Here is a 132,171-nt window from a genome sequence, read left to right on the forward strand (position 1 = left end):
TGTTATCTGTCAGTATCAAGTTCTGTTTAGCATTAGTAGGACACAGAAACAGGGACAAAAAGCCAGAGACAGGAAAATGAATTTTAGAAGATGAAGTTTTTTTCCCCAGGTTTTATAAAATGGCCTGATGCATATTCAAGAATTGCCACTGACATCAGAGGAACTACGATATGGTGAGCTTGGCTATTTACCACCTTTTCCCCATCTCATAGTTGGGAGATGTGGAGATGTGGCAGGTGGTTGGGAGAAGTGATGGCAATTTAATGGATTTACTGGGGAAATTAAAGTATCGAAGGAGCAGGAATGACATAGGAAAAATTAGGACTTGAAAAACATATAAATATATTGAAACTGAGTTTGTTAGTTCATTGTTCATGGAACAGTTTGTTTTACACTCTTAATTGGGTAAGGTGGTGCAGACGGGTTACAACTCAGCAAGATCCTATCTGAAGTAACAGGGCTGGGCAGAAAACGTTTTTCCCTCCTGAATATCCCCTTCTCATCAGTCATTACTGTCCAGCCCTAAAGATTAGGGGCCAGATGGGTGCAAACGTTAAGATCCTATCTTCAGATATAATTAATTTTCCCATGGGGGTGCTGGCACAGGAGAGAAATACCACAGATTGGCCAACCCTTGCACAAGAATTACTGAGGAGTACAGTGAAAAAAAAGCACAAGTGTATGTCTGGCAGAGAGAAGGCTCCCAGTCTTGACAGCAGCAGCTGCTGCAAGGTCTGGATGCCAATCTGAGCCTTGCAGAAAGATACTTCCCTCTGCAGAGATGAGGCACTTCAGCTAATCTGGGTCTAAACACAGAGAGAAAAACAGAGATGGCATTTCAAACTTGTCTAAGTGCCCATCTAACACTGCAATCTGCCTGAACTTGAAGTCTCAATGGAAAAAAGAATGGAATTAAAAGGCAAAAATATTGGAATTTAAAGACTATTCAAGCACCTGGTCCTGAACAGATAGCTGTTAGATATTCCTGCAGCTAACAGAAGTGGGCCTAGAGGGCATTAAAAGAAATACGAAAGCATGAGTTAATTGCAATAAGCAAACGGTGAGTCTTTCATTTTCCTGACATTTGCTTTAGTCAGATTTATGCATCTAGAAATCAAGTGACGTGAGACTATCCTTCACTCACTCATTCCACCCTCACACTTCAGCACGTGGAGTTCACTAATCTTATCTGGGAACTTCTCCTGAAATGAAACAAGTGAAACAGAATAGCAGAAATGGCAAATAATTCCTTTCTCCATAGTGTGGTACTGTAAGAGATTGCACTGAAAACTGAAACTACCAGCAAGATTCCCAAGGAAACTTCTCATCTCCAGGCTGTGCAACTGCACTCCAAGAGAAAGTAGAAGAGGCTGTGAACAGCTCCTAAAGGAGGGGCATTTGTTTGAGATTCTCCTCCAATTCCCCCAACAAAATGCATTTGGGAAAACTCTACTTAATTCTGGATTACTCTTTCTCACTGTTGCTGAAAATCAGTCTTATCTCATTCAGTCTGATGACAATGTACAGACTAACAAGGCCTAGAAAATACCAGGCCCGTGTTTGCGCTGTGAGAGGATGTGTCATGGGCAGATTGCACAGCTGCCCCAAACTGAGCGAGGATTACAAAAGAATCACTTTCTGCTGAAATAAAGGCCTTTTTCAAACACAACAGCTAGTTAATAACTAACTGTAAGATGCACAGTAGTTTAGTACAGGAAATAAGCTCATACTTAATTGGAAGTGCAGGAGGACATTAGGTAAACAGATTAGAAAGGCTGGGTCTTCGCCAAAATATTGGTACTCTAGAAGTATGCTGACAGCTGGATTTTTCACTGTACCTTCACATAGTTCACAGCCACTTCTTCCATACCTCACCAAAAATACTGCTCTTTTGCTGGAGCAGTGTTTTCTGCACAAGGTCTCTGTGAGAGACGTGGATCCTGCTGCCCACAGAGCCACTTCCTGCATCAGGTAGCCACATTTGCGTAGCTCCTGCCAGCCTACCAGATTGCAACAGAGCTGGTCAGGACTGTACAAGTGGGCCTGAGAACAAATGTCCATCACCCAAACCAGTTATTTGCTGGACAGGCAAAAGCATCTGCAGTGGGGCTCCCGCAAGCTGGGAGGCCTGTCCCACTCCCACAATGCGAGGCAGACACCATCGCAGCAGCATGGAAGTTGTAGCTGTGTTGCAGCTCTTTTTTCTTGCCATTTCAAAGCAGAAGTGTTGCTGTATTGTGACCTCTTAAAATCACTCAGGGCTTTTAATCCTTTGTTAAATTCATAGAAGTTCTGTCCTGTTTAGTTCTTGTTAAGTGAAGGAAAATCTAAACTTACCTTTGTCGGCTGCAACTGTAAAACTCAATGGTGCTGTCCTGCTTTCTTTCCTAGCTATGGCCTTGTCACTTAGGCATCATGTCCCACAATGATTAATATTTTACCTGGCAAACTGATGCAAACTCTTTGACACTACTCTCCTCCCTGGCAACTAGTCCATCTAGGGTTTTCCAGAACGAAAACAAGGGAATGCTGTCAAAAGCCAATCTACACTCTCTGTGATAATGTGGTACATTTAAAAAATCACTGCAAGCTTACTTCTATCTTCTAGATCACCTTTTCGACAAGCAGAACTGTAGCTGTAAATTTGGGGAGGTCTGTTCTGTATTAGAAAGATACAAGGACTATAAAAGTGAGAAGCTCATTTCAACGGTTCTTATTCAGAATCCTTGGATTTTACTTTCTTCTTGGTGATCAATAAAGAAACTAAGCCAAGTATTTGAAGGAAAAGTTCATTTTTGAACTGAGAGTAGGTTAAGGGGTGGGAGGCAAATGGAAGGGCTTTGATGGTGGAGACGAGGCAGCAGTGGGTGTTTGCTGAGACTGGTTTTATTCAACGTCTTCTTTCACAACCTGCAGAAGGGAGAGTACACAAAATCTCCAGGTGTATGGATATTCCTGACCGCTTTAGGGCAGTGAAATGCCATGCCAATGACAATGTCCTGCAGGATCTCACAAAACTGAACAAAAAGCACACTGTTGGCGTAAGAGTTTCAGTGTAGATAAACGTAAGGTAACACATGTAGAGGAAAATAATCCAAAGCTTTTCAATGCTGATGATGGAACTCGCCATCACGGCCCAGGAAAGAGATCCTGAAGTTGCTGTTAACAGTTGCCTGAGATTATCAACCCAGTGTGCATCTGCAGCCAAAAAAAGCCAATAAAACATTGGGAAGCAGCAGGAAGAGTGTTGAGCGAAAGACAAAAGGTGTCATTTTGTTGCTCTGTGTACCCTCAGCATGACGCATACTGGATGTGTCCAGCTTCCATGCCTGGTCTCTCACAGAGAACAGGAACATACCATTAACTATCAGTGCGAAAGATTAAACCATGATTTGTGGAGAGTCTAGCTGAAACATGCTTTAGCTGCCTCCAGTCCTAGAAAACAGCAATGACAGACGCATGTCCTTTGACATCCTTGAGAAAGAAGTTGCGCTTCTTTCTGAAACAAACTTTAGATCGAAGTATTTGGTACCATCTCCTGATCTCATGGCTTACACAGTTTGTCCTTCTAAACAGGGATTTTTTCAAAGTACAGTGTTGTATTACTATCGGCTGTTGCTCAGGGTTTACAAATGTATGATGGCATTTGGATTTTACCAGTCACATCATATGCTTTAGCATAAGCCCAGGACTTGATTTAAGGTGATTAACATGCCAAGAGGTTTATTTTAAATGCCTGTTTGTCTTTCCCTAGAGCTGACTTAGATTGCCTCCACCTGCAGTAAATTAAACACTTATTTATCGAGTAAACCCACTAGCATTAAAAAAGTCTCTTCTATTAAATGGTATTCTACTGCCAAAATTTATTTGCGTAACAGCCACAACCCTTAAAAAGTAATTTAACCTGCATTGCTGTTAAAGCCAAGAATGAGATTGAAAGAACAAGATCACACTGTTTGAAAAGAGCAACAATTTAATAATTACTGCAGTGGAAGTCTGTGCTGGCTGTTGTTTTGGTACCCAAATCTTGAGCAAGAGTCCTGGCAGTGAACAGACAGTGCATCTTGAACATGTCTTACCCATGTATGGTGATATTTGCCAGCTGTAGAAAAGTATTTGAGAAAAGTTATGCAGTCAGTGACCGTATCACTCATTTTGCTGCCTGTTGCCAGCTAACTCAACTGATTTTTGAATGCTTTACACATTAAAGCTGTAATTTCTGGGATGCTCAGGAAACTTTTTTGCACAGGCTGCTCCTGGAGAGGAGAAGGCACTTTTTTTTTGGTGTAAGTCTGCCACACATAAAAAACAGTGAAAGAAAACTGCAGTCTGCATGACAAAAAGGATGCAGAACAGAGTGGATTAAGGGCAGTGCCATATCAAATAGGAAAAGAGGGATGGTTGAGTATTCAGCTGGGAAAAACGTAACAAGAGACATGATCTATCTGTGCTTATGCGAGACCTTTTTGCAGCTTCTATATATTGAAGGAAACAGAAGTTGCTTGAGAAGCCAGATAAATCCTTTCTTACCAGTCCAAACTGCATATGGGAAAGGTGGACTGCACTCTGCTTTGCTAGTCCTGTACACCTACTGTGATTTTACTGACTTCTGGAGGCATACCAGTAAATACTCCTTCTATTTATTACAACTGCACATCTAATTAAACAGCTTACAAAGTGGGGTGTGGAGGAACAGGAGACTGCTAACAGGACCCACTGCACGGGTGTATGTTTTTTTTCTGTCCAGTACTGCAGGATTTCACAGTTGAGGAAGAAAAACCCCAATAACAGATGTCTGCTCAAACACGTAACCCCTTCACCTCTGAGAAGCATGGGTTTGGCTAATAGAACTGCCACTTTATACTTCCTATGCTTGGCTCTATTAAGGTGTATAATGAAATGCAACATAACATTGTGTCATTTGATTTATCCCTTTTTCCTACCATGTAGTACTGTTACATGATGGTAAGTCTTCTCTAGCTTATGCTCCCCTCCATCCACATTTTTTTCGCTCTTTTCCTCTTCTTCTTTCTCTTCACAAATTTGCCTGTTTATTTTTAAATTATTTAGTTTTTATTCAGCGGCTCTCTGCATTAGCCTCTGTATCAGGCAGCTTGGAAATCATCCTGCCAAGAAATGCACTACACACCCCAACAACTATAGAAAACAAGCAACAGAGAGCTTCAAGCAGCAGCCCCTGGTACCCATTCTAAATTAATCATGGCTCTAGGAAAATTATTCTGACAGTGCAAAGAAGCCACTCATCAATGCAAGAAAACGACAACAGAACAAGCCTGGATGCAGAGAGCAATTGGGGGAACAGGCATCCGACACTGCTGGACTGAACATGTGTCAGCGCAGATCTGCATGAAATGTTCTGCCTGGGCTGAAATAGCAATGGTGAACACCCATAAATTTGGCCTCCTGGCCATGGTGTTGGGCATCCTCTCTCTGCCCACAGGCAAGGGGGAGACTGTGTTCATCCACCTAATCCAGTCAGGGCTCAGCATGGGTTTTGTCAGCCTTGAAGCTTTAGGAGTTGAAACGAAAGCCAAATTTAGCATGAGACTTCCATGTCCAGGGTGGCTAAGGAGAAGTCAGCTGACAAGGTTCCTCTGCAACACCAATGTTTAGTTTCATGCCTACATTCTTATCCTTCCTATTATAAAATGTTCTTCCGTTTCTTGGGAGTGAGCAACTGTGATACAGCAGTGACTCATATTTCCATGTCTTTAGTTGCATTACACTGAAAGGAAAATCCAAGTCTAACTCCTGCACAATTGCACAAGGTAAGTTTTACAGACCCCAACAGCATCAGAACAAGCCCCAAACTGCAATAAAATGGTAGTTTTAGCAGGGCTTGTGGTGAGCTCTGCAGCTCGCTGTCAGGGAACTGGCAATACAACTCCTGGACTCAAAGTGCATGAGGCTCTGGGCATGAAAAGCTGCTTTGTCCCAAACATATCTATGCAGCACTTCCAGCTGCCTGGGCTCAGCCAGCCAGCATTGCTGCTGAAATCCCTTAAATCCATGGCTGTAGAGAAAGCCCCTAGACCAGCACTGCCCTGATGGAGGCCCCATTGCATGGCCTCTGTTTCCATCCGGTGGAGCAGCATAGCTGCAGTGCTAGCTGCTGGTCTCCACCACCTCCTCAGCCTGCAGACTAACAGTGCCCCAACGAAATCTGCAGGAAGTATCTGTAACTGACAGCCTCTCCCCTTCAAGGATCCTGACTGTAGAAGCACTCAAATACCTGACATTCACACTATTTTGATGAGTTACATTCAATTACTTAAGAATCAGTACTTTAATTTCTTGACCTTCCCAACACTTACATGCTGAAAATAACAGTGAGGAGCAGAAATAGTTTTACTCTGCAGCAAGGATTCTTCTCTGCTTTAATTTTTGAAGGATTTGTACCACATTTTTATTAGGAGTTTCAATGTGAGGTGAAAACTGCACACTTGCATCATTTCTTTATGGTTTTAACTTGGTAGAAATCTAACCAATGCAATTCATACTCTAGAGATTATTTGAGGAAAGCACTAAAGAAAGAGACTTAGGAAAACACTGAAACAGTCAAGCACTCTGCCCATTAGAACATGGTGACCTATTATGGTACTAAGAAAAAATGAAGCGTTCTCTGTGATGCTCATTGAGACTGCTTGGTAAGTTTGTTTCCTCAAATCCAAGTTTCTCTTCTCATCACATTCAAACAGCTTGCATAAATAAGGTACAGTACAGGAATCGTACGTGCCTCTAATTAAGATCTCAATTAAGGGTGTTCTAATTAAGAACACTCAAATCAACATTCAGAAATGCAACACTTCTCCAAAACAAAAGTCACCAGGATTTAAATCAACACAGACTCTGCTTCTGCAACTTTGCTTCCCAGGAAAAAAACTTTCCATGGCGCCCACTTCCCTGACACCCGAACTCCTGGCAATATTTTATTGGCAAACTCCACAAAATAGTTTTATGACTCAGGAGACTCATCTGAAACCTCAGGACTTCATTTCTCAGACCATTAACATTGAATTTCTATTCCTTCAGGAGTAGCCAGGCTTTGATGGAAAAGGAGTCTCAGAAGAAAAATCCACCCGACACAGGTTCATGACTACAGCAGCACTGCTGTACAGCACTACACAAAGAGCATACCCATGATAACACAGACTTTACAGCCTTGAGATTAAGATGAGCTCGAATGTGTAATTTGACAAAAATACAGAAATATCCAGTGTCATGTTCTAATAATACAGAAGTTACTTTGCTTTGGATAAAAGCAATGTATTTGATAATTTAAGGTTATAACAACTTTCCACACGCATTAGTACTCAGCAAAGTAAAAAATATCAAGTGTATTCACACTCAAGACAGACATGAAAGACAAACTGACATATTTGACTGCAACTTCTTTCAAATAGAGGTCTCTTGGACAGTAGTGCCCTTACTCTGACACTCCACCTGCAAACCCCTTCTCTACCTGTGCTTCCTTCTTTACTTTTTGTGCCTTCTGCCCAAATTCAGACCAGTTGGCCAAGACCTCAGCCTCTGAAAGTCTCACACAGAGACTATGCAAAACATCTTCAGTTTTAACCAGTTGTACCAACCACTCTTAATAAAATAAATAGAACCTCTCCTGCCCCAATCATTTGAAGAATCCCTAAGGGTCTAGGCTAAAATGTAAGCTTCTTAACAAGGCCTTTCATCTAGCCCTGAGGTAGTTTCTGTCCCAGGACATTCAGAGCTCAATCTTATGCAGGCTGCAGTTACACTAATGGACTGGGTTTAGTACAAAATTGCCCCCTGCTGCCCCACTCTTTGGGTTTTGTAGTTATACGCATGTTAATAAATCAAAGCTATTTAAGGAATCCAACATGACAGCCATTAATGCAACCATGCCAGACAAGAAGACAAGTGCCATGGGTAAGGAGGGTAAGAGCTCTCTCTGACATCCTTCCCTCCCTCCTTGTTTCTATTTCCAAAGCCATTCTTTGTCCATGCCAGGATTTCTTTTTTTAAATCAGCTGAACCACATTAGCAGCCCAGGGAGGCAGGAGTTAAGACACATAGAGCCTAAGGCCACATAGTAAGAAAGATGTGCCTCCTCCCTTCTCATCGGGAAGAGCTTTCCAGAACCAGCCAGTGCAATGGTGAAGCAGATGGTGATGATGGGTGGGGTTTTAGTTTTTATTTTAGCGTCTGGAATTAATCAGCATAGCCACCCCACAGAAGCATCCTGTCTGGGGAAGTTGGCTTCACTGCAAGACTGCAAGTGAAACTAAGGCTTTCTAGCAGCAAAAACAACCCTGCCACCCCCTGCTCATCACTCTTGAAGCACTTTGTGTCATTTCACTCATCTATTAAGAAAGCTCTCAGAGACCATTTTCCTAATCCTACTCTAAATACAGGTCTGCAATTTGGATAGTATTTTCTTGATACCAAATGGAAGTAGGGTCAAATTTCAATGCTGCTGCAAAGCAAAGGTAAAGTTGCCCTCTAGCCCCATCTTACTTTCAGCCTTTTCTGTTGCCTGTCCATAGCTAGCAATTTTGAATTTGTTCTTTTACAGAAGCCACAGAGCACAGTAGTGTAACAGGCCAAATGTGACACCTGCAGAGAATGTAGCATAATCAGAGATTAAGATGGGACTGTGATTTCTTCCCTGCCACTGCCTTCTACATGGACATCTATCCAGCTCTGTGACTTTCAAACCTCTCCAGGATTTTAGTATCTACGTTTCAATACACATGTATTTGAAAATAATACCTATTTCCTGATGAAGTACATTCTGTGCATCATTTTAGCTTCACACTCAGTGAGAGGGTACACACACTTTACAGGACAGAAAATTTAAACCATGACTACTTAGTAAATTATGCATTGTAGTGATTGAAAGACAACAAGCACCAGAGAAAATACACATGCTGAAGTCTGATGTATATACTACATTGGGAAGTCTTCAGTGATATGACAAAGAATTTGTGTTTTTTTTCCCCAGCTACAAGAGAGCAGAGGATTTGTCAGACATTGATTCTGTAGCTTCTACTGTCCACTCTACGCCTCCTTCCTCTTGATGATCAGAGGCCCAACGTTGTCGCCAGTTTCCTCGTTGTGCTTTGTGTGAGAGCCATCACACAGTGGGAACTGAAAAAAGAAAGAATAAACACATCTAAAGTACATCCAGAATCAGAACTAAGAATCTAGGCTGAAAGTTTATTAGGCATTTTCTCATTAAATCCACTGAAACCACAGACCACAACTTTTATGCCACCATCTCAGGTCTCCCTGAGTTTTGGCTGAACACTAGCTTTATCCTTGTTAGTGCAGAGCAGACAAGAGGCTTGTTCTAAAAAAGCAGCCACCAAACTCCATTTTGTTTGGTGTTCCTGCATCAGGTGAGCAGAAAGAAACTACAGCCCGAGCAGACCTTCAGCTGTAACCTACCTGGAGTACCTTACTCTCAACCTTGCCCCAAGCTTTCTCAGTGCTGGCCTTAAGAGCCACATCATTTGAAAGCAATTTGAAGATGTGTTTGTTCCATTAAAAAACCCCAAACAAACCACACCCTAAAACAGGCTGGTCACAGCAAGAATTACAGGGCCTCCTTTAGCAGCTCTAACTGCTCAAGTCGCAGAGCAGTGATAACTACTGCTCCTGGGCAGCTCTTATCACACGGAAGAGCCAAAAGACATTCTGTGAGGCAGTAAGAGTGAGGTTGGACCCCATCACTTCTCAAGGATGCATTTTCAGAGCTACACCTCCTCTGCATAGGAAGCTCTGGAGACGATCATAGAAATCACACATCAATATTTTGCATTCAGTTACAATTTTGTTTGCTTTCAAGTAGTGAGACTCTAAGATGGGCATTAGTCAGCTCTTGCCTTTGCAACAGCACTGTTCTCTTGCAGTACCGTCACAGTCATTATTCAACATTCTGATTTCAATGTTCCTACTTCAGTCACAGCCTTTCAAAAAGGTTAATACCCTATAACCCATGCTTAGTTAGAATAAAAGATTTCAAAGTACTGCACAAAACCAATACAACGAAACAATAAACAGAGCTTTAAAAATAACTCCACCTGGTCTGTAGGGTAGCGTTGGGAGGGAAGGAGAGAGGTGAGGTGTGGGAGTTTCTTCTGGTTTTTCACAGTAATGAAGTGTCAAAACCTATACTAAAGATGGCAGGAGATATTTCTGAATAAAGAAACCTCAAATTCAGAGAATGCTTATGTAAGCTGATTCATGCAGAAACTTTCTCATCCCACTAGTCACTTGTGACTCAATGAGTAAGTAGTGACAGATACTTGGACAAAATCTGAGCGAACAGGAATGTATGTTTGTGGGACACTGACCAGCTTTCAACAGCAGATGTTCCTGGGCCAGTTGTTTTTCCATGCAACACCACAGTCCACTGGTCTTCACAGAAGCAACAACACAGCTTCCATCAGACATTAACATCTCACAAGCCCGAAGGAGGCAACCCAAAGTCCAGCTACAGGAACATCATCACTTCTAGTTTTCAAACAACAAGAATGGTGGGATTCCTAGGTTCAGATAGCATCCAGACATCTTTAACAGCTACCAATGGTGACTGCACTGAATTCATCCTACTGGTCAGCTGGTCTCAGAACACTGGCTCTCAGGGCCTGGTACACCAGACTTAAGCTTCTCAGGAAAAAACACCAAACCAAACACCACTCTTCCAGAACACCCACTTGGTCACGTTGAAGACCAGATACTGCATAGATGGATATTGGCCGTGACACAATGTGTTCATCCCTGATTAAGAACAAAGCAGACTAGCAATAGTGGCCAAAGCTCAAACCGCAGGGGAACTGTACAGTGATCTGGACAGCTGAGCTGATTTCTCTTGACACTGAACACGTTTGGATTCTCTATCACTATTTCTGCTGATAGTCTGCAGCAGTACTCCTCAACCCACAACCTGGGGACTAATACTTCTCTGGAAGACACAGAGGCTGGAGGTCATTGTAAAAAGACAGCAAATTAACTCCCCCCTCCCCCAACTCATACCTAAAAATGAAGACAAGTAAGAAAACAAGTTTTCTAACTTTAATTACAGTTTAAAGACAAAATTCTTGCCTCTACACTGGTAAGTTTGAGCACTGGATTATTTCACTAAACTGGACAACTATTAAGTTCCTGCAGAGCACAACACTGAATAGAAAAGGGTCATTCAAAGAACCACCCATTTATTATTAACAGAAAATTACGTGCCAAGACAAACTTACTTCAATATACCACATGTGGTTTTTTAAAACACATACCTTCCACAGAGACTTTGGCCAGCACAAAAGCCTTTTAAGTGCACTATTTCAGGAAAAAAAAAACCCAAACAAAAACAACTGCACATAATCCTGCTCTTTTTTCAAGAGTTACTCCAAAATACTCTGGTATAGTCCAACTGTTTTGTTATTCCCTGTAGAGGAGGAACACCATGCAGGGTCAGCTCTAAGTGCATGCACATCATCAGTGCAACAGAAACATTCTGTAGTTCCCAATGCTACTGGTTCTACCAAACTCATGCCTCAGGTGAGCCTGAATCTCATGAGAAGTGCACATAGTTATACAAAAGGACATTTCTTCTAGCCTTTATATGCACCTATTTAACAAAAACACAGCAGATACTTAATGTATTTGAAGTAACTGTAATTCCTGCATTGAAAACACACACATTCCACATTCTGACACCATGTAATTACAAATTTTAACAGTTTGAGAACTATAAGAGCCAGATAATGCCAGCTGACAACTTCCAAAGATGACAAGCATGTGAGAATGATGTATTTTATTACTGCCTGGCAATAATAAATATGAGAAGCACACAAACCATAATAAAGGTTATGCTACCCATGCTGCAAGGTCAGCCCATCAAGGCAAGAGGAAGGCAACAAAACTGGAAACTACAGCCTTTGAAGTGGAACATGTTGACTAAAATACTCATCGTTCAACAGCAGTAAAAGAAAACAAATGCCTTCCAAAATTTCCACTGACCTCCTCAATGCCTTTACAAGACCTTTCAGATCAGAATTCTAAAAACGTACTCATTATAGCCTCATCTACTTCTATTCTAACTCAGTAGGGCAATATGTTCCTAAACTGACAACACCCCTTAAACATATGCCAAAATGTACTTCTTAAGGTTTTTATTTCACACTAAAGAAAGGGTAATATCAAACAATAGCAAACAATTGGCAGGAGCTGCAATGCAACCAGTAGAACCAGACATTATCTTCCATTTCTGTTTAGAAGATTGAATAGGAAACAGAAAGCACAAACACCAGGCTTCAAGTGGGGTTTTTTCAGTTCAGACTCCAGACAATAAATAAGACAAGGCCACCTCCACAAGACTATTTCAGAATCAAATCATAATGCTGTTTAATCCTTAGCAGTGTTACATTGTAAAACCAAATTAAGGTACAAATGTGTAAGCTCCTGAGCTACCTGGAAGGTAATGAAGTCAAATCTGACAACAGCAAGAACCAGAAGTTACAGCATCTGGAAATTGCTGAGTTTGGCCTAATAAGACCAATGTTTAAGACTTGAGAAGTTGAATATTCACCTCCCTGGAGGAGAGAGAGCTAGATTTCAAGGCAGTTACCTGGCTTTGAAGTTCTGTATTATTTTAGTCTCCACACACTGGCATCCTCTAAAAAAGCTTTTAATTGTGTACCAGTGGTAAATGGACAGGATTAATCACGCAATCTTCCTTTCTCTCATTACAGATCCCATTATACTACCATTATAGATAAAGTATAAACATCTCAGCTACATCAGGTATCACACACCTCTAAGATCACATTTAAATCTGAGATACTGTTACTGAGAGGGTAGATTACCACTAACTTAAGGCAATTGAGGCAACCCAACTTCAAATGCAAGCAAGCTGGATCACTATTTAGGCCCAGCTTTTAGTTGCTCAAAAATAGGAGCTTAAAGTATGCCACTGTGATTGCACTGGCATACACCATGTACTAGTAGCAAGATACTTTCTAAGCTTCCAACTTTCTCCAAAAAAAGGTGCTTAAGGTCCTCACAGACTATGTTTCCTGAGCTCCTACTGGCAACAGGCCAATAGTTTTGGATAAGCCTCAGTATTAGCACAGGTAGCACACAAAATGGTATCTGTCATTCATGACCATGCTCCAGACAGTTGCTTTCTTTTCAAGAGGTCTTCTTCAGAGCTACAAAAACATTTTGTTCATTATTAGCATTGATCTGCAGGCTTTACTCTGAGCATCAGCACAAATCTGCATAGCTCTACAGATCAGAATACTGCTACATCTCAATGCAGAATAGTTTAGGTGAAAAGAGATTAGTTTCCTCTAAATAAAGCAGTTTAAAAATAGTTTTGCTGAAAGATGCATGCACATGAACAACACTGGACCATTCACTCTTCTCTTACCTTCTTAGACCTCCAACAACGACAGTACACAGCCTTGTCTCCCAGATCTTCCATATCAAAGGCATGGACTATCTTGGGGTTATCCTTCTGGATATGGGGATTCACCATTGCTTTGCAGCATTTGTCTTTAGAGAGAAATTTTTTGTAAGCTAGATATCCAACAGCAGCTGCTCCAGCAGCTAAGGACACTGCAGCAATCCATTCAACTAGAATAAAAGAAGAAAAAACAAGAAACTATCAGGTTTTGAATACAACATTCTATCAAAACTACTAAGCAGTAAATGTCTTTATGCTTGCAGCAACACCTTTTTACTTTCCAACAGATCTTTTTGTTCTGTAGTAATAACTCTCTACTTTAGAAGAGTATTTTCCTTTGACACTCACCTAGTTAACATGTTCTTTCCTGTTGATCAGAGATCTGTTTCACCCAAGTCCTTTCTACACAAGGGTGAGAATTAACCTGGCAAGAGTTTTCATGTTTTTGTTTTAGGTTTGGTTTTGGTTTAGGTTTTTTTTCACTCTTCTATTTAGCATACTCTCATATCAACATCAGTAGTACATGATTTCAAAGTTCAGATATTAAACCAGGTAAGTACATCCTGTAGCAGCAAAAAAACTGTGTTGTTTGTTTCAGTTGCAAGAAAGTCACTAAAGAAGAACAGTCAGCACCAACAACCCAAAACCAGGTTTGTCCCCCCCAAGGCATGGGTGCTGAGTAGCTTTTAATAAAATGCATCTTATAACTAAAAAAACTAAAACCAGTTGTTTGGCAATGGGGAAATTACTAAATATACTACCACCAGTAACAAAAGCCATCTTCGATTAAATCCCTACTGTGCTATAGAGGAAAGAACAAGGATCCAAAATGATTATGTTTAAGAATCATAGCACATGTTTATTTTAACTAGATTAAGTCCTGAATCTCCACAAGACAACTTTCATTTAAAAATCCTCTTTCTACCACTTCTCATCTTCACTTTTCCTCCCTTTATTTACCAACACAACTTTTGCAGTCTTTCTTAGTATAACATCCATTCCTGCAAGAAGTTTTCCAACTTTTTTGTGGCTCTATTGTTTTCTCCCTGCTTCATGAAAATATGCTGGACTTTGGCCCAAAGGTTCGGGTTGCAGCACCAGCCCCAGTTGTTTTGTCTCAGAGTAACAAGTGGCTGTTCTTTGCTTTTTATCCACCACTTCTACATACACATGTACTGCGAGTTCTGTTTACAGACGAATAAACAGGAATTTAAATTTTAGCACATTTACCAAACTTAATAAAATTAGAACAGTCTCCAGTTGGGAATTTCTATCCTGTCCTATGTTTCAATTGGATTTGTAAGATGCTAAGCCAGATGGCATCTTTGGAGCAAAAGACATCACTACGTTCAAGTCTAGGAATAAACAAAAACCTTTGTTAGTTCTTGCTACTTTCCATGACCGACTTGCTGTATTTCCACTGTGAGCTTGGACTAAAAGTATCAAGGTTTTCTGTCCCTGGTCCAGAGACTTTCCTAAAATCTATACCAAGCTCTTTCCTCAGCTAAAACACTGTGTTAGCTCATAGGCACCACACCGACCCACAGGCATCTGGCTGTAGCAACATGTGGAGTTAGACAACTACCTGCACAGTGTCTGCAGCTCTGAAGGATCAGGGAAGGCAGGCACTTCTTTAGAGTCTTACTAAAGGAGTAAAAGATACAGAAATCCTTCAGAGTTCATTTTCTTAGTAAATGACACACAAAAGACCAACATACACTGAGACCTCCCCTGTAAACGAGTGACAAACCCTTCCTGTAACAGTAAAGTGATATTAAGATACAGAAAATCATCTTTAACATGGAAGAATTTAGGGCAGGCATGTTTTCCTACTCCCCAACTCCTTAAAACAATAAAAGCCCCAGAAACCATGTTGTGAATGCTGTTTTATATTCATCCAGTGAGTTTTCACCCTTTATTCCCCAGAGTAGCCAGAGTAATGCGCTAATTTTGATAAAGAAGCGAGGAAATGAAATTTAAGAGAGGATTCTATGAAAATCTGCTTTAATTTAGCACAACAGCCCAAACTAATCAAAAGAAAAGCTACAGTTTAAATCCAAGACAGCAGCTCTCTCAAGAAAAGCCACTGCAGGATCCCTGCCCTGTCTCACTGGAGCAGGGCTGTGGCAGGAGGAGGTGCTCAGCAAGCTCAGGGGACAAGCTGACAACTTGGAAGTGACCCCTGATGAAATGTCAAGCGCAGCTACAACAGCAAAAGCAAAACCGAGGACTGCTCATTGCGTGGCTTCCAGGAAAGCAGCAACTACAAGGATTGCCCACGCTTCTACCGAGGCACTGCCAATGGATCAAATCTTCACCTACATTTTAAATAAGTGATGAGGGGACAGGGGGACCATATCCATTCTCTTATGAAATCTAAGGGGAAAGAGTGACTTTAATGAAGACCATAGACGGCTCCTGTAACTGAAGCACCTTTTAAGGTGCTGCACCTTAAGGAAGCTCATCTTTACTTGTACCTATCCAAAAGTCCAAGTCAACTTAGCAAACGAAAAGAGGAAAAAAAAAATTGGTAATATTTCTGTGCCTCATTACAATCAAGAGAAGTCTGTACTAAAATTCAGCAGCACATTCAGAAGAGCTGTTCTGCACATCTGCAGCCAACCCAGATCCCTCTGACATCCCTTGGGCCATCCCCCATAACCATGCACATCAGATCCAGCTCAACAAACAGAGATCATGAATTAAATTGTCATCTCATCATGCAGTGATCCTCTAGTTCTTCTCCCACGGGCCAGAGTCACCTTTTACATACACGGGCAAGTTGTATACATAATAGCTTCAGGTATTTTTTCTTATAACAGAGCAATGTCTTTTCTACTGTATTACCTTTTTTCATCACTTCTCTGGAGCCACTTCTCTTTTCCCCTTTCAGGATGGAAAATTGTATCAACCAATAATGCATTAAATCCAAACATTTAAAGAAGTCTTATTCTTTAAATTCCAGAACTGCCTTAATAAATATCATGAAAATTTAGAAGAAATATTTGAACTTATTCAATAGACTCTCCCTTAAATCATCCTACAGGGTTTCAGAGGCAGTAAGTTTTGTCTTGTTTCACATACAGATCTGGAAAAGCTGGAACACCCATTTAATCTTTTTAACTAACTTAACCATAAAATGCACCTGGAAGAAGAACATTTTTCAGATAATTTTAAATACTCTGAACTGTTTCAAGAGACCTCTGGTGCCAATTCAACAGTTTGCTGCCAAACTCTTAAGGTCATGCATGAGGCATCTGTTAACAGAATGACACTGATGTGGAGTGTCAAGGGGTTTTTATTTATTCTTAAAATAAAAAGCAGTAGGAGCAACTTTTAAGCTGTTATTATTAAAGAACTCCCAATTCTGGCATAATACAAAACCACAGTGTTACAAGACAAGATGAAACAGGCCTGTGTAACATGGCAGAAAAATTGGTTTTGTGTTGTAAACACTAAACAATGGAAAAAAGTTTGGCTAAAATTGCCAGAAAAATTAACACACAAAGGAGAGAAGAGATGGCAAGAGAAATGGAAAGAAGGAAACAAATTCAAAGAGTGAAGTCCCAAGAGAGCAGGCAATGCACAGAAGTAAACAAAAAAAAAAAACCAGAAGATGAGAATGGCAGTAAGACACTGACAGGGATTTATTGTCTCCTGTATTCTTTGGACATATCCTAATGAAAGAGATTTAGATCAAAGTTTCTCCTCTCTTATTTCTCTAAACATCTGTAACATTGCTTCGGATGTTTCCAGATCTAGGCTACAGAAGTACTTTCTGGATCTGCTAGAGAGCTCTGAGAGATTTTATCCACAGGAAAACACACATTTACCATCTGCACTGAGAAGGGCACTAAGAAACTGAAGTGGTCTTGCCTCCACCTTGATCCTTGCTAAGAACCCAGATCAATTTACATTCTAGCAACTATATGGGGGAAAGCTACACCCTGACAAAGTTAGTCCAAGAGAGTCCTACGAGGCAATTTTCAAGTCACCTCTGCTGCTTAGAAAATATTTATGTTTTTCAAAAGTCACAGAGAAATAACTCAAGACATGAAAAACTTTATTTTATGTCTCTAGAAGTGCTTGTAACTTTCAAGCATTTTTATCCTTATTTCGTTGCCAATGAAGAGATTATTATTGTGCAAGAGTTGCTCATGACAGTCCAGTAGTGTCACTGCCCACAACAAAAGGCAATGCTGGAGAAACACATGATACTCACTGAAGAGTCATCCAGGGTAACTGGATGCACAAAAAGCCTAACAGTAAAAGCCAAGCAGTCAAGCCAACAAAATCACTTCTACCAGGCACAGCATCCACAAAAACTGGGGTTATGACTGGCAGGTTTAATTTAACTGAAGCCGTATGGTAAAGAGGCTACCTGATGGAAAAAGATTGTTGGGTTTCACCAATAAGCAGTAAAAGACAAGTCACCATGATCAGATCTGTGGTTGGTGTGGGGCCACACCTGCAAAGAATCATACCTCTCAAACAAAAAGCCTTACCTGTGCTACTCACTGCCTTCCAAAGGGCAAACATGCCCAGAAGCTATTAACTCCCCCACTGCTACCACGAATTAAATCTCACAAAAATATGGAAAGTTTCTGGTGTCTAGTTTTCAGTAGAGAATAAATGATTTTCAAAATTTATCAGCCACATGCCAGCTGGAGGAAGAACTGTAACCTGCCAGCCACAAGGCACTGATCAAGTTTAATCTTGTCAGAAATCACAGTAACCTAATGCTGTCTCCTCCTAAACAGAGCACCCTCCAGACTAGTCCCATCAGCTACTCCCATGCTTTTCTTAGATATTTTCAGTTTGTTTAGGAGCATATTCTTCTCCCGTCTCCACAAAATTTTTCTGCTCAATTTCTAATTCTTGCATGATTATAAATGACAGCAAGCTGCCCTTGGGAACACAACCTGGATGCGAGCTATTACCAAGTCATCCTCAAGGCTTTGATTATTTTAACAAGCATAGCCTTCCATCACTGTATCAGCCATCACTAGTCTTTGCCACCATCCTCTCTGCCAGCAGTCTCCACCCTCACCCACTCCCCGAAAAAAACCCAAGCCCAAACTATCTGCCTGCTGAATTAAGGATATAAACCATGAGCAGCTTTACAAGTGGAAACCAGTCATGCACGTGAAGCTTATTTTTTAGAGAAAATTAGGTAATTCAGCTCTCGATTCTATCCTCCACCCAGCCCAATTCTTTCATCCTGTCCGGTTGTGCAGTATTTAAAGCATTTAAAACACACAACGCTATCTCAGGCACAGTTTAAGTCAATCATTACACAGCGCAAATGTCACCGTTACCTCTACTGTACAGTATCGGGTAGACAAAACCTCTGAAATCTACAGGTTTCCATGAAATTTTCACTCAAAGAGGTGGAAAGGCAAAAATAAAACAGAGGTGTCTGAAATGGGCAGTTCCCACTACAGATAAAACCCGGAGAGCAACAGAGCCCGCTGCGAGGGCCGAAGCACCCACAAGGGCCGGGCCCGGCGCGGCGCTCGGCGGCTCCGGGCCGTCACACAGCAGCGGGGTTGGACGGGGAGAAGAGGGGAGCCTCAAGCCGAGCCACCACACCGCATCCCCCACCCAGAAACCGCAGTAGGGATTTTATTGATGAGCGGATCCCACCGACCGCCTCCAGACCAACCGCATCCCGCGGGACCGGGGGGGGGGGGGGCCGCCATTTTGTCCCGGGGATCCGGCGGGGCACGAGCCGCGGGGCGGAGCCGCTCCCCGAGAGGCACCCCCAGTCCTGCCCGCGCGCGGTCCCGTGCCCCCAACCCTGCCCCACTCAGCCCCCCGATCGGGTCACACCTCGAACCCCCGGCCAGCCATACCCCGCACCCCCGGCCGGCCATACCCCGCAAGGCGCTGTTCTGTCCCGGCCCCATCGCTCCTGCTCTCAAGCCGCACTGCGCACGCGCTACTGCCCAAGATGGCCGCGGGGCCGCGCCTCAAAGGCCTTCCTGCAAAACAAGGGGCTAGGGGAGAGGTGGAGGATACGGTATGTGTGGGATGGCAGTGTGGAGAGGACGAGGACGACGAGAACGACGAGAACGACGAGAACGACGAGGACGACGGAGGAACGAGGAGCGGACGCGCGCTGTCACGGGCCTGACGTCTGGCACAGGGCTCTCAGGGAGGCCTCTGCAGCTGTAAAATGGGTGTTGGGCACCACTGTGCGTTCTGTGCAGACACTGGCTTGGCGCGGCCCTGCCGTTCTCTTCTGCTAGTGGTGCTGTGGGTGCCCAACAGCTCTGCAAAACGCTTAGGACAGATTGCTGTATGAGCCCTCTCCTGTGTAGTTGTGGAAAGATGAAGCTGAAAAGTGATATCCTTTGAGTGACAGCCCCCTCGAACATCATAAGCTTGGGTATTGATGTGAGAATTACTATTCTTTACCTTTAAAAAAGTATTATCGAAGTTCTATACCTGATTAAGTACTTGCTACTCTGGCACCTAATTTATGGTTGGACTTTAAAAGAAATGAGAAGGGGGTGTCTTTACAAACAAGCCATGGGCCTGCTGTAGATAAAGCCAGATACTGAGAGGTGAAAGAAGCAATGGGAGAAACCATCAATGCCATAGGAATTCCACTAATTGATACAGACTGTTACTCACTCAAGACTGCGATAAATCCCTGGATTAAGAGAAAAAGAACAGAGACACAAGGAAAAAGAAAAAAAAAAGGGGGGGGGGGGGGTGGTACACATTAGAAGGGGGCCTTTACTAGGCAATTTGGGAAGTCTGTACCTCTAAAGTACTTCAGCCAATGGGGAAAGAGAGAGGGAAATGCGGTGGGGAAATTAGGATAAAACGGAGGCTGTATCCTCAAACAACTTGAGAGACCCCATGGGAAATGCCCATGACTTCTCCCTTTATTCAAACAAAGTTACAGGACTCCTCTGTCTCCTTTTTGGACATAAACCTCTGGTGTTTGTGGATTAATTTTCCTGAGAGACTTAATAGGAAAGATGTGTGCTAATGTCTTTACAAACAATTCCATGGATGAGGGTATTGAATCGGGGGGGATGGGGAAGCAGAGGTTAAATTATTTGCTAGGAAGTTGTTAGAAGCAATGCATACAGCTTGCTCAACACTTATCGTGCCTACCAAAGCAGGATGAGAAGATATAAGACTATTGATAAAGGGAAGGAATCTTGACCAAAGGTCCTGTTTTCAACCAAAAACTAACTCAAACCAGTCTTGAAGTTTGGACTTGGGCCAGGGACATAAAGAGCATGCGCAGGGAAGCAAGGTGAAAAGTTCAGGATGAGGAAGATCTTTTACTTCATCTGAGGAAGACTCTTATTTCATCCTAGAGACCCCTGCCCATGACCACCAGACGACACTGTGCAAGCGCAACGTGGATGTAAATGACTTTTGGGCTCATTGTAATATCAGGCGGGGCTAGGTAATGAATATGTATAGGCATATTGGGAAACTTAATGAATATGGAACTTGTAACCCGATACATACCAAGCTGAATGCAGCTGCTGGCGCGCATGACTTTGGAGGAACTATCCCCCATGTGTCCCAGCGCTGGAATAAACATACCTACTTTACTACTTATTCCAGTAATGGAGTCTTTTCTGCATGTCAGTATGAGTGTTAATGTCTTTGAAATGCGGCTTAATGTCTCTACCAACTTCAAGCCACAGGTTTCTTACAGAACCCAGACAGTTTGACTCCTGAAACAGACAAATGGGTCCATACAAGCCTGAGTTTCTGAACTTTGGGGGAACATTACACATTCAAGGGGGGAATATGTGGTAGGCAGTTCGGGAGTCTGTACCTTCCTAGTACCTCAGCCGATGGGGAAAGCAAGAAGGCAACACGCGGCCGGGAGTTTAGAGTAAAAGGAGGCTGTGTCCTCCAAAACCTCGAGAGAGAAAACCCCACGGGCATATGCCCCAGTGGACTCTCTCCCTTTATTCAAATAAAGTTGCAGGACTCCTCTGTCTTCTTTGTAGATACTGGCTTTTCAAAGCGTGGCTTTTCCACACAAGATGGGGTCTCATCTGGGATCCTTCCACCGTCTGGGAGCGGCACATGGCAAGGGGACCTGGAGGTGTGCCTCACCCAGTTTCAGTGATCAGCTCCCTTCAACACTGGCCAGCAGCAGAAAAATTGATTGGGTTCTCGAGACTGTCCAGGAGACAGATGAGTGACAGACCAAGGGGGTCCATGAAGAGTCCACAGGAAAGGACCACAGAAAATCTCACTGGTGAGTACAGTGGGATCTTCAGGGAGTAATACATGACAGAACGCCATAGGGGGCAGTAAAGGAAAGTCAAGAAAGGGTCTCGACTATAGGGATGGTGATCCTGAAATACCTCCAAAGGGTCCTTTGGGAGAATGTTGAGATGGTTTGCGCATTCTCCTAGAGGTAGTTAAGGACATGGATGCCCAGAGAGGGCAGTATGGGAAAGTTGAGAAGGGGTCTCAGCAAGGCACGGCTAGAGGGAGCAACAAGGGGAGTTGTGAAGCGGTCTCAGCAGTAGGGGATGGATGGTGTTGGTTTGGGAAAGGATTGGTTGAAGGAGAATGTGGAGGAATATGTTTAAGGCAAATAGTAGTGGGAGACTATGTGATTAGGAAAGAAAAGAGAAACAGTGAAGATCGGGATATTCACTGCCTTACTGGCTGCAGGTCCTTTGTATTCCCGGCTTCCAGCATAAGGAAAACAGGGAGGTATTGTTCTTACACCCCCCCACCCCTCCTCAAGTCATTATGGAGCCAGAGAGGAGAATTTGGATTTGTCCACTTACTACCCAGGATTTAAGGGGGTTTCTCTGTGGTGAGGTGTGCCAAGACCAGATGCGAGAGTGCAGGACCAGTGGTACTGGCTGGGGACCTGTGGGGAGGTGTGGGACCAAGCTGAGGCTGTGGGGCAGCTGTGGGCTCAGTGCCAGGCAGTGCCTGATGCCCCCACACCTGCAGGCAGTGGCTCCCCGGCCCCATGAGGCTGCGGGACGTCTTGTCCGTCTTCCTGTCCCTGTTGGGCTGCCTGCCAAGCTGCGCTGGCAGCCAGTGTTATACAGAGCTTGTGGTGCTGGGAGAGCAGTGCAGGGGCCTGGACAGGTGTGCTGCGGGGGTGCAATCTGGACACTGCAGCAGGATAGGGACCGGCTTTGGTATACGGTGTAACACACAATCTGTCACCAAAGCCTGGCCTAAGAGGGGATTTTGTTTGGGTCACCAGAGAGGCGAGTGATTTTGCAGAAAGTTCGGTGGCTCTGGGAGGGTATCTTGGTTTGAAAGACAGGTGTCTGCCAAGGAAGGCAGGAGTCTCCCTTGAAATGAAAAAGAAAATGCAACCCCCTTCCCTCCGAATTATTATAATTTCAAAATTAAGGGACTTTCAGGCAAAGGTATGAGGAATAGGAATAACAGTTCTTTACTATTTTATATATATATATGTATAACAAGGCAAACAAACAGCAATAACTATGGCAGTAACAGCAAACAGAACCACAAACCCAGTCCCAGCCTTCTCAGCTGTCCAGCCCTTTCCCCTTCGGTGCAGTTCCGCTCTCAGCCGGCAGGGGCGCTGGCGGCTCCCGGTGAGCAGGGCAGGTGCGATGGTTCCCCCGCGGCTGCAGGGGGCGCTCCGGAGCGATCTCGGGGAGCACGCGGCACTGGTGGCCTGGGATCCCGGGAAGGGATGGAACAAAGGCTTCACGAACCCCATGGCAGCCGATCCTGGTGTCCGGCCGGACCCTCGGGAACAGCAGGCTGGAACGGCAGGGACGAGCACAAATCCCGGGTGGCAGACGAGATGTATCAAACTCCAGAGCTGCAGTGGGAAACCCTGGGAGGTCTCTCAGCAGGTAGGATGTGTGGGGCCTACAGAGTAGCGAAGGCTCAAACGCAGTGGTGGGGGCAGGGAAAGGTGGGTGTGGGAATCCCGGGGTTTCTCTGGTAGAAAGAAGGCAGCTGAAAGCAGAAAGCCTGCAGTGCTGATGAGATGGCAGCAGCCTCTCTCTCCATCTGAATGCCGAGCACAAAACTGCCCATACACCCAGGTGAAAGAGAGTAGCCTGTTGGACCACACCCTCAGTAGCTAGGTCCTTTGTCCTCCCCAAGTATCCAGCAATTTGTCGCCCCGGCAACATATATGGGGAAAATTCCTCAAGAGGGAAAAAAACAGGTGAACTCCCAATACCTCAACAGAGGGTGAGAGCCCACAAACAGTGGGAACACAGGCTGGAGAGGTGGCAGAGTGGGACCCTGGAGGAGGTGGTTAGAAAGGCACATCAGGTATATATAAGAGGGTATGAGGAAAAGGTAAAGGTAGCATTAGAAATGGATTGTTAAGGGTATCAGACTCTCCTGTTACAACCAGGGGCTCACCCTACTGGAGCCCTTGATAACATACAGGGTGGGTCTGAACCGAGAAGTGTGTTTCCTGGTAGACATGGGTGTCTCGGTCTGCTTTGAATTTTATGCCAAAGTGGGGGACAATAGTCCAAATATTCTTTTGATTTTTCAGGGAGTAAATGGGAAAGATGAGCGCATGCATTTTATTCAACCACTATTGGTGAGTGTGGGGGATGGGTTTGAAATGCGTAAGTTTCTGTTTGTTCCTAGTTGTGAATGTGGTTTTCTAGTGAAAGGAATAAGATGAATGTGTCTTTAAAAACAGACCTTGTGAATCTGTTTGCAAATAGGACTAGGAACTTAGGGAAGTAACAGAAGAAGCTATTAGTTCTAGAAAATGTTACTAATCAACACAGACTGTTGCTCAGCCAAAGCCATGTTAAATTCCTGAACCTAGAGGAAAAGAACAAAGACTTATAGGTATTTTCTTTCTTTTATATAACAAAAAGGGGGTGCATATTAGAGGGGGGCATAGAGTAGGCGATTTGAGATGGCTGCACCTTCTGAATACCTCAGCCAGTGGGGAAAAGGAAGAGGGTGATGCGGCTGGGAACTTAGAATGCAAAAGGAGACTGCGTCCCCAAAAACTTCAGAGACCCCTTGGAAAATGTCCATAGGCTCTCCCTTTATTCAAATAAAGTTACAGGACTCCTCTGTCTCCTTTTTGAAATAAACCTCTGACATCATGGATTAATTTTCCTGACACTAGGAGGGATTTGATGACTGAGTTGGGAATGTGGGTTAGTGTTGTGAGGGGTAATGAGGAGGTTAGCACTGTTGTGACACTGCATAAATTACCTGATAAAGCTTATGCTAAAGTGAACCCAGAAGTGTGGGCAGTCCCAGGGAAATATGGATATGGAGCCTCTCCAAGTTACTGAGGCAACTAGGACAAGTGGTGTCTAAAAAGCAACACCCACTTTCAAGGGAGGGAAGGAAAGGGTTGTAGCCTGTTGCTGAGTCCCTGTTAAAGGCAGGTCTTTGGAGCCATGTATGTCTCCCTATAACACTCCTCTCCTGCCAGTTATGAAATCAGATGGAACCTGTAGAATAGGTGCAGGACCAAAGAATAATAAATTAGATTATTAAACCCAGGCACTCCATGGTCCCAGATCCTTATACCATCTTGAACCAGGTTCCCTCCTCACACCACTTCTATTCAGTACTTGATTTAAAAGACACTTTCTGGGGATGCCTACTTACAAAGCATGGTAAACAGTATTCTGCCTTTAAGGGAGAAGGGAAAATAGTAAATACATGGATGGTCCTTCCACAGGGATACAGTGAAGCACTGGTCGTATTTGGGCAAGATATTAAAAGAATTTACTTCATCCCCAGGAATTAGGTTATTGCCATATGTGAATGATTCCCTCCTATTGGGAGAAAGGGAGGAAGTGGTAGGGGAAGCCACTGTGAAATTGCTTAAATTTTTTGGCTGGAGGGAGACTTGGAGTATCTGAAGGGAGGGCACAGGTGATGGAGAGAAAGGTTGAATGTTTGGGGCGCATTTTGACTTAAGGCTTGGAGTGTTTTGGCCCAAGGGGGTCCAGGGAATCTTGGAGGTGCTGTTGCCCAGAACTGAAGGGGAGCTGTGACAATTTTTAGGATTAATAGGGTATTGAAGGGCCTGGATTAATGACTTTCTGTTCTATGACTTTTTAAACTAAGATAGCCCCAATGCTGTGGTATGGACACCAGAAAGACAGCAAAACTTTAGCCAGTCTCAGAAAAGAAATCTGAATTGTATGTGGATGTTGAACAGGGCTGTGCCAAAGGAATTCTAGAGCTAAAACGTTTGACCCGTTTGCAAGGGGGTGGCCTCATTGTTTGCTCTCGTGGTAACTGAGGCTCTGTTGCCTGCAGAATTGTGCAGCCACGGCTTTCATGGTAACTGATGGCAGGATTGTTAAAGTTTGGCATCAAGTTCTAAATGGATGACTAGCACTAGATTGTTAAAGTATTGAGCGGAAAAGCCACACTTTGAAAAGGCAGTGTCCACAAAGAAGACAGAGGAGTCCTGCAACTTTATTTGAATAAAGGGAGAGAGTCCACTGGGGCATATGCCCGTGGGGTTTTCTCTCTCGAGGTTTTGGAGGACACAGCCTCCTTTTACTCTAAACTCCCGGCCGCGTGTTGCCCTCTTGCTTTCCCCATCGGCTGAGGTACTAGGAAGGTACAGACTCCCGAACTGCCTACCACATATTCCCCCCTTGAATGTGTAATGTTCCCCCAAAGTTCAGAAACTCAGGCTTGTATGGACCCATTTGTCTGTTTCAGGAGTCAAACTGTCTGGGCTCTGTAAGAAACCTGTGGCTTGAAGTTGGTAGAGACATTAAGCTGCATTTCAAAGATACTAACACTCATACCCTCACCCATGGACACTGGCTTTTTATAGCGTGATTTTTCCACACAAGTTCCATCTTAGCTCTTTCAACTTTAATGATTCTATAACCTATTCAACAGCCTTTTCAACCCCACACGTCTTCTGCTTCTCTCACACACAGTCATAAATACGACACACATTTTCCTTGTATGCAGTTCCTCATCTCTCCGCGTGCCGGCGGAGGCCGCGATTTTCACCCCCTTGTTCATTAGACACAGACACTCGCTGTTTCCCACTCAGCCCCGCATACCCTGAAGGGCGGGGACCCGGCCGAGCCTTCCGCACCCGCGCACCGCCGCCCGACAGGGGGCGCGCGCGCCGCCCTGCCGGCGGACTGTGCTTCCCGGCGCGCTCCGCGCGCGGCCGCGGCTCCGCAGGCGCAGGAGGACACAAAGGGCACGGCGGTTGCGTGCCCGCCCCTCCCGCTTCCACGGCGCGCGCTCCCGCCGCCTGCCCCGCCCCGCCGCGGCCGTGCTCCCGCCCCAAGCTCCCGCCGCGCCTTCCCATGGCCCTGAAGCGGATACAGAAAGTGAGTGGGGCCGAGCCGTGGGAGGGGGCGGAAAGGGCCCCCCGCCCTAGGGTAGTCGCCGGAGCCGCCCCCCTGTTGCCCGAGGTGGTGGCGGCGGCCTGAGCGGGCTCAGCGAGAGGCATCGCGGCAGCCGCTGCCGCGCTCTTTCTCCACCAGGACCCGTCCTTCCCTCGCCGGCAGCCGGGGAAGGAGAGTGGGTGTGAGGCGGAGAAGAGGGGCTGTCGTCGGCCGCCTCATGGTTTCGGGACTCTCTGCCTCTTTGAAGGCCCCGCATCCCGAGTCGGTGCTTTAACGCGCCGGTTGTGGACCAGCCGCGATGCTCCAAGTGGCGTGCGGGAGCGGAGAAAGCCGAGGTCCTAATGGGGGGTCTTTAGCAGAGGCGCTGGGGCATCAGTCTCCCGAACGTTGCGTTGCCGTTTTGCACGGCTGGCTGTTGCCTGGGTTAAGAAGTGCTGTCAGCATAGTTTTTGGTCTGACCTTTGAACGTATCCCAGTTGTAGTGTTTTGGGCTGATATTTGTAAATTGCCTGGTTCAAGTTGTGAATTCCTAGTTTCCTTTTGTTTGGCAAGGCTGAGCTGATCACTGTACAGTACAGAGAGGTATCGAGGGTGACCAGCGCAGGAGGGGGGTTAAGGTTAGTGCCGTGGCCGTGAAACAGAATCCGTGGTGTTTGGTTGCTGTTGATGTGCCATGTTTAGTTGGCGTTAGTGCTACCGTGGTTATGTGACGGTGCTATAATTTCTTGTTCAGGATTCCCTTTTGCTCTCGGAAGCCACTGGTATTGCAGAAATTGGTTTTTATAGTGACCGATTAACCCCACAGTAGGCAGATTTGGGATACCCTACAGTAGGTACCAACTTATTTGGATGGATTTCTACCAGAAGTTGGTAGTCCTGTCTCATGCTGCAAAGCTTATGCCTTTACAGGTAGTGCAATTAAGGGACATTTTGTTCCTTCATATCACATATTTGTCGTGAATGTTGCATTTGACCATTATATCAAATATTAAAAAATAACTGCAGTGGTTTTCCTTAGCAATAACTTTGTTGTGCTTCTACATATTATAGGAATGGTTTGCCTTTTGTTGCCATTTTAATTTCCCACCTCTTATTGAACATCTCCTTACCTTCATGTTTCAAGAAAACGATTATTCTAAATACTATCTCTTTCCACTTCTTGTTCAGCTTCTTTCTGCTAAAGCAAACAGACAAATAGGAAAGTCTGGTAATCTAGTATTTTTGAGATGGAGTGGTGGTTTGTGGCTTTCCAAATGAGATCCTGCTAGAAGAGGATTATTCTTCATACTTTTATCACATTCCCTGTGTAACTTTTCTTTCTGCTTTAGAGATGTTCATACATATTGGAAAGCCACAATTTTCTTTAATGTGGCATTTAAGAACATTGATAGATGTGAAATTATGGTTAGACATTTTATGAAAGTATCTTTCATCATGATTGCTTTATTAAATTCTGTTTCTACTCTTTCAAAATGAAGCGATGCTTTCCAACCTGCTGACTGCAAGGTGCTATGAGATTTTCTGGTTATACAATAACTTCTACCCAGAACTGGGTGAGGACCTCCAAGAAGAGTTGAGATTAAATTCAGAACTAGTTACCGCTTGCTTCTAGTTTGCTGCAGAAATGACTACTGCTGGTTTTCTTTTTTTTCGTTAACTACCCTCATCACTCTTTGCTGCCTTTCCAGGGGAAGAAAAAAATTCTACTAGAGGGATTTGGCTAGCAGCCTATCTCTGGAGAAGTAGAAGAGAAAAGGGAATGGCAAGGAAATAGGTTTGTTTCAAATGGAAACTTATAATGAAGGGGAGAAGTTTGAAAAGACAAACTGCTTTGATGTGTCTGTAATACATAAATTTTTCCCAAAAAATCACAGAACTGGAAGTTTAATGGTAGATGAAATGTATTTGTATATTGGTGTGTTTATCTCATCTATTTATCTCATCTACTTTCCTGGTGTTTCAGACTGGCTGTAAAGGTTGATAGTTATGTTGAATCCCAGGGATAGGAAAGGGATAAGATCTGGAGTAGAGGAAATGTGGTTTCACAGAGTGCCTAGAGGAATTCTTTGGAGAACAAAACACTCAGCAAACACAGTGGTTTTGCTTGGGAGCTCGTCAGTCTAGACATTCTGTCTGAAGTTAAGCTTGGGCGGGTTTAGGTGGTTCAGAATTGTGCTTTAACAAAGGTAAGGGACTTTGGTGGCAAGCTTGAGTGTTTGCTCACAGTAATTTTGATAATTTGTGTGTTCAGTATGACACCACCTACAAAGGAAGCAAAGCTACAATACGTCAACATGTTAGTAAACATATTTTTTTGTCATACTGGTTGGGACTGATTTCTAAATAGTATTGCCATTGGGATCTGTGTCATTGCATCTTGCCTTTGGTTGATTGTCCTCAAGGGACTCCTCAAAGGAGGATAGCATGTGAACTTCCAAGACTGTACCCCAGTTACAGAAAGACGTATTGCGCTTGGGAGCTGTCATAGGTTAGCAAGCATAGTCCCGGAAGGGATGTCCTTGCTAAGGGGTGCTTACAGCTTCCTCTGGGACCTGATAGAACCTATCAGCTGGCCAGTTTGAATATGGACAATTCTCTAAGCCACTTAAAGTTGTGACCGCCTCTGTGATCCACATTTAAGAATAGGCAAACTCCCCCCCAAGCTCTCTCTCATTTCCAGCGCTGGGACAGGTGGCTGCGGGCCCCGTGTGGGGGCCAGCGGGCCCAGCCAGGCCCTGCTTGGGCCAGGCCGGGTCGGGCCACGGCCATCCTGGAGCCGATGGGCCTGTTCCAGCCATGGAAACCCCCCCCCCCCCCCCCCCCCCACTGCCTTGCCGTGGGCAGCCGGAGCGGCTCGGCTCTCCCCCCTCTCCACTGCGATAAGAAAAATTCAACATTCCTGCTGCAAAGCTGCAAGACCAAGGTGAGATTAACCCTTTTATTGCTGTGAAGAGCTGAAAACCTGAGGGAAGAGAGAGAGGAGATGCTTAAAGCTGAAATTCTGTTGTGAAGCTATGATATATCAAAGTATCCTGTTGTAATTTCATGAAGATACGGGGGGTGGAGTGTTCAACTCGTAAGCAAAAGCACCTGTGGTGAGATAGGCAGATGCTGACACAGCTGTAATTGCATGAGAAGTTTGGACAGGGAGAGATGGATCAGATGAGGACTTTTGCTCCAAATGGGAAAGGAGAAACCTCAGTTCCTAGAGATGCTCCCAGAGATAGTCCTAAAGATGAAGATGAGGAAGACCCTTTGCTCCCAGGGAAGGAGGAGGGCCTCTGTTTTTGTTTCTGAACGGCTCAGCCTTAAAATTGTACCCCAAAAAACTTCAAGAGTGCACCCTCGAAAGCAGTTGCGGGAAAAGCTGCAAGTCGGGGGAAGGGACTCAGTGCGAGCAGAGAGACTCCTCTTCCTAAATGGACTGAACAATATTTGGAAGTGGGCGGCTGTCTCGTTGTGATAATATTTACATAGCACAAGCAAGAAGAGACTTCTCTTTCTAAATGGACTGAACAAGGTTATTATGGAAGTGGTAAACAGACAACATCTTAAAGGTTGTTTTTTTTACATTGTCAGTGGGAGAAGGGAGGAAGGTGGGGGGAGGAGGAGAGTTCTGAAGGTGGTATAATTTTTTTTTCTTCTTTTAGGTCTGTTAATAAACTTCTCTATATTCTTTCAAGTTTGGTGCCTGCTTTGCATTTCTCCTAATTCTTATCTCACAGAAGATAAACAGTAATGAGTATTTTGGACCAAACCACTACAGGAGCTTTCTTTAAAAATGGGCATCTAAGTAACCAGTGAAGAAGCTGATCACTGCACATGGTGGAAGTATGTTGATCTTAGTGCTGGAGGTGGAAGAATGGTGAGGACATGAAGCCCTGCTCTGCAGGCACAGCTGTCAGCAGTGTCTCCATGACAAAGTCATCTCAGAGTTCCTCAGAGAGTTTAGGGTCGGGGGATTCTACTCATCATAAGCTGAGGAGCCTGTGTTCATTTACCTGGTCAGTGCTTTGCTTTGCCATTGTATAAGAGAGGCACTGTATTTCTACACTGTCAAAAAAGTTCGATTGCACTGTGTGTGATGTTCCTTGGGGCAGTGAAAGAATAACATATATTTGTGAGCATTGTAAATTCCAGATATTGCAAATGATGAAGGCAAAACAAATAGTGTAGGTTTTAGTTGGGAAGGAATATTGTGCAAAGAAGACTTTATTCTTGCCACCTCTGGAAAGTGAGATACCATTACTTTTGTGCAAGGTGGAAAATAATTCAGACTGTCAGGTTCTGCAGAATAGTGTGTAGGTCTCAGTTCTGCCCATCTGTCCTATGCAGAACCATTTTTCTGGGGTTCTTGTTCTGAATTCTTTGTCCACGTACCTAATTTGCAGAGTTTGCCATCCTGTTAGTTCCATATCACAGCTGAGATTGTTTTCATCATAAGTCCTGTACCTGGGTGCTCCTCCAGTGTCAGTGGGAGTTTGATGTGCTTGTTAATGCTCAGGCTGTCTTGTACAAAACCAGTACATACTTTTGTTACAGGCATTAAAAAAAATCGGACTTAAAGAGATTTTAGAAGACATTTTGAAACCAGAAAGGAGATAGATTTGAACACTGCTTTAAAAATAGCTGTTGTTTTTCTCTTATTGGTACATAATGCTTGATTGTTTTTTTCCTATGACTCAGTAAGAGCAGAAGCATTCAAACATTTATTTATTTCAATGAACTATATGTCTCTGTGTTTCAGTATGTGTTTCATATATGCTTAGGCTAACAGGATATACTAAGTTGAAAATTTATGTTGAAAATAACTATTGTTATTGTAAATCGACTCAAATAAAAATTATTGATATTTGTGGTTTAGATTTTGACTTTAAACCTGCAGTCTTTAGATGGTAATGGACATAGCAAGGAAACTTTTTTGACTCTAACATAAAATGTTTGAATTTGCTTTTAAAACCTCAGCTGTGATATTACATATTTAGCACTATTTTTTTTTTGCATTAAAACAATGTATGGAAATAGAATATTTATTACTGGCTAACCATTATAGCAATAAATCTTATGATAAATATGTGCCTTATATTTACCAAATTTGTGAAGAACCAGAGAATTAACTAAGTCTTATGTGTGATCACTGTGGGTTTTTTTGACAAATGGTTCCAAGCAGCAGTGTACTCATGGAGTTGGTAGGAAATGAGTCTGTGGTCTATAGTGTATTTTGTGCAAGAAATTAAGAACACAGCTGACAAATAAAAATCTGTATTTTAAATAACAGTGTGGAGAAAGGTTCTGGTTGTGGTTTTGTGTTGATTGGAGAATGAAAATAGCTTTCAGTGATGCTGTCTGGAGTTTATTTTGGTCTTCAGATAATCTGCAGTCTTTTTTTTTCTGAATTTTTTTAGACTGAAAGAAGACATTTTTAGGACTTTTTTGTTGTTGTTTGTTTTTTAACTACTCATGCTCATAGTCAGTGGGTGTCCCTGAGTGCTATGCTGAGAACATTTATTTCCTTGTCACCAAAGTATCCTTTGCAATGTTGTTCCAATAGCTTTTTGGGAGAGAGGCCTGGATGCTAACCAAGCATGTAAGTGTTAAAATGGCCTTGCAGTCTTCAAATTCATACTTTATGAAATACATCCTGCATTATTCTTTGACCATGGGTATTAGTCTGCACATTTGGAAATGTCTCAAACATTTATAGCTTACCACAGCCTGTTTTTTACAGCTGTAACCTTGAATTTTTGCTTCATGCTGCCTACAGAGCTGTTCAGGAATGTCTGTTGTGCAAGGGAAGGTGGTAATTTGGAGGCTTTGCCTATCTCCAGTAGTATGGTAACCATTAGTATTCTATTCTACCTTGTAATATTTTGTATGAGAGGATTAGAAGATTTATTCCTACCACTGTCCCTAGCTTAGGTATTTTTGTCTATACACGTTTATCCTGGCTGTACTGGGATAGTGTGGCATGTGTTGGAGCTGTTGAGAGATGCTTTTATGATGTGATGTTCACCAGTGTTTGAAATAACTCATACTTCTGATGCATCTCTTGCAGACAGAATTTTGGGTTTGTATATTCTCATAAAAGATCTTGCACCAGTTTACACTATATTAGTAGTGGTGACTTTCTCTTTTGAAAATGAATCTGCACTGTTTTGAGCTATAGATCCTGTTTGTCAGCATGTGTACATGTCTTTCACCAGCATTTTTTATACCAGTGACTAAAAGTATTTGTACAGACCCTTGAAGTGACCAGACCTGCGTCATGCAGCTACATAATAATACAATAATCCATAAAACTTGGACAAAGCTGCTGTAACCAATTAACTTAAAATTACAGGGGAATCTCTAGAGTTGATTGTGTAGTGCCTCACATGCAGTTATCTTGCACTTCTTGATGAGGTTTCAGCACCTTGAGCTTTGTAAGTCTTCAGCCTTGTCCCTTGACAAAGCAAAGTTTTGGCCTTCTTGTAAAGATCATCTGTGCTTTGTATAAAGAATTCTGGTATTCAACATCTCATTCTTTTGTGAATATGTAAAGTCATGAAGAAGTTTTTCTACATGTGTTTAGAGGAGCCTCACATTTGTTCTGCAGTGTTCAGTTCTGGGCACTGGCAGGTCAGTCTGACTCAGGGACATCTGAGTGTCTCCTTGCACCATTTTAAAAGGTGTAGGAAAGCTTGAAGCCTAAATCTTATAGCTCTCCAGATAATTTTGCTTTGAATCGAAGCTTAAACAGCATAATCAACAATATAAAGCTGAATAGTTCTTTGTTTTTATCACAGCTTCATCTGAATTTCTGTATGTAAATATTCAAACTGTTCATACTGTTGGATCATGTTACCATGGGGCAGTGGGAAGAGCTGCCCGCAGCCTTTGAGCTGCAAAGAGTGGTGGGATAGCCGCAGGGCAGCGGGGAGAGCTGCTGCCAAGTCTCTGGCCACTGCCAAGCAGCTACTAGCAGGCATTCTGTGACCATGCCTGGCAGTGCTGGCCGCGAAGTTTCTATGGAAACCACATCAACTTCACTATGGTTTCATATGGTTGCAAAATACAGCTTGAATTTGCTCTATTGATTTTGAAGTTTGGTCTGGTTTTATGTTTCATAGCTGCAAAAGCTCTCCAAATGTATTTGTGAACATTGCTCTCATTTGGTGAAGTTGATTGAAGTGAACCTTTTCTTCATTGTCAGGAAATAGTAATAACAAGAGTTTATAGTTCTGGGTCTCATAATGTACAATTAAAAATGTTTGGGTGGTTTTTTTTAATCATGAACAAATGTCAGTGCCTTTTTAGCCTGAACAAATTGAAGTGTAAACCCAAGGAGTGTTCCCCAGTTCTGTTAATTCTTAAATACATGTGTACGTATGAAAGAAAACCAATTTGTGTGGGTTTGTGATACGTAAAGATCTGGATGAATATATCTAGCAACAAAAGCACTGTTCAGACTTGCAACTCTAAAATTTGCCTGGTAGTTCTCATATGCATGTGGAATGTTTGCATATACTTTAGAGATATTCTGAAAAGTTTAATCTACATATTTTTCCAGTTACTGCCTTGAATTTAATACTCAACAATGGCTGTTATAAAATGCATGATTGTTAGTCTGAGTTCTGAGTTTTAGCACACTGTAGTGTAGTTGTTTGGTTTTGGTTGGGTTTTTTTAGTGAGTGTACAAGACTTAAACTTCTCTTGTTAGGTTAGATCTTGAGTTGCAAATTAGAGAAAACAGTGCCTATAACACCTCTGCTGCTGGTTATGTTTGTCTCTGGTGACTTCTGGAAACTTGAGATTTGTTGACTCCCTGTGTGTAGTGGCAGTAGCTTGGCTTTGCATAAATAGCTGGTTCTCTGAATCACTCCTTAATGAAATTTGAATCCTCTGATTAAAACGGGAACTGCGCTTGTAAAGTGCCTTTATTTGTTAAAGTCTAGCCCAGAGTGTTGTTTCTGGATCAGCATACAGTGTCACCAACAGAATAAAGTTAAAGTGCAGACAAGTAATGCCAATTGACAATCTGAGCTATTTCAGTATATGAAAGAAGTGTCTCTCTTGTTTTCAATTACAAGGATTGTGAGAAGTGACTTCAGAGCAGTAGTAAGATATGGTGCAGTACTCTTCTTTGATTTCAGGGTCAAGAGTGAACCTGTAAGTCTGGCTGAATTTAGGTGTCAGGTCCATGGTAAATTGAGTTAAAATATTTACTTGATGTCATAAATGGAAAAATATATCACAGCAGTCAAGAAGTGCAGATTTTTAACCCTTCAAATTGTATGTAAGGTCTGATCACACTAAGTACACCAATTCTACACTTGAGTTAAACTTAGTTCCAGTTTAAATCTTGATTTTGTAAGTAGTTGCCCTGACTAATGTATTTTGAGTGGAAATGTTTCTGGTGTTACTTCTTAAGGTAAACTCACAGACCTGCTTATGTCTATTGTTGACTTAAATGCAGAGGTTTTGAGTAAGGAAGTGAGTTATTTACAAACAGTGATTTAACACACATCTTTCAACTTATTTCAAAGGAAGTACTTGCACGTAGTCATTAAAGTTCCTGCAGCACAGTTCCTATCAGCCTAGAATTGGAAAAAGTTAGTACAGTAAAAGTTCAGACATCAAAAGTAGTGTATTGAATTAAACAAGGAAGATGAACTAACATTACTGCCCATCTTGTTTTCTGTTTGAAATAGTGATGATAAATCAGATGAAAAGCTGAGCTGGGTTTGTATAATCACATAATAATTTTAAATTATTTGGGACTGTGTGGACTACTGCACAAGAAATAAATCAGTTGACCATCCAAAGCTTCTCTGAGTGCATATGTTTCAACTTGGGAGGTTTTTAGTAGTCATTAAAAAAAAAAAGCTTGCAGGGAATTGAATCAAAGTATGATAAATAAGGTGTAGAGCTAATATTTTTCCTTTAGTTCCCAGTTTAGTTAGGACCCTTTATATTATGTTCGTATATCATCTCCAGGCAGGCTGCAAAGATTTTATGAGCCAGTTTAGCTCAGCTGATGTCCATAGACTAGGACAATACAAAAACTTTTGTAAAATCAAAAGCTAAGAGAACAATCAGATTAGCCTCTAACTAAATTAAACAGTGAGTTTACAGACTAATCAAGAAACTCTATTTTTTTTTTGTCTCCTTCAAGTACATTGACGTTAACTATGAACTTGGTTGCAACTCTTAAATTCTTTCAGATGTTAATTTCTAGCACAATGTTAGCTCCAGGCCATCTGGCAAGAAAACTTTTTCAGTCTCAATGGGCATTTCAAGTGTTGATTGTTTAATCAAGATACCGCAAAAAATGCCCACAGGTTTAATAAAATTGGTTTGTGTTCCCACTTTTGGAGAGATGCTGTCAAGTGGTATGGATTTTCATGTCTTTCAAATATTTCTGTGTTTCTTGCAGGAACTAAGTGATCTGCAGCGAGACCCACCAGCCCACTGTTCTGCTGGACCTGTTGGAGATGACTGTAAGCTCTTCCTAGTACATTCAGTACATTTCAGTTCTGAAAAGGCTCAGAAAATCTCTAATTGTTGTATCTTTTGACTTTCAGTGTTTCATTGGCAAGCAACTATTATGGGACCTGTAAGTATATGAATCATGCCCATTAAAATGTAAGACCTTGCTTTAGCGGGGGGGGGGGGGGGGGGGAGGGGATCCGAGCGCAGGGGAGCCGGCCAAAGTCACGATACGAACACCGATACGATTTGAGCATCGTGCTTCCTTTATTGTTTACTTACACTCACTTATATCTACTTTACAAAGCTTCACACCCTCTTCCCACGGGACAGCCTCTAGGCAGCAGGGGAGCCGACCAGCATGTAACTTTTCCTAAGGCTGTTCAAGGCTGCCTGCAGCCAGGTGTCTTTCTGGCCTATCTGCAGCCTGAGGGCCCTTCAGGGGTGCTTCTGCAGCAGCCCTGGGGTGCCCAAACTTTCCTGGGCTATCATATGCCCCTGTTCCACAAGGAATCCCTCTACATATCCCCCGTTTTCTTTTTGGGCAACCCAGGTCTGGTTGATGATCTTTCTCAGCCCTGCTTTAAGGCAAGAAAAAAATACACCCAAATACTATTAAGCCTAATATAACTACAAATAGCAATCGGCAGCCTTCTACTACCAAGGTACGCAGCCATCCGGTGATACCCAGACCCTTAAGCCAATCTCCAATAGGGTCGTCTGTCTCCCGAAGGTTGTGTAGGCCCCTCTGGAAGTCAGAGAGGTGCTTGTGAATTGAGACAGAGTGGTCAGAAAGATTCATATAGCACATACCCTAGAACTCTTCACAGCCGTGGCCATGAGCTAATAGTAGAAAATCAATGGCTGCCCTATTTTGTAATACTGCATGCCTAACACTAGTAACATCTGTGCTTAGCTCGTCAAGCATCTGTGAAGTTACGTTTAGCTCATCCCTCGCCCAGCAAGCAAGTTTAATTAAATTGCGTGAGCCCTGGCTGCTGAAGCACCAGGTAAAAACATACATGCTAGCCAAATTAACTGCCTTCACTTGATCTAAATGGGCGGACAGCCGATCGAAGATGTCCACCAATGCCCTTGTCTCAAGACAGTCAAAAAACAATTCCCCACTCTACCTCTGGGTCTGGTGCTATACCCAAGAATTTACGCAACTCCCCTTCTTGGTTTTGCCTTTGGAGAGGGTTCCCTGACACCCCCCACAAGTCCCTAGCAACCACCCAGGGCAGCTGTTATATTCGTCACAGGGTCTCGCTATTTCCCCCTGCTACGGAGAGTGGTGGATCTGGCAAGTTCTCAGCCCCCTCACTCAGCCGCGTCTGCAGCCTCTCCCAAGGCTTCTCAGGACAGAGGTCCCAGAGTTCCAGCTGTTGTAGTAGCAGCGTCACTTTTCTCAGGAGCCGATGCTGACTGCGCCTTCTCGCTTCGGGGTCCTGTATGCGTAGCATGGCACCACCTGCTGGGCACCCCTCTGGTCAGTGCTGCGGCAATGACTTGTCCCTGTTGTTGCAGGACATTCTGCAGTGTTGCGGTAAATGCAGCTGTTTGAGATGAGTGTTCTGCACAGGTAGCACCTGCTGCTCCCTGGGGCAGCATGGCAAGAATTGTCTTAGTTTGCCTATTAGCATTTTCAAAGGCAAGGGTCTGGAACATTATTTGCTCTTGGAGCTCTTCAGAGAGGTCAGTTGCATCCTTCAAGGCTGCTGACAGACGATCGATGAACTGACCATATGGCTCTGACAGCCCCTGTCGGACTGCTGCATATGAGGGAGACTTCTTCTTTTCAGGTACTGACAACAAGGCTTTGTGGGCAAGAGTCTGTGACAACTGATGAATGATGGTGGGCATGGTCAGCTGCATCACCGTCGCTCCATAAGCCCTGCTCCCTGTTAGCATGTCAGCTTGGATCGCATACAGTGAGTCTTGTGTGTCACCTTGGTGTTTACTAGCTTCTTCTTGTGCTAGCTGCTTCCACATCCACTCCTGAGCAGGAACTGTGAAGGGGTTAACAACAATTGTGCAATGCTGATGCAATCATTAGGACACAGGACATCTGCTGTAAAGATAAACTGCAGAATGCTTCGTGTAGCTTCAGACCGCAAGCCATGCGTGGTGACTGTTTGCTTGGCTTGCTGCAAGAGCTTCCAGTCATGGGGTTCCCACTTTGCAGTGTCCCCTTGTATCTGTACAGGACAGGCAAGGGCATCCACAACATTCCAGTCACCCTCAATGATTGCATCACGAATAACTCCATTCCATCTCCTTCGCAATGGGTCAGTCCTCCCCGTCAGGGCTGATGGAGGCAATGGCTGCACCTCCCCTCGCAGGAAAGGGAGGGGCCGTAGGTACTGTGCCCGGTCCTCCCAACGGGAATGTAGGAGTTCTGGTGGCTATCTTGACCGGTAGGTCCACGGGATGCCATGGTGCTGAAGGTGTAATTTTGCAAGCCTTGGACTCTAGCGTGTCCTGCCGTGTAGACAATTCAGCAAGCTTTTTGACTACTTCTTGCATCATCTCTCTGTGGTTCTCCTCCTCTTGGGGCTGACCCCTGGCTGGTGCTGTTTCTGCGGATGACGAAGTCGCAGAGGCTGCTTCATCATCAGACATTGATCCGCTGTCCGGCGGGGGATGGGGGGGCGCGCCGCCACTTTCGGCCGGGAGCTAGGACCGCTCATTTCTTCTCTGCTCACCTGCGCCCTGCTCCCTGAGTCGGGCACCGGCACTTCCATCTTTGCAGCCATTTCTCCCTCAGACTTCGGAGGGGTAACTTATTTCCCCGCCGCATCCAGCAACTCCCACAGGGAGCGCACAGATGCTGCTGTTCCCTTAATCGGTCTACCCGCGGTCAGTCCAAAGAATTGTGCAACCCTGCACTCCGCCCTGGTCTCCGGCCGCGGCTTCGTAAGGCCCCCATCTGTTCCCTTCCTGGAGCCGCCACTCCTGGAGCTGCAACTCCCTAAAGCTTCTATGGCGGCCATGGCCACTGTCCTCTCTGCTTTCATCTCTGCGAGAGTGTTAGTCACTGCTCTCCAAGTTAATCCGAGAGCTTTAGCTTCTTTCCCTTGTTTTCCACCCTCAATCGTGGACAGCCACAGTTCATTCCCAATTTCCCACCACACTTCGGTTGAAAACAAAAGCGAAGTGTATCTCAATAAACCATGTTCCTGGGCCCACGTAAGGAGGGCATTAAGATCTCGATCCTTTATAGTCTCACCTCTCTTAGAGAGAATATTGGCTAGGAGACGAGTTCCTGCCTCGTACTCCATGGCTTCTTACTTGCAGGCACACGAGCTACGGCCTCCGGCTTTACTCGGCTTCGAGACCACCCGCTCTGGTTCCCCAGGCTCCACCACCAATATGATGATTCAGAGTCTTACCACATTTAAGCGAACCTGCATTAAGCGCAAAAAGCACTCGAGTCCCTTCTCCGGGCGCCAGGTTTAGCGGGGGGGGTGGGGTTCCGAGCGCAGGGGAGCCGGCCAAAGTCACGATACAGACACCGATATGATTTGAGCATCGTTCTTCCTTTATTGTTTACTTACACTCACTTATATCTACTTTACAAAGCTTCACACCCTCTTCCCACGGGACAGCCTCTTAAGCTGCGACGGAGCCGACCAGCATGTAACTTTTCCCAAGGCTGTTCAAGGCTGCCTGCAGCCAGGTGTCTTTCTGGCCTATCTGCAGCCTGAGGGCCCTTCAGGGGTGCTTCTGCAGCAGCCCTGGGGTGCCCCTGCAGCAGCCCTGGGGTGCCCAAACTTTCCTGGGCTATCATATGCCCCTGTTCCACAAGGAATCCCTCTACACCTTGCTTCTCTTTTTGGTATGGAAGGATTTGTTTGAGTTCCTGTAAACGCAGCAGCCACATTCAGCTGTGCTGTGTATAGCTTGAAACTTCAGGGTGATACTGTTCTTAGTAATCTGGTACCAGTTGCTTTCTGTAACTCTTCAAAAATCCATCTTCTTCATGAAGTTAGAGGTGCTTAACTAGTCAACTGTGGTGTTTGAGTTGGTGATGGGGGCTACACAGTAAAGAGCTTGCTTTTCATAGATGGTCAGATCAATTCTGGAAGATTCATCCATCTGAAAGGAGGAAGAGTGGGTGAAATCTAATATTAAAGTTGGTAAATGTAAACAAGAGCAGAGTTGCAGAGGGTAATTTTTGGGCTTTTAGATGGAGCTTATTTTATTCGATAGCCGTGATGTGGCTCTGGCAAAAGCATGTGGCTTTTGCGAACTGCAGGCTGGCAGTGGGGTGCTTTTGCTGGGTTTTGTGTGAGAAAGGTGCTTTCCTTGAGTTGAGGAAATTACAACTCCTGTCAAGGTAATGACGTAAGAAATGACAAAAAAGCTTAACAGCAGAAGGTTTTAAAGGAAAACTGAGAAGAATTTTAGCAAAGAAAATAATAAAGAACAACATGATCTGAGGGAAGGTCTGCTTCTTAATAACCTGGTAAGGAGTTTGTATTCCTAATGTTTTCCTTTCAGATCTAATAATTTGGAAAGAAGAATCTCTAGTTCAGACAGTGAGCTGAGTCACTATGTGAGGTGAAATTTTGAGATAATACTTAATCCATTAAGATGCAGCATTAAATAGTAGAGAAAAGTGGAAATGTGTCTGCTTTGATACTAGTTCTCCATTTTCAGCACAGTTGTTCTGAAGTAGTGAAAGATCAGTCACAACAACTAAGTCTGTTGTCCAACTTGTCCATGGCCCAGCAGCAACTGTTTTTCTGTAGTATACTAATGCTTTTGACCTTTTTCTTGAACAACTGTGTTTCACATACCAAGGCCTTCTGACTCTTGCCCTCTTGCACTGCCAAAGGGTGAATGGCAAAGCAGCGACGAAGAGTTAACAAAAGCTTATGTGCTGGTTGCCACCAATAATGTCTCCATCCTGAATGACTCTGATGACATGAGTAAAGGAAATACTAGCACATAAATTTTGGCTTAAATTCCATTTTCTTCTCCAGCTTGCAGTTCATCTTTGATATTCTACAGTGGAAAATATTCTGTTCTTTGCTTTAAGTTCCTCAGATGTCTCTAGTTAAGGATAAGAATGAGCATCTTCTTGCCAACCTTTCTCAGCCATATCTGCAGAGATACAGGAACAGAAGATTTCAGATATTAATCCTTTATCTTGATAACAAAAGAAATTAGGGGTGCACATTCTGTATGTTTCCTGATGGCCCAAGGGAAGCACAGGACTAAATCTTACCTTCAGAATTCACTTCCTATGTGCAGAAGTAGGGTAAGCTCTTCTGTCTATGAGTATCATCAACTTGTTTTATATACCTTTCTCATAAAACGTAGAGTGACTTCACTTTGCCTTCTTTTTGACACTGAACTTGTCTCATCTTCAGCTTAGTTTAACTTTGAAAAACCCATTTAGTATGCAAGCAAGAGGTCCTTTCAAACCTAATTGGAAGTAGAGTGGCAATCTTCTGAGGTCACCTAATGCTGACTTAGCATGATGGTAATATAACCTGCCTTACTATGCAGTCTTCTCTGCACTTTGAGCCTGTAAGGCGACATGGCTTAGCGAACCATTTGTAACTTTGCCTTTTACAGTCACATAGTCATTTCTAAAACTGTTAATTTCCAAGGTAAAGGTTTTACTTAAAAACAGTCTGCCTTTCCTTCCGTAAGGAAACCCAAAACCTTGATCTTCGGCTTTGCTGAGATTGAGTTCCTACATTGTTGTTGTAAACCATGTAATGAGAGCAGTTTTCTTCTTTCCCTTAACCAGAAATGGCAGAACTGCTCTTTATCACTTAGCATTAAGACTTTCCAGCTCACTTTTTTAGTTAATAAAAATGAAAGTTCTTCAACAGATGAATACAACAAAATTATTTCTATTAACTCTGTGCAACCTGGATGTAAACCTGTGCACATGTTTTCTAACAAAATGCATGTTCACAGATTTGTACAGGTCACAAAGATGTTGTATGTTTTAAAACTCCCTGATATCATCATGATGAACTGAATTATGCTGAAAAATCGCACTCTTTGCATCTGCAAAGAGAAACCACTTCTTAAGGTAAGTATGTTTGTAGCTTAAGGATGGAGGAAGATCAGAGCAGCTGTGGTCTTGCACGGAGACAAGATTTGGAGGACCTGCTCTGGTTTTCGTATTCTCCTCATTGCAGTGAAGCTACTGATCTCCCTCTCTTTTTCTCCCCAGAAGGGCAGTGCTCGGTAACTGTGTTGTGCTGCTGCAGTAGTAGCCACAGTTGGCTCTACTGTAGCTCTGCAGGCCAGTGGGAGGGTTCAGTTCCCTCTGTGCCTTCCCAGTTTATGGCCCATAGTGGGCTGTGTGCTGAGGAAAAAATCGATTTTCTCTAGGAGGTTATCTACATTTGGAAGGGAAGCGCCAAAACAGCTGAAATATATTAACGTGGTTTATTTGTTTTGTTTTTTCCTCAGCCTGATAGTGCTTATCAAGGGGGAGTATTTTTTCTCACAGTACACTTTCCAACAGACTATCCTTTCAAACCACCAAAGGTAAGTCTTTTCTTTTAAGGAAAGAAAGTGTTTTGGTCAAAGTTTATTATGAGGCTTAATTTTGGAAGTTAAACCAGAAAGGTGAGCAATAGTATACATATTCATCATGGATGCAGATAAGACTGTAAAAAAATTGTGTTGGCAGATCTGGCATGACTGTAAAGGAAGGAATAATGTTAAGGATTACAAATGTAATAACCCTAATCTGATGTTACTTGGTTACTATTTATTTTTTTATTACAGATTGCTTTTACCACAAAAATATATCACCCAAACATAAACAGTAATGGGAGTATTTGTCTTGATATCTTGAGATCACAATGGTCACCAGCTCTGACTGTTTCTAAAGGTAAACTCACTGATTTGATAATCCATTTATGAAGTTGCATACACTGCCATGGCACTTTTTTGTGTATTGCACTATCTTAAAGGTAGCAGTGGGAACTCATTTATCCTGCATGTTTCAGAAGAAGCAAATTCCATTGGAATTCTTGCTATGATCCAAGATCTTGTGCAGTTTATTGGGAGTGTCACATTACAGAAAGATGCATGCACAGCAAAGAAATGTTCTAAACCAAGTTGGGTAAGATAATAAATGTCCAATTAGCCTGAAATGCGATAGCTTTCAGTGCCTGCTGAACTGAGGAGAAACTGATGAGCAGGGCATCAAAATCACAACTTGGAAGTAAAAGTGAAATCCTGATACTAATGTTGTGTGAGCTTACATGATTGCCTGTTGATGACTCTTTGGGTTTTGCCTGAGCATCCTTGTGTGGACTAAGGTCTTAATTTCACTTTATTTTAAAATGAGATAATTTGTTCTGGTGGTTTGCATTCTTTCGTAAGATGAATATTTTAGAATGTAGCTCTTTTCACAGTCATCAGTAAAAGATTTATTAAAATATTCTCATCCTGTAGTTAAACTTTCTCAAAATTTGAGCACTGTCTCAGTTTGAAAGACAGATGTCTGCTAAGGAAGGCAGGAGCCTCCCTTGGAACGGCAGAGGCGACCCCCTTTCCCTCCGAATTATTATAATTTTGAAATCAAGTGGGCTTTTAGGCAAAGATGTGGGAAATAGGAATAACAGTTCTTTACTATTATATATCTATATGTGTATAACAAGTCAAACAAACAACACAACTATGGCAGTAACAGCAAACAGAACCACAAACCCAGTCCCAGCCTCTCTCGTCTGTCAGGCCCTTTCCCCTCGGGTGCAGTTCCGCTCTCAGCCGGCAGGGGCGCTGGCGGCTCCTGGTGAGCAGGGCAGGTGCGATGATTCCCCCGCGGCTGCAGGGGGCGCTCCGGAGCGAGCTCAGGGAGCACGCGGCACTGGTGGCCTGGGATCCCGGGGAGGAATGGAACAAAGGCTTCACAAACCCCATGGCAGCCGATCCCGGTATCCAGCCATACCCTCAGGAACAGCAGGCTGGAATGGCAGGCTGGAACAGCAGGGACGAGCACAAATCCGGGATGGCAGATGAGATGTATCCAAACAGGGAATCCCCCGGAGGTCTGGGCAGGCAGGCCGAGCACGGCTACAATGTAGCAAAGGCTCAGAGCAATGGTGGGGGCAGGGCAGCCACGGCCCGGCTCCCAGCGGGGCAGGGAAGGCGGGCTGGGGATCCTGGGGTTTCTCTGGCAGAAGGAAAAGCAGCCTACATAAAACAGCCTCCCTCTCCAGCGTTAGGAGTGGCCACCTCTTTTGTTTTTCTTAAGTACCCAGCAATTTGTCCCCCTAGCAACACCTATGGGGAAAATTCCTTTAAGAGGAAAAAAAAAATCAGGACAACTCCTAAAACCCCAACAAGCACTATAGATTTTTGTAACATTGAGCTAACAGTTAAGCAGTTCTTTTGTGTCACTTCAAAAGCTGCTTAAAATGTGGGTGCTGTTGTTTTTCCTCACCCATCTTTAAAATGCTAAGGCACACTTAGTCATATTACAGAAATTTCTCATGTGGCTCAAAAGGTCAAGCTGTATCACATCTTATGTACTTGGAAGCTCTCTAAACTATGTGCCCTTTTTTAGAAGTGTCATTGCATTGGGTGTACAAGCAAAGAAAAAATTGTGAGTCTTTGTCCAATGGAAATTGCTCTATTGCAAGTCCAGTTGCTGTACCTCCTTAGAAAACCAACTTCTTATGCTTACAGGCCTGTGCAGTAATCTCACAAGCTGTATAAAATCTAATACTGTTTCCTGAAGTCATTGCTGAAGACATGAATTACTCCAATGTGTAATTGGTATCATTTTTTCATTTAAATTAGTTGTTTTATAGCTATCCAAAAATTGTCTTGTTTCTAGTTATTAAGCAAATGAAAATTGGCACTTAGGTTTAACACTTGGCATCTACAACTGAAAATTCATAAAGTTTTTAGATCTTCCGCATTTTTCTATCTCTACCTGTTGAGCATTTCTTTGGTTATAAAGTGAGCAGTCTGCTGGTCTCGTGTTCCGATTTGATATGCTTTTAACCTGCTTGCATATTATGTATTTTCCAAACTGGAAATTAGGTCAGTGACTCATGGAACTTTCTCCTTTCTAGTCTTTTTTTAACTGAATCGCAAATTTACAGCATATTATAGCACTTCTGATAGGTGTGACCATGTATTCTAACCTGATTTTCTAATGTTACTGGCACTTAAAATAAGTCAGTATTTAAGTGGCTGAAATTTCTACTTCTGAAAATAGGTGTGGGCTCTTTGGTAACAAGATAAAGCACGGGGAAAAAAGGTATTTTACAGCAGATTCTTATTGTATCATGAAGTTCCCTTTCACAACATATTTAGAATTATTTAACTGTGTGCTCTTGTATGCATGTTAGTTCTGAGTAAAAAAACAGAAATTTCCTGAAAAGCATGGCCTGAAAATGTTAGGGAAAAAAATCAAACATCTTTAGTTCAATACCAGGAAATTAATATGAACTTATAAGTGAATACCTGTATTTAATGCTGATCAAGTATTTCCCAAAATGGAAGTCACACTTAGGTAAAATGTTCATATCATTGAGAGAATAACTGTCAGCACAGAAATGGAAAAGGATATGCACAAATAGAGTACTGCATGGCAATGTAATATTAATAACATTAGTTACTTTAAATAACTGCAGATGGAAGGCATAGTTTGAGCAAATATCTACAGGTAACTGTGTAGTCTGTAGTTTGGCTAATGTTCCTAGGCTATGATCTGGGAGAGAGATCATTACAAAAGGTACAGGTCCATGGGTTGCAAATTCTCTAGGCTTGTATCAGGTGTTGTTTACTTAGGCCCTAGAAAAATGATGCTGTATAAACATTTCTGAACAGAACTGTTAAATGACAGCTTAATACTAATAGGCATTCTTTTTCCAATTCCCTCCTACCACCCTCCTTCAGTGTACTGGAATATATTAAAGGATTACAGAAATGAAGCAAACTAACTTGCTTAATCTAGTGTCTCTTTTATTTAGTTTTATTGTCCATATGCTCCTTACTTTGTGATCCTAATCCAGATGATCCTTTAGTACCAGATATTGCACAGATCTACAAGTCAGACAAGGAAAAGTGAGTATAACATAAATAATTGTGTGTGTTGTACTTGCAGATGGCTATCTGCTATGCACCTTCTATATTAGCTTTAGCAATACTCTTTTCCTAGATTTCTACAGGATTAGCCTTTTAAATATTGAGAATGGTGATGGCAACTAGAAAACTGTAGGCACACACAACTGTTGGTAACTAATATTTTGTACTTAGTTACATAAAACCTTTGCACTTTTGTGTAACGTCTTAGATTTATTGCATGAAAAATCATTTTCCCAAATATGAGTTATTTGTCACTACTGCAGTCCTCTGGATTTTTGATCTTCTGTTGAACTGACTGAGTTGTTTGGTACCTATTTTTTAGTATTGAGCCACTGAAGACTTCTTGCAGTGTATGCAGGGGCCTGTGGCTCATCCCATGTCACAAATTCAGGAAGATTTGAGTATTGCTTTTACCTTGAGCAGTAGACAGCAAAGGAGTGATGTAGAAGTTACACAGAAGTCTGTGGTCTAGTATTTCTCTGCTTAGACTGAGAATTATTAAAATGGCCTTTTCCTGACAGTTCAGTGTCTGGTATAGTCAAATCATGTAACTTCTCAAGTGCTTGAACTCTGTAGCTCATTCTGCAAAGTAGATAGTGTTCAAGTTGAGGGTGTTGAGCATCAGCTTCTCCCCATTTGTGGCTCAACTTTTTTCTACCCACCTACTTATTAGTGATTTCAGCTGTTGTGCCTCCTGTTTGTGAAGGAAGTGAATGAGGGATGGTTTTCTATCTCCAAACCTCAAAATTTTATCTTTGCTAGGGAAAGTAAGAAAATGTGTAGTCTTGACTATAGCTTTATCTTCTTATGATGATCACCTATTAAATTTTTTTGTTTCGTCTTGGATTTAGGAAATGAAAGATATGGCTGGTTACCCCTGAGCATTTATCTATGGGTATTTTATTAAGTAAAGATGTAAAGACTTGTATGGTAGCATATTCTTAAGAAGAAAACCAATTAGTACATGAGTTGCTATACTGATCTTAAGAAAAATGTTTAAAAACTTGTCAGCATTTCTCTCTGGATGACTCAGAAGAAAGTGAATCCAGTCTGAAGAGTGGAATGTAGCAAATATAAGGACCAGAGGGGAAGTTATCAACTCTCTAAGGACATTTACCTTTGGGATTATGGAATTATAAGATAATCAGCTTCATACGAGAAGGAAAAGACCCAAGACTTAAAACCTAGTAAAAAATGCTTTTTGGAAAATTTTCTTTTCGAGTTCTGAAATGCAGCTGGCAGTGCAGAATGGAGAATAAAATCCCAGTTAATTTTACTGAATTTTATGGAACTAAAGTGTGTAAACTTTGTTAGACTCATAATAGCATATGCCTTTAATAGTAATTGACAACAAATTCCTGTTAAGGTGCAAATAAGGGAACCAGCTGTGAAACACAAATGAAGGATGCACAATGCTACACAATTTAATGCAAACCTATGAAGTTGGGTTTGAGCCTGAATAGGTGATAGGTGACCTTAGAAACTGAATGTGTAGTGGGTATATACTTCTTGGCTTTTAGACTATTTTAATGTTCTTTGACTCAATGCTCAGAGGTGAAAAGCTCAATAACACCTATATTAAGTAAATACGTGGCCATTGTCAATGTATCACTAACAGCTCTTCACTGTAATGCCTTCTTTCTGCACGTACAGATACAACAGACATGCAAGAGAATGGACTCAGAAATATGCAATGTAAAGTTTTGAAGACATTTTCATATACCACAGAGTACTGTAAATTCTATTTTTTTTTCAAAATTAGAAGGAAGTGGAGCACAGTTTATGGTTTCAGTGTGACACCCCTTGAATTTTTTTTCACCCATGTAAGTGTGTTTCTGGAGCAAGGGAGAGCAAACTTCCAAAAACAACCTTATGACTGTGATAAGAATATTTATCCTCTTTGTATGCTTTACAGAAGACATTTATTATAGTTTTTAAGAGTTGGACACCTGCATCTTCAGACTACAAGATCCATAATGCAGTTGTAAATCAACCAAATTATTTTTGCTGGAAAAAGAGCTGTTTTCATGTGATGAATACTGTCTGTATGTCATTCAAGTATATGGTCTGTTTCATAACTGTGTTTAAGTTTCTTTTTGTTAGTTCTGTTACATAATTTGTATTTTTTTTTACTGTATAGACGATTCTATTTACAATGTAAGTCATTTAATTTTAGACTTGCTTGTGCACAGTATTGACAAGATATACCTGCTCATAGTGAAAATAATTGGAGTATTTCACCTGTTAGAATATTCTGAAGACTGACTGCAGACTTCTTAAAACCTAAAATGATCTTTGCGCTCTAAATCTTTGTATGCTGATTATGGAGAAACACTTGGTTTTGATTCTGTTGCATACTCAATTTCATTGCAATGTGAACTAATTGCACTGGTATGTAGAAAGATATGTAATGTGTTGTTGCTATTCACAACTGATTTTTGATGTGTAGGCAACATAACACCATCACAGACCTTTTACAAATCCAGATGTAGCCTTTTCCATATAAATAAAATACATTTTCTACTTTCCTTGGCTAATTTTTTAATCTTAACTCCTGCATATCCTTAAAGTACTTGTTCTAACATTCTAACAGAGAATTGCCAGTAGTGTGTATGTGTCTTGTAGACAGAATGTTCAATAAAGCCATGCATCATGTACTACTTAGAACTGGGTTGCAGTTAATTTTTATACTAGCTCTAGCCTAGTGGATTTAGTGTACTATGCCCGTTGTTGGATATAGGATTTCAATTAGGTTAATGCCATGCCACACCAATATTCATCTATGGAGGAGATAATCACAAGAGTCTGTTAAGGTTGTGTATTTGCAATATCAGAATGTTACAGTAAACTCCTCACACCTGAAAGTAACTTTTCCATTAACTTGCACTTCAGTTGCTTCAGACTATGCATGTGGAAAACCAGTATTGCTGGACAGGTGCAATCAGTTCTTAAAATATAGATTAAAAGCAGAAGAATTCTTGATTTCCTACGATCATTCTTCTTGCTTATTTGAAAATAAAAAAGGATGACAAAATGTTTTTCTTTGTATCTTGCACATGAAAGAAAAATGACTTGCAGTTGGGAAATTTGTCATCATAAAATACATTTTTAAGAGCACAAATATATTTGATTTGAGGCTTTTTTTGGTTGTTTTTTATTCGAACATACATCGAAGTGGAATTTGGGGTATGGGTGGTAAGTATGCACAGTCAGAGCTTTTATTTCTATTAGTGGAATATTAGCTTTGTGTTTGCTAATTTACTGACCTTTAGTTGGTCACATATGGGAAAATGTAATTTCTGTGCTAGTTTTATCTGTAATGTAATGATGATATTTGAAACAGCAGGTCAATTGAGAGTGGTTCTAATAACCTTAAAATATCTCTGTTCACTACATTTTGCAAGCTGAATAAATGCATTTTTTTTGTTACTGAGTGCTTCATTATACTTGAACTAGGACAATGGAGCTAGGAAGGCAAAGACATCATTTGTACTTTGTGCTCCAGTGATCATAGAAAATTGACCATCAGAATGTATTCACAGAGTTGTTTTTTTATCTAGGTAAGTAGTAATCTGTTTGTACTAGAAATTATTTAAATTTTTGGAATATCTGTACTGAACTGTGTGATATTGGAAGTTTGACTTGGTTTCTCTTGGTTTATCAGTTTGTGCTAGGGGCGGTTTGAAAACATTTGCATTTTAACTGTTAATGTTTCTGGTCTTTGTGCCCTGCATGCAGGAATGACTGTCCACCACAATATGAAACTGGTAGGAGGATTGAAAACCAACAACCAACACCCATGTGTAAGACATATTAAGCATATGTAAATATTAAAAAAGGAACTTGTCTTATGATCCTGTTAGTTTAGAGGTGTGAAGCTTTGTCTTTGATTCTTATGATACTCCTAGCAGTTCAGCCTTTCTGATTTTGAAATTATCGGAATGAAATGATAAATACATTGTTTTAAACTTCAGTCATGCAATGAACGGGTTGGATTTAATCTGCAGAGAGAAACATCTCTGCTACTGCACCTTCAGAGCTCCTCCGTTAACCCTTTTTATACAAATTCTGTTTCCAGGGGCAGGGCTGAAAGGTCACTTCATTCTGTGCTGTTTACTACGATGGAAAAAAAAATAAAATGTAAATCTTCCTTTTTCCCCGAGAACTGGTCGGATCTGTGGCGCCTGCTGTTTCAGACAAAGCACCGCCCAAAAGCTTGCCATTGCGAAGAAAACAGTGAAGCCGTAGGGTTAGTTTTTGGCCACACCTCATCAACTGATTTAGTTACTTAGTGCCCAGTTAGTTTCTGATCTCTCTATTACAAGTTTCTGCCTGCATGTGCTCCCTGCGCGCGCACACAATGAACCCGCCCGCCCGTGGTTCAGAACTTCGTGTGCCCGTGGGGGCGGGGCTGCGGGGGGTCACCTTGCAGCCGTCACCCTGGCTCCGCCCTCCGCGTCGCTGTCCCAGGGTACCGCGCGCTCTTCGCGCGCAGGCGCGGCGGGCTGGGATGGCGGCGGCAGCGGCCTTGCTGGGTCGGGCTGCGGGCCTGGGCCTGGGCCTGGGCCTGGGCCTGGGCGCGGGCGCGCGCGCGCGGCGGCTCCTCCGGTGCGGAACAGGATCGGGGCTGCGGGAGTGGGGGACGGGGACCCTCCTCGACGGTGCCGTTGTGTGCAAGGCCGGTGCCGCGGCGGAGCAGTGCCTGTCTCGGGGGATCAGCTCGAATCAGCGCCCGAAGCGACCCCTCACCGCCTATCTTCGTTTTGTAATAGACAACCGTCCGGCTTTTAGGGAAAAAAACCCAGGTACGAGGTTTGAGGGGAGGCGGGGCCCGCGGTTGGCGCTGTTGGGCGCCGGAGCTTAGATACCGCCGCCCCCCAGAGTGGGGTGAGCCAGGAAGCCGGAACAACCTGTCCCTTTGTGAAAGCGAACCTCGGGAGCGATCTAAGCTGTCGTGATCTCGGAGATGCAACTCATCTGTTTATCTGTACCATTCCCGGGGTGAATCCAGCATAGCCATACTCACTGCCTGCACGTGCCTGCTTGGTCTTCTGTGCTTCATAAGTCAAAAAAGTGAACATGCGTGTGTAACTTTAAAAATGCTTGATGAAATATCTCATCTAGGTAATACATGTTAACAATGATTTATGGTTTTCAATTATTTTTGGACTCCATATATTTGAAGTACACTTTTGCTGATATTATGAGCTGTGTATGATTTTCTTTTGAGGCTTAGTAATTGAAAAATTACAGATATTTGATTGCATTACTGTATATGGGAGAAAAAGTAAATGTATTTAGAGGAAAATGGTTTTCTGTGAATATGTTTGATTTACTATCAGAAACTTCAGTTACAGGCAAGGCAGTGACTCTTGCCAGAGAGCTGCAGAATAGATTTGCTGGTTTTGAAATACTGTTGAAGGTTAAAATGTTTAAAGAACTATGGTCATATTGGGCAAATCCTGAGGAAGATTTAAGTAGGGAAAACCATTTGATATCCTACTTAGCTCACCAGTTCAAGAGTTCCACTCTCATAGGTTGGTAACTGATTAGAGTATACTGTAGTTATGCACCACACTAGTGTTTTCCACATTTCCAAAATTTGAATAATCTGCAAATAAACATACTGGATCTTATATACAAATTGAGAGTTTGGGGTTTTCTTGTTCCGAAACAGGTAATGATCAAAAATAACCCAATAATTTATTTGTTTTCTGTTATCAGTGGTCATAGCATCATATTTTCAAAGGTTTTAAGGCCGATTTACTTGCACTAAAACCTTTTCATTGTCTTGTTTTTCCAGAATTCTGAAAGTCAGGTTACTGAGAAGAGCTTAGTTACACTTTTCCACCATTGAGGTGGCTGAACTTTACATCTCAGGGGGGAGAGAAGCTCATCTGTTTTTTCTTTTATTGTGAAGTAGAGGGAAAGCCTGTAAAGGATTTTGCATGTAAAGAAGACCTTATATCCTCTTTGCACAACACTTGGGTTTGTTTGGGGTTTGTCTGCTTGGGGCCTTTTTGTGGTTGGTTGGTTGCTTGCTTGCTTTTTAATTATTCTTTTTCCCTTATCAAATTCAAGTCTGGCTGGAGGCCTCATCACCATAGTGCAAGAGCCAGAGGCAAAGGCAGTCAGCTGAAAACCAAAGCAGACTAAAGTAATTTTGTTTGCTGGAGAAGGAAATTACTTTTTTTTTAACTTCTTTTAAATAATACTGTAAGTAAAGGATAATAAAGATCAAAGTATATGTGCTATATTAAGTGGATAAAGTCACGTTATACTCGAATGAAGAATTCAGCAGACTCTTTTTGCTAAAAAAGTTAGAACTGGAAATTTTACTTTTGGTTTCTCCTGCTCCGCCCTCCAAATTCAGACCATTTTGCATTGTATAGAAAAGGATCCAGCTCAAAAGACAAAAAATACGAAATTTTTGTGGAGTGATAATAGCTGCCTTGAAATGGTGCTTCAGTTCATAACTGCATGTTTTGTTCCAGGCGAGCAATGACTCTTCCCCATCCCCCAAATACTGCAATGCCCTTTAACTGCCACAGTGAGGTAGTTTATGAAAGGAGGAAAATGCATTTGTACAGGAAGATGATACTTGTGACAGCTTTCTTTGGTAAAAACTGAAGAACCTTACTAAAGATACAATGTTGATCTTTATTTCTGGGCTTTCTGATTTTAATGTACAGAATCGAGCAACCTGGAACTGATTAAAAAATTAGCATGTGCATGGAAGGATTTACCCGCATCACAGAAGCAGGTAAGGTTGTATCCTTTCCCTGAGTACTTTGAACTCTACAGATGGTGGATTTTTATTTGGTCTGGTGTCTCTTGTGGTTTTTTTTGTTTATTCTGGTGGGTGTTTTTGGTTGGTGGGTTTGTTTTCAAAGGGCTTCAGACATCAAAACAGTTGGGAGAATTGGGAGCTTTGAATAACTCAAGGGAAGTGTAGTGGGGAGACCCTGGCTGAATGCCAGGTGCCCACCGAAGCCACTCTCAGCTGCTCTTTGCAGCTGGGCAGGGGAGAGAAAATACAGCAAAAAGTTTGTGGGTTGGAATAAAGCAGGGAGAGGTCCCTTACCAGTTACTGTCAGGGCAAAATGAACTTCACTTGGGGAAATCAGTTTATTACCAATCAGATCAGAGTGGGATAATGAAAAGTAAAAACTTAAAATCCTAAGACACCTTTCCTCCTATTCCCCACTCTTCCCAGGCTCAACATCACTCCCAATTTCTCTACTTCCTCCTGACAGCAGTGCAGGAGGACAGGGAATGGAGGCTGAGGTCAGTCCATCATGTGTTGTTTCTGCTGCTCCTTCCTGCTAAGTGGGAAAACTTCAGCATGGGAGCCCTCCCCCAGGGGACAATTCTGCATGAACTGCTCACAATATGAGTTTTTCCCATGGGCTGCAGTTCTTCAGGAATTGCTCCAGCATGTGTCCCTTTCCATGGGCTGCTGTCCTTCAGGAATAGGCTGTTCTATTGTGCGTCCTCCATGGGGTCACAGCCCCCTTTATGCATCTTCTCACTTCAGTGTAGTCTCTTCCATGGGCTGCAGGTGGATCTCTGCTCCCCCATGGTCTGCAAGGGCACAGCTGCCTCACTGTGGGCTGCACCACAGGCTGAAGGGGAACTTCAGCTCTGGTGCTTGGAGCATCTCCTGCCTCTCCTTCCCTGACCTTAAGATCGGTAGAAATGTTCTTCTGACATGGTGTGTGTCCCTGCCCTCTCTGGCTGAAGTTGTGCAGTTTTCTTTTTCTCCTTCTTAACTCTGTTATCTCAGAGGTGCCACCACCATCACTGATGGCCAATAGAGGGTGCCTCTTGGAGCTGGCTGGCCTTGGCTCCATCAGGCATGGCAGCTTCTCATAGGAACCATTCCTGTACCCCCTTCAACACAAAAATCTGGCCATGCAAACCCAGTAAAGGAAGATACTTTGCTACTTGCACTTGTACATGACCTTGGCTTTAACAGTTCTAATCTCTTGCTGGAGAAATGATACAGCTCTCGTTCCATGTAGCTGTGGGGCTGCAGACCAATTCTTTCTCCTTTTTGAATGGCAATATTGCATTACATGTATAATACAAGTTTTGTAAAGTTGTTCTCCTCTTGTGTATAAGTTAGGTGAAACCTCAGTTTTAATGAAAGGACCAAATTCTTTTGCTTCATGTAAATTTCTTTTAAGAGTCAGTAAATTAAGTCTTAAGTAGTGAAGTTTCTCTGAGTGGCAGTTTCAAGGGATAATGTGAAGCAACTCTAGGACTTGCTGATCTTTGCAAAATTTAAATGCTATTTATAGCAAAGTAATGGTTGTTCTTCCTTGGTTGCAGTTAACAATTAGAGGCAGTTAGGAAGTAAGTGCCGTTTTCTAAAGGAAATATCTTTGTTCAAAAGAATTGAGGTGCTCTCACATCCCTTCTGGACTTCTCACTCTATGTACCTTTCCCTTTGTGTCTCTGAAATGTAGAACAGGGAATCAAACATGAAAATCTGATGTTCTGGGGTAATTTTTTTCAGTCTATAATTTTTCTACTCATAGGTTAGAAACGTTAGCTTGTCTAATGGTCAAGTGCTTCTGACTGAAAGCATTTCTTTAAGGCTGGTGGTGGTTTGTGCCATAGGTTTATGAGGAAGCAAGAAAGACAGACTGGAAAAGATATGGAGAGCAGATGGCTGCTTATAAAGCCCAACTGACTCCAGCCCAAGCTGCAGCTTTGAAAGAGGAGAGGAGAAAACAAGTGGCAAAGAGAAGATCAATCAGGGCAAAAAGAGTAAGTATTTTGAAGTTCTGGTTTCTTTTCTCTCAAGGAACCTGAAGTCTGTTTGTCTAGTATACAAAGCAGAGTTGAAGCATGTTTTAGAAATACAAAAGCAACTCCGAATAAAAGAAAACGCACAACAAGCACAAACTCCCCAGAATGCCATGGACTAAAATAATTACTGGTGTTAGCAGCTGTTTTAGTGGCTTTCCTGTGCTTGAAGAGCACAGAACTAGCACATATCTTTGTGCTTAGAGGTGGCTTCTCTATGCTTTTTTCTCCCTATTTCTTGAGCTACCGGAGAAAGGATAGGCAGTAAAAGACATTTGGACCAGCAACTCTTTGGATGGGAAGACATCCAGAAATAGCTTTTCACAAAGACTTTGTGTCTGTTCCCTCATTAGCCCCTACAAGGTAGCAGCTGTTTGAAGTAGCCTTTTTTCCTTCCTTTCTTGGACTCTGCCACTGTATCGCTGCTGCTGTGGCATCTGTTTGTGTCCATTACTATTATATTCATAAGGATCATCTTCCTTATTCCCTTTTGTCTGGTTTATGTATAAATCCTTAGAACCATCTGTAAAGGTACAATATTATGGTTTGTCTGGCAAAATCAATGGGGTTACATATTGCTTACTTATTTCTGTGAATTAAACTGCTGGTGTGGCATTGCCCTAACTGGCAAAAGCAAAACAAATTTGGTTTAAAAGACCCCTATTTAGAGGGAGTTTTTAATCTAAATGATTCTGCTGATCCTTTTTAGAGTATGGCACCACAAGGAATTCAGTTGACATATCTAATACCTGAGCAGATGTTAATTTACAGCACCTAGGCTCCAATGGGAGTATCAGGACTGGAGAAAACAGGAAGTGTAATTGCATCTAGAACTTGCTGTACTTTCACTCTCTAGCCATCATCCCTGTAGGCAAAGCATTCTGATAGCAGAAACCCAGTTCTCTTCCAGCCTCTCACCTCTACACAGATGGGTGTCTGCCTTCTTCTCTGCACACAGGCAGTATTTCACACCAGAAACGGAAGCCTTACTGAAGAATAATAGAAAACCTGTCATCATTACTTTATTACAGAGTTGAATTTAGTAACACTTTTGGTTTCTGGAAGACTTAGCTGGAGTAAGAATCAGTTTTAAATGCTTTTTCAACAACTTGTGAAAACTCAAGTTGTTAGCTTTTTGTAGTGTAGCATTAGTCTTGAAAAGCACGAAGAGCATCTTGACATATAGTCTAGTTTACAGAATAAAACTCCAAAGAAAGAATTTGTGTTTGATTTTTGTATAAAATATAAAGACAAATGCTAAGTTTAGATTTAGAACAAATGCATGCTTAGTAGATGGAATAACTTCTTCTGTTGTTTTTAAAGGAATTGAATCTGCTTGGAAAACCTAAAAGAGCTCGTAGCGGCTTTAACATTTTCCTGTCAGAAAATTTTCAAGAAAGTGAGGGAATTTCACCTGTGGTAAGCCAGGAAAAATTGGGGGTTTTTTTAATGTATCCATTGTATTCAGGAAAATGTAGTTTAAATTCTGTCATTTTCAAAGATACTGTTCAGTAGTTCAGTGTCTCGATGCTGCATTGCTTAGGTTATTTTCTTTAGGCTGTGGCGATCTGGCTGTACTACTGACATGGCCTGTATAAAGTGCTGTGTGGGTATACAGCCTTAAAATTTTTGCACTTCAGTGTTACAGACTTCATTTGTTCCTTTTGTAAGGAGAGAATTATTCTTCTCTTTGTTTTGATGTAGAAATAGAATAGTTTTTCTAAGAGTTGTGGTGGTGTGCTCCTGTTCTGGCAGTAGCAGGTTATTTTACCTCCTACAGCTCGGTGGTATGGAACATGCAGGAGTTCCTCAGCAAACTCACAAGTTCTGCACTAAACTGTGCTTTGGGGTGATGTAAGTTACTGGTGGATTATAGCACTTGAAGTGGTGGAGACCTTCCCTGTGTGCATCATGTGTTCCTTACCCTACACATTTAGTCAGTAAGTCAGGATGGTGGATGTATTTTGTTTCTCAGTTTTCCATGTACAAGGCAGGCTTCTCCAGTCAGCTGAGGCCCAGGCTGTAAATGTGGCTCAGATGATGCCCAGAAGCTTGTTTTGAACTCTATTGTTTACTTACATTAAAAGAGTAAATAAGGGGAAGCAAGATTTGTGACTTTGTGCTTTTTTGCATTGGTTTATGCTTGGCTTTCACTCGTGCAGCATTCATCTGTACCCTTCTGAAGTCAGTCTACTCCTAAAATAGCCCTCATGTATTGCATGTTCTGCATTCCCTAGGCAAAGCTGAAGAAACTATTTGATACATGGCAAAAACTGTCTACTTCCCAAAAACAGGTATGTCAGAGGATTTGGATGAGGCTCTGATCTAATCAGAATTACAAACTTGAGTCAAAATTGATACATTCGTACAAAATCTTGAACTCAGTTGCTCAAAATGTAATACTGAGGAAAATACTCCAAGATATTCATGCATCTTGAAAAAGATTGTCATTACCTTTATTCCGTGTGAGTCAGTGGGATAGAAGTTCAGTGTGCCTTAAAGTGGGTGCTAACTAATATCTAGAAAAGAAGGTGGAATAATATGCAACAATTTGATTTTTTTCTAATAGTCCACAATATCTTTAAAAACCAGCATAAGAATTTGCTGCTCATGGAAAGACTATTTACAAGGGAAAGCAACAGAAATCTGCAAGTGATGTGCACAGGGTAATCTATTAACTTTGGTTGTCTGGGGGATAATTTTCTGCCAGCTTTCTCAGTGTATTGAACTACGAACCTGTAGATGAGCAAATCAAAAGTGGAGGGGTGCTCTACTGAAATCTGAACTAAACCTTGACATTTTCAGGTATTCTGTACCCTACTGTCCTTCCTCCTGAATGCTCTTCTTCCAGGTGGTTTTTAATGTGTACCTAGGACACACCCTATGTTCATGTTCTTACTGTAGAGAAATAAGTTGAAATAATTCTACAGCAGTATATATTCCTGTGCCTCACATAATCCAGCTCTCTCAAACTAGTGCCCAAATAAAAAAGCCTTAACTGTTAGTAGCAGTACTGAATAAACAACTTCTTCAGGGGATGGCCAGCTGTTGATATAACTGCAATTTAGTGCTAAAGCTTTGTATTTTTCTGCAAGTTTGATTTTTTTTTTTTCCAATTAGCTGGTGGTGAAAGCAAATGCCTGGGCTGTTCACTGCACAGGTGTTGTTCTAAGTCACCTTTGTGTTGCAGCAGTTTTCCAGAAAAAGACCCTTCTGTAACTCTTGATACCTTATTTTCTTTCAGCCATACCTGCAGCTTGCTGAAGATGATAAGGTTCGGTATGAGAATGAAATGAAGTCATGGGAAGCAAAAATGATTGAACTGGGACGTGAAGACCTGGTGCGTTCCAAAAAGCAAAGGCTAAAAAAGAAACCTGCTGAAACTGCAAAGCAAGCTGAAACAGCCAAAGCTTCCTCAGGTGGAAACAAGGCAAAATTAAAAAAATCCGAAGAATAAAAAAACCCCTTTGGTTGTACTATTTCTTTCCTGCTGTGTTAATGCTGCAGTCAGCATTAGCACTGAAATTTGGAAAATCCGTGAAGGGCCCTTTTGAAAGGTGATCAGGTAAGAGAGGAGTTACTGTCTCTCAGAAGTGACTGATATAATCACTGTAGGTATAGCCTGAAATGTAGAACAGCAGTCGGTTAATCAACTGTGAATACTGATACTCACTGACATCAGCAGAGCTCTCCAATAATGGTAGATAATAGTCAGCTTTTATAAGGTATTTTTTAATGAAAAAATAAAAAAGTTTCTTTCTTTATGAAAGAAAGAATATTCTACAATGTTACCATCTAAATTCTGTAAATAAGGATTGAAATCGGAATTAATGCTGCTATGTTTTATTCTCTCCATGTTATTGGTAGTGAGATGTTCTGCATTTCAACAACAGGCACAAGAAACATAAAATCCTAGCTTTTATTTTATGCATCTATCTTTTTGTACCTGTTAATCTGTGTATGCCACTTACATTGCATTTGATTAAAGATCATATGACTTTTGTATGAATGTACCTTTATTGGACTTTCATTCCATGGTTTTGTTTGGATACATACAAACATTTTTGACTTGCTGTTGTCACATTTGGGACGACCTAGATGGAAAAGAAAAAATGTGAACTGTTTGGACTTTGAGTTTTGATGTAATAAATACAGGTATTTTGAAGAGATGGTTGGTTTCTTTCCTGCAGTCTTTCCATCTTAGTTAAAGTCTTATCGGTATTTTGAGGAATCTGTTTTTACAAGGCAGGACAACTTTTTCAGTAGTTGGTGGATCTCATCTGTTCTGAGTGACCCACAAAATAATCATGGAATTCTAGAAAGGCTTGGCTTGGAAGGGTCCTTCAAGATCACATGGTTCCCATACCCCTCCTGTAGGAAGGGATGCTACTCACTAAGTCAGGTTGCTCAGGGCCCTTGTTGCTGCCTGTTCCGAGCTTCCCCTCCCCCCTCCCAAAGACATGCTCTGAGCTCCTTTGTTCCAAGCGCGGGCAAAGCCAAGTGTAACTCAGACTCTTCAGCAGTGTCTGATTGGCCGCTCACCCCGGGTCCGCCCCCAGTCCTCCCCTTTCCCCTTCTAATAAAGATGGTCGAGGGGAGGCTACGCCCTCTCACTCAGCTCAGCGACTTTCCTGTGAACATCTCTGGTTGTCTGTCTCATTTGAAAGCTTCTAACTGCAGGGAATTGAGCGAGCAGGGAGCTATATTTCTCCCTCTTTGCTTCTGCTGATGGTATTTGCTCTGCAGCTGATTCAGGTACCGATCCTAGAGCTACTAAAGTGCTAGATCGCCCTTGCTACCTTTCAAGGCTGCTCGGGGCTTTCTAAGGCATTGAAATACAAGCGCTAGCCGGTATAAAGCTGAAAAGATACCTTCCACATTTGGCGCCCAACGTGCTATCTCTGAACTCCGGTTCTGAGAGACTTTCAGGGTGTCCCGGCAGCTGTGTGTCTGCTGGAGTTAGCTCTGCACGTCCTGCTGTGCCAGCTCTGTGTGGCGAGGTGTTACTTTTTGTGTAACATCGAGCCCAGAGCCTCAGCCTGTACCCTCCCCCACGCCACGTGGCGAGGGAACGGCTGGAAAGCAGAAGACCCTTCTCGCGCGTTTTTTTTTTTCTCCGGACCTGCTTTCCTGTGATAAATCCAGAATTCTGGTGAGTATCTCCCTGCTGGTTTAGGGGCTCCTGTCTTAAACTGGTGCCGGTGTAAACTTTCTCTCTTTTTTTCCTCCTTTTTGGCGAGTAAGGGGTTGAGGTTTCGTGTGCATTCATAATGGGATCTGAAGTTTCTGCACACCATAGAGAAATATACCACCAAGTTCAAAGTTACCTTTCTTTAACTGGGCATAAATACCCTAAAAATCTAGTTCAATCTTTTGTACAATGGCTTTTTCAGTACTTTCCTAATCTGACCTCCGAGGACATAAGATCTGCTGAATTTTGGGATAAAGTGGGGAGAAAACTCTCCTCTCTGAGGCGTGCAGGAGATGAAACAGTTTCAAAATTCTTTCCTCTCCTGTTACTAAGTTATACTTTGCCGGAGAAAAAGGCAGTACATGAAAAGCCACTGCAAAACCCCCCTGTTAATTCCCTTATACCCTCTTCCAACCTCTGTGTCCTGGACCCATCTTCCCCTACGCTGGAAAACACAGCTAGAGCAGACTGCTTCTCAGCACAGGAGAGCTATCGTCCTCCTGGCTTACCCGTGTTTCCTCAGCACCCTGCCTTGGATGGGAATCCGGAGCCCATCCCAGGACTTTCCCAACCCCTCTTCTCCACTCCCTTTTCCCCAGTTTCTAGCCCTCATGTTTCAAGCGCACGTAAAAACCCCTTCTCCCCTGATCTCTTTGTTCCCAGGGACAGCCATTGCCATGTGCTCGCAGCCCGGGAAAAAACCCCTCCCCCAACCGCTTTTCTCCGAGTTTGTCTCCAGTAATGGCGGACGCAATGTTCCTTCCTCTCCAAACTACACCTCCCACAATCCCTTTCTCCCCCATCCCACAAATCCCTTCTTGTCCCCATCCCCTCCCACTCCTGTGTTACAACCTGACCCCGCCCCTCCACTCCCCGCCCCTGCTTCCCATTGTCTCGCCCCAGGTTCCCACAATCGTGTGACTGCCCCTCTGAATCCGGGAACCCATGCCTACCAGGAAGTAACTTCAAATGCTTCTACTGCACTCTCTTGTACTAGCAATGGAGCTAACCCTGACTGGAAACCCCTTTCTTATTCTGATATTAAGGATTTGTGCAAGGCAATTAAGGAGTTTGGAATGCATAGTAATTATTTTAAGAGCCTTTTAAGTGCTACTTTTGCAACTCACTTACTTGTACCTCATGATTTACTTACATTAATGCAAACTCTTCTCACACCTGGTGATTTTATGGTGTGGAAAAAGCAATGGAAAATAATTTTATCTGATTTATTAAAAATTTTGTGGCAAACTCCAGATAATTACCTGGATTTTGAAAACAATTATATCACATTAGACCTTTTATCTGGTGACAATAATATGGCAAATCCTCAAAAACAAGCAATGCTTATCCCTCGTCCAGTTCTTACTGAAATCACACGTGCTGCTGAAAAGGCCTTAACATTATTACCATCTCAAACTCCTAATTCTCATTATACCACCATCAAGCAATCGTCAAATGAAAATATTATTCACTTTTATAACCGTTTGTACGAAGCTGTCTCTTCCCAGGTCCCTAATCCTGACCTCCAACAAGCGCTCCTACTCGAACTTCTCCAAGTTAATACGAATGATGCTTGCAAACAAGTCATTCTCACTCTCCCGCTGTATCCTCCTCCTACTGTTGAATCCATCCTCGAAGTCTGTACGAAGAAGGTGCAGCTGAACACAGCTGCTCCCTTTTTGAAAAAAGTGGGGATGGTTGGGGAGGTTGTGGAGAATGTTACGGGTACAGGAGAAACTCAATCACGTAGTAACTTTATATGCTATCGTTGTCAGAAAAAGGGACACATAGCTCGCAATTGCAGAGCGATTATAACTGCTGATAAAAACTCTCCAAAGACTGTTTCCCCAGGTCAACAGCAGGGAAACTAGTGACTCAACGCATCCTAACAGCTCCACATTCAGACATAAATAGGGCTGCAGACAAAGCAACTTGGACTTCTGGACTCAGGTTTAAGGTAACCTGTGATAAAGCACACCATTTCAACAACAACAAGCAGACTGTAATACGCATTTCATTCCAGAATGTGGACCACATGCCAGAATTTACATACCTTTTTGTTATTGGGGACACTCGGGAAACACCTGCTGGGATAGAGGTTACACCCACACTCATGAAAATGGATCAGAACGGGTGTTCTAACCTAATGGTACAATGTATATATCCACCGTACTTTATGCCAAAGGGTCAAGTCATTGCACAGGCCTTTCCACTGCCCAAATACCTGCCCACAGATGGTCATATCCCAGCCATCTGTTGGACTGAGGTTTTGGGAAACGACAAACCTGTAATAGAATGTAAGCTCCGTTACAAATCACATAAAATCAGTATAATGGGAATGATAGACACAGGTGCTGATGTGTCTGTCATTCCATTTGATAAGTGGCCTACGCAATGGGAATTGCAATCTCAAGGCATCATACAAGGGATTGGAGGTACCCAAATTGCAAAGCAGTCCAAACACACCATCCAAATTGAAGGTCCTGAAGGACAAATAGCGACACTTCGTCCGTACGTCCTAGACACCAAATTCACCCTGTGGGGAAGGGATGCCATGTCTCAGTGGGGAACAAAAATTGATATCACGCCTAGACATCAAAATTTTCCCTTGCAGGCCACTGAAGCAGAGTGCCACCCACAAAATTTAACTTGGAAAACAGATGAACCCGTGTGGGTTAACCAGTGGTCGTTAAAAAAAGAAAACTTAGAGGCACTCAAAACATTAGTGGCTGAACAATTGGCTAAAGGAAATATAGTTCCAACTAACAGCCCATGGAACACACCCATGTTTGTAATACAAAAACCGGGAAAGAACAAGTATAGGCTACTCCAAGATCTTAGAGAAGTTAATAAGGTTATTGAAGACATGGGACCCCTTCAACCAGGTATGCCATCACCTTCAATGCTCCCACAACATTGGCATTTAGCTGTTCTTGACATTAAAGATTGCTTCTTTCATATTCCACTCCACCCTGCAGATGCCCCCCGATTTGCATTTTCTGTACCATCTCTTAATCGTGAAACTCCCATGGAACGTTATCATTGGCTTGTGCTTCCCCAAGGTATGAAAAATTCCCCAACTCTCTGCCAAGAGTGTATTGCTAAAATTCTATCTCCCATCCGTGCCAAAGCAGAGAAAGCCATCATCCTGCATTACATGGATGATGTGCTGGTGTGTGCTCCCAATAATCAGTATCTCGAGCAGACACTTAACATGGTGATTGAGGCCCTAGAGGCCAAGGGCTTTGAATTACAACCTGAAAAAATGCAGAGAACAAGCCCTTGGAAATACCTTGGACTCAAAATCACAGAAACCTCTATCACCCCAACACCTGTCACCATTAATAATAACCCAAAAACATTAGAGGAAGTGCAACAGATCTGTGGGACACTGAAGTATTTAAGGTCCTGGTTAGGACTCACCACAGAGGATGTAGCTCCTATTGCAAACCTGTTAAAAAGGGAAGGCGGTCCAGCATCCCCTAGATCCCTGACAGAAGAGGCAAGGCAGTCTCTCAAAAAGATACAAGAGCTCATTTCCACCAGACAAGCACACAGGTATCAGCCCTCCCTACCCTTTAAGCTTGTCATTCTAGGGAAGGTACCACGCTTTCATGGCCTCATATTTCAGTGGGACAAAGAGCAGAAGGAACCCCTCATCATAATTGAATGGGTATTCCTTCCACTCCAACCTCCTAAAACCATCACACAGCCACAAGAACTAATGGCAAAAATTATCATGAAGGGTAGAGCAAGGCTCCGCACCCTGGCAGGATGTGACTTTGCATGCATCTATTTACCTGTAACAACTGACGCATTAGATCACCTACTCCAAAATAATATAAATTTACAATTTGCATTAGACAGTTACTCAGGCCAAATCTCAAATCATTACCCAAAACATGACATGTTTAATCTGCCATTCTCTTTCATCCCTCGAGAGATTCAAAGTAGAAAACCCCTCGATGCGATTACCGTTTTTACCGATGCCTCAGGAAAAAGTAAAAAGTCCGTGGTCACATGGAAAAATCCAAAGACGCAAAAGTGGGAATCTGACATCGAGGTAATCCAGGGATCACCACAAGTAGCTGAATTAGCAGCTGTTGTTAGAGCATTTGAGAGGTTCAAAGAACCCTTTAATTTGGTCACAGACTCAGCATATGTAGTTGGAGTAACTGTTAGAGCTGAGCATGCTCTCCTAAAAGAAATCTCAAACAAGAAAATTTATGATTTACTCTCAAAATTAATTTATCTGGTTTCCCACAGAGAGCATCCCTATTTTGTCATGCATGTGAGATCACATACAAACCTGCCAGGATTTATTGCAGAGGGTAATCGTAGAGCTGATGCTCTGGCTATGCCAGCAGACATAGTTCTATCAGCTGACTTACCAAAGCTCCCCCAAGTTTTTGAACAAGCAAAATTGAGCCATGCCATGTACCATCAAAATATTCCTGCTCTTATCCGCATGTTCCATCTGTCACGGACACAGGCAAAAGCAATAGTGGCAACGTGTCCCAACTGCCAGAAGCTACAGCTTCCATCACTGGGCATGGGGGTCAATCCCAGAGGCATTAATAGCGGTGAAGTGTGGCAAATGGACGAATGGACGTCACACATTTCCCTGAATTTGGGAGATTAAAATACGTTCATGTTTCTATTGATACCTTCTCTGGTGCTATGTATGCCTCTGCACATGCAGGTGAAAAGGCTAAGGACGTTGAAAAACATCGTCCAAGCTTTTGCTGTGCTCGGTATACCTGAGGAGATAAAAACTGATAATGGACCTGCCTACACCTCCCAGGAGTTTAAAAACTTTCGTCAGCAGTGGGGATTTCGACATGTTACAGGTATTCCTCACTCCCCAACTGGACAAGGCATTGTTGAACGTGCCCATCAAACCCTCAAGCGAATGCTGCTACAACAATCAGGGACCACCAAACTCAACTCACCTGTCCTCAGACTCAGCAAAGCACTTTACCATAAACTTCCTGAATGGCACCTTTGAGGATCCAAACCCTCCCATCTATCGTCATTTCCAGAACACCAGGAGACAGAAACTGCAGGAAAATCCAGAAGTCCTGATCCGGGACCCAGAGACTCAAAAAATCCAAGGACCGTAGAAACTTGTAACTTGGGGACGTGGGTATGCCAGTGTATCTACCCCTCAAGGACTGAGATGGATCCCAGGCAAGTGGGTAAAACCTTATGTCACTTCCTCAAAAGTTAAGGAGGTTAAAACTGCCTCCTGGAAGAGACGCCGTAAAAAGAATCCTGATTTTGCACCTTCATGTAAACCCCCTACTGCAGATCTTTATGTTAATCCCTTAAGTTAAGTCGCACTGTTTCGCACTCAGGTTTTGCACTGTATTTTGTAAATCTTCGTCCTGATACTCCATACCATAGATGTCCTGAATAAACCCCTGAGTTTTGACTGGGGAACTAGTTTAAAGGCATCCTAGGTACTGTCGAGTTGTAGGGACGATAGATTACAATTATATTTTGCACTGTTGTTTTGTTACTGTTCTATGCACTTTTAAGTTACTAAGAGTTACAACCCAGCTTTAAAGAAAAAAAAATAGGGAATTGTTGCTGCCTGTTCCGAGCTTCCCCTCCCCCCTCCCAAAGACATGCTCTGAGCTCCTTTGTTCCAAGCGCGGGCAAAGCCAAATGTAGCTCAGACTCTTCAGCAGTGTCTGATTGGCCGCTCACCCCGGGTCCGCCCCCAGTCCTCCCCTTTCCCCTTCTAATAAAGATGGTCGAGGGGAGGCTACACCCTCTCACTCAGCTCAGCGACTTTCCTGTGAACATCTCTGGTTGTCTGTCTCATTTGAAAGCTTCTAACTGCAGGGAATTGAGCGAGCAGGGAGCTGTATTTCTCCCTCTTTGCTTCTGCTGATGGTATTTGCTCTGCAGCTGATTCAGGTACCGATCCTAGAGCTACTGAAGTGCTAGATCGCCCTTGCTACCTTTCAAGGCTGCTCGGGGCTTTCTAAGGCATTGAAATACAAGCGCTAGCTGGTATAAAGCTGAAAAGATACCTTCCACAGGCCCTATCCAAACTTGGCCTTGGACACTGTGACATAGAAGGGTTTTCCTCAAACTCTTTGTGTTTGATCAGTCTGTTAATGCCCTGAGGTTGACTGCAGAAATAAATTGGAAGCTATTATAGACAAGCTCTGATGACCAGTGCAAACCAGCTCAAGACAATCATTCAGTGCACATAAAATCACAGCATCACAGAATATCCTGAGTTGAAGGACCCATCAGGATTATCAAGTCCAACTCCTGGCCGTGTACAGGACACCCCAGCAATCTCACCCTGTGCCTGAGAGTGTTGTCCAAAATCTTCTTGAATATTGACAGGCTTGGTACTGTGACCACTGCCCTGGCGAGCCTGTTCAGTGCCTAACTACTCTCAGGGGTAAGAACCTTTTCCTGATACCTAATCTAATCCTCCCTGACAGCTTCCGCCAGTCACTCGGGCCTTGTTACTGGTCACAGGAGTGAAGAGATCAGTAACTGCCCCTTGGGAGGATGTTGAAGACCTCAATGAGGTCTCTCCCTCAATCTCTGGTTTTCCAGGCTGAACAAACCAAGTGACATCATATGTGCTGAGGCCTGAGCATCAGGCCTCAGCCAGAGCTGATTTACAAGATGAAACCTGGGTATTATGTGACTGACACCATCAGTATTATTTAGCTAAAAATAGATGAGTGAGATGCTTATGCTAACTGTTTAACACCAAACTGTCTGCTTTAGACCCTTTCACGTAACCTTGAGTAGTTATCTGCAAGAAATGTGTAATTTTAAGAAATTTTCACAACTGACATGAATAGGCTTGCTTGTAGGATATTTTAGGGGAAGCCCAGCTGAGGTCTGGGCTCTGGCCAAGCCCTGGTCCTGCAGGATGGGAAGTGTGCCATCAGACCCAGGTGGTTCTGCACTAAAAGTATATCAAGTCACTTTGACTTGCTGATTTGGGCCTATAAAAGCTGGCCATTTTTGGGGCAAATTCAGAGACCTCCCCTATGGGTGGATACACTATGTAGGATTTTCCCAATTGCTGGGAAGGGTTCTCCAGGTCCTCACTGCTAAATGGGGCTCCCCAGAGAACATGGACTCTGGATGATGGTAAAGTGTTTAGGCAATCTTTCTTAATCACTATTCTTTCCTTTCACTCATGTGGTAATGATTGGGTGCATTACCTTGCTTATTTTTCCTTGTTGCCAAAGCTGGGCGCGCTGTTTTATTCAATGTATCATTTTACTTTTGTGTTGCCTTAATATTCATAGTAAAATAACCATTCTTTCCATTGGTGTCTGTGTCCTTTAAATCATTCCTGTAAATTGGCAAAACTCTCAGCCTCTCCTCATAAGGCTTCCCCTGCAGATCCTTCAGCATCCTTGTGGCCCTCCTTTCAATACTCTCTGATAAATTAATGTCTTTTTTTGTCCTGTGGTACCCAAAACTGCCCCTAGAACTCGAGGTGAGGCCACATCAGTGCAAAGCAGAGCAGGACAATCACCCAGTTGGTTCAGGGTCAGCCTGTTGACTTATCGTGAAAGTTAAGCTGGATTCTTCTCTGACCTCCCTTCCCACTAAAGCTATAATTATATTGATTTCTTTGAAAGGTGGGAAAAAGTAAAGTTACGGTTGATGTAATTTCATGTTTCCCTTGGTGTTCCTGCTCCCAAGGGGTGCATACAGTCTGTCCCTGATGAACTCTTGCTGATACATGCCTTCCTTCTGGCTGAACTATGCTTTTCAATATTTTCCCTAGACGATGAGTGTGTAATGTTATACAATGCTGTGAACACACAGATAAAGTTACTGTCCTGGGTTGCAGTGTATTCTATTACCATCCTTATGAGCTGTTGAAACCAGGTGGGGCAGTGTTTTCCTTGCCTCCTCCCCCCGGACTATATTCTGTTAATGGCCCATCAATGCCATGCTGCATGACTCAGAGATAACACCCTCTGGACTACTGTTAATGAGCCCATCAACGCCTGGCCTCATGACTTATCATCCCATTGTGAGATGCTCTACCTAGATGGAGGAACCAAGCATCCCATCCTGGATACAATCTGAGATTCCGAACACCACAGAGACCTTTCTGCTGGATTCCCAGAGGACAGGAGCTACATAGCCACCACTGGACCTTCCGAGGAAGAGCAGGCCCTTTCTACAGGATCACTGCTTCAACAGAACCACATCCATCACTTCAGGAGGACTGCAGCCACCATTTTATCGGACTGCTACCACCACCCTGACTAACAGGGTGTCAGCTTGTATCCTGTCAGTTTAACCCAGTGTTTTCTGCCTTTATCTTTTTGATTTCCCTATTTAATTGTTATTCTGACTTGGTGCCTCCCGCTGGTTTGTTTTGAAACTAGTACAGTTACAAAGCACAATAAGGCAGCAAATACAATATCTAAAATATTTTGAGTTCACAATTGTTCTGGTTTAAGAGTCATATGTCGGTGAGGGTCCACAGTGATGTAGAGTCCCCAGGCAGGTGCAAAGGAGAGCTGCTTTATTGCAAAAACCCAGCCTTTTAAAGCAGTTAGCCGGTTATCAGTTACATAGTTTTAAAGCATAACAAACATAATTCAACCAACCACCATACACCATGATGTGAACATGCAATGGTTATAGAACATGTTTTTCTACCCCTAATTCAGCTGTGTCTCTTTCCCACAGTCCTTTTCTACTTAGCCGAAGTAACAGACCTGAGCCATGATTTTAGAAGGCCTTCCCTTTATAAAGCTTTACTTAACGGTAACAGTCATATACCAGGATTTAGTGTTCCCACAAAAAAACACACACTGCTCACTCCTCCCTCCCCCTCCTCTTCCCCTGTCTTGGCTGGAGAGGACAATTGAAGGCACAAAAGGCAAAGATCTTAGGTTGAAATAAGAACATTTTACTGCGAACAGCAATGAGATAAGAAAACAAACAGTAACAGCAACAATATTAATAACAGAAGTGTATAAAAGAGAGAGTGATTCACATGCAAAATGTTCACCAGAGTCTGACCAGACTGCAGCCATGCCACCCCGACTGCTCCCTCCTGCTTAGAACTGGTGCCACCCAAACTGCTCCCTCTGGCTCAGAAGAGGCACCATGCTTACTCAAACAGAAAAGAACCCCTTCATCTCAGAAGATATTCCCTTTCTCCTGTCCCTGACAATGACAAGTGGTGGTCTAGAATAACATCTGGGTTCTGGCCATGCCTCTCTGGGTTACTGCAAAAAATTAACCCTGTCCTGGCTGGAACCAGGACACAGGCCTGTGCCTAAGTCTGAGCGCCAAGAGGTTGGCCGCACAGACTGAGGGCAAAATCCTGTCTTGCAATGGACAGTGCAATAGTTTTGAATGTGTGTTATCCTATCAGTTTGGATTTTATAGTCTAGATTGACATAAAGCCAGCAGCTTTTCTTCGGTACAGCTCATGCACTGTCCTGTGCTGCTGACAAGCAGTCTAAGGCACATCAACTCTGTTTCACCATTTGTGCTACTACTTGGATTTCTTCCTGTAGGCTACAATACTCTCTGCGCTTCCATTAACGGCTTTTTCTAATTTTAGTGACACATTCCTAATCATTCTTGCTAGTTCAGCAAGCCCTAACCACAGGGTAAAAGCACTTACATGCAGGTGAACTTAGTGCCACGCTGTACCAGAGAGCTGGAACACTGAAGATAACTGATTCTAACTTGGGCAGGTGGTATTAATGCACCTGGAGTACACTTGTCATTCCCCATTGAGGGTAAATATTTAAATGCTTGTCCTCCACATATCCAGTATTGCTCAGGTAGTTGTGTAATTTAGGGAATATAATCCTCAATATATCTGAGTCATGCGTGTGCTTGTTTTAAAATTCTGCAGGGAAATTAAGGCCACTCAAGCCATGCCCTTTCGATGTTGGAGGAAAAAATACTGAGATATTATAAATTTGAACCACAATTTACTGAAGAAATTTCAATAAATACTATGATATTAATAAAAGATTGTACAAAAGAGAGAATGGTTTACACCATTCATTCACCATTGGTGACCATCCAAAAAGGATGGTCACCACTGAACAAACTAAGCGTCCAACAATAGGAGCTCATGTTTCTCTGTGTTGCCTAGGTTACACCACAGGGGCTATTCACAGGCATTATCCTACTACAGACCACCACGTGGTCCCCCCCAGCAACAAAGGCAAGATGGTGGAGGGCCTCTGCAGCAACCATTTTCCTCCCTCTAGCCCAGGGAAAAAAAACCTGAAAAACCAGTGGAAATAAGGGACGGAACCTCCACTGTGCTGGGTGATGCAGTCCAGGCAACTGCAATTGTGAAACAACTGTAAGATGGTTTGCAAAGTGGTGACTCCTGGGCTGGACCGCAGCTGTGGTGGGTCCTAGGCAGGTTTCTCTCTGTGCTGCAGCAGTGGGGGTGGCAGTGCTGGCAGGCTCTCTTTAGTTGGCAGTGGCAACCAGGAGTTGCTGAGCAGCAACTCCTGGATTGGACTGTGACCATGGTGGGGTTCCAGGCAGGCTTCCTCTCTGCTGCAGCAGTGGTTGTGGCAGTGCCAGCAGGTTCTCTCTCCCTGCAATGGCAATGCCTGAGAGCTGGCCAAGAGAGTGGCAACCCTTCCGCTTCTAGCCTCTGCCACTTTCCCTTCTGAAATCACACTCCCACAGTGGTTGTGTAGGTGTTATCAAATATTCAACACTGAAGCTCCATGGACTTGCTTTGTAACCATATTATTATCCTCACCTTATTCTACACCATCCATAATATGCCCAGATTTATATCTCTCAACTATATACATGTATAATATTCTTGCCTTGCCTTGCCTACCCATCCCTTGCCTCACATTGCCTTGTACGCATTCCCTGCTTTGACTTACCTGTCCCTTTCTTGCGTGGCCTTGGCTACCCATCCCTTGCCTCGCATTGCCTTGTATGCATTCCCTGCTTTGACTTACCTGTCCCTTTCTTGCCTGGCCTTGCCTTGCCTAGCCCTTCCTGTCCCTGCCTGGCCTACCCATCAATGGACTTAACTTCCTATGCTCAGCCCTACCTACAACTTCTGGGCCTTTTCTCAGCTAACACTCCTGTTGCTTTTCCCTCACTGCTCTTGCCTTCCCTAACCTCTTTTTTGACATGCTTAGAATTGCCTACACTTTGATTGCATTGCCTTGCCTGCATGGAAGGCAAGGCAAGACAAAGCAAAGGAGTGGTAGGCAGGGCAAGGGAGACGTAGGCAAGGGAAGGCAAAGCAAGTGTAGGCGAGGGAAAACTAGGCAAGGTACTGAAGGCAAGGCAAAGCCAAGGGACTTGGAGTGCCTTTCCATGCGAAAGCAAAGGATGTAGCGCCAGTGTTGCTGTAGCAGATGTTAAGGTACCATGGGGAGGAATAATCTAGTAAGACATTTCTGTCCTGGCCACTTCTGTGTAGGAGCAATTGCTGGACATATTCTATACTGGAGGTGGTATGAAACTTTTTCTTGTTAGTTTCCTGAATAAAAATGGCAATGCATTTTCATGGGAAGGAAATCATGCAGCCCCAGTGTTTCATGTGCAGATAAGAAGCTGCCTAGTGGAGGGAAAGGGTGGCAGCAACCTTCTGTCCTGGCATATTTGGTGTGGAAGCACTGGCTCAGTTTATACAATTATGGAGTCGGTATCTGCCGCAATGACCGCCACTGACCACTGCCCAGGCTAGCTCCTGCGGTATGCGACAGGAGTGGGGAGCAGCTGGAGGCTCTTGGCTTTAAAGCTGTTCCTCAGGAGTTCAGCTCTGCCCAGGGGAGCTGAAGCTCCAGGCACAGTGGCTGTCAGCAGTCCGGACGAGGGAGAGAATAAAAAGTAGCAAGGAGGCTTGCCACACGGGATAATCCAAGTTTATTGGAGGCAACTCCCAGGAGACAAGCCTGGAGCAGCTCCAGGGAACCTCTTATACAGGGAGGTGTTACCATGGGGATGGCTTAACTGGGGACCAATAGAAATCTCTAAGGGAGGGATATGGACGAGGATAGACATTTCCTTGGGCCAATGGCCTCAAGGGGAGGAGGGAAAGGGATCACCTGCCCCAATGGGGCATGGAGGTTTAGGGGATTTCCAAAGGGGGAGGTATCTGGAGGGGTAGGGTCTCGGGGGATTGACGGGGACCATATAAGGGTAAATTGGGAGGTTTCAGATGATGGACACTGGACCTTCGGGAACAACATGAGGGGTTTGGGTGATTGATAGGGAAAGAGCTAGAACAAGGGGAGGAGAACAACCATGTAGGGAGCACCGGGGGAGCAGCTTGGGTCTAGGGCAACCCAACTGGGAATAGGAGTGGGGAAAGTAGGGATGAACCATTGGGGTACAGAAAACTCATATAAAAATAAAATGAAGGTATTGCATCACCACAGGTATCCATCTTTGGAACGTGGTCACCTGAAAGATTCAATTTGGGACTTTTCAGAGGTGGTCTCCTGGAATTCTGGCAGCACACATCTTTTGGACACGGTAAGCAGCTACGCTGAATCTTGGTGTGCAGCTGATCTAGTGCCGTGGGCAGGTAATGCCCAGTAGCACTGCTCCAGAAGCTTTGTATAGGATCAGTCCCTGGATGCTTTGCATTTTGGAGGAGGGGATGCTATTTCTTTTGAGATGGGCTTGTAGCTCCCATCTTCGGCAAAGAAACTCATTTTGGATGTCCACATTGGGTGGTCTTAGTGAATTTACTGGCTTTTCCCAGTAGGCGGTTCCATCAGTTAGAGCTGTCGAAATGTTGCAGTGGGAATGCAAAAGCCAAGCTGTTGAGCTTTTTGTCCTGGTCCCTTTATTGTGTGAGCAGTCCCTGGTGATGTTCCGTTTGGATCCTGACTCTGTGTCTTGGTTTGAAAGACAGGTATCTATCTGCTAAGGAAGACAAGAAGCCTCCCTTGGAATGGAGAATATGATCTCCTTCCCTCCAAATTATCATAACTTTGAAATCAAGGGGCTTTCAGGCAAAGATATGGGAAAGGAATAACAGTTCTTTACTAGTATGTATGTGTATAACAAGGCAAACAAACAACAATACCGGCAGCAACAACAAACAGAACCAGATTCCCAGTGCCAGCCTCTCTCAGCTGCTGGCACTTTCCCCTGTGGTGCAGTTCCGGTCACAGCCGGCAGAGGTGCTGGCGGCTCTCGGCTGGGCAGAGGGATGCAGTGATTCCCCCAGGACTGCAGGGAGCGCTGTGGCGCAAGCGCAGACACCTCCAGATAGCAAAAGCAGCTGTAGCAGGAACCTCAGGAGAAGCAAGCTGGAATGGGAGGATCTCCTGGGGGGCAGAGAATAAAAAGCTACTGTGTAGGACAAACCTGAAGCAATGGCATGGGCACAGCGGTGGTTGGGCAGCAGCAGCTCTGCTTATGAACACGGCAGTGAAAGGGGCCCCTGGGATTTCTCACCAGTGCTGGCTGGGTCCAGGCTATGTGGTGATACCCAAAACTGGGCAAGAAAATAAAACTCTTTAGTCAGACAGCTACAGAGCAGGTATTTGTTTATTCAGCGCAGAGAGTGAGGGGGATCTCTCCACCAAAAACTCACTCAATCTTCTTTAACCTTCACTTGCATTTTAAAAGTCCTTCCATGCAATGTCACAGTTACAACATATCATTAGCATATTCATATTTGCATAAAGCTGTGTCATCAGTTTGTTGCTTTCATGCGTGTGTCAGTTCCTTCTGTGGTGGTTGTCAGTCTTCTGGTGGTCTTTTGACAAAGATTTCCATAGTCTCCCTCACATTTGAACTTTTTCCTCTGTCTTCAGCGCATGGCTGGTGCTTCTTGTTTTTCAGTCTAACTTGTTTTTAGCTAATTTTGCAGTTTGCAAGTTCCATTAAAACTTGCTGTCTTGCTTTTGATGGCACATGTTATCTCACTGGCTTTGCTATCTTGCTTGCTTTCCCTGCACATCTTGTTACAATGTTACTTGTGGTTAACTTTTTGTTACATACCACTTAGGTTTCAGCAGAGGAGTGGCCCCTGGCCAGAAGCGGGTGTTCCCAGGTCCTGGAGGGACACGCAGTGGCTCTGGGCTTCCCAACAGCAGAGCAGCAAAAGAAGCCAAGTCGGCAAGCTCAGTCGCAGGGCCAAAGCAAAAAAAAAAAAAGGAGGCAAACCCCACAGAAACAGCAGGATTTCTGGTCCGATATATCGGTCCAGTTGAACCACCCGTGCCGGAAGAGAGAGGCTGTCTCTTGTCCCCTCCCCAGCTCCCTCCAGAAGCCCCGGCCTGGCTCCCATTCATCACGATAACCCTGGAGCCAGAGAGGATGGGGGGTGGGGTGGGGACAGCTGCCACCCCTGGACACAAAACAAAATAGATCAAAAACCCCAAAAATGGGATGGGATAATAAACCATCCCAAGACACTATGAGACTGAAAAGTTAAGATACTATAGAGATCTGAGGAGAAAAGTGCTGATAGCAGGGGGTGTGCTGGTAGTTTGATGGGTGCCATTGAACTTGCAGGCAGTAACAGCTTCCTCAGGTGGCACTTTTGTGAGCTTTGTATTTTGAAATTTGGCAATTTGGAACTGGGTTTGATGTGCAGAAAAGACTCCACTGCTTAGAGTAAGTAGTAAAGTAGGTATGTTTATTCCAGTGCTGGGATGCAAGGGGGATAATTCCTCCAAAGCCATGCATGCCGACAGCTGCATTCAGCTTGGTTATCGGGTTACATGTTCCATATTCATTAAGTTTCCCAGTATGCCTATACATATTCATCACCTAGCCCCGCCTAGCCTTGCTTCGTATTATAATGAGCCCAAAAGTCATTTACATCCACGTTGCGCTTGCACAGTGTTGTCTGGTGGTCGTGGGCAGGGGTCTCCAAGATGAAATAAGAGTCTTCCTCAGATGAAGTAAGGAGTCTTCCTCATCCTGAACTTTTCACCTTTCCTCCCTGCACGTGCTCCCTGGCCCAAGCCCAAACTTCAAGACTGGTTTGAGCTAGTTTTAGGTTAAAAACAGGATCTCTGGCCAGGATTCCTTCGCCTTATCAGTAGTCTCTTCTCTTCCTGCTTTGGTATGCACAGTAAGTGCTGAGCAAGCTATATGCATTGCTTCTAACAAGCGAATTCTTATTAGATCATTTAACCTCTGCTTCCCCATCCCCCTGATTCACGTTAATTTGGGTGTTTTGGAACTTGGTATTCTGGTATTTTGAAACTGGGTTACTTTAGTAATTGGGAACTTGGTATTCTGACATTTTGACATTGGGTTACTTTGGTATTCCAGAACTTGGTATTTTGACACTGGGCGGCTTTGGTATTTCTGAACTTGCTTTTCTGGTATTTTGAAACCGGGTTAGTTTGGTATTTTGGAACTTGGTTTTCTACTATTTTGAAACTGGATGACTTTTTATTTCAGAACTTGTATTTCTGGTATTTTGAAACTGGATTACTTTGTGTTGGGGTTTAGGATTCTTCCTTTTGTTTCTTCAAAGGAATTTTCTCCCGTATGTTGCTAGGAGACAATAACCAGGTACTTAAGAGAGACAAAAGAAGTTGCCAAGCTCAGGGCAGGAGGGCACTTGGCTGCACTCCTTCCATCTGAAGATTTCTCTCGAAGAGGCAGAGATACCATGAGAATTGGGCTGGGAAAAACGGGGCTGGGGCAGCTGCTAGACCTCTCTTGCAGTCTTGGCATTCTGAGGGGAGAGAGGCTGCGGTTGCTGTGAGGAGAACTCGTCACCACTGCAGAGTTCTCTCTCCTGCTGCCTTTCTTGTACCGTGAGTGGAGGTCTGCTCATAAGAGCGGCTGTTGCACTGGGACCTTATTAACACTCAACCTCACTGAAAGAGGGACTTTTCACCGTCAGCTCAGATTGAGAGGGTTTGATCAATAGTTAACTCATGTAAGCATGAGTTAATTATTGAGTCAGCAAATGTTAATCACAAGCCTAAGAAGTAGGATGCGCCTTAGCCTTGTCAAGATAAGGGAAACACAATGCCCCCTTGTCAAGATAAGAGGAACAGAACCTGTTTGAAACCAGCGCAGAAACCGCTGAATCAGCCAACAAAGGACTGCGCATGCTCCAGAGAGAAAGGTGAAAGGCGCATTGTGATGAAGACTACTAGCCTTCATCAGAAAGACCCCCAAGGAAGAAGAGGAGCCTTCCTCAGTGCGACCACCAGGGTACATAGCGCCTGCGTGGCACGTATGCTAATGATGTTAATGGCTTCTGAGAAGTAATTTCTATAACCACTCTTATCCCAAGGAATGCTATGAATATTCATGAATTTTACACATATGCTGTGCTGTATGGAGTGCTTTGTGTGTGTGTTAGGAGGAGCGATGCCCCACACACCTGACTCTTGATAAAGAAAATGCCTGCTTCTCTGACTCTGTCTCTGAAGTGTCTTTAGGCTCAGTTTGGAGCAATTCATGGTGCCTCAGGGGAAAATTCAGGATCCCTGAGCCCCTTCTCCCCACCAAGGGAGCCTCTCTCTGCCATGTTCAGGAGCCAGGCTGCCACTGCCCAGCCCCCCTACCATTTCTTTCCCACTGCTCTGGGTTTTTTGCTACACTGTAGACATGCAACCCCTGCACGATGAGATGTCCAGCGGTTCCAGCTACAGCTGCCAAGTTTCTGATACATCTCATCTACCACCCCGGGATTTTGCTCATTCCTGCCATTCCAGCTTGCTACTTCCAAGGGTCCTGCTGGGGCACCAGGATTGACTGCCCCTGGGGGGTTTGTAAAGCAAGCCCCTTTCCCTTCCCATCTCAGTCAAGTCTGCTGTTAACCACATGTTCTCCGAGCTCACACCGGAGCGCACCTTGCAGCCTCTGGGGAATCATCGCACCTGCCCTGCTCACTGGGAGCCGCCAGCACCCCTGCTGGCTGTGACCATCACTACACCAAAGGGGAAATTGCTTAAAGAGTAGGGAAATCTGTTTATTGGGTTTTCTGGCTTTTTTTTTCCTTTCTTTTTGTTTGTTGTTGCTGCCATTGTTGTTGTTTGTTTGCCTTGTTATACACGTACATACTAGTAAAGAACTGTTACTCCTTTTCCCATATCTTTGCCTGAAAGCCCCTTAATTTCAAAGTTATGATAATTCGGGGGGGGGGGCGTCATATTCTCCAGGTTCCCGCCTTTCTTGGCAGACACCCATCTTTCCCACCAAGACACTTTGGTATCTTGGAACTTAGTATTCTACTATTTTGAAATGGGGTTACTTTGGTACTTCTGAACTTGGTAATTTGAAGCTGGGTTTCTTTCTAATTTCTGACCTTTGTTCCAGTATTTTGAAACTGGGTTATTTTTGAATTTTCGAACTTACTATTCTGGTATTTTGAAACTGGGTTACTTTGATATTTTATAACTTGGTATCCTACTCCTTTGAAACTGGGTGACTTTGGTATTTTTGAACTTGGTATTCTGCAACTTTTAAAATGTGTGACTTTGGTATTTTGGAACATGGTAATTTGAAACTGGGATACTTTGGTATTTCTGAACTTGCTGTTCTGGTAATATGAAACAGGATTACTTTGTATTTCTGAACTTGATGTTCCACTATTTTGAAAATGGGATACTTTGGTAATTTAGGCCTTGGTGTTCTACTGTTTTGAAATTTCGGTTACTTTGGTATTTTTGAAATTGTTGTTTTGGTATTTTGAAACTGGTTTACTTTGGTATATTTGAACTTGGTTATTTGAAACTGAGTTACATTGGTCTTTCTGTGCTTGTTTTTCTGGTGTTTTGAAACTGGGCAATTTTGGTATTTTGGAACTTGGTAATCTATGATTTTGGAAATGGGTGACTTTGGTATTTCTGAACTTGATATTCTACTATTTTGAATTGGGTTACTTTGGTATTTCCTAAATTGGTATTTTGAAATTTGGTTACTTTGGTATTTCTGAAATTGCTGTTCTGGTAATTTGAAAATGGTTACTTTGGTATTTCGGAACTTTTTGATCTGGTATTTTGAAACTGGGTAACTTTGGTTTTTTTGAACTTGGTATTCCACTTTTTTGAAACTGGGTTAGTTTGCTATTTCTGAACTTGGTATTTTGTAACTGGATTACTTCAGTATTTTCGAACTTGGTCATCTAAAACATGTATTTCTGAAATTGCTGCTATGGGGATTTGAAAAAGGCTTACTTCGGTATTTCTGAACTTGTTCTGGTGTTTTGAAACTGGTTTACTTTGGTATATTGGAAATTGGTATTCTGCTATTTTGAAACTGGGTTATTTTGGTATTTTGCAACACAGCAATTTGAAACTGGGTTAGGTTTGTACTTTGGGACTTGGTATTTTGAAACAGGAATATTTTGGTATTTCTGAACTTGGTAATTTGAAACTGGATTACTTTGGTATTTCTGAAATTGTTGTTCAGGTATTTTGAAACTTGTTTTCTTTGGTATTTCTGAACATGGTGTTTTGAAACTGAGTTACTTTGGTATTTTGGAACTGGTATTCCACTATTTTGAAACTGGATTACTTTGGTCTTTTGGAACTTGGTATGCTGATACTTTAAAACTGAGATTTTGAAACCTGTTTTTCTGATATTTGTGATACATGAAGAGATGAGAGACACCATGAGAGATGCAGGTGAACCTAAAATTGTATTCGGAAGCACTCAGTATATCTATTTCTAATTCTAAAGGCTTTTTTTAGCTACAGTTTACAGGCTTAATCACTGTTCTACAATAAATCTGTCCTCTTGACATCTTCTATTTTTCCCCCTGAAGCCATGACCAATAGACCACAAGGAGTGTACTGTTATATGTTGAAGCAGAAGTAGTAACTCATTCATCCAGTTCTGCCTCAGGTACATGCTGTCCAGAGAGACGCTGCTGCTGCTGGCAGTGCTGCTGCTGGCAGTGGTGCTGTTGCTCTCTGTTTAACTCTTTCCTTACACCAACAACTGTTACCTCAACAGATATTTTGAAATTTTGTTTTCTATTCTTTTGAAACTAGGTTATTCTGGCATTTTGGAATCTAGTTTTTTGTAACCTCAGTTTTTGGTGTGTTTGTAGGCTGGATTGTTTTGGTATTTCTGTAGGCTGGTTTTTTTGGTCTTTCATAACCTGAGCTTTTAGTATTGTTGTAACATGGAGTTTTGGCATTTTGTAACCTGTGCTTGGCAGGCACCTGGGCCATCCTGGGTGAGTCTCTTGGCTTCATTTGCCTTCTTTCAGTACAATTAACCTGGCACAGGAACTGTTAAATTGCAGACTATACAATAAGAAGCTTCCTGAAACAGAAATAAATTCCAGCTGCAGCAAGCCCACTGCCACATTTAGTAGCCCTTCAGCAAAGCTGTTGGAAAAGCAAAGGTGATGGATGTCTGGTAACCTGGAGCTCCAGAGGACCGAGGTAAAGATGGGCAACAAGTAGACAGTGATCAGCTTCCATTGCTTCTCACTTCAGTCGCTACTGCAAGTGCAGCTTCCCTGGAATTTGGTAGAGACTTGGTACCAGGGCATGGGTAGAAGCGCCTTGAAATGCATCTGCATTTAAACCCTTAAAATGCTGAAAAAGGGGGAGCTTCCTTCAACTGAACACCTTAAAATGAGGGGGAGGAGGGCTGTTTACCTCCACTTAAATCAATAAAATGGCAAATACATGGCTTCTCCCATTTAATTTAATCCCCTAAAATATTGGAAAAAGAGGGGGGTTTCCTCACTTTAAAGATATCAGATGATGGAAAAAGGGGGATTTTTCCCTCAATTCAAACCCTTAAAAAGCAGGGAGAACTGGGCTTCCTCCTCAATTTAAACCTTAGGATGATGAAAATGGGGTAGTTACCCTCAATTCAATCCTATAAAATAGCATCATCAACGTTTTCCCCTTCTATTTAAACTGGAAAATAATGGAAAATGGGGATTCCCTGTCAATCGATACCCTTAACAGCATGGAAAAGGCAGGGTTTCCTTCAAGAGATACCATTACAATTGCAGGGCAAGAGGATTCCCCCTCAATATGAACACAGACAATTATGGAAAAGGAAGTTTTTTCCCTCAATTTAAACCCCTTTTTTCCTAATAACCCCTCTTTTCTGGGGGCTCTGGAGAGGGACTGGCAAGATGAAAGGGGAAAGTTGAAAGTTTCCCCCTGGGACCTCACATGCTACCCCAGCTGCTCAGGTGCTGCCCCTTGGTACAAGGGCTTTTCCCTTGGCATTTTCTTGAAGCAATGCTCCATGCCCAGGTGCATCCAGCTGCTCCCTAGCCCCTGATAAATGCTCCAACCACTCTTCCAGGAGGGACACTCAGGATGCACCCATTGGCCTCTCTTGACTAGCAGCTCCCTTCGCAGGTGTGCCCAGATAACATTCTGGAAAGTTCTTTAGGAATACACAGAGCTTCCAAAAAGCAAGGAGAGTTGTTGCCTTGGAGAATGCAGTAGATACCATGCTGCCGGATGACTGGTATCACACCACAGCAGGCACTTGCCAGAAGGGTGATCTCAGCCATGTGTGCTGCATTATTAAACATTCTTGGAGGACAGAGGGAAGCTGTGTGGGGATGGAGTGAGTCAGTGTGTGGAGGCTGGTTCTCTGTGTTACCCTTAGTCATGCTCTTGGGCTTTGCCCTCCTCCCCACCACAGCCAGTCAGAGCACTGAAAACTTTTCCCCAGGGAAACAGCAATTCCTCCTTCTGCACACAGAGGTTGGCAGGACTGGTGTGTGGTGTGAGGCTGCAAGGAAACATCAACTAACCTCCCTCCACAGCCAGTCAGAGCACTGAAAACTTTTCCCCAGGGAAACAGCAATTCCTCCTTCTGCACACAGAGGTTGGCAGGACTGGTGTGTGGTGTGAGGCTGCAAGGAAACATCAACTAACCTCCCTCCACTTCCCCAACAGAGGTGCAAGGGCAACATCTTTACCTGTGCCTGCTCAATCCTTATTTGCTTCCCTAGTTTGAAGAGCCCACTGCTCATTTCATGAACCAGCTTCCCAAGCAATCCAACAAAAAACCCAGAGCTTCCCATCCCATTATGTATTACCCTACCACAGACCTCTTAACCACTACCAGCTTTCCATCCTGCCCTAAATCTTTCTGTAGTTCTCAATGGGGACATGGAATTGCTTCTAGCTTTGTTGCCTGCATGGCAACACTTTGGAATTTAATTCTCCCTTCATTTGAGTGTATGCAAGGTCTGATCCCACTCATCTTTCATGGAAAAAGGCTTTTTTCTGTCATGACTGATCTATTTAGCAGACAACATTTTAAGAATTACTTCAGCATTACAGTCAATCTACTAGTTATACAGCATTGGCAGCCCAGATAGGATAACAGAGAAAGCAATCCATGGGAAAATCATCAGCTTTTTAGGAAAAATCAAGCTTCTTGACTCAGTTCTAGGCACAAGCAAAGCCTAAAATAAAACCAGCAATTGCCACATCTAGTTGACCATGTAGTTCAATATTTCAGCTGGGAAGGTCATCCCTGAAGGAATGCTTATATTCTATAGACTAAAACCTTTACCTATCCTGTAAGTCCTAGAAGGACCTCAGTGCTCACTCTTGTCAGCCTTCAAGTGGCACTGTAACATTCTCCTTTCAAGCCCTTTTGTTCAGAACATGAACCAAAGTAACCCTGAAAGAGTTCAAGTACTTCATTTGATGAGCATTAACCACCTGCAGCTTCTTGCTGACCACTCTTCCAGTTTGAAGCTGCAATCAAGGAGGGAAACAGATCAGGTGGAGGCTTAGGAAAACATTTCTCATGGTGAGCAGACTGTCAGGCTCCCAAAGGAAATTATGAAAACCCTGTGCTTCACTCACTGAAAACTGGAGCCACTACAAGAAAATTTAGTGGAGGGAACAAGTCTTCCCCCACAGGGGGAAAATGGAGGATTGGAAAGACCTGAGGTCATCCCATCTCCAGTTTTTGTTGTTCCAGAAGTTTGCAGAGATCATGGCTTACACAGCACAGAACAGGTAAGGCAGATGAATAACAGTTGCTACCAAACATGCCAGAGTGAATCAATCCCACCAACCCAGCTCATACAACAGCTTTTGGACCCTGGGCTGCTGGAGCTGCACTCAGGTGAGGTGAGGAGCAGCTTCCAACAAGAAAATCAACACAAGCATCTTCAGGAAAACACACAGCCCATGGAGCAGCCAAGGACAACACAGGACCACAAGGTTACAACAGCTACCTTGGTGGCCTTTAGCCTTGGCTGGTTATATCTCCAAGCTCAAACATTTCAGATAGAAGTTATTTGACAAGGAATTTGTACTTTACACAATGAGAGTGTGATGTTTATGTGTTCTCAGGCAAGTTCTTCCAGTTACTTACTGAGTGTGAAACTTCTGAAAAACCAAATAGTCAAGGAAACTGCCCCAGTACCTCTGTACTGCTGGTTTGCTTGATGTTTGAGAGCCATTCGCTTCAGAAACAGCTTTACCTGTGCTGGGGTGAGGAAGAAAAGCTAGGAAAACTAATTCCTTGATTAACGTCAGCCTCTGGTACTTTCTTTAGGAGACAACTGCTGCTAATACAGTAAGACGCTGGACCAGTGTCTTAGGTTACAATGCAAGATGTAACCAAAAGTATGTATTCTATTACCATCTTCATAAACTGTTAAAAACAGATGGGGCAGTGCTCTTTATCTCTTCCATGACTCATCCCTGATAGCTCCCTCGGGGTCTATCTCTACTAATGGGCCATCAAGTCTCACTGCATGACTCGTAAAATTACATCATCCCTTTGTGAAATGCTCCGCTCAGGGGGAGGAACCAAGCATTCCTACCTGGATATGTTCTGAGGTTTGGAACACCGTGAGCAACCTTACCTACTGGATTCCCAGAGGACAAGAGCTACATAACCACCACTGGACCTTCAGAGGAAGACCAAACCCTTCTACAGGATGTCTTGGTTTGAAAGACAGGTGTTTGCCAAGGAAGGCAGGAGTCTCCCTTGAAAGGAAAAAGAAAATGCAACCTCCCTCCCTCCGAATTATTATGATTTTGAAATCAAGGGGGCTTTTAGGCAAAGGTATGAGGAATAGGAATAACAGTTCTTTACTATTATATATATGTGTGTGTAAAACAAGTCAAACAAACAACAACAACTATGGCAGTAACAGCAAACAGAACCACAAACCCAGTGCCAGCCTTCTTTGCTGTCAGGCCCTTTCCCCTTCGGTGAAGTTCCGGTCACAGCCGGCAGGAACGCTGGCGGCTCCCGGTGAGCAGGGCAAGTGCGATGGTTCCCCCGCGGCTGCAGGGGGCGCTCCGGAGCGATCTCGGGGAGCACGCGGCACTGGTGGCCTGGGATCCCGGGAAGGGATGGAACAAAGGCTTCACGAACCCCTGGGCAGCTGATCCTGGCATCCAGCCGGACCCTCAGGAACAGCAGGCTGGAACAGCGGGGACGAGCACAAATCCTGAGTGGCAGAGGAGATGTATCAAACTCCAGAGCTGCAGTGGGAACCCGGGAGGTCTCAGTGGGAAGGACGTGCAGGGCTACAGAGTAGCGAAGGCTCGAAGAACCAGCAGGGGCAGGGAGGCCGCAGCCCAGCTCCCAGCGGGGCAGGAAAGGTGGGCTTGGGAGTCCTGGGGTTTCTCCAGTATAAGGAAGGGAGCGGAAAAAGCAGAAGCCTGCTGTGCTGACGAATTTCTTCCAGCCTCTCTCTCTGTCCAAATGCCAGGAACTAACAGCCCACAAGCCCAGATGAAAGAGAGTAGCCAGATAGATCAGGTCTTTTGTTTTTCTCAAGCACCCAGTAATTTGTCCCCGTGGCAACATATATGGGGAAAATTCTTTAAGAGAAAAAGAAAACAGATGAAGAACTCCTAAAACCCCGAAAAGGATCACCGCTTCAACAAAACCACATCTATCATTTCAAGAGGACTGCAGCCACCATTTAATCGGACTCCTACCACCACTCTGACCAACAGGGTTTCAGGTTGTATCCTGACTCTGTCAGTTTAAGCCAGTGTTTTCTGCCTTTATTTTAATTTTCCTATTAAATTGTAGTTCTGACTTGGAATCTCCCGCTGGTTTGTTTTAAAACTAGTACAACCAGTCAGGTCATTAGTTTCCTTGCAAATCCCAGCATACACAAGATAACTTGAACACACTGTTCATCCACCAGAAACCTGCCCTGGCTTCTGCATTCTTCAACACACTGGCAGATAAACACAGAGAACAACCATCCTTCTGAGCCTGCCTGGATGCCTGGATGGCAGCAACTGTCCATGCAAGGACACCTGCCCTTAACAGAGACTTGGCAGATGAGCTGGGAGGTCTCTTACTATTATCATTGGAGCAGAGAGCCAGCCTGCCTGTTGAAACAAGGTATTTGCATTATGAAGCATTCTGATTTCAAGAAAATGTACAGCCTTAGTAAATAATTAGACTTAGGGCTGTTTGAACAGTCAAATACAACAGCACTGGGCAAGCCCAGGGACCAGAGAAGTGAGAACAGACAGCAGAAGACATCAAGCTGGCTCAGGTCCAGCTTTTTATCCACCAGAACCCCCAAGTCTTTCTTGGCAAGGCTTGTCTCAGTCCATTTTTCCCTCCTGTCTGTATTGATACTGTGGGTTGCCCTGCATGTTGTTAACTGCGAGTCTAGTACATAGAAGAGGGAAAAAAATTATACCATAACTTCAGAACTCTCCTCCTCCCCCCACCTTCCTCCCTTCTCCCACTGGCAATGTAAAAAAAACAACCCTTAAGATGATCAGTCTGTTTACCACTTCCATAATAACCTTGTTCAGTCCATTTAGAAAGAGAAGTCTCTTCTTGCTCGTGCTATGAAAACATTATCACAATGAGACAGCCGCCCACTTCCAAATATTGTTCAGTCCATTTAGGAAGAGGAGTCTCTCTGCTCGCACTGAGTCCCTTCCCCCGACTTGCAGCTTTTCCCACAACTGCTTTCGAGGGTGCACTCTTGAAGTTTTTTGGGGTACAATTTTAAGGTTGAGCCGTTCAGAAACAAAAACAGAGGCCCTCCTCCTTCCCTGGGAGCAAAGGGTCTTCCTCATCTTCATCTTTAGGACTATCTCTGGGAGCATCTCTAGGAACTGAGGTTTTCTAATTTCCCATTTGGAGCAAAAGTCCTCATCTGATCCATCTCTCCCTGTCCAAACTTCTCATGCAATTACAGCTGTGTCAGCATCTGCCTATCTCAGCGCAGGTGCTTTTGCTTGCGAGTTGAACACTCCACCCCCCATATCTTCATGAAATTACAACAGGATACTCTGATATATCATAGCTTCACAACAGAATTTCAGCTTTAAGCATCTCCTCTCTCTCTCTTCCCTCAGGTTTTCGGCTCTTCACAGCAATAAAAGGGTTAATGCCACCTCGGCCTTGCAGCTGGAATGTTGCTTATTGCAGTGGAGAGGGGGGAGAGCCAAGCCGCTCCGGCTGCCCACAGCAAGGCAGTGGGGGAGGTTCCACGGATGGAACAGGCCCATCGGCTCCAGGATGGCCGTGGCCCGACCCGGCCTGGCCCAAGCAGGGCCTGGGCCGGGCCCACAGGACCCCGCACAGGGCCTGCAGCCACCTGTCCCAGCACCAGAAATGAGAGAGAGAGCTGTGGGGGGTTTGCCTATTCTTAAGTGTGGATCACAGAGGCGGTCACAACTTTAAGTGGCTTAAAGAATTGTCTATATTCAAACTGGCCAGCTGATAGGTTCTATCAGGTCCCAGAGGAAGCTGTAAGCATCCCTTAGCAAGGACATCCCTTTCGGGACTATGCTTGCTAACCTATGACACATTTAAAATGTGTTCCATTTGTAGAATTCCAAAAAGGCTTCTGACTTCAGACAGGTAACAGTGATGTTCCTAAAAATTATATTAACACAAATAGGAAGACTTGTTAATTAGAAGGTAGGATAAGTAGTGAGAGGCTTTAAATTGACAGTAAATGCATTGTTATGTCTAAAATTAAAGATTACCTACACCTTTAAAGCCTTTGAGTTTTCTTTCCTGTTATTAAATAAGAATGAATATTTCTTGTATTCTGGAAATCTTTTTCCCACACAGGTGATGCATGGCAAAAAGAGGCACAAAAGCGAAAGAATGTGCTAGCATTGCAGATGTGGACAAACAACTTTCTCTTCATATAAAGAAGGAAGTGGAAAATAAATTTAAAAAGCTGAAGGCACAATTAGCTGCTTGGCTATCTACTACATTACCTTCTATGAAAAACTATGCCAAAGCTCTGTTCCTTACAATATTGGCTACACTTATATCTAGAAACTATTACCGCAGGCCTGGGCCCTAGGGTATATCACCGTGTCCCGCAGCCATAGGGAGGAGGAGGAGGAGAAGATCCAGCAGGCAGGAACAGTGCAGCAAGATTGATTTATTTAATTATTTTACAAACTCTTTTATAGACTTTTTTCTTCATAGTCTAATTGGACAAAGGACCAGCCACCCCTTGGGGGTGATTGGCCAAAATCCTAAAACATCCATTATCAAAATATTTTCTACTATACCATAAACAAGACTTTCCAAGGTTGCAGGTGGCTTGGTTGTTTACATTCCCTGCTACCTCTTCTGTGAGAGTGAAAAATCTCTCACGAACTTAGAAAAATAACAAGAAAATCCTCACTAACAGCATTTTTGTACCTACAATTCCCCCTTTTTGTTTGATAACAACCCTACTATTAATCCTAAATAGAGATCTACATCAGTTATTAATCTTAAATATGTCCTTAAGGCTTTAACTATCTGACTCCATAACAAGAAATTTAAAATTCAGTCTCTGCTTGTGGAAGGACCATCTGCCTGATGGTCGACATCCTGGTCATCATCAGAAGAGTCATTAGGCTGATGATCTACATTCTGGTCGCCATTTGGATGGTTGGCATTCTGGTCACCATTTGGAGGTTGCCTGTTCTGCCTCTGGTGCCGTAGGTCAGGGCGAACGCATTTTGAAGGTAGCCACCGTACCCCAGTATCTGTGGAAACGCAAGCATACCCACGACCCCAAACGATAAGCTCATGAGGGCCTTCCCACTGGTTAGTGAGTAAATTCCGTACCCAGACTTTTGCCCGGGACAGTTGTCTCTCACCTGCAGACTGCAATGAGAGAAAATGATTCAGAATAACAGGATTATTTGAATTTTGTGGTACTGTAAGGTGATTAATTGTATACAAAGCTTTTGCTAGTCGGCTCTGTGGGGTTTCTCCATGCATTCCCCTTTTCTGTTTGTCCAAAACACGCTTCAAGGTACCATGAGCGCGTTCGACAATGGCTTGGCCAGTAGGAGAATGTGGGATACCAAAGGTATGGTCTACACCCCATAGATGTAAAAACTGCCGCGTCTTCCCCGAGGCGCAGGCAGGACCATTATCGGTTTTCACAGAGCTGGCATGCCCAGGACTGAGAAAGCCAGTTTCCAACGGGCAATGACATCACGGCCCTTCTCTCCACTGTGAGCAGTAGCCCACATAGCTGAGGAGAAAGTGTCGATAGACACGTGCACATATTTCAGCTGACCAAATTCTGGGATGTGAGTTACATCCGTTTGCCAAATCTGCAAGGCTTTTAGCCCTCTGGGGTTTACCCCGGCTGGCAAAGGTGCAGCAAGTCCGTGACAGTCATCACAAGCACTGACAATGTCGCGCGCCTCGGTTGGCGTTAAATGGAACTGCTTTTGCAGGGTATGTGCACTTTGATGGAAGAAACCGTGCGATGCCTTGGCTTGTGCAATTTTGTCAGGCTGAGGCCCTACCCACGCAGGGTTGGCCAGCATGTCAGCCCTGGCATTGCCTTCTGTTAGAAAACCTGGTAAATTGGTGTGGCTTCGAATGTGCAGAATGTAATACGGATGCACTCGAGCCTGAATTGCAGACCACAAGGTTTGCAACAGCGAAAACAGAGCCACATTGTTCACCTCCTTCAGAAGTGAACAATCTAAGCGTTGGGTGATCTCTGCTACATAAGCAGAGTCAGTAACCAAATTCAAAGGTTCCTGTGAGAATCGCTGAAAAGCCATGGTAACAGCCCTTAATTCAACTAACTGAGCAGAGTCTGACTTGGACTGGTAGGTTAATCAACCACCTCAAGGGCAGTGTAGGATACTGTGCACCCTTACGCACGTGACCCCTGCTAAAAATTTTTCCCAATCCGTACCCCGCAAGCTGCCAACACATCCCATCCCTAAAGGTTAAGGGGAGTGGTAGCAACATAAGGCCTAATTGTAGCTGTGTGCCCCTCTGAATCCTTCACCACCACGGGCCGTTCGCTTCAATAGCTCTGTGTGGATCCTCCTAATCCTGCGATGGCCGATCCCACTGGGGCTAAAGGCCATGAGGGAGGCCACGCAGAGAAGGAGATGATAGTTACATCAGCACCCGTATCAATCAAACCTCGAAGCTGAGTCCGGGGTGGGCGGGCGTTCGACAGGATCAGGGTACATGTCATCTGTGGCCTTTGGTCAGAGATGTCTGCAGTCCAGAAGGCCTGCGGAAGTCCCGTAGATCCACTGCCGTCATCTTCATGAGTTTGTTCTATCCTGGGGACACAAGACTTAAAAGGCACTAATTTAGCAAGGCAGGTCTTTTCAGGAATAGTTACAGGGGGTTTTTGCGTGGAGACCATAGCGCAAATCTGACCTTTAAAGTCAGCATCAATAACTTCTGAGGGCACTAAGATTCCTTGATGGGCAACGTCAGGTTTTCCCACCAGCATTGCATGGGATCCCTGGGCTAAGGGTCCATATGCGTCCAAGGGAACCTTATAAATACCGCTAGAGTCTAAGACGACTGTGGCTGCGGTGTGGACATCAAACCCGTCCGATCCCTGGGTGCCATCTGATCCCTGGGTGCCGTCTCTAGGGTGGCTGGGTAGGCCTATGCCTGTACCTGTGCCACTCTCTGGGGGAGCGACTGCATCGGAGAGCAATTCCCCCTCCTTGCACCCCGGCGGAAGTTTCCCGGCAATGGCCGACCATTGGCATGAGTCTGGGATCTACAGTAGCCCGCGCAATGTCCTGGCCTGCCACACCTCTTGCACTGGGGGATCGGTGTGTTCTCTTTTTGGCTCAGCTTAGGCCGCTTCCGTTTCTTCACATGTTTTGGTTGCTTTGGTTCACGACCAGAAGATGCGTGAACAGGCTGCAGGAACGCAGCCAAAGCAAACCTTCTCTGGTTCCCAGATCCCACCTTAGCGCAGGCTTCGACCATGTCTGTTACCTCAGGATCCCCTGGTAAGGCATCTATGATTTTTCTGCACTCCTCATTTGCGTTATCTCTCACTAACTGCCTTAACAACAATTGTCTTAACCCGTCATCCTCAACCTGCTTCTCGAGAGAAGCAGCGACTTTCTCTACAAAAGAAAGGAATGACTCTAATTTGCCTTGAACTATTTCAGTATATTGCTTTCTGGGTGCTGACAACTCTATGGTTTTCAACAGGGCAGCCATGCCGACCTGTTGAGCTTGCTGCAGGACGCTAGAGGACAAGTTACCCTGTAGACTGGGATCAGAGAAGGGACCAGTCCCCATCAAAGCATCCACTCCTGCTGTCTGTCTAGGATCAGCAGCAGGGAGCTGCATATTCGCTAATGCAGTCTTGCCGGCCAGCTTTCTCCAGGTTTTCTCAAAAACTGTAAATTGTACAGGTTGAAATAGAATTTGAGCTAAGTGTCTTATATCAAATGGAGAAAGCAAGCCCGTATTTATCACCCTTATTATTTGCATAACCTCAGCAGAACCTAGCCCATGTTGTGCCACCTTGGATTGCAGGTCCTGGGCAACTTTCCAAGCAATTACCTCATGCTTGTCATGCTCCCCTGAATCTGGGAGAGCCTTATACACTGGGAAAGCTTGGATCTCTTTTGGGGAACCAGTACCATCCTGAAGTTCTGTCACAGCCTGTGGATGGAGTGTAACGGCTCCCCGGTTACCCCCAGAATCCTCAGATCTATTTGGCATTCCAAGGATTTCTAATAACCTCCAGTCACCCTCCTCCAATGCTTGCATCTTAAGAGCCTCTAGGAAGCGATTATAATGCGTCGGACGTACAGTTACCGTGCAGTCCTGAAAGGTCCAGGGGCGAGACTGGAGCAGCCTTTTTCTTCGCCGCGCAGCTACAGCCACCTGACGACCTGGGGCCAGAACCTCATCTGCCTCACTTCCTGACGAGGAATCATCAGGCAAAGGCAACTCTGGGGTGCGGGGAGGGAACAGAAATGTACAGGGGGGTGAGGCACTTTGGCTAAGTTCGCTAGAGGCAGAACAGACAGCACAGACTACAGCTGGCTGCGCGGCAGTTTTTACAGCAGTTTCTTTACGGGAGACCGTCTCGGCCAGGTCCGACCAAGTCGGTACTGAAGCTGCAGCCGACTCTGGGGCTACGGCTGCGCCTGGCGCCACGGCCGGCAGCGCAGCCGTCTCTCGCACAGCAGCTGCGTTCGGTGCAGTCGCCGCTTCCGCTGCTGTTTCGCACTCCCCGGGCGCGCTCGGTGCCGCCGTCTCTGGCTGGCGCTCCGCGGACGCGCCTGGCGCCACCGCTTCTGCCCGCCGCTCAGCAGCTGCTGCCGCTTCCGGGTTTCCCCGCAGCAGCGCTGTTCCCGGTTTCGCCGCCAGCCGCGCTGTTTCTCAGCTCGGAGCTGTGTCTCCCGCTTCTGGCGGGGGGGGCGCGGGCGGCGCGGACAGCACGGCGGGCGCTGGCGCCGCTTGTGGCGCGGGCTCAGGCATTCGCCGCTCTAACAGGCTGAGCAAGTCCTCCATCCTACGGGATAGGTTTCGTAGCTCTGACAGAAAGGGCAGATGCTGCATAAAAAGGTCCATGGTTCAGTTCTGCGACTGCGCAGAACAGTCCAGCACCAGGGAGGGCAGCGGACCATAGCCAGGCAGTCTCGGGGCAGGCACGCCCGGCGCAACGCGCGCTAAGTTAGATCCAGGTGCATACAGAAGCGAACTAGGAGGCTCTCTGGGCATCCAAGTTGCTAAGCCGCTGATTTGCGGCCCTGAATAAGCCGTGGCTGCTGTCCAGCTGAACGGCAAGGCAGGCTGTGCGCCCTGCCTCTGCCCTGACCCCCCCCGCCTCTGGCGGTGCGGGGTTCCTGGGGGCTGCGGAGTCCTGTAATTGTGCAGGGTGAGGCAGCACAGTCTCTGCCTGTGGAGCCAGGGGGGTTATTCCAAATCCACCATCACTTGCCCCGGAAGCCCAGTCAGCGAGGCCCCCCTCGGACATTCCTCCGTCACTCACCACCGAGACAGGCGATCTAGCCCTGCTATCACAGTCAAGGGCTGTCAGCAGAATAAATAACGAACGCCAGGTTTTGTATAATTCTAACACTGCCGGGTCCCCAGACGGGCACTCGTGTCAGACAGTGCATCCGAGCTCTTGCCATAAGGAAAAGTCCAGGGCAGTATCTCTGTCCATGGAAATCCTTTTTAAGGTAGCCCAGTCTAATAATTCCTGAACTGAGTTTTCAGGAATGGAGGTGTGCAATATGCTAAACACACCTTTCCAGACCAGTACGACAGCGTCGTTCTGTGAGCCGCTGTTCGCCATTTCTCAGTTCTGTCAGACCTCCCGGTCCCGGGGGGAAAAAGGAACAGCATACCTCTACAGGAATTCGGCTTGGCTCGCAGCAGCAGGACACACCAGAGAGTGCAAATCACGCCGGGCAGCACCAAATATTACCGCAAGCCTGGTTCTTATGATATATCACTGTGTCCCGCAGCCATAGGGAGGAGGAGGAGGAGAAGATCCAGCAGGCAGGAACAGTGCAGCAAGATTGATTTATTTAATTATTTTACAAACTCTTTTATAGACTTTTTTCTTCATAGTCTAATTGGACAAAGGACCAGCCACCCCTTGGGGTGATTGGCCAAAATCCTAAAACATCCATTATCAAAATATTTTCTACTGTACCATAAACAAGACTTTCCAAGGTTGCAGGTGGCTTGGTTGTTTACATTCCCTGCTACCTCTTCTGTGAGAGTGAAAAGTCTCTCACGGACTTAGAAAATAACAAGAAAATCCTCGCTAACAGCATTTTTGTACCTACAAGAAACAATAGATATGGTGAATTTTTTCTGCATAACTATTTTTCTCCTAGCATTTCCTGGCGTTGCCTCGCCTTGCCTGCTCCTCTAAGAACTCTCAAGACCTTCACAGACCCCCAGTGTTTTAGGAGCACATGAGAGACAGCACAGGGGAGGTCACATCCAGCCAGACCCATCTGTCCTAGCAGCTTTTGTCTGGCACCAATCCTTGCTTGTACTGAATTTTGTACAGGCAATCCATATTTTGGCCATGGGCTTCTGGAGAAGAATGACATTTTCTTCTACAGCAAGGAAAGCCCATAGGCCCACTGTTTCAGGTGCACATGGCAGGAGGCCCAGGGGAGATCACATCCAGACAGACCCGTCTGTCCTGGAAACTTTCGTTTCGGAACAATCCTTGCATGTATTGAATTTTAGACATATTTTACCGTGGGTTCTGGGTCCAGAATTATTACTGTATCCTGCAGCTGTAGGAGAGGAGAGAAGATCCAACAGGCAGGAATTGTGCAGCAGATTGATTTATTTAATTATTTTACAAACTCTTTTATAGACTTTTTTCTTCGTAGTCTAATTGGACAAAGGATCAGCCACTCCCTGGGTGGATTGGCTAGAAATCCTAAACATCCATTGTCAAAATATTTTTCTACTATACCATAAACATAGTTTTACAAGGTTGCAGGTGTTCATAGTTTATAGAACTTCTGCTACTCTTCGTGAGAGAGAAAAGTATCCCACGGGCTTAGAAAGAAGCAAGAAAATTCTTGCTATAGGCGATATTGTATCCACACAGAATGACGGTTCCTTTCCATAGGGAGAAAAGCAAGTCACCACAGTGTTTCAGGTGGAAATTTGAGGTGGTCCATGCAAGATCAAGGCCAGCCAGGACAGTTTGTCCTAACTCCTTTTGTCTGGAAGCAATCCTTGGCCGTATTGAATTTGGAACATGCAATCTGAATTTTGGCCATGCCAACTACAGCAAGGCCCTTGAAAAACCATGGAGCAGGGAATCCAATGTGTGAGAGGACTGGCTATGCTAGAGATCATTTTCTCAAATACTGACCAAGCCACTTAAAGTCCACCTTGTAAAATGTGCAACACTGGTGTGGTTGAAACTCACATGACTCAGGCCACAAGGGTACTCCCACTTCCTAGTGACGCTGCAATGGGATGAGGAAAAGGAGGCAGTGGGTGCTGTGACAAGAAGCCTCCAGACATATGAAGATACCACCATTTTTGGCCTTGAAAAACAAGTCCTGTGGCAACATGGCAGTGCTGGAAAAACTGAGTCAGACAACAGGACTCATTTCAAAAATAGCCTTCTAAAAACCAGTACTAGATAACAAGGTATTGAGTGGCAAAGCAAGGGATTCTCAGGAATGGCAGGGATATATGGGGGTGGATAGGAAAGGTAAGACTGTAGGTACAAAAATGCTGTTAGCAAGGATTTTCTTGTTATTTTCTAAGTCCGTGAGAGATTTTTCTCTCTCACAGAAGAGGTTGCAGGGAATGTAAACAACCAAGCCACCTGCAACCTTGAAAAGTCTTGTTTATGGTATAGTAGAAAATATTTTGATAATGGATGTTTTAGGATTTTGGCCAATCACCCCCAAGGGGTGGCTGGTTCTTTGTCCAATTAGACTATGAAGAAAAAAGTCTATAAAAGAGTTTGTAAAATAATTAAATAAATCAATCTTGCTGCACTGTTCCTGCCTGCTGGATCTTCTCTCCTCCTCCTCCTCCCTATGGCTGCGGGACACGGTGATATACCGTAGGAACCAGGCTTGCGGTAATATTTGGTGCTGCCCGACGTGATTTGCACTCTCTGGTGTGTCCTGCTGCTGCGAGCCAAGCCGAATTCCTGTAGAGGTATGCTGTTCCTTTTCCCCCTGGGACCAGGAAGTCCAACAGAACTGAGAAATGGCGAACAGCGGCTCACAGAACGACGCTGTCGTACTGGTCTGGAAAGGTGTGTTTAGTATAATGCACACCTCCATTCCTGAAAACTCAGTTCGGGAATTATTAGACTGGGCTACCTTAAAAAGGATTTCCATGGACAGAGATACTGCCCTGGACTTTTCCTTATGGCAGGAACTTGGATGCGCTGCCTGACACGAGCCCCCGTCTGGGGACCCAGCAGCGTTAGAATTATACTAAACCTGGCGTTCGTTATTTTTCCTGCTGACAGCCCTTGACTGTGACAGCAGGGCTGGCTTGCCTATTTCGGTGATGAGGAGGAATGTCCAAGGGGGACCCCACTGACTGGGCTTCTGGGGCAAATGATGGTGGATTTGGAATAACCCCCCTGGCTCCACAGGCAGAGCCTGCGTCGGCTCACCCTGCACAATCGCAGGACTCCGCAGCCCCTAGGAACCCCACGCCACCAGAGGCGGGGGGGTCAGGGCAGCGACAGGGTGCACAGCCTGCCCTGCCGTTCAGCTCGGCGGTGGCCACGGCTTATCCAGGGCCGCTAATCAGCGGCTTAGCCAACTGGACCCCCAGAGAGGCTTCTAGCTCGGTCGTGCATGCACGTGGATCTAACTTCTTAGCCGGCGTAGCACTGGGCGTGCCTGCCCCGGGACTGCCTGGCTGTGCTCCGCTGCCCTCCCTGGCGCTGGACTGTTCTGCGCAGTCGCAGAACCGAGCCATCGACCTTTTAATACAGCATCTGCCTTTGCTGACAGAGTTACCAAACCTATCCCAAAGGATGGAGGACCGGCTCAGCCTGCTAGAGCAGTGGATGCCTGAGGCACCCTGCCGTGCTGAGCCCGCGCCGCCAGCGCTGCCCGCGCCGCCCTCACCGCCTGCGCCGGCCGGGGGAGACGCGGCTCCCAGCCAGGAAACGGCACGGCCAGCGGTGAAACTGGAAGCAGCACTGCCGCGGGAAAACCCGGAAGTGGCAGTGGCTGTGGAGACGCGGCCAGAGACGGCAGCACCGGGCACGGCTGGGGAGCAAGAAACAGCAGTGGGGGCAGCGGCACCGGGCACGGCTGGGGAGCGCGAAACAGCCGCGGGCGCAGCGGCGCTGAGCGCAGCCCGGGAGCGAGAAACAGCAGCGGAAGAGGCGACCACGCCGAATGCAGCCGCAGTGCAAGAGGAAAGCGTGGCACCGAGTGCAGCTGCAGCCCCAGAGACGGCGGCAGCAGTTCCAGTACCGGTTCAGGCAGGACTGGCCGAGACGGCCTCCCGTGAAGAAACTGCTGTTCAAACTGCAGAGCAGTCAACTGCAGTCTGTGCTGTCTGTTCTGCCTCTAGCGAACTTAGCCAAAGTGCCCCTCTCAGTCCATTTCTGTTCACTCCCAGCACCTCAAAGTTGCCTTTGCCTGATGATTCCTTGTCAGGAAGTGAGGCAGATGAGGTTCTGGCCCCAGGTCGTCAGGCGGCTGTAGCTGCGCGGCGAAGAAAAAGGCTGCTCCAGTCTCGCCCCTGGACCTTTCAGGACTGCACGGTAACAGTGCGTCCGACCCATTACAATAGCTTCTTAGAGGCTCTTAAGATGCAAGCATTGGGGGAGGGTGACTGGAGGTTATTAGAAATCCTTGGAATGCCAAATAGATCTGAGGATTCTGGGGGTAACCGGGGAGCCGTTACACTCCATCCACAGGCTGTGACAGAACTTCAGGATGGTACTGGTTCCCCAAAAGAGATCCAAGCTTTCCCAGTGTATAAGGCTCTCCCAGATTCAGGGGAGCATGACAAGCATGAGGTAATTGCTTGGAAAGTTGCCCAGGACCTGCAATCCAAGGTGGCACAACATGGGCTAGGTTCTGCTGAGGTTATGCAAATAATAAGGGTGATAAATACGGGCTTGCTTTCTCCATTTGATATAAGACACTTAGCTCAAATTCTATTTCAACCTGTACAATTTACAGTTTTTGAGAAAACCTGGAGAAAGCTGGCCGGCAAGACTGCATTAGCGAATATGCAGCTCCCTGCTGCTGATCCTAGACAGACAGCAGGAGTGGATGCTTTGATGGGGACTGGTCCCTTCTCTGATCCCAGTCTACAGGGTAACTTGTCCTCTAGCGTCCTGCAGCAAGCTCAACAGGTCGGCATGGCTGCCCTGTTGAAAACCATAGAGTTGTCAGCACCCAGAAAGCAATATACTGAAATAGTTCAAGGGAAATCAGAGTCATTCCTTTCTTTTGTAGAGAAAGTCGCTGCTTCTCTCGAGAAGCAGGTTGAGGATGACGGGTTAAGACAATTGTTGTTAAGGCAGTTAGTGAGAGATTACGCAAACAAGGAATGCAGAAAAATCATAGATGCCCTACCAGGGGATCCTGAGTGTGGGAGACGGAGGAGTAGAAACTCCTGCAATTAAAGGAGGCTTTGATTTACAACCCTGGAAGAGACTAGGCCTGGCTTAATTGACAGAGATTTGTGGACTTTAAGCAAAAGGATTACAAACTTGTGTTCCTATCATTATAAGTAAAATTGTACACTGGGTGTTTTGGTGAAGGTTTTTAAAATATAATACTGTGATTTTATATAGTTTAAGTTAAGAATGTAAATGGTATAGGAGAGACAACTGTGTGTACGTGACATGAGAAGTTATTGGTCAAGACATAGCTGCATTGCAGTGAGAAGTGCTACAGTTGATAGGTCATTAATCTAAAACAAAGTGTTGTTTTAAGTATCTATTGGATTAGAAAGTTATAAATTATGATGTAACCCTACATCTTGTGACTAGTCGCCATTACTCGGAGGTCTTGTAAAATCTCACGCCTCGACTGATGTGTTTGTTATTTTAAACAATAAATTCGTGTAATTGCGTAGTCCCATCCCTTAAAGTTATTTTCCTCCGACGCGTGAAGCACGAGAAATGGACACCTGAGGTAACAGACATGGTCGAAGCCTGCGCTAAGGTGGGATCTGGGAACCAGAAAAGGCCTGCTTTTGCTGCATTCCTGCAGCCTGTTCACACATCTTCTGGTCGTGAACCAAAGCAACCAAAACATGTGAAGAAACGGAAGCGGCCTAAGCCGAGCCAAAAAGAGAACACACCGATCCCCCAGTGCAAGAGGTGTGGCAGGCCAGGACATTGCACGGGCTACTGTAGATCCCAGACTCATGCCAATGGTCGGCCATTGCCGGGAAACTTCCGCCGGGGTGCAAGGAGGGGGAATTGCTCTCCGATGCAGTCGCTCCCCCAGAGAGTGGCACAGGTACAGGCACAGGCCTACCCAGCCACCCTAGAGACGGCACCCAGGGATCAGATGGCACCCAGGGATCGGACGGGTTTGATGTCCACACCGCAGCCACAGTCGTCTTAGACTCTAGCGGTATTTATAAGGTTCCCTTGGACGCATATGGACCCTTAGCCCAGGGATCCCATGCAATGCTGGTGGGAAAACCTGACGTTGCCCATCAAGGAATCTTAGTGCCCTCAGGAGTTATTGATGCTGACTTTAAAGGTCAGATTTGCGCTATGGTCTCCACGCAAAAACCCCCTGTAACTATTCCTGAAAAGACCTGCCTTGCTAAATTAGTGCCTTTTAAGTCTTGTGTCCCCAGGATAGAACAAACTCATGAAGATGACGGCAGTGGATCTACGGGACTTCCGCAGGCCTTCTGGACTGCAGACATCTCTGACCAAAGGCCACAGATGACATGTACCCTGGTCCTGCCGAACGCCCACTCGCCCTGGACTCAGCTTCGAGGTTTGATTGATACAGGTGCTGATGTAACTATCATCTCCTTCTCTGCGTGGCCTCCCTCATGGCCTTTAGCCCCAGCGGGATCGGCCATCGCAGGATTAGGAGGATCCACACAGAGCTATTGAAGCGAACAGCCCGTGATGGTGAAGGACTCAGAGGGGCACACAGCTACAATTAGGCCTTATGTTGCTACCACTTCCTGTAACCTTTGGGGACAGGATGTGTTGGCAGCTTGCGGGGTACAGATTGGGACAAATTTTTAGCAGGGGTCACTGTGCATAAGGGCGCACAGCATCCTACACTGCCTTTGTGGTGGTTGACTAACACACCAGTCTTTGAGCCGCAGTGGCCCCTACCAAAAGAGAAATTAGATGCCCTTCATCAGCTGGTTCAGGAACAGTTACAACAGGGGCACCTTGAACCTTCTACTAGCCCCTGGAACACTCCTGTTTTCGTAATTAAGAAGAAATCAGGGAAATGGAGGTTATTGCAGGACCTCCGGAAAGTTAATGCAGTAATGGAAGGTATGGGGGCATTGCAGCCTGGCATGCCCTCTCCTGCCATGATTCCTATGGGGTGGGACATCCTGATCATTGATTTAAAGGATTGTTTTTTCACAATTCCTTTCTATCCTGATGACAAACCAAAATTTGCCTTTACTGTGCCTGCTGAACCTGCTAAGAGATACCAATGGAAGGTCCTCCCTCAAGGGATGAGGAATAGCCCAATTATCTGTCAGTGGTATGTTGCCCAAGCTTTAGCCGGAGTTCGCAAGCAGTTTCCTGATGCACGCTGCTACCATTACATGGATGATATCCTGGTGGCAGCGTCCACTTGGGACGAGCTGCTGAGAATACAGCCTCAGATGCTCGCTGCTCTGCATACCTATGGATTAGAGGTAGCTCCAGAGAAAGTTCAACAGCATCCTCCTTGGAAATATTTAGGAGTGAAAATTTTGGACCAAACTATCCAACGCCAAGAGGTGCAATTCCCGGATTTGATTAAAACCTTGAATGATGCTCAGAAACTGCTGGGTGTCATCAATTGGTTACGACCTTATTTAGGTCTAACCACAAAGCAGCTTTCCCCGCTTTTTAATACATTAAAAGGGGATCCTGATCTGAATTCATCTCGGGAGTTGACTCCGGAAGTGCGACGAGCGCTGCAGGAGGTCCAACGGGCTGTTTCCGCTCGTCAGGTTTATTGAGTGGATCCCTCCGCTGCTATCACTGTTTACATTACTATTCCAGACCGCCATCCTACAAGTATCATTGGCCAGTGGAATGCACAATGGCCTGATCCTTTGCATATCCTAGAATGGGTCTTTTTGCCTCACCAGCCGAAAAGGACTGTGACCACAGTGTTTGAATTGGTCGCTTCTCTGATAATCAAATGCTGTCAACAGTGTTTGCAACTGATGGCTGCGGATCCTGCAGTAATTGTCATTCCTATCTCAAAGGAATACTTCGAGTGGAGCCGTATCCATAGTGCTCCTTGCAAAACATGCTGCAAAACTTTTCAGGGCAGATCACTTACCATCTGCCCAGCCATAAATTACTGCAGCTGGAAAAATCGACCATACTTTCCTTGAGGCCGAGAAATAGCCGAGTGCCAGTGCAAGGACCCACCGTCTTTACGGATGGTTCAGGGAAAACTGGGAAAGCCATTGTTACCTGGAAGAAGGGATTGGAATGGCAGGTGCTGAAGGAACACGAGTCAGGCTCTGCTCAGTTAGTTGAATTAAGGGCTGTTACCATGGCTTTTCAGCGATTCTCACAGGAACCTTTGAATTTGGCTACTGACTCTGCTTATGTAGCAGAGATCACCCAACGCTTAGATTGTTCACTTCTGAAGGAGGTGAACAATGTGGCTCTGTTTTCGCTGTTGCAAACCTTGTGGTCTGCAATTCAGGCTCGAGTGCATCCGTATTACATTCTGCACATTCGAAGCCACACCAATTTACCAGGTTTTCTAACAGAAGGCAATGCCAGGGCTGACATGCTGGCCAACCCTGCGTGGGTAGGGCCTCAGCCTGACAAAATTGCACAAGCCAAGGCATCGCACGGTTTCTTCCATCAAAGTGCACATACCCTGCAAAAGCAGTTCCATTTAACGCCAACCGAGGCGCGCGACATTGTCAGTGCTTGTGATGACTGTCACGGACTTGCTGCGCCTTTGCCAGCCAGGGTAAACCCCAGAGGGCTAAAAGCCTTGCAGATTTGGCAAACGGATGTAACTCACATCCCAGAATTTGGTCAGCTGAAATATGTGCACGTGTCTATTGACACTTTCTCCTCAGCTGTGTGGGCTACTGCTCACAGTGGAGAGAAGGGCCGTGATGTCATTGCCATTGGAATGGCCATTGGAAATTGGCTTTCTCAGTCCTGGGCATGCCAGCTCTGTGAAAACCGATAATGGTCCTGCCTGCGCCTTTGGGAAGACGCGGCAGTTTTTACATCTATGGGGTGTAGACCATACCTTTGGTATCCCACATTCTCCTACTGGCCAAGCCATTGTTGAACGCACTCATGGTACCTTGAAGCGTGTTTTGGACAAACAGAAAAGGGGAATGCATGGAGAAATCCCACAGAGCCAACTAGCAAAAGCTTTGTATACAATTAATCACCTTACAGTACCACAAAATTCAAATAATCCTGTTATTCTGAATCATTTTCTCTCATTGCAGTCTGCAGGCGAGAGACACCTGCCCCGGGCAAAAGTCTGGGTACGGAATTTACTCACTAACCAGCAGGAAGGCCCTCATGAGCTTATCGTTTGGGGTCGTGGGTATGCTTGCGTTTCCACAGATACTGGGGTATGGTGGCTACCTTCAAAATGCGTTCGCCCTGACCTGCGGCACCAGAGGCAGAACAGACAACCTCCAAATGATGACCAGATTGCCAACCATCCAAATGGCGACCGGAATGTAGATCATCAGCCTAATGACTCTTCTGATGATGACCAGGATGTCAACAATCAGGCAGATGGTCCTTCTACAAGCAGAGACTGGGATGGTCCTTCCACAAGCAGAGACTGAATTTTAAATTTCTTGCTATGGAGTCAGATAGTTAAAGCCTTAAGGACATAGTTAGAATTAATAACTGATGTAGATTTCTATTTAGGATTAATAGTAGGGTTCTTATCTTATTAAAAAAAAGGGGGAATTGTAGGTACAAAAATGCTGTTAGTGAGGATTTTCTTGTTATTTTCTAAGTCCGTGAGAGATTTTTCTCTCTCACAGAAGAGGTAGCAGGGAATGTAAACAACCAAGCTACCTGCAACCTTGGAAAGTCTTGTTTATGGTATAGTAGAAAATATTTTGATAATGGATGTTTTAGGATTTTGGCCAATTACCCCCAAGGGGTGGCTGGTCCTTTGTCCAATTAGACTATGAAGAAAAAAGTCTATAAAAGAGTTTGTAAAATAATTAAATAAATCAATCTTGCTGCACCGTTCCTGCCTGCTGGATCTTCTCTCCTCCTCCTCCCTATGGCTGTGGGACACGGTGATATACCCTAGGGCCCAGGCCTGCGGTAATAGTAAGACAAGGCAAGGGAGGAGAAAGGCAAAGCAAAGCAAGGCCAGGGAAGAAAGCAGTAGGCAGGTCAAGGCAGGGGATGGCCATGTAGGGCAGTAAAAGGAAAGAAAGGTATAGCAGAGCAATGCAAGGCAAAGACATGGTTTGCAAGACAAGGAAACTGGAAGGCAAGCAAGGCAATGAGAGTCATAGGAGGACCAGGCAAGACAAGACAAAGAGAGGAAAAAAAGGGGTAAGAAGCCAGGTGGGGGATGGCTTAGTAAGGCAATGCAAGGCAATGGAGTTGCAGGAAGGGCGAGAGAAAGACAAAGAGGGGCCAGTAATGAAATGCAAGACAGGTAGGAAACACAAGGCAAGTCAAAGGAGGGATAAAGAATAGATAAGGAAGGGAAGGGAGGGGAAGGGGAGGGGAAGGGAAGCGAAAGGGGAGGGGAAGGGAGGGAAGGGGAGGGGAGGGGAGGGGAGGGGAGGGGAGGGGAGGGAAGGGAAGGGAAGGGAAGGGAAGGGAGGGGGAGGGGAAGGGGAAGCGGAGGGGAAGGGAAGGGGAAAGGGGAAGGGGAAAGGGGAAGGGGAAAGGGGAAGGGGAAGGGGAAGGGGAAGGGGAAGGGGAAGGGGAAGGGGAAGGGAAGGGGAAGGGGGAAGGGAAGGGAAGGGAAGGGAAGGGAAGGGAAGGGAAGGGAGGGAAGGGAAGGGAAGGGAAGGGAAGGGAAGGGAAGGGAAGGGAAGGGAAGGGAAGGGAAGGGAAGGGAAGGGAAGGGAAGGGAAGGGAAGGGAAGGGAAGGGAAGGGAAGGGAAGGGAAGGGAAGGGAAGGGAAGGGAAGGGAAGGGAAGGGAAGGGAAGGGAAGGGAAGGGAAGGGAAGGGAAGGGAAGGGAAGGGAAGGGAAGGGAAGGGAAGGGAAGGGAAGGGAAGGGAAGGGAAGGGGGATGGGAAGGGAAGGGAAGGGAAGGGAAGGGAAGGGAAGGGAAGGGAAGGGAAGGGAAGGGAAGGGAAGGGAAGGGAAGGGAAGGGAAGGGAAGGGAAGGGAAGGGAAGGGAAGGGAAGGGAAGGGAAGGGAAGGGAAGGGAAGGGAAGGGAAGGGAAGGGAAGGGAAGGGGGATGGGAAGGGGGATGGGAAGGGAAGGGAAGGGAAGGGAAGGGAAGGGAAGGGAAGGGAAGGGAAGGGAAGGGAAGGGAAGGGAAGGGAAGGGAAGGGGAAGGAAGGGGAAGGGAAGGGAAGGGAAGGGAAGGGAAGGGAAGTGGAAGGGAAGGGAAGGGAAGGGAAGGGAAGGGAAGGGAAGGGAAGGGAAGGGAAGGGAAGGGAGGGAAGGGAAGGGGAATGGGAAGGGAAGGGAAGGGAAGGGGGGGATAGGGAAGGGAAGGGAAAGGGAAGGAAGGGAAGGAAGGGGAAGGGAAGGGAAGGGAAAGGGAAGGGAAGGGAAGGGAAGGGAAGGGAAGGGAAGGGAAGGGAAGGGAAGGGAAGGGAAGGGAAGGGAAGGGAAGGGGAAGGGAAGGGAAGGGAAGGAAGGGAAGGGAAGGGAAGGAAGGGAAGGGAAGGGAGGAAGGGAAGGAAGGGAAGGGAAGGGGAGGGAAGGGAAGGGAAGGGAAGGGAAGGGAAGGGAAGGAAAGGGAAGGGAAGGGAAGGGAAGGGAAGGGAAGGGAAGGGAAGGGAAGGGAAGGGAAGGAGAAGGGAAGGGAAGGGAAGGGAAGGGAAGGGAAGGGAGGAAGGGAAGGGGGGGAAGGGAAGGGAAGGGAAGGGAAGGGAAGGGAAGGGAAGGGAGGGAAGGGAAGGGAAGGGAAGGGAAGGGAAGGAAGGGAAGGGAAGGGAAGGGAAGGGAAGGGAAGGGGAAGGGAAGGGAAGGGAAGGAAGGGAAGGGAAGAAGGGAAGGGAATGGGAAGGGAAGGGAAGGGAAGGGAAGGGAAGGGAAGGGAAGGGAAGGGAAGGGAAGGGAAGGGAAGGGAAGGGAAGGGAAGGGAAGGGAAGGGAAGGGAAGGGAAGGGAAGGGGAAGGGAAGGGAAGGGAAGGGAAGGGAAGGGAAGGGAAGGGAGGAAGGGAAGGGAAGGGAAGGGAAGGGAAGGGAAGGGGAAGGGAAGGGAAGGGAAGGGAAGGGAGGGAAGGGAATGGGGAAGGGAAGGGAATGGGAAGGGAAGGGAAGGGAAGGGAAGGGAAGGGGATGGGAAGGGAAGGGAAGGGATAGGGAAGGGAAGGGAAGGGAAGGGAAGGGAAGGGAAGGGAAGGGAAGGGGAAGGGAAGGGAAGGAAGGGAAGGGAAGGGAAGGGAAGGAAGGGAAGGGAAGGGAAGGGAAGGGAAGGGAAGGGAAGGGAAGGGAAGGGAAGGGAAGGGAAGGGAAGGGAAGGGAAGGAAGGGAAGGGAAGGGAAGGGAAGGGAAGGGAAGGGAAGGGAAGGGAAGGGAAGGGAAGGGAAGGGAAGGGAAGGGAAGGGAAGGGAAGGGGGATGGGAAGGGGGTTGGGAAGGGAAGGGGGATGGGAAGGGAAGAGAAGGGAAGAGAAGGGAAGGGAAGGGAAGGGAAGGGAAGGGAAGGGAAGGGAAGGGAAGGGAAGGGAAGGGAAGGGAAGGGAAGGAAGGGAAGGGAAGGGAAGGGAAGGGAAGGGAGGGAAGGGAAGGGAAGGGGGATGGGAAGGGGGAGGGAAGGGGGATGGGAAGGGGGATGGGAAGGGGGAAGGGAAGGGAAGGGAAGGGAAGGGAAGGGAAGGGAAGGGAAGGAAGGGAAGGGAAGGAGGGAAGGGAAGGGAAGGGAAGGGGGATGGGAAGGAAGGGAAGGGAAGGGAAGGGAGGGAAGGGAAGGGAAGGGAAGGGAAGGGAAGGGAAGGGAAGGAAGGGAAGGGAAGGGAAGGGAAGGGAAGGGAAGGGAAGGGAAGGAAGGGAAGGGAAGGGAAGGAAGGGAAGGAAGGAAGGGAAGGGAAGGGAAGGGAAGGGAAGGGAGGAAGGGAAGGGAAGGAAGGGAAGGGAAGGGAAGGGGAAGGGAAGGGAAGGGGGAGGAAGGGAAGGGAAGGGGGAAGGGAAGGGGGAAGGGGGAGGGAATGGGGAGGGGGAGGGAAGGGGAGGGGGATGGGAGGGAAGGGGGATGGGAAGGGAAGGGGGAAAGGAAGGGGGATGGGAAGGGAAGGGGGATGGGAAGGGAAGGGAAGGGAAGGGAAGGGAAGGGAAGGGAAGGGAAGGGAAGGGAAGGGAAGGGGAAGGGAATGGATAGGGAAGGGAAGGGGAAGGGAATGGATAGGGAAGGGACGGGAATTCAAATGAGAGGCAAGCAAGTCAAAGGAAGGACAATGTAAAAAGTTTCAGATAAGTCAGGCCTGTTTGTTTGATTGCGGTGTCACTGTGTGGCTGGGGCAGCATGATGCCAATCAATCCCAGCCCATCCCCTGGATTGAGTGTCCCAAAGAGGCAGACTCAGACGGTGGGTTGAGGGGCAGCTCAGAAGCCTAAGCTGCACCCTCCCTGGGCGGCACCTGGGCACAAGCCACCTCCCCCAGTTGAGGAAAATTCTCGGTTACTAAGTTGTTCACTGGTTCTCTGTTACAACTCCCTACATATCTTTCACTTGTGAGATTTGTCTCAAAACCAGCCCTAATATCACGGTTAGGCTAAACACAGGGGCTATCCCTAAAGGAGCTTTACCTGTGTGGCAAATTGACTTTTCAGAATTACCTGGAAAGGGGGGATACAGGTACCTTTTAGTCCTCACAGACACTTTTTCAGGCTGGCCAGAAGCTTTGCCTTGTAGAACAAATAAGGCTAGAGAAGTTGTTAAAGCTGTAGTACAGGAAATTATTCCACGATTTGGGATACCCAGGGGAATTAATTCTGATAGGGGATCACACTTTGTAGCCCAGGTAGTGCAGGGGGTGAGTCATCTATTAGGAATACAATGGCAGCTGCATATACCATACAGGCCTCAGGCAAGTGCGCAAGTAGAAAAAATGAATCAATAAAGCAACAATTGGCCAAAATTTGTCAAGAAACTAACTTATACTGGTATCAGGCTTTACCCATGGCTTTGCTGAGAATTACAGTGAAACCATGACTCAAAGAGAAATTAAGTCCCTTTGAAATTCTGTATGGGAGACCTTACGGGACAAACGTGATGATAGCGTGGCCCTGGTGGGGCAGAACTACTTGATTGATTATGTTAAGCAATTGGGCAGGAAATTGCAATCAATACGAACTAAAGTTGTGAATTGGCAGCCACCACAACCTAATAAGCCATTCCGTGATAGAAATCCAGGAGATTGGGTGTATGTTAAGTCTGTTACAGGCGATTCTCTGCAGAAGAAGTGGGAAGGACTGTACTTGACCCTCCTGACAACTCATACAGCTGTAAAGGTACAAGGAAAGTCAACCTGGCTTCATTACTCCAGAGTGAAGAAAGCACCTGAAGATCGATGGGTTGTGTCTGACCAATCACCAGATGGACTCAAGCTGAAACTTAGCCGTAAATCATGAATAATTGGTTGTGTTTTGCTGTTTTTTGGCAAGGTGCAGGGACCTTCCATGCAAATAACTATGTATCCATAGTAGGCACAATTGCAAATTATACTAGAATACGAAACTGTTGGCTGTGTGGGGAAATGCAGCAGCTGCAGTATGCCTACCATTACTAGGCATACCTGCCAGTAATCAGACAGAGAGAAACCCATATACTATACACAACTCTAGTGCACGATACCAACCTTCCAGTTCACCCTTAGGGACACCTCCTTATCTTTTGTCTCTTGTTAATCAATCTGTGATTTATGTTAGGGCAGGAGTTCCAGGTTGCATCCAGTTTTCCAATACCAACTGGACCACAGCCATCACTGTTCCTCTCCAGTGGCATCAGTTTTTGTGTGATGACGACTTGGAACTCGAATGCCTATGCACAGTGGTGAGAGCATAAGCTCAGAAATAAGGTAGAAAAAGGAACTTACTTCCAAGAAATGAAGGAGTTGTAACAGAATTTACAAATTTCCAAGGGGCAGGGGAATGAAAGGGTTAAAATCATTATACTTGGCTGTGCTCAGGTATCCTGAGGCTAGAATAAGATACATCGTAACCAGTGTAGAAGCTAGCTGAATAACTTGGCAGAAGATAGGGAACAAAAGCTTGCTAGATCCAGTGAAGAAAATGCTGAAACAGCTAGCAAGAGACTGTGCATGCCTAGGAAAGAAAGGTGAAAAGTGCAAAGTGAGGAAGATGTTTGACCTTCATCAAAACGACCACCAAGCCTTCCTCAGGGGGACCACCAGGGAGCACTGCGCCTGCGCTCCGTGTATGCTAATGATAATAACAAGTTCTAAGAAATAGTTGGCGTAATCACAGCTTTTCTAGGGAAAACGATGAATATGCATACATTGCAACCATATATTGTAAACTGCTGTGTGCGTGTTTGGAGGAGCAACTGGGGTGTGTGCGTGTTTGGAGGAGTGATCCGTGCCCAGCCAGCACGCTAAATAAAGCAAATACCCTCTTCTTGGACTTTTTCTCAGAAGTGTCTCTCGGCCCAGTTTGGGGCAAATCACTGTTTAGGAGATAAGTGCCTGTTTGAGAAGAATGAAGTCACCATAGACTTCCTTCTTCGTCCAAAAATCCCATCCCATGTTGTACCTCCCTTAGGGTGTTGACCCACCATGTAGGTTCAACTGGGCTAGTCACCCATGGCCGCTCTTCAGATCCTGCTGGCCCTCCACAGAGCCAACAATTGCTACGGCTGAAAACTTTTGCTGCTTCTTGTCCTAAGGCTGCAAATTGATTCTCCCACTCCTCTCCTAAACTTAGCTGACAATATGAAAGTACAAATTTTAAGGAAAATATTTTAGTAGTGTAATCTAATTACCTAGTCTAATTTTCACATTGTCTTCTGCACCACCTATGACGACTGAAGGCACACAACCCACTTAACAGAAAACAGTGACAGCCTCCACAGTGAGTGGAGCTTCTAAAGGAGGGATGCCCGTACAGGCTATTTCAGCAGAAGGTCTGTGAGTAGGCACATGGGGCTTCCCCCGATGTCAAGGCACTGGCTACCGCACTGTAGCCTTCCGTCAGCCTGCCGTTTATCTACTGCCTTGCATTGACTTGTTCACCCGTCCCCCACCCGACTTCCCTTCCCATTTGTCCAGGTCCAGCCTTGCCTTTCCTTCTCTGCTTCTAGGACTCTCACCGCCTTGCCTTGCAAAGCCACCACTTGCCTTGCTCTGCCCTTGAGCCCCTCCCTTGCCTTGCATTACCTTGCCCACCCCTCCCCCACCAACAATGCAAGACCCCTTTCTCGTGACATTTCCCAGCCTTGCCCAGCCCTGTCTGCTCTCCCGAGGACTTCCAAGACTCTCATGTATGCCCAGTGTTTCAGGAGCACATGAGAGGATGCCCAGGGAGGATGCATGCAGCCACACTCGTCTGTCTGGGCAGCTTTTGCCTGGGACCACTGCTTGCATGTCTTGACTTTTGGACAGGCAATTCACATTTCACCCTTGGGCTCTGGACCAGAATGACAGTTCTTTTGCATACGAAGGAAAGCAGGTAGCCCGAGTCTTTTAGGTGCAAATTAGAGATGGCCCATGAGAGATCAAGGCCAGACAGAGCTGTCTGTCCTGGCCACTTTTGTGTACCAGCATCCTTGAATGTACTTCTCTCCTGCCTTGCCTTGCCTTGGTAACCCAACAGTTGCCTTGCCTTGACCTGCTGACCCTCCCCTAGCCATCCCCCATCCTTGACTGGCTACTGCTTTCCTCCGGGGCCTTGCCTTGCCTAGCCCTTCCTCTTTCTGCCTGGCCTAGCCATCACTGCACTGACCTTCCCATGGCCAGCCTTGCCTCTAACTTCTGGCCCTTCTCTTGCCTACCACCCCATTTGCTTTCCCCTCACTGCTCTGGCCTTGCTTACCTCTCCCTTGACTTGCCTACAATTGCCTACACTTGGCTTGCAGTGCCTTGCCTGCATGGAAGGCAAGGGAAAGAGTGGGAGGCAGGGCAAAGCAATGGGAGGAAGTTGTAGGTAGTGCGAGGCAAGGCAGATGTAGACAAGGCAAGCAAAGCAAGGGTAGGTTAGGAAAAACTAGGCAAGGTACTGAAGGCAAGGCAAGGCTAAGTGACACGGGGTGCCTTTCCTTGGGAAGCAAAGGACATAGTGCCAGTGTTGCTAGAGCAGATGTTAAGGTACCATGAGGAGGTATAGCCTAGCAAGATATTTCTGTCCTGGCACCTTCTGTCTCGGAGCAATTGCTGGACATATTCAATGCTGGAGGTGGTACATAACTTCCGCTTGGTAAGCTCCTGAATGGGAATGGCAATGGGTTTTCACGGGAAGGAAATCACGCAGCCCCAGCATTTTATGTGCAGGTAAGAAGCTGCCTAGTGGAGCTCAAGGTTAGCATCAACCTTCTATCCTGGAATATTCAGCATAGAAGCACTGCCTCAATTCGTGCAATTAATGGACTGGGTATCCATCTCTGGAATGTGGTCTCCTGAAAGATTCAGTTTGGCGTGTGGTTTTCACTTTTCAGAGGTGGCCTTCTGAAATTCTGACAGCACATGTCTTTTGGACAAGGTAAGCAGCTATGCTGAGCCTTGGTGTGCAGCTGATCTAGTGTCCTGGGCACGTAATGCCAGTACCACTGTTCTAGAAGTTTCATATGGGATCAGTCCCTGGATGCTTTGCATTTTGGAAGAGGGGATGTCTTTTATTTTTGGAGATGGGCTTGTAGTTCCTCCCTTTGGCAAAGAGAGCAAGTTTGGATCCGCACATTAGGTGCTCTTAGTGAATTTAAAGGCTTTTCCCAAAAGGCAGTTGTCTGCTTTAGAGCTGTCAAACTGTCAGTGGGAATGCAAATGCCTGGCTCTTGAGCCTTTTCTCCTGGTACCTTTGGTGTGTGAGCAGTGCCTGGTGCCGTTCTCTTTGGATACCAGCACTGGGAGCCTGAAGGATTAGGAGGGTACCTAGAGCTGAGAAGGAAAGTGCCCATAGCACGGTGTGTGCTGCTAGTTGGAGGGGTGCAGTTGAAGTTGCAGGCGGCAAGAGCTTTCTCAGTTGGCACTTTTGTGAGCTCTGTTTTTGCCTGATGTTTTCAAGTTGGTGGCTGGACTCCACGAGAGTGAAAAGATTTGTTAGGGCAAAGGAATTCGTGTTGCTCTTTGAGTGTGGTGCCAAGAGGAGTTTGCATTGGGAAGGGGAAGATTAGGGAAATTATTTTGTCCTGACACCGTTGATTTGAGAGCAGTGCCGTTTCCGACTTGGCTACGCCCTTGGGGTGGCTCCGAGCTGGGCAAGGTGCGTTTCCTTCTTTTGCAAGTCGACATTGCCATCGTGTGGTTGTTGTGATGAGCTGCTGACAGTGCCCAGGAAGAAGCCAAGCGCTTCTCTGGCCCGGCCCCATTCGTGTAGGAGCAGTTTGTGGAAGGGCTCCGCTGTGGATCCTGGCTCTTGGAGACTGACCGAATGTCATCCTGCATCTAGTGGTGAATGAAGAGGATTCTTTTCACCGTTGGCTGTGCAGTTTATCGGCTGCAAAAGAAAATGCAATTTCAGCACGGCCTCTTTCTTTAGAACTTTTTTTGTGCCATCAGTTGCTTGACATGTAACACTCACCCACTACTTTGCCTCAAACTCCCTGCAGGTATGCACTTTCCCCCGAGCTCTGTGTGCCATCTTGCCCTCTCACTCACGCAAATCCCAAACCCCCTTCAAAACATCTAGTCGCTGCACTCAAAGAAAAAGTCCTGGAACAGGAAGCCAGTGCTGGCATTCATAGTCGCTCTGTAGTCAGAAAACTAGACGAAACACACTAGTGAGCCACACCGACCTTCTCAACTATATTTAGAGTAGGATCACATTCTCTCAAAGTGGCAGGGTCCAACATTACAGAGCAGAGATTCCAGCTGCACTTCGGTCTGAGAGATGTGGCAGGAGAGAAAGCATTTGTTGGCTTTCCCTCTTCTTGGGAAACTCGGTATTCACAGTGCAATCTCTTTCATGCGACTTCAGTGTTGCCGAGTTCAAGCAGCTCGAGCTCACAGAGATGGAAGGGTCAGGATAGAAGACAGCCCAGAAGAACCCTATTTTTTATAGCAGCACTAAAATTGTCCACAGAAGACTGCGGCTGTGTAGCTTCTTTCTAACACAGACATGCCATCTCGTTCACTCTCGAAGCCCGTTTGCAAGAGTCCAGCAGCTGCTCTCATGAGAAAAGGATCTAGAGGAAAAAGCCAGTGCAGTGCTGCACCTTCGCTTTCGCACCTAAGCCACATAGGTGCACTCGGTACTTCCCTTCTCCGCTGCATCTACCATTGTGTACACTGCATCTCGGAGCCTCAAGGGAAGAGCAGCTGTTTCCACAGAAGGTTGGTGGTGCTCTAGGTAGCAGCACAAGTAGCTGTCTTTGGAGTTCCATCTTTTCCTTCGAATGTGAATTTGGCAGGCAAGCAAGTGGCAGCCATGCTTGCCCTGCAGCCTGTAGGATGCGCACACAACCCAAGTGTGGGGTATGCCCAGCCCCTGCCCTGGAGGGATCTCTGCTGAGATAAGAGATTTCGCAATCGCCCAGCAGGACTCCCTGGAAAGGCAACCACTTCTTTGGTAACGGCGAGAAAAGACAGACCCACAATCCTTTAGGAGACCCCATGCAGATCCTTCGTAACCCATTGGCTTTTACCCATCCCAGATCCTCTGTAACCCATTGGCCTTTACCGATCCCCTGTGTCCCTATAAAAGCAAGCCCTCTGGCCCCTGTGGGACTCAGAGAGAGTTCTCGTCCCTGGCTTTCTCCTTCGCCAGGGGGACCAACAATAAAGATACCTTTGTGCAGAACCAGCCACACGAGCCTCTCGTCTCTCTCTGGTCTGGCTTGGCCTGGAGGCTGCCCTGCAGAGCTGAGCTGAAATCACGAGCTGATAATCACTAAAGAGCTGACAGCCTCTGCAAGGGCCCTCCTGCCAGCAGCTGAGGGAAGACACGGGGCCTCGGGAAGGCGATTCCTTTCGGGACCATCTCCCCGGACCGGTCACCTCTTCCTGGGTCAGAGCTACTGACCCCATCGCCAGCTGTAATAACTGGCGCCCAAATAGCCTTGGACCCCGGACCCCGGACCTGGCCTGAGCTGCGTCTTGAACACACCAAGACAGAACCAGCCGTTCGTGTGCTGATCCTCTGAAGATAGACCTACATTTTAGCAGGCCTTTTGGACGAGAACAGTTCGAGACCCTCGCCTCCCACCCAGGACTGAAGTCCCTTAGGATCGAACTGCCAGACCATCCCCCCAGCAGACCTTTCTAGGAGCCAGCCTCACCAGAAAACGGGATTTGTAAGTTTAAACTTGGGGCTCTCCTCTCTTTCTTGCGCACAACTTAAAGTAATTTTCGGTTTTTTTCTCTTTTTTCTGCTGAGGGAGGAACTAAGATGGGACATAGGCAAGTTAAACCCAGCCTTTCCCAATCTGAGAGAGACCTATACCCCTTTCTTCTAACCCTTCTCTTAAAATCTGACTTTAAATTCTCTAAAGGTGTTCTTTCTAAGAAAAATCTCAACTCTTTCACTAATTGGATATCTTGAAATTTTCCTGATGCTACCACAGACTCTGTCCTTTCTGATCCATTCTGGGACAGAGTGGGAAACAAACTGTATTCCTCTCAAGCCACGGGAAGCCTCTCTGTTTCCAAATTCATTCCTTTATTTCATTTATTGGTTAAAATGTGTCGTGCGACAAACCGCCCTCAGCCAAACCTGTTCTCTGCCCTTCCCCCCTCCCACTCCCCCTGTCCGCCTCCGGCAATGGCCAGCCAGAGGGCGGACCCCGCCTGCCGCCCCGGCCCTGGCCCGGCTGGGGCGCCAGCCACCCCACTTCCCTACCCCGATCCCCTATTCCCAGCAGTCCTCCCATACCCAACCCCCCCCGCTTGCCCCCTCGGTTCCGCTGCCACCCCCCAGGCAGCGCATGCGGCATCCATCCCAGACCCACCCCCATTCCCCGGGATGGATGCCTCTGAGCCACCCCCAGCCCCATCTCCCTGTGCCCCGGTATTCCGCAACCCTTCACGCACGACACCACCCTTTCCTCTCTCGCACCGGCTCGCGGTGCCTCTGACCCCCCCACCCCACTGCGTCCCACCCCACTGCGTCCCAGCTCCCTGCCACATCCCTGCTCCACATGGCCCTGCCTCCCCCCCACCCCAGAGCGGCGGCCCCGTCTCAGCAAGTCGCCCCGCCGCCACTGCCTCTCCCCGCACCCACGCAGCAGGCATCATGCAACACGGGACTGGTCCCGCAGAGCTCCGTGCACACACTGTGGGGCACGGAACAAGCGTTTGCCCCTCTCGCCACTGGCAGGACCCAGCTATCCACGGCACTGCCCCAGGCTACCGCCCGAGGAGTGGAATCTCCCTCCTCCCTTCCCCCACCGCCAATGGCCCTGGAACCCTGGCAGGCGTCGGCACACCCACTCTCTTCCCCCCCAGCTGCATCTTGCGCAATCCCTGTTGCTCCCTCTCTCCCTACAGCCCCCCCTCCCTCTACCACGGGTTCTTGCGCAATCCCCATCTCCTCTGCTGCTGCACTACAGCCCACAGCCCCCCCAGACCCTCCTACAGCCCCCCCCACACCCTCCTACAGCCCATGTTAACTCCACATAGAATTGCGAAACCGGCACTACCTGCAACCCGACCTCCCCCCAAACGACCTGCTGCTGTACAACCTCTCCACCCCCATGCTGCCACAACAGACCCCCTTCCCATCCCTCAAACCATCCCCGATCCCCCACTACCCCTGCCCTGGCTAAAGGAAAGCTGGCATTTCAAAAATGCCTCGCTACGCCCCCTGTATCCCAGCCCCGCCCTGCCACAGCTTATCCCTCCTTTTCAGATGACAGTAGCAGTAGCTCTGGCTCTGAATCTGAGGTCCGATGGGCACAGACATGCAGGGAAGCAAACCGGGAGGGAGATTGGGAGTTAGCCCAGAAAATCTCAGCCTTTCCAGTCATTATAGGGAAAGGGAGGAGGGGTGGTCCAACTACAAAAACATGGGAACCTATCCCCTACAAAGAAGTCAAAGAGCTTTGCAAGGCAGCAAAAGAACATGGGAGAGGGGCACATTTCTTTAGAAACTTATTGGAAGCCACTTTCTCTGCCTATACATTAGTACCACATGATATTAAAAACATTATTAACTGCATCCTTTCCCCTGCCGAATATATGTTATGGGAAAGGCATTGGAAAAGACATTTAAAAACACTGTCTGACACTTATGCTAAAGATGCAAGTCAGACAGATTGGACAATAGAACAACTGGCTGGAGAAGGTGACCTCCAAAAACCCTCAGATCAAGCTACAACCTTATCTGAAGTAGCGTTACAAGACATAGCAAATGCAGCAAAAACATCGCTGCTCCTTACTCCCGATGATTCTGTTTCTACACAATATTTCTCTAACATCAAACAGTCAGCAAATGAAAGCTTCATTCAGTTTGTTGATCGTTTAAAAGCTAGCTTAGAGAAACAGATAGAGAGTCCGGATGGACGAAAGGAACTTTTGAGTAAACTTGCCATGGTAAATGCTAACGAGCAATGTAAGAATATCATGAGGGCCCTACCCATGGACACAGAACCCACGATCGAACAAATGATAGAGACCTGTACTAGACAGACATCCACAGAGAACACAATGACCCAAGCAGTTGTAAAGGGCATCACAGAGGCAGTTTCCGGTGCATTTGCTGCAGCAGTCTCTAAGGAGAATGCCCACTGTTTCTATTGTGACGAACTTGGACATTTTATAAAGGACTGCCCACAAAGGTCACCCACCCAGGACCGTCGTGCCACCTACCAAAGGCACCAGAGACAGCAACAGCACCAGCAGCGTCCAAAAAACTTCTATCAGAGTGCAGTGTCAAGGCCCCGCGCTCAGACAACAAATCAAAGGCCATACTACCCCGCCCCGGCTGCAAACTCCACATCGAGTCACCGAGAGCAGACAGCTAGACCTCGCCCGGCACCATCATCCTAGGCGATCCCAGAACACGTGAGAAGGATCCAACACATGGAGTGCTACCGATCGGAACGAGACGCCAACTGGTAACATCACTGCCAATTAACTTTGTTGACAAGCGTTTTTATCGTATCCCCACAGGAAAGTATGGACTGCAGAACGGCCCATGGGACATTCTTATCCTAAGCAATACCCTCCATGGTCCAGAACAACTCTTTGTATTACCTGAGATACAAACAGTGCACCCTGGACGAGAGATTCTTGTCCAGCTTTGCTGCACAGATACACCTTTCTTTCTCCCACAGGGAACACCGATTGCTCAAGCTTTTTTACTTCCACAGAACCACCCAGAACAGCTTCCTCTCAATCCTACAGCAAGGTGGATAGAGATCGTGGGCTCAAACAAACCGACCATCAAGTGCAGCTTGTTCTGTAAAGGAGAGAGGGTCTACCGCCCAGGGATGCTGGACACTGGCGCAGACGTGACCATCATCACCCACTCCGAGTGGCCAGGTAGTACAGCTGGCGATGGGGTCAGTAGCTCTGACCCAGGAAGAGGTGACCGGTCCAGGGAGATGGTCCCGAAAGGAATCGCCTTCCCGAGGCCCCGTGTCTTCCCTCAGCTGCTGGCAGGAGGGCCCTTGCAGAGGCTGTCAGCTCTTTAGTGATTATCAGCTCGTGATTTCAGCTCAGCTCTGCAGGGCAGCCTCCAGGCCAAGCCAGACCAGAGAGAGACGAGAGGCTCGTGTGGCTGGTTCTGCACAAAGGTATCTTTATTGTTGGTCCCCCTGGCGAAGGAGAAAGCCAGGGACGAGAACTCTCTCTGAGTCCCACAGGGGCCAGAGGGCTTGCTTTTATAGGGACACAGGGGATCGGTAAAGGCCAATGGGTTACAGAGGATCTGGGATGGGTAAAAGCCAATGGGTTACGAAGGATCTGCATGGGGTCTCCTAAAGGATTGTGGGTCTGTCTTTTCTCGCCGTTACCAAAGAAGTGGTTGCCTTTCCAGGGAGTCCTGCTGGGCGATTGCGAAATCTCTTATCTCAGCAGAGATCCCTCCAGGGCAGGGGCTGGGCATACCCCACAACTCCCCCTTCTGTATTTATTAAAAATGCATTCCCAGCAGCCTTTCTGCAGCAACATAGGAGGCAAGAGAACATAAGTAACGCAGTAATAATTACAATGAATACCCACAAAGCTCCCTTAATCAAAGATTCAATCCATTCCGTTACTCCCCATCGTCCAAGAAGGTCATTATCTACTTTCAGGTCATCGAGGCAGCGGTGAGGACAGCATCAAAGTAGATACATTTCATCTTTGGACAGGGATGGGACTTCTGAGAGGGAATATAAGTGAGATCTGTTAGCTTTGTGGTGAGAGGGGAAGTTTTGGGGTTTAGAGAGGTTTGACAAGGGTTGAGGGAAGGGGATATTTTGGGGTAACAAGGGGTGATAACATACAAACTAAGGATCAGTTTTTCAGGCTGTGTCTGGCCTACGGCTTGACTTTTGCTGTAGCTTCTTGTTCAGTTTTCTGTTTCGTCTGCTGCCGTGTGGTGGGACAATCTTTTTCCTCGTTGGTGGGCATTCGGCAACGTTTTCGTCTCCATGCAGATCTGGTCTGGTTTTGGGGAGGTCCTGTATTTGACTCAGGAGAGTTCTTGTTGGTGTTTGTAGAAGCAGTGTTTGTAGGGCCTAGGTATGGTTTTATATTTTTTCCTGGGAACCACTTCGGGCCAGATGATAGCTGGACACAGGCGTAGCCTCTCCCCCAGGTAATCAATTGGAAAGGCCCAGAGACCTGGTGTGATTCTGGGTCCTTCACCAGCACTGGTGGTTTCTCTGTGAGCTTAGCTTGGGTTGAATTTGAGAAGTGGTGAAGTACTGGGGGGTCAGGCTCTGATGATGTACCATTTAGGAAGTTAATGACATAGAGAGCCTTACAGAGTCTTTCAACAGGAGACAATATTTCTGTTTCTCTCCATTGCTGGATGAGGACTCTTTTGAGGGTTTGGTGGGTCCTTTCTACCGATGGATTGTCCTGTGGGATTGCTAAGTATGCCTGTCTTGTGTTTTATCCCCCATTGGTTGAAGAAATCTTTTAACTTATGAGAGGTGTAGGCAGGCCCATTATCTGTTTTGATTTCTTCAGGGACTCCCAGGGTGGCGAAGACAAGGAGAAAATGCTTGATGACTTGGACAGCATTTTCCCCTGCATGGGCTGATGCAAACACTGCCCCAGAAAATGTGTCAACTGACACGTGCACGTATTTGGATCTTCCAAAGGATGGGAAGTGGGTTACATCGGTTTGCCACAATTGGCAGCTGTTCAGACCACAGGGGTTGACTCCAGTACCCACAGATGGTATTTGGTAGTTCTGGCAGTTCGGGCATGTTGCAACGATAGCTTTTGCTTGATCTTTTGAAAGCTTGAACATTCTGACAAGGGCAGGAATGTTTTGGTGAAAAAATGCATGTGACAACTTTGCCTGGGCAAAGATGTCAGGGACGTTTGCAGTCTCTGCTGGCATGGCCAGTGCCTCTGCTCTCCTGTTCCCTTCGGCAATGGGACCAGGGAGGTCAGTGTGTGACCTCACATGCATAATGTAGTAAGGCTGTTTTCTGTGCAAGATTAAATGAATTAATGTAGAAACCAATTGGTATAATTTTTGGTTGGAGACCTCCTTTAGAAAAGCATGTTCAGCCCTCATAGCTATGCCAGCGACATAAGCCGAATCTGTGACCAGATTAAAAGGTTCATCTTTAAACTTCTCAAAGGCTTTGACAACAGCTGCTAACTCAGCAATCTGTGGAGATCCCTCTACTATTTGGATATCAGATTCCCATTTTTGGATATTGGGTTGCCTCCATGTCATGACAGACTGATAGGACGAACCAGACCCATCGGTAAAGACGGTCAGCGTTTTGAAAGGTTTTCTACTTTGGGTTAATTTTGGAATCAATTTAAAGGCTGCATCACGGTAGAAAAATCTATGTTTTGGCGTGTGAATGGAAATTTGGCCTGTGTAGCTATCTAGGTCTAACTGGAGGCTCTCATTGGTCTGGAGCAACTGCTTCAGATCTTCAGTGGTCAATGGCAAGTATATGCATGTGAACTCACACCCTGCAAGAGAGCGGAGACAAGTTCTGGCCTTTTTTATTAAATGTGCCATTACTTCTTGGAAGGTGGTAAATGTCTTTGTAGGTTGATGGCTTGTGAAGACCCATTCAAGTATCAACAAAGGGTCTCTGAGTTGAGGGTCCCATTGGAAGATCAATCCGTGTAAATGGGGAGCCTTACCCAAAACTGCAAACTGGAGAGACAGGCTGGGTTCGATGCGATGGGCTTGGCATGAAGACAGGGCTTCCTGGACTTTGGTGATGATATCTCGGGCTTCAGGTGTGAGAGCGCATGGAGAGTCCAAGTCTCCACTGCCGAGGAGGAGGTTGAAGAGGGGAGTGAGGTCTTCTGTTGTGACTCCCAGTAGGGGGCGTATCCAATTTATGGATCCGCACAGGCTGCGTAACTCCCTTAGGGTTTTGGGATCCTTTTTGATGGCGAGTTGCTGGGGTATGATGGTTCTCTCACAGATCTGGAGGCCAAGGTAAGTCCATGGGCTGGAGTGCTGCACTTTGTCCTCACGAATCTTGAACCCTGCTTCTTCTATGGCTTCAATTGTCTTTTTAAGAGTTCTGTCCAAGTAAGTTTTTTCTGATGCACAGATTAGTATGTCATCCATATAGTGGTAGATGACTGCTTCTGGGAATAGGGTCCTGATGGGGGACAGAATGTGGGCGACGTACCACTGGCAGATGGTCAGGCTGTTCTTCATGCCTTGTGGGAGGACGAGCCAATGGTATCTTCTGAGTGGGGCTTGTTCGTTAAGAGAGGGGATGGAGAAGGCAAACCGTGGTGCGTCCTGAGGATGGAGCGGGATGTTAAAGAAACAGTCTTTAATGTCTATGATGGCCAGCAGCCAGTCTCGGGACAGCATCGATGGTGATGGCAAGCCGGGTTGGAGGGGGCCCATGTCTTCAGTGACCTCATTGATCGACCTTTCGTAGGTCCTGGAGTAGTCTCCATTTGTCCTTGCCGGGCTTTTTCAGTACAAAGACAGGGGAATTCCAAGGGCTTCTGGTTTTGGTGATATGACCTTTGGCGAGTTGCTATTCCACCAGGGCTTCCAGCGCACTGAGCTTTTCTTTTTCAAGGGGCCACTGCCTTATCCACTTTGGGTTGTCAGTCTTCCAGGTGAGCCGGGGAGTAGATGGCAGCGCGCATTTCTCAGTGGCCCCAGTCAGAAATCCTGGCTGGGAATGGCAAGGGTGGCACTCCACTGGGATAGAAGGTCTCTGCCCCATAGCGTGATGGGGGCTCCCACCAAAAATGGTTGGCTTGTTGCTATATTGCCTGGGGGACTTTCGATGACGACATTTCGTTTGCTTATCATGTATACTGCAACTTCAAGAATCCCGGAGATCATACCTGCCACTGGCTCCACTTCCCAATTCCTGAAGCAGCAAGAGTCTTCTCGGCGAAATGGGCTTGCGAAGGAGCATTTGGCTGCACTTTGGCAATTCGCTAGCGAGCAGCCAGAAGTCCCGTGCTCCGCGGCTTCGATCTTCGCCTGCTGCCGCCGTCTGCAGAGAACTGAAGCCCAGCGAGGGCATTCAGCTTTGCTGCTCATCAGCGTGCACAGTGCTGGCATGCACAACGTGCTGTGCACGGATTTGCCTCAGCTGCAGGTAGAATCATTCTCCTTCTGTTTCGACAGGGTCCAAAGTGCCCGTCTAGCTCTCGCTTCGAGAAATGTGCCAGGAAAGCAGCGCTTGAGTGTTTAGGTGTCCAAGCCTTTCGACAGAGCACAACCGGCTGGCCGACGAGAATGGCTCGTGAAGATCATGCTTTTGTGCCGCTCCCTGTTTCTGGGCGAGACGACTACTCGCCTCTTTGGTCTTTAGGAGCCTGTCATGTGCGCGGGGGTACTTGGAGCTGCCAAGAACCGTGCAAAGAGCACCGCCATCTGAGGGCGTTGTGCAGGCTGTCAAAGGGGACTGCCCGGGAATGTGCTGCTGCAAAGACAAGTTTCTCCGAGTTGCAGGGGCCAGCGCCGGCAAGCGTGTGCTTCTGGCACAGGTTCTCCGTGCGAGACGTAGCCGAGGACCTTTCTGTTCCGATGCGGAGCACGGGAGAGGCAGAGTGTGCTGCCACGTAGCCCTGAGAGGGGACTGTGTATGGGCCAGGCGTGTTTCGGCAGAAGCAGTGCTCTGGTGCGCCCCTCCGCCGGCAGAGCTTTCTGCGCGAGAAGCAGACGGCTGTTCGCCTCCGGGGCAATGAAAGCGCCACTGGCTACGAAAAGCGAAGAACCAAGCTGCCGTGCACACGGCTTGTGTGCGCATCCTACAGGCTGCAGGGAAAGCGGGGCTGCCACTCGCTTGCCTGGAAAAGTCACGCTGGCAGCAGAAGAAGGAACTCCAAAGACAGCTCCTTGTGCTGCTACTTAGAGCAGCACCAACCTTCCGTGGAAACAGCTGCTCTTCCCTTGAGGCTCCGAGCTGCAGAGAAGATCACGCTAGCTGCAGCACAGGAGACAAGTACAGAGTGCACTGCCGTGGCTTACGTGGGCGAAGGCGAAGGTGCAGCACAGCACTGGCTTTGACTTCTCGAGCCTGTTTGCATGCTAGCAGCTGCTGGAAGTTGGCAACGGTAATGCGAGCGTGAACAGTGTTGTGCCGGCATGTCCAGCTGAGAAGGAAGCTACAGAGCCTCAGTGGCTCGTGCTTGGAGAAGGGCTGCTTCAAGAACGCCTCCTTTGTAGACGCCTCCTTCTGGCTGAGCTCAAGCTGCATGCACTCTGCAACACTGAAGCTGTAAGGAACTGCTTCCTAGCCAGCTTGTGGGATGAAGTCGAAGGGCTGCGCCTTACTTCCTGAAGCAGCAAGAGTCTTCTCGGCGAAATGGGCTTGCGAAGGAGCATTTGGCTGCACTTTGGCAATTCGCTAGCGAGCAGCCAGAAGTCCCGTGCTCCGCGGCTTCAATCTTCGCCTGCTGCCGCCGTCTGCAGAGAACTGAAGCCCAGCGAGGGCATTCAGCTTTGCTGCTCATCAGCGTGCACAGTGCTGGCATGCACAACGTGCTGTGCACGGATTTGCCTCAGCTGCAGGTAGAATCATTCTCCTTCTGTTCCGATAGGGTCCAAAGTGCCCGTCTAGCTCTCGCTTCGAGAAACGTGCCAGGAAAGCAGCGCTGGAGTGTTGTTTAGGTGTCCAAGCCTTTCGACAGAGCAGAGCACAACCGGCTGGCCGACGAGAACGGCTCGTGAAGATCATGCTTTTGTGCCGCTCCCTGTTTCTGGGCGAGACGACTACTCGCCTCTTTGGTCTTTACGAGCCTGTCATGTGCGCGGGGGGACTTGGAGCTGCCAAGAACCGTGCAAAGAGCACCGCCATCTGAGGGCGTTGTGCAGGCTGTCAAAGGGGACTGCCCGGGAATGTGCTGCTGCAAAGACAAGTTTCTCCGAGTTGCAGGGGCCAGCGCCGGCAAGCGTGTGCTTCTGGCACGGTTCTCCGTGCGAGACGTAGCCGAGGACCTTTCTGTTCCGATGCGGAGCACAGGAGAGGCAGAGTGTGCTGCCACGTAGCCCTGAGAGGGGACTGTGTATGGGCCAGGCGTGTTTCGGCAGAAGCAGTGCTCTGGTGCGCCCCTCCGCCGGCAGAGCCTTCTGCGCGAGAAGCAGACGGCTGTTCGCCTCCGGGGCAATGAAAGCGCCACTCGCTACGAATAGCGAAGAACCAAGCTGCCGTGCACACAGCTTGTGTGCGCATCCTACAGGCTGCAGGGAAAGCGGGGCTGCCGCTCGCTTGCCTGGAAAAGTCACGCTAGCAGCAGAAGAAGGAACTCCAAAGACAGCTCCTTGTGCTGCTACTTAGAGCAGCACCAACCTTCCGTGGGAAACAGCTGCTCTTCCCTTGAGGCTCCGAGCTGCAGAGAAGATCACGCTAGATGCAGCACAGGAGACAAGTACAGAGTGCACTGACGTGGCTTACGTGGGCGAAGGCGAAGGTGCAGCACAGCACTGGCTTTGACTTCTCGAGCCTGTTTGCATGCTAGCAGCTGCTGGAAGTTGGCAACGGTAATGCGAGCGTGAACAGTGTTGTGCCGGCATGTCCAGCTGAGAAGGAAGCTACAGAGCCTCCGTGGCTTGTGCTTGGAGAAGGGCTGCTTCAAGAACGCCTCCTTTGTAGACGCCTCCTTCTGGCTGAGCTCAAGCTGCATGCACTCTGCAACACTGAAGCTGTAAGGAAACTGCTTCCTAGCCAGCTTGTGGGATGAAGTCGAAGGGCTGCGCCTTACTTCCTGAAGCAGCAAGAGTCTTCTCGGCGAAATGGGCTTGCGAAGGAGCATTTGGCTGCACTTTGGCAATTCGCTAGCGAGCAGCCAGAAGTCCCGTGCTCCGCGGCTTCAATCTTCGCCTGCTGCCGCCGTCTGCAGAGAACTGAAGCCCAGCGAGGGCATTCAGCTTTGCTGCTCATCAGCGTGCACAGTGCTGGCATGCACAACGTGCTGTGCACGGATTTGCCTCAGCTGCAGGTAGAATCATTCTCCTTCTGTTCCGATAGGGTCCAAAGTGCCCGTCTAGCTCTCGCTTCGAGAAACTGTGCCAGGAAAGCAGCGCTGGAGTGTTGTTTAGGTGTCCAAGCCTTTCGACAGAGCAGAGCACAACCGGCTGGCCGACGAGAACGGCTCGTGAAGATCATGCTTTTGTGCCGCTCCCTGTTTCTGGGCGAGACGACTACTCGCCTCTTTGGTCTTTACGAGCCTGTCATGTGCGCGGGGGGACTTGGAGCTGCCAAGAACCGTGCAAAGAGCACCGCCATCTGAGGGCGTTGTGCAGGCTGTCAAAGGGGACTGCCCGGGAATGTGGCTGCAAAGACAAGTTTCTCCGAGTTGCAGGGGCCAGCGCCGGCAAGCGTGTGCTTCTGGCACAGGTTCTCCGTGCGAGACGTAGCCGAGGACCTTTCTGTTCCGATGCGGAGCACAGGGAGAGGCAGAGTGTGCTGCCACGTAGCCCTGAGAGGGGACTGTGTATGGGCCAGGCGTGTTTCGGCAGAAGCAGTGCTCTGGTGCGCCCCTCCGCCGGCAGAGCCTTCTGCGCGAGAAGCAGACGGCTGTTCGCCTCCGGGGCAATGAAAGCGCCACTCGCTACGAAAAGCGAAGAACCAAGCTGCCGTGCACACAGCTTGTGTGCGCATCCTACAGGCTGCAGGGAAAGCGGGGCTGCCACTCGCTTGCCTGGAAAAGTCACGCTAGCAGCAGAAGAAGGAACTCCAAAGACAGCTCCTTGTGCTGCTACTTAGAGCAGCACCAACCTTCCGTTGGGAACAGCTGCTCTTCCCTTGAGGCTCCGAGCTGCAGAGAAGATCACGCTAGATGCAGCACAGGAGACAAGTACAGAGTGCACTGACGTGGCTTACGTGGGCGAAGGCGAAGGTGCAGCACAGCACTGGCTTTGACTTCTCGAGCCTGTTTGCATGCTAGCAGCTGCTGGAAGTTGGCAACGGTGAATGCGAGCGTGAACAGTGTTGTGCCGGCATGTCCAGCTGAGAAGGAAGCTACAGAGCCTCCGTGGCTTGTGCTTGGAGAAGGGCTGCTTCAAGAACGCCTCCTTTGTAGACGCCTCCTTCTGGCTGAGCTCAAGCTGCATGCGCTCTGCAACACTGAAGCTGTAAGGAACTGCTTCCTAGCCAGCTTGTGGGATGAAGTCGAAGGGCTGCGCCTTACTTCCTGAAGCAGCAAGAGTCTTCTCGGCGAAATGGGCTTGCGAAGGAGCATTTGGCTGCACTTTGGCAATTCGCTAGCGAGCAGCCAGAAGTCCCGTGCTCCGCGGCTTCAATCTTCGCCTGCTGCCGCCGTCTGCAGAGAACTGAAGCCCAGCGAGGGCATTCAGCTTTGCTGCTCATCAGCGTGCACAGTGCTGGCATGCACAACGTGCTGTGCACGGATTTGCCTCAGCTGCAGGTAGAATCATTCTCCTTCTGTTCCGATAGGGTCCAAAGTGCCCGTCTAGCTCTCGCTTCGAGAAACGTGCCAGGAAAGCAGCGCTGGAGTGTTGTTTAGGTGTCCAAGCCTTTCGACAGAGCAGAGCACAACCGGCTGGCCGACGAGAACGGCTCGTGAAGATCATGCTTTTGTGCCGCTCCCTGTTTCTGGGCGAGACGACTACTCGCCTCTTTGGTCTTTACGAGCCTGTCATGTGCGCGGGGGTACTTGGAGCTGCCAAGAACCGTGCAAAGAGCACCGCCATCTGAGGGCGTTGTGCAGGCTGTCAAAGGGGACTGCCCGGGAATGTGCTGCGAAGACAAGTTTCTCCGAGTTGCAGGGGCCAGCGCCGGCAAGCGTGTGCTTCTGGCACAGGTTCTCCGTGCGAGACGTAGCCGAGGACCTTTCTGTTCCGATGCGGAGCACAGGAGAGGCAGAGTGTGCTGCCACGTAGCCCTGAGAGGGGACTGTGTATGGGCCAGGCGTGTTTCGGCAGAAGCAGTGCTCTGGTGCGCCCCTCCGCCGGCAGAGCCTTCTGCGCGAGAAGCAGACGGCTGTTCGCCTCCGGGGCAATGAAAGCGCCACTCGCTACGAAAAGCGAAGAACCAAGCTGCCGTGCACACAGCTTGTGTGCGCATCCTACAGGCTGCAGGGAAAGCGGGGCTGCCACTCGCTTGCCTGGAAAAGTCACGCTAGCAGCAGAAGAAGGAACTCCAAAGACAGCTCCTTGTGCTGCTACTTAGAGCAGCACCAACCTTCCGTGGGAACAGCTGCTCTTCCCTTGAGGCTCCGAGCTGCAGAGAAGATCACGCTAGATGCAGCACAGGAGACAAGTACAGAGTGCACTGACGTGGCTTACGTGGGCGAAGGCGAAGGTGCAGCACAGCACTGGCTTTGACTTCTCGAGCCTGTTTGCATGCTAGCAGCTGCTGGAAGTTGGCAACGGTAATGCGAGCGTGAACAGTGTTGTGCCGGCATGTCCAGCTGAGAAGGAAGCTACAGAGCCTCCGTGGCTTGTGCTTGGAGAAGGGCTGCTTCAAGAACGCCTCCTTTGTAGACGCCTCCTTCTGGCTGAGCTCAAGCTGCATGCGCTCTGCAACACTGAAGCTGTAAGGAACTGCTTCCTAGCCAGCTTGTGGGATGAAGTCGAAGGGCTGCGCCTTACTTCCTGAAGCAGCAAGAGTCTTCTCGGCGAAATGGGCTTGCGAAGGAGCATTTGGCTGCACTTTGGCAATTCGCTAGCGAGCAGCCAGAAGTCCCGTGCTCCGCGGCTTCAATCTTCGCCTGCTGCCGCCGTCTGCAGAGAACTGAAGCCCAGCGAGGGCATTCAGCTTTGCTGCTCATCAGCGTGCACAGTGCTGGCATGCACAACGTGCTGTGCACGGATTTGCCTCAGCTGCAGGTAGAATCATTCTCCTTCTGTTCCGATAGGGTCCAAAGTGCCCGTCTAGCTCTCGCTTCGAGAAACGTGCCAGGAAAGCAGCGCTGGAGTGTTGTTTAGGTGTCCAAGCCTTTCGACAGAGCAGAGCACAACCGGCTGGCCGACGAGAACGGCTCGTGAAGATCATGCTTTTGTGCCGCTCCCTGTTTCTGGGCGAGACGACTACTCGCCTCTTTGGTCTTTACGAGCCTGTCATGTGCGCGGGGGGACTTGGAGCTGCCAAGAACCGTGCAAAGAGCACCGCCATCTGAGGGCGTTGTGCAGGCTGTCAAAGGGGACTGCCCGGGAACGTGGTGCAAAGACAAGTTTCTCCGAGTTGCAGGGGCCAGCGCCGGCAAGCGTGTGCTTCTGGCACGGTTCTCCGTGCGAGACGTAGCCGAGGACCTTTCTGTTCCGATGCGGAGCACAGGAGAGGCAGAGTGTGCTGCCACGTAGCCCTGAGAGGGGACTGTGTATGGGCCAGGCGTGTTTCGGCAGAAGCAGTGCTCTGGTGCGCCCCTCCGCCGGCAGAGCCTTCTGCGCGAGAAGCAGACGGCTGTTCGCCTCCGGGGCAATGAAAGCGCCACTCGCTACGAAAAGCGAAGAACCAAGCTGCCGTGCACACAGCTTGTGTGCGCATCCTACAGGCTGCAGGGAAAGCGGGGCTGCCACTCGCTTGCCTGGAAAAGTCACGCTAGCAGCAGAAGAAGGAACTCCAAAGACAGCTCCTTGTGCTGCTACTTAGAGCAGCACCAACCTTCCGTGGGAACAGCTGCTCTTCCCTTGAGGCTCCGAGCTGCAGAGAAGATCACGCTAGATGCAGCACAGGAGACAAGTACAGAGTGCACTGACGTGGCTTACGTGGGCGAAGGCGAAGGTGCAGCACAGCACTGGCTTTGACTTCTCGAGCCTGTTTGCATGCTAGCAGCTGCTGGAAGTTGGCAACGGTAATGCGAGCGTGAACAGTGTTGTGCCGGCATGTCCAGCTGAGAAGGAAGCTACAGAGCCTCCGTGGCTTGTGCTTGGAGAAGGGCTGCTTCAAGAACGCCTCCTTTGTAGACGCCTCCTTCTGGCTGAGCTCAAGCTGCATGCGCTCTGCAACACTGAAGCTGTAAGGAACTGCTTCCTAGCCAGCTTGTGGGATGAAGTCGAAGGGCTGCGCCTTACTTCCTGAAGCAGCAAGAGTCTTCTCGGCGAAATGGGCTTGCGAAGGAGCATTTGGCTGCACTTTGGCAATTCGCTAGCGAGCAGCCAGAAGTCCCGTGCTCCGCGGCTTCAATCTTCGCCTGCTGCCGCCGTCTGCAGAGAACTGAAGCCCAGCGAGGGCATTCAGCTTTGCTGCTCATCAGCGTGCACAGTGCTGGCATGCACAACGTGCTGTGCACGGATTTGCCTCAGCTGCAGGTAGAATCATTCTCCTTCTGTTCCGATAGGGTCCAAAGTGCCCGTCTAGCTCTCGCTTCGAGAAACGTGCCAGGAAAGCAGCGCTGGAGTGTTGTTTAGGTGTCCAAGCCTTTCGACAGAGCAGAGCACAACCGGCTGGCCGACGAGAACGGCTCGTGAAGATCATGCTTTTGTGCCGCTCCCTGTTTCTGGGCGAGACGACTACTCGCCTCTTTGGTCTTTACGAGCCTGTCATGTGCGCGGGGGTACTTGGAGCTGCCAAGAACCGTGCAAAGAGCACCGCCATCTGAGGGCGTTGTGCAGGCTGTCAAAGGGGACTGCCCGGGAACGTGGTGCAAAGACAAGTTTCTCCGAGTTGCAGGGGCCAGCGCCGGCAAGCGTGTGCTTCTGGCACGGTTCTCCGTGCGAGACGTAGCCGAGGACCTTTCTGTTCCGATGCGGAGCACAGGAGAGGCAGAGTGTGCTGCCACGTAGCCCTGAGAGGGGACTGTGTATGGGCCAGGCGTGTTTCGGCAGAAGCAGTGCTCTGGTGCGCCCCTCCGCCGGCAGAGCCTTCTGCGCGAGAAGCAGACGGCTGTTCGCCTCCGGGGCAATGAAAGCGCCACTCGCTACGAAAAGCGAAGAACCAAGCTGCCGTGCACACAGCTTGTGTGCGCATCCTACAGGCTGCAGGGAAAGCGGGGCTGCCACTCGCTTGCCTGGAAAAGTCACGCTAGCAGCAGAAGAAGGAACTCCAAAGACAGCTCCTTGTGCTGCTACTTAGAGCAGCACCAACCTTCCGTTGGGAACAGCTGCTCTTCCCTTGAGGCTCCGAGCTGCAGAGAAGATCACGCTAGATGCAGCACAGGAGACAAGTACAGAGTGCACTGACGTGGCTTACGTGGGCGAAGGCGAAGGTGCAGCACAGCACTGGCTTTGACTTCTCGAGCCTGTTTGCATGCTAGCAGCTGCTGGAAGTTGGCAACGGTAATGCGAGCGTGAACAGTGTTGTGCCGGCATGTCCAGCTGAGAAGGAAGCTACAGAGCCTCCGTGGCTTGTGCTTGGAGAAGGGCTGCTTCAAGAACGCCTCCTTTGTAGACGCCTCCTTCTGGCTGAGCTCAAGCTGCATGCGCTCTGCAACACTGAAGCTGTAAGGAAACTGCTTCCTAGCCAGCTTGTGGGATGAAGTCGAAGGGCTGCGCCTTACTTCCTGAAGCAGCAAGAGTCTTCTCGGCGAAATGGGCTTGCGAAGGAGCATTTGGCTGCACTTTGGCAATTCGCTAGCGAGCAGCCAGAAGTCCCGTGCTCCGCGGCTTCAATCTTCGCCTGCTGCCGCCGTCTGCAGAGAACTGAAGCCCAGCGAGGGCATTCAGCTTTGCTGCTCATCAGCGTGCACAGTGCTGGCATGCACAACGTGCTGTGCACGGATTTGCCTCAGCTGCAGGTAGAATCATTCTCCTTCTGTTCCGATAGGGTCCAAAGTGCCCGTCTAGCTCTCGCTTCGAGAAACGTGCCAGGAAAGCAGCGCTGGAGTGTTGTTTAGGTGTCCAAGCCTTTCGACAGAGCAGAGCACAACCGGCTGGCCGACGAGAACGGCTCGTGAAGATCATGCTTTTGTGCCGCTCCCTGTTTCTGGGCGAGACGACTACTCGCCTCTTTGGTCTTTACGAGCCTGTCATGTGCGCGGGGGGACTTGGAGCTGCCAAGAACCGTGCAAAGAGCACCGCCATCTGAGGGCGTTGTGCAGGCTGTCAAAGGGGACTGCCCGGGAACGTGGGTGCAAAGACAAGTTTCTCCGAGTTGCAGGGGCCAGCGCCGGCAAGCGTGTGCTTCTGGCACGGTTCTCCGTGCGAGACGTAGCCGAGGACCTTTCTGTTCCGATGCGGAGCACAGGAGAGGCAGAGTGTGCTGCCACGTAGCCCTGAGAGGGGACTGTGTATGGGCCAGGCGTGTTTCGGCAGAAGCAGTGCTCTGGTGCGCCCCTCCGCCGGCAGAGCCTTCTGCGCGAGAAGCAGACGGCTGTTCGCCTCCGGGGCAATGAAAGCGCCACTCGCTACGAAAAGCGAAGAACCAAGCTGCCGTGCACACAGCTTGTGTGCGCATCCTACAGGCTGCAGGGAAAGCGGGGCTGCCACTCGCTTGCCTGGAAAAGTCACGCTAGCAGCAGAAGAAGGAACTCCAAAGACAGCTCCTTGTGCTGCTACTTAGAGCAGCACCAACCTTCCGTTGGGAACAGCTGCTCTTCCCTTGAGGCTCCGAGCTGCAGAGAAGATCACGCTAGATGCAGCACAGGAGACAAGTACAGAGTGCACTGACGTGGCTTACGTGGGCGAAGGCGAAGGTGCAGCACAGCACTGGCTTTGACTTCTCGAGCCTGTTTGCATGCTAGCAGCTGCTGGAAGTTGGCAACGGTAATGCGAGCGTGAACAGTGTTGTGCCGGCATGTCCAGCTGAGAAGGAAGCTACAGAGCCTCCGTGGCTTGTGCTTGGAGAAGGGCTGCTTCAAGAACGCCTCCTTTGTAGACGCCTCCTTCTGGCTGAGCTCAAGCTGCATGCACTCTGCAACACTGAAGCTGTAAGGAACTGCTTCCTAGCCAGCTTGTGGGATGAAGTCGAAGGGCTGCGCCTTACTTCCTGAAGCAGCAAGAGTCTTCTCGGCGAAATGGGCTTGCGAAGGAGCATTTGGCTGCACTTTGGCAATTCGCTAGCGAGCAGCCAGAAGTCCCGTGCTCCGCGGCTTCAATCTTCGCCTGCTGCCGCCGTCTGCAGAGAACTGAAGCCCAGCGAGGGCATTCAGCTTTGCTGCTCATCAGCGTGCACAGTGCTGGCATGCACAACGTGCTGTGCACGGATTTGCCTCAGCTGCAGGTAGAATCATTCTCCTTCTGTTCCGATAGGGTCCAAAGTGCCCGTCTAGCTCTCGCTTCGAGAAACGTGCCAGGAAAGCAGCGCTGGAGTGTTGTTTAGGTGTCCAAGCCTTTCGACAGAGCAGAGCACAACCGGCTGGCCGACGAGAACGGCTCGTGAAGATCATGCTTTTGTGCCGCTCCCTGTTTCTGGGCGAGACGACTACTCGCCTCTTTGGTCTTTACGAGCCTGTCATGTGCGCGGGGGTACTTGGAGCTGCCAAGAACCGTGCAAAGAGCACCGCCATCTGAGGGCGTTGTGCAGGCTGTCAAAGGGGACTGCCCGGGAACGTGGTGCAAAGACAAGTTTCTCCGAGTTGCAGGGGCCAGCGCCGGCAAGCGTGTGCTTCTGGCACGGTTCTCCGTGCGAGACGTAGCCGAGGACCTTTCTGTTCCGATGCGGAGCACAGGAGAGGCAGAGTGTGCTGCCACGTAGCCCTGAGAGGGGACTGTGTATGGGCCAGGCGTGTTTCGGCAGAAGCAGTGCTCTGGTGCGCCCCTCCGCCGGCAGAGCCTTCTGCGCGAGAAGCAGACGGCTGTTCGCCTCCGGGGCAATGAAAGCGCCACTCGCTACGAAAAGCGAAGAACCAAGCTGCCGTGCACACAGCTTGTGTGCGCATCCTACAGGCTGCAGGGAAAGCGGGGCTGCCACTCGCTTGCCTGGAAAAGTCACGCTAGCAGCAGAAGAAGGAACTCCAAAGACAGCTCCTTGTGCTGCTACTTAGAGCAGCACCAACCTTCCGTGGGAAACAGCTGCTCTTCCCTTGAGGCTCCGAGCTGCAGAGAAGATCACGCTAGATGCAGCACAGGAGACAAGTACAGAGTGCACTGACGTGGCTTACGTGGGCGAAGGCGAAGGTGCAGCACAGCACTGGCTTTGACTTCTCGAGCCTGTTTGCATGCTAGCAGCTGCTGGAAGTTGGCAACGGTAATGCGAGCGTGAACAGTGTTGTGCCGGCATGTCCAGCTGAGAAGGAAGCTACAGAGCCTCAGTGGCTCGTGCTTGGAGAAGGGCTGCTTCAAGAACGCCTCCTTTGTAGACGCCTCCTTCTGGCTGAGCTCAAGCTGCATGCACTCTGCAACACTGAAGCTGTAAGAAACTGCTTCCTAGCCAGCTTGTGGGATGAAGTCGAAGGGCTGCGCCTTACTTCCTGAAGCAGCAAGAGTCTTCTCGGCGAAATGGGCTTGCGAAGGAGCATTTGGCTGCACTTTGGCAATTCGCTAGCGAGCAGCCAGAAGTCCCGTGCTCCGCGGCTTCAATCTTCGCCTGCTGCCGCCGTCTGCAGAGAACTGAAGCCCAGCGAGGGCATTCAGCTTTGCTGCTCATCAGCGTGTACAGTGCTGGCATGCACAACGTGCTGTGCACGGATTTGCCTCAGCTGCAGGTAGAATCATTCTCCTTCTGTTCGATAGGGTCCAAAGTGCCCGTCTAGCTCTCGCTTCGAGAAACAGTGCCAGGAAAGCAGCGCTGGAGTGTTGTTTAGGTGTCCAAGCCTTTCGACAGAGCAGAGCACAACCGGCTGGCCGACGAGAATGGCTCGTGAAGATCATGCTTTTGTGCCGCTCCCTGTTTCTGGGCGAGACGACTACTCGCCTCTTTGGTCTTTAGGAGCCTGTCATGTGCGCGGGGGTACTTGGAGCTGCCAAGAACCGTGCAAAGAGCACCGCCATCTGAGGGCGTTGTGCAGGCTGTCAAAGGGGACTGCCCGGGAACGTGGCTGCAAAGACAAGTTTCTCGAAGTTGCAGGGGCCAGCGCCGGCAAGCGTGTGCTTCTGGCACAGTTCTCCGTGCGAGACGTAGCCGAGGACCTTTCTGTTCCGATGCGGAGCACAGGAGAGGCAGAGTGTGCTGCCACGTAGCCCTGAGAGGGGACTGTGTATGGGCCAGGCGTGTTTCGGCAGAAGCAGTGCTCTGGTGCGCCCCTCCGCCGGCAGAGCCTTCTGCGCGAGAAGCAGACGGCTGTTCGCCTCCGGGGCAATGAAAGCGCCACTCGCTACGAAAAGCGAAGAACCAAGCTGCCGTGCACACAAGCTGTGTGCGCATCCTACAGGCTGCAGGGAAAGCGGGGCTGCCACTCGCTTGCCTGGAAAAGTCACGCTAGCAGCAGAAGAAGGAACTCCAAAGACAGCTCCTTGTGCTGCTACTTAGAGCAGCACCAACCTGCCGTGGAAACAGCTGCTCTTCCCTTGAGGCTCCGAGCTGCAGAGAAGATCACGCTAGATGCAGCACAGGAGACAAGTACAGAGTGCACTGACGTGGCTTACGTGGGCGAAGGCGAAGGTGCAGCACAGCACTGGCTTTGACTTCTCGAGCCTGTTTGCATGCTAGCAGCTGCTGGAAGTTGGCAACGGTGAATGCGAGCGTGAACAGTGTTGTGCCGGCATGTCCAGCTGAGAAGGAAGCTACAGAGCCTCAGTGGCTCTGTGCTTGGAGAAGGGCTGCTTCAAGAACGCCTCCTTTGTAGACGCCTCCTTCTGGCTGAGCTCAAGCTGCATGCACTCTGCAACACTGAAGCTGTAAGAAACTGCTTCCTAGCCAGCTTGTGGGATGAAGTCGAAGGGCTGCGCCTTACTTCCTGAAGCAGCAAGAGTCTTCTCGGCGAAATGGGCTTGCGAAGGAGCATTTGGCTGCACTTTGGCAATTCGCTAGCGAGCAGCCAGAAGTCCCGTGCTCCGCGGCTTCAATCTTCGCCTGCTGCCGTCTGGAGAGAGCTGAAGCCCAGCGAGGGCATTCAGCTTTGCTGCTCATCAGCGTGTACAGTGCTGGCATGCACAACGTGCTGTGCACGGATTTGCCTCAGCTGCAGGTAGAATCATTCTCCTTCTGTTTCGACAGGGTCCAAAGTGCCCGTCTAGCTCTCGCTTCGAGAAATGTGCCAGGAAAGCAGCGCTTGAGTGTTTAGGTGTCCAAGCCTTTCGACAGAGCACAACCGGCTGGCCGACGAGAA

General features: G+C 46.7%; 3 protein-coding genes across 13 annotated transcripts; 2 read left to right on the forward strand and 1 right to left on the reverse strand.

Annotated features, from left to right (window-relative positions):
* Positions 1 to 4,624: 4,624 nt before the first annotated feature.
* CISD1 (CDGSH iron sulfur domain 1) lies at positions 4,625 to 19,450 on the reverse strand. Its single transcript, XM_032116552.1, has 3 exons — positions 19,344 to 19,450; positions 13,430 to 13,635; positions 4,625 to 9,147 (listed from the first exon to the last, which is right to left on the reverse strand). The coding sequence occupies exons 1-3, from the start codon at positions 19,372 to 19,374 to the stop codon at positions 9,058 to 9,060; spliced, it is 327 nt and encodes a 108-aa protein (XP_031972443.1). The 5' UTR covers positions 19,375 to 19,450; the 3' UTR covers positions 4,625 to 9,057.
* A 7,223-nt stretch (positions 19,451 to 26,673) lies between these two features.
* On the forward strand, positions 26,674 to 49,007 carry UBE2D1 (ubiquitin conjugating enzyme E2 D1). Of its 9 annotated transcripts, XM_032117185.1 has the most exons (10): positions 26,734 to 26,778; positions 28,485 to 28,570; positions 36,212 to 36,275; positions 36,360 to 36,391; positions 38,067 to 38,195; positions 42,202 to 42,319; positions 42,706 to 42,783; positions 43,027 to 43,132; positions 46,233 to 46,326; positions 48,001 to 49,007. In XM_032117185.1, exons 6-10 carry the CDS (start codon positions 42,269 to 42,271, stop codon positions 48,044 to 48,046), a joined length of 375 nt encoding a protein of 124 aa, XP_031973076.1. In that variant the 5' UTR covers positions 26,734 to 26,778; positions 28,485 to 28,570; positions 36,212 to 36,275; positions 36,360 to 36,391; positions 38,067 to 38,195; positions 42,202 to 42,268; the 3' UTR covers positions 48,047 to 49,007. The 9 variants fall into 9 exon arrangements, with proteins under 9 accessions (XP_031973070.1, XP_031973069.1, XP_031973076.1 ...); XM_032117186.1 differs by lacking the exons at positions 26,734 to 26,778; positions 28,485 to 28,570 and adding an exon at positions 26,832 to 27,413; XM_032117182.1 differs by lacking the exons at positions 26,734 to 26,778; positions 28,485 to 28,570 and adding an exon at positions 30,668 to 30,800.
* Positions 49,008 to 50,842: 1,835 nt separating this feature from the next.
* On the forward strand, positions 50,843 to 59,330 carry TFAM (transcription factor A, mitochondrial). 3 transcript variants are annotated; one of them, XM_032117175.1, is made up of 6 exons: positions 50,843 to 51,152; positions 53,040 to 53,110; positions 54,973 to 55,122; positions 56,485 to 56,580; positions 57,399 to 57,455; positions 58,406 to 59,330. In XM_032117175.1, exons 1-6 carry the CDS (start codon positions 50,858 to 50,860, stop codon positions 58,616 to 58,618), a joined length of 882 nt encoding a protein of 293 aa, XP_031973066.1. In that variant the 5' UTR covers positions 50,843 to 50,857; the 3' UTR covers positions 58,619 to 59,330. The 3 variants fall into 3 exon arrangements, with proteins under 3 accessions (XP_031973066.1, XP_031973067.1, XP_031973068.1); XM_032117176.1 differs by lacking the exon at positions 57,399 to 57,455; XM_032117177.1 differs by lacking the exons at positions 56,485 to 56,580; positions 57,399 to 57,455.
* The last annotated feature ends 72,841 nt before the right edge of the window (positions 59,331 to 132,171 follow it).

This window comes from Corvus moneduloides, chromosome 8 (assembly GCF_009650955.1).
Source record: "Corvus moneduloides isolate bCorMon1 chromosome 8, bCorMon1.pri, whole genome shotgun sequence".
In the NCBI taxonomy this organism is placed as follows: domain Eukaryota; kingdom Metazoa; phylum Chordata; class Aves; order Passeriformes; family Corvidae; genus Corvus; species Corvus moneduloides.

Coding starts and splice junctions, on each gene's coding strand:
- CISD1 (XM_032116552.1), bottom strand. CDS start 19,374: ATGGGGCCGGGACAGAACAGCGCCTTGCGGG. Junction 13,636..19,343: donor ACAGAACAGCGCCTTGCGGG/GTATGGCCGGCC, acceptor CTTTTATTCTAG/TTGAATGGATTGCTGCAGTG. Junction 9,148..13,429: donor GTTGTTGGAGGTCTAAGAAG/GTAAGAGAAGAG, acceptor TTCTTTTTTCAG/TTCCCACTGTGTGATGGCTC.
- UBE2D1 (XM_032117187.1), top strand. CDS start 32,369: ATGCTAACCAAGCATGTAAGTGTTAAAATGGCCTTGCAGTCTTCAAAT. Junction 36,392..42,705: donor AAGCAACTATTATGGGACCT/GTAAGTATATGA, acceptor TTTTTTCCTCAG/CCTGATAGTGCTTATCAAGG. Junction 43,133..46,232: donor AGCTCTGACTGTTTCTAAAG/GTAAACTCACTG, acceptor TCTTTTATTTAG/TTTTATTGTCCATATGCTCC.
- TFAM (XM_032117175.1), top strand. CDS start 50,858: ATGGCGGCGGCAGCGGCCTTGCTGGGTCGGGCTGCGGGCCTGGGCCTG. Junction 55,123..56,484: donor GATCAATCAGGGCAAAAAGA/GTAAGTATTTTG, acceptor TTGTTTTTAAAG/GAATTGAATCTGCTTGGAAA. Junction 57,456..58,405: donor TGTCTACTTCCCAAAAACAG/GTATGTCAGAGG, acceptor ATTTTCTTTCAG/CCATACCTGCAGCTTGCTGA.